The 144,179-nt window shown below is 33.3% G+C and overlaps 1 protein-coding gene across 1 annotated transcript; it reads right to left on the bottom strand.

Annotated features, from left to right (window-relative positions):
- Positions 1-46,517: 46,517 nt before the first annotated feature.
- Positions 46,518-109,126, bottom strand: LOC114330894 (probable RNA-directed DNA polymerase from transposon BS). The gene is made up of 3 exons (XM_050651971.1): positions 107,676-109,126; positions 69,792-70,179; positions 46,518-46,598 (listed from the first exon to the last, which is right to left on the bottom strand). Exons 1-3 carry the CDS (start codon positions 109,124-109,126, stop codon positions 46,518-46,520), a joined length of 1,920 nt encoding a protein of 639 aa, XP_050507928.1.
- Positions 109,127-144,179: the final 35,053 nt, after the last annotated feature.

Here is a 144,179-nt window from a genome sequence, read left to right as displayed (position 1 = left end):
ATTTCTCGGAATTTTATTCCTAGTTGTTTTCTTTTTGCAAAAATGTGCTTTGCCAAGTTAATTTCCTATCAAGATGGATTTCTAGGCACTTGACAGTATCGGTTTGTGGGAGTTGCGTTTCATTTAGTGTTACGGATGGATATGTTTGTCTTTTCATGGTGAAGGTTACCTCATTCGCCTTTATCTTCCATTTTTTAAGCCATCTTTGTATATTACTAAGGTCTTTCTGAAGGATTCTGGATGCTATATTTGGATCATGGTGAGAGGCTAGTACAGCAATGTCATCAGCAAAAGTTGCACACGTTGTTCTGTTACTTGTGGGTAGGTCAGCAGTATAGAGCAAGTACAATATCGGTCCCAAGAAACTTCCTTGTGGTACTCCGGCTTTTATTGGTCTTAGGCTTGTGTATTCATTATACTGCTTGACTAGGAAATGTCGGTTGGAAATATAGCTTTTTAGGATTTGATAAAAAGGATGGGGAAGGTTTTTCTTTAGTTTAAAGAGCATACCAGCATGCCATACCTTGTCGAAAGCCTGACCAAGGGCCGTTTATAATACAATTTATTAAATTACAGTAATTTACAATCTTCTAAGGTGCCATAGCTCTTAATGAACTCTCTCCATTTCTTCCTATTGGATGCCATCTGTGTTGCTTCCTGCCAAGTCTTACCCTTACTATGTAGTATCTGCGAGACGACACTATTCCATTATTTAATGGGTCGTCCTCTTCTCTTTTTCCCTATTGGTTTTGCTTCCGATACTCTTTTTACTTGTCTATTATTGTCTATCCGGGTTAGATGTCCGAACCATGCCAATTTTTTTTTCTCCTTGATTGAGTCGAGTATCGGTTTGATTTTAAGCCTTTTTCTTATTTCTTCATTTCTGATTCTATCAGTTCTTTTTACTCCGATCGTTCTTCTGAGGTATTTCATCCCTGCTGCCTGAATTCTGAACTCTGCTGTCTTTTGTTTAATATCCAATTTTCTGCTCCATATGTCATCGTAGGTCTATGTATTTTTTGTATATTGTCATCTTGTTCTTTGTTGATATTTATTTATTATTAAGGAATCCTCTGTTTAGTGCTTGGAATAATTTTCTTGTGTTTTCCATTCTGTTGTTAAGATCGTCCTCAATGTCTCCTTTGTTGTTAATTAGTGTTCCTAAGTATTTGTATGAATTTGTCTGTATGAATTTTTGTTGATCTATAATTACTTCTATTTGATCTTTCGTCCCTTGTTTCCTTGATATTTTCATTATCTGAGTCTTCTCTTTGTTTACGTTTAGGTTGTATTTGCTGGCTTCTAGGTTCCATTTCTCTAAGTTGTATTTCAGTGTTTCTGCTCTTTCCGCAATTAACACTATGTCGTCTGCAAATACATACACACATATCAGCGTTTATCATTTGCACTCTGTTCCAACCGATGCAGTATTTTTTGAAAGTTTTCTTACATTATTTCACTATCTCATCTATTACATTTATGAATAGCACTGGGCTAAGTTCCCACTTGTCTAACTCCTTGAGTTGTCTCGAATGGTTCTGACTGTATATTTAACATTCTTACTGTATTTGTTGTTTTCATGTATATACTTTTTGTTGCTTCTATCAGTTCTGTACTTACTTGTTTCTTCTTTAGGCTTTCCCATATAAAATTTCTTTTGATTGGGTCGAATGATTTTTCCATGTGTATAAAGCTCAGATATATTTCTCTATTTTTCTTTAAGGATTTTTCTATTACTTGTTGCATGGTGAATTTATGGTCTTGTTCTCTAATTTGTGTTCTATTTGTTTTCTGATTTTCCTTTCTATTATGCTTTCATATACTTTTGCTGCTACACATAGTAGTGATATACCTCTATAGTTCTTACAGTCTCTTTTGTTTCCTTTCTTGTATATAGGTATAATAATTACTGAATTCGTCCATTTTCTGGGTATTACTTTTCTCTTCCATATTAGGTTATATATGTATAACAATTTTTCTTTTGCTTTTACTCCTATATATTTCATCATTTCTGGTGCTACTTCATCGCTTCCTGGTGCTTTTCCAATCTTTATCTTTTTATTGCTTCTTCCAGTTCTTCTTTTTCTATAGTTTCTGGATTTCCGTGTTTCTCATGGATACTCTATTGATGTGGCTTTCCTTCTCCATTATATTAACTTGATTTCCATTCAGTATCAGCTGGAAGTGTTCCCTCCATCTTTCCATTATTTCCGTATCGTCGTTTATTATTGTTCTTTCCTTGTTCATTATTTGTTTCAGTTTCGTTTCTTTGTTGCTTCTTAAATTTTTCAGTGTTCTATAAAATAATTTTACGTTTTCTGTGCTGTTTTCTTCCATTTTTTCTCCGAATTTTTCCCAACTTTTCTTTTTCTCTTTCTTAACTATCTCTTTAACTTTTGTTCTTTGTCTCTTACAATTTTCGTATTTTTGTTCTGTTTTTTTGACTTGTATGTATTCTTTCTATAATTTTTTCTTTTCTTTTATTTCTCTTTTCACTTCATCGTTCCACCAAGATGTTCGCTTTCCTCTGTTGTTAATTCTTGTAGTTCCACATATTGATTTAGCTGTTTTTATCATCGCATTTTTAAATTTTCCCATTCTTCTCCTATTTTTTCTGTTATTTCATGTTCATTGTCCATCTCTTTCTCTAGCTCTTCTGTGTATATTATTTTCGTTGATTCTTCCCTTAGTCTATAAATTTTTATTATTTCTTTGTGTTTTCTGTTTAGGTTGTCTTTCTTTTTTATTTCTTTTGTTTTTCTTCTGAATGTGGTTTCTAGTAGAGAGTGGTCACTGCCAATTTCATAAGTTCTTTTCACTCTTACATCTCTTATCCAGTTCTTCTCTGTTTTTTGTACTATAGTATAATCTATAATTGATTGTTCTCCTCTTGATTTAACTTCTCTTGTGATTTTGTGTATCTTTTTATGTTGGAAATGTGTGTTGCACTTGCACTTGCACAAAAAGTACTTGCTGTGCTTTTATGATACTTCCTTGCCATGATCGTCGACTTGAGCCATCGTCTTATCTCGTTTTGTTGCAGTCCTCTCTTCTCTGATTTTTGTCTGACTTGATCCTCCCATTTTATTATTGGACATCCTGCCCTATTTCATTGTACTTTGACTTTGTATACTCTTTTGGTTATTCTTTTAGATATTTAGACAAACTTTCGATTTCAAAGCAAGAATTATACAAGTTTGACGAAGCACCAGGAACCAGGTGACTTAATAAAAAAATTGGATTATGAGAAAGTTTAGCGTCAAACTTTTCGAACTGTTCCCCCTACACCCTAAACCACCTAATGGAATGATCCTAAATTGGAGAAACTGTCGAACACTTTAACCTCATACGCAGCGGCTTTTCACAGGTAGGTACAAACCATTTGTGAATGTGGAAAAATAAAGAGTGCACACTAGGGTGGGTCGATTCTCTAGTTTTTATATGCCTGTAGTGAATAAAGTTGCCAAAAGTATGACGAGTACGCAGTGGCGGCTCGTGGCCTTGGAGACAGGGTCGGCAAGGTTTTTTTGTCTCCTCATGTAGGTATACCATCAAACTAAAAGGCTTAAATCATCATAGGAGATTTTGTTGTTTTTTGCTTTTTTTTATTTGATGTACATTCTCTCTTGTTTCATGGTGTTTTGACAATACGTGTTGATTCTTTTGAGACAAGGTAAATCCCGTTTATTTGAGGCAGAAATTGGTGGTAATAAGAAAATTGATGAACAGATTGTTGTAATGAATTGGAGTACTTACTACATAGAATTATACATACATATTTTGTAACTTATCCCACTTTCTGAAAATATTTGGATCGGCATAATTTTTAAGTACCTAACTTGTAATAATAAATATCTTGGAAATTATTTGGCGAAGGTAACTTTTAAATTTTGAATCGTCAAAGAGGTCAAAAATTTGCAAATCTTCAAAATTCGAAAAACGAGTATCTACTTGCATATAATAGTAGGTATCCAAAATTTCAAGATATACTTACTCGTTTTTCGAGATATGTAGGTATCATGTCGTTGTCTTTTTTGGGATGGTTCGGAAACATCAAGCGAATTCAAAACGTCACTGCATATATATTGGAAACTACTATCATTACGAAAATCTCTAAGATTTTGCACCAGCTTTCGTATTCTATTTTTGGAATAAATGATGTCAGTTGACTGATTTTGAACAACAAGGAATCTCTTGGGCAAACTCTGCCTTAAAAATATTTAAAAGAATACTAAAAGAGTAATTATTATTTAATAAATTTCTCAAACTGATTGCTTCATGGATCGAGGTATCGCCACTTTCAAAATCACCTCCTTCGATAATAAAATCAAAAACTTCCAAAAACTGTTCACGAAAATCTGCTACAGATACTAAAACTACCAGAGATAATCTGCCTAGATAAAACTAACCGAGATTTAAAATTTCATCGCGTCTGAAAAACTGTTCGCTTTTTTTCGAAACAAATTTGTTCTAAAGCAGTAATCCGTTTAGGATTGCTAAACTGGTAAGAAAAGACGATATTCTTTATTTTTTTACAAGTATCATGTAAAACTAAATTCAGTATATTCGCATAATAGTGAGTAAATAAAACTTGTGATGCAATAGTTTTAACTTTTGCCTGGAGACCATTCAATTCACCACTCATCACAGCAACGCCGTCATAAGATTGCCCCAGTTTGCCCTACCAATTTATTTTTGATATCAAAAAATTTGAATCTGTTCTTTAAAATACCAAAAATATATTCTGCCTTATTGCTTTTACTCACATCTCTAAAACCTAAAAACTTCTCATAAATATTACCACGTAACGCGTATCGAACAACAATAATTGATAATTGTTAATGACATGATAATCAGAAGTTTCATCTACTTCCAGTGAAAAGCAAATGGTTTTCTAAATCTATAGATTCATCAACGTTATTTAAAATGTAACTATTTGATTATATGTATTAGTTCATTCTGTATTACGAATACACTTCGAATCAGAAAGTAAATAGTAATTATAGAGAATTAATAAAATTGTTTTAGAAATATATTAAAACCATTTTATTAATTCTCTATAATTACTTTGATTTTTAACAAATGCTTCGATCCATCATGTCCACTAAATGATAATTCCTGACAACTTAAACAAATTACAATATCAATTAAACGACGTAAACCGGCGTGATTATTTTTGACAATTTCTGCCGATGCATGCTTCCAAATGAAACACCGACCGGCAGACCGAAATGTGCCGTACTTGCCGTTTAACCTGCCATTCCGTATCTGCTATTGCCCACGGAGAGAATGTAATGTTCACTTGCTCATCGAGTTGTTATTTCGTTGAGTTTTACGTGTAAATCCTCAAGCTACGGATGAGTTAGGAGGGACGGCTAGCCGAAAAGTCAGATGAATGGCTCGGATCATTCATTTTTTGAAAAGTCTGTTATGCGCAGGGATCACTTAACGCTCGGATTGATCAAATGCTTTTAAAAACCATGAATAAAATTTAGTCTGTATTTTCTATTAGATTTTTTTTTATTTCACAGATAAAAATATTAAAAAAATCTATATCTATAAATGTGTGGGTCGGCACTGCCGACCCTGCCGACCCTGACCGGTCGCCACTGCGAGTACGTCATAAACGACCCATGCAATGACCAATATGTCAACTATATACAAACGAATTACCACTGCGACGTTTGGTTAGATATCTGGACGGAAATACCACAGGATCTCTATCATTCTCGTGTTCTATCGGCAAACTTATTGAAACTTATGAGCGATTACCTGTGGTGTGCTACGAAAAATTCAAAGTTGAGTTGCCTTAGGTAAATTTAAAAGAACTAAGCAGCAATCAAAAATATTTATACCAGATGTGCACTGCCATATCTACCGAAAACTGTCCAAATAATTTAGAAGTAACCCTCCTGGAAAGGTGTCTCATGCAAGATGGCTAATTACGGCGAATCGTATCTCGAAGGCTTACATTGCAGTAAAGAATCCGCCTCCCAGTTTGGTTTGATTTCCAATAAAAACTGTACCGGTGTGTACATTTGGAACTCTTCACCTTTGGAAGCTAATTGAATATTCCAGATATTTAAGTGACGAACTAAAAGCTGTAGTTTACCCTGTGATTCAACGAAATGGCTTTTATGGCCGCGTCCTGAAAATATTTTACTAACGATGACCTTTGACTCACGTAGCCATATAAGGGAATTAGGATACAAAAGGATATTAAAATGTAGATCGAAAGCGAAATAAAATATTATAAACAGTAAAATTGAGAAAATTCGAAATTCCCAAGTTCAATAATTTTGAAGCGGAAACCTGAATTGATTGAATAAATTGGCAACAGTGCAGATAATCGGAGCCGCTATTGACGAAAACTCTGACTGATGAAGACATTTAAGAATTTATTAAAACTAGTAGCAATCCAGAAGGCGATTTATGGAAGTTAACCTTCCATACACAGGCTGGTGAAAGATCTGTCAAATTAGTGATGGAGGCATCTTTGGCCGTACGTGGGTTTACTAATAGGGATGGTTGGATACGTACAACTATAGAATCTAAAAGCAACATGCCTAAGTTTAATAGCAAATCAGACTATGAATTAGGAAATTAAAAATTGCTCACATGGTTGGGTAAATGGGTGGGCAGGGATGGAACTCGATGGCAGCTACCTCCCCGTGGTGAGTTCTAGGTTATTTTGTTTATTTTAATCCACAAAATAAGTAAAGACCTACTCCTAAGTGGAAAAGTTGAAAAGTACTTGTTTGTTTTTAGCCTAATGTTGTCACGCACGGGGAGCTATAGTATAATAATATATTTTTCCGCAAATCGCCAGGAAATTTTGACATTCCTGTCAAAATTTCTTGAAGAAAAAGTCAGGACTTCCTTACTGTAAGGAAATGTCATTTCCTTACTGTAAGGAAATGATATTTCCGTACAGTTGTTAGTGTTCTACATAAATGATAGAAAAGTTTGACAATTCAACCTCAATACGTTTCCATAGTAACCCAAGTAATTTTATTAGGAATTTCAAAGCACCATTTATTTGGGAATAAAATTATCGCGTTTTTTTTTAAATCAATCAATATCTGTCGAATTTTAAACGATTTGCGGAAAAATAGTATGTTTACCTCGTAGGAAAAGCCACATTCCTGGACTCTGTGTTGCTAAGTCTCGGCTTGCGCCTCGACTTAGCAATCTTCACAGTCGTCCAGGAATGTTAAGCTTTTCCTACCCGGTAAACAATGTACTAATATTATATCATATCGCTCACTATAGTAATGAGTGAGCCTTCACACACGGAAGCATTAGTTCCATGTATGCAGGCTCACTCATTACAATAGAGAGCGATATGATTTAATATAATATATATTATAGTATAGTTCTCCGTGCGTAACAAGCTTTAAGGGCTGGCGGGGGCCTAAATATATCTAAAAATTTAAAATATTTTTTTTAGGTAATTAGAGAACCATATTGCATTATTTCATAGTACAGGGAAATTAATTTGTTGATTTAATTTTTTTTTGTTTTTTGAGGGGGCTGGCGGGGGGCTCAAACAGTGACGAAAAAAATTTAAAAAATTGTTTAAGATCATTTTACTAATAGCAACTTTTTCAACTACAGGCGTCTTGAAATTAAAAAAAAAGTATAAAAACGACCCACCCTAGTGCCCACTTTGTCCATCACAGTGCAACCTCGATGATTTATGGCTCGCGAATACAAAGAGTGTAGACGTAGCCCGATACTAGGTAGAAAAACTGTAGTCGGATCCAGACTCTAAAAAAATAAAGTAAGTAAATGTAGTAAAGTAAGTGTTGTTCTTTCGTTTGTCAAATTCTCTAGAACCATTTCGGTATAATCAGACAATCGTCAGTGAGACCAAAAAGTATTTCTACGTTAAAATAAATACAAGGAAAGAAATTTTCGCTTTTTATTTTACTTTTAGCTTATCTTTTTTATTATGATCCGAAATTGTTTACCAAGAAAAATGTATAGAGAAAAATAAGGAGAAGAGAAATTTGCAAAATGATGTTATAGTTATATTATATCTAGATATACGGTTTAATTTTATTGTGTTTTTGGAGTGCTAAAAGAAAGAGACTGTTTTAATTTGAGATTTTCATGGTGAAGTGGCACTTCCAAATTATGTAAACCAGTTGATTTTAAGAATAGTTTAACTAAATAATATCTTGCATTGAAATACGATATCTACCTGCAGTTCTCAAGGATAAATTTGTATTATCATAAAACCAGTCATTAACGGTAAAGGAGAAAGTAGAAAGTCTTTGTCTTGTATGATTTTTACACAATTATGGAAATTCGAAAGTAGAAAGTAGTTAAGTTTTGAGAATTTTGAGAGTTTTCGAATTTGCTTTAATGAGAAAGAAATAATGATTTAATTGGTTAACAAAAATTATGGAAGGGATAAACAGACGGGAATGACTTTTGAAGCAAGAGAAAATGGAATCTGCTCTTTGACTTGAGGAGAGGTAACACCGAATGGAAGAGAGAGTGCAGATAGTTTGTTTTTTTAAAAAGAGTGAAAGAAAAAATTGTACTGATTTGATAAGTAGTGCAAATAAAAGTGTTGAAAGCTGTAAGTTGCAGTATGAAAAGGTTGCAGTATTTTCAAGTAGAAATAATTTACTATTCTTGGGGCGGATCGTAGCTAAGAAGAAATTTAGCCCCAATAGAAGCAATAAACATTGATTAGGATTTGTCTACAGATTTGTTTTTTAAGCAGAACCACGGAAGGAGTTTGTTTGATAGGGAACTAATTAAAGCACATCAGTTTAAAAAATACAGAGGAAAATTGTGGAAAAGAGACATTGGTTGAACTATATTTTTTGTTAATTTTATAAGCAACAGATTAATTTAGGGAAACATTTATTTATAACTTATTCATTTAGTGTATAAATATCTACAAAGATATGTGGTCATTATTTGTTGATTTTATTGCACTAATTGATGACTTTCATTTATTTCCTTCTACTCTTTTTCTGTAACACTATTAAAAGGAAAGTTATTTTTTGAACTCAATTAAAAACCCTGAGATAAGAAAAACATATATTTATTAATCTGGCGTCCGAAATAAAATTCATTAAATAATTTTTTTCGTTTTAATTTGTTAATTGGATCATAATTAATCATTGCATCAAAACTAATCTAATTATTTTTTTATCGAATTTCAAAATTAGAGTATCATATTAATATACAGGGTGTTTCGTAAAGAATGGGCCATAGCTTAACCTTATATTCGTGAGCTTAAAATAGGTCAATATAATATAACTTCCTTTAGTACGAAAGTTAATAATAACCGAAATATAGGGTGTCAAAGTTAAAGTTTTATTTTATATATTCTTGAATATTTCCTGACAGGCATGGGACACGATATTTGGTAAGCGGGGGTTTTTTGGAATGAAAAATGTAAATTCGATACCAAAAATGATGTATTACTCTACATAATTTTTTAATCAAAATTTTTATTCTCTTAATATTTTTACTTAAAAAAGGTATACGACATTCATCTCGGTAAACTCAACTGTTTTTGAGATAAACGAATTTTAAATCTGCGATACAACATAATTTTTTGCATGATATCATTGCAGTTAGACTCGAAAAATAAACTTGAAACCATAATAATTGTGCCAGTTCTCATATTTATGTCATTGCATCGCAAATTCTATTTGAAGAAATTTGCTATACATGTTTGTAAATTTTTATGGTTTTAAGTTATTTTTCGGGCGTAACTACAATGATATTATGCAAACAATTATGTTGCCTCGTAGATTTAAAACGCGTTTATCTCGAAAATGGTTGAGTTTAGCGAGATGAATGTAGTATACCTTTTTTAAATAAAAATATTAAGAGAAGTTTTGATTCAAACAGTATGTAGAGTGGGTAATAAAAAAATTTAACCTATTAAATGAGCGCTGAAAAGCGTATGTGGCGCCCTCTGGGTAATACATCATTGTTGGTGGCGAATTTAGATTTCTCGTCCAAAAAAACCCGTTTATCAAATTTCGTGTTATTATACCATGCTCTTAGGGAATATTCAAGAATAAATAAAATAAAAGTTTAACTTTGACACTCTGTATTTCGGGTATTATCAACTTTCGTAGTAAGGTAAGTTAGCTTAAGTCGACCTACTTTAACCACAGAAATCTAAGGTTAAGCTTTGGCCCATTCTTTACCAAACATCCATAAAGCTTTTTTAAAAGCTTTAAACCAGGTATGAGTTTTCCTTGAAAAGTGCTTTATTTTTTGGTTATTTCACGTTGAAATATGCAATTTGGAATTTGATAAATAATACCCAACTTTTCGTTAGCTACAACTCTGCTTGTACTGGGTCTACAGACTTCATATATATTGATTATATTTTTAGTAAAAATATTTTTTTTTTCGATAACATACTCACTTATTTGCGAAAAACCGTCTAACAAAGTTTTTTTCTTGTTGAAAAGTTAACATAAATAACTCGCAAATATAAATGGTATTGACTTAGTGAAAAACTCTATACAGGATGATTGATTAGTGGGGTAAAAAGCTCGGTAGACCCGTTACAGTAATAGATAGTGATAAAAGTTAATAACAAAAATTGTAGCCAACTTTGAGCTTCACATTACAAATTTAGTAAGCATATTACAGGGTGTTCGATAACATAGTTGCAGACCAAACTTATGTTTTTTTTAAATAGAACACCCTGTATTTTATACTCGAAATCTTCCTAACTTCTCCATTAAAAAAGAAAGGTTTGGTATGTTATACAGGGTATTTACAAAGTTATAACCAATTTTATATTAAAATCGTAACAAGTTCAACTCCCTCTATAAATAATAATAAGCACAAAGGCAATGATTAATTGATGCCATATTTTTAATTTATTGTCAAAATTTTCATAAATGATTGACATTGCAAATTTTCTTTATAGGATGATTCAAAACGCAAGTACAATATTTTCTCAGTAATTTTATATGGAACACCCTGTATTTTATATCGCTATCGAAAAGTAGCATTACCGAACTAATTTGTATACAACATTCTCTTTGTCTTAATTTATAAGTTTTCGAGATATTTTCATTTATCCATGGACCAGAGTAGCGTGGCTACCCAGATTACCAGAATTTAATAAATTGGACCGATTTTTTTGGGGTTACTTTAAGAATAAAGGTTATAAAATGCCACCAACAACAAGAGATGAGATGAAACATAGAATGCAAAGTGTATTTTGAAGTGTTATTTTACAAATGCTTCGTAGTGTAAGTAACTCATTCCATTCAATCATCGTTTTTAGGCAGGCATAAATGTGTTAGGTCATTTTGAAAAACTTATGTAATTAAAAATTTAAAATATTTTATTAAAAGTAGCTTTTAATTTTTTCAAAAATGTTGTATTTTGTGTTCATGTTTTGTTTTGTAAAATTTTGTACTAACAAATTATTTTTCATTCTATATTTGTTACATTGTTACATTTACATACAAAATAGTTTTTGTTTTCACAAAATGTTGTATTTTGTGTTTTTTTTTGTAGAATTTAAAACTAATAAATTATTTTTCTTACGTTATTTGTTACACTTACATACAAAAGTAATTTTTAATGGTTTCGAAAATGTATGTTGTGGTTTCATTTTTTTTTTTGTAAAATTTATTACCTACTAATAAATTATATTTCCTTCTATATTTGCTACGTTGCTTGTTACATTTATTACCAGATTGATAATTAGTAATCCTACATTGTCAGGTTTAGACAATTCATTGATGGCTTAATTAAAATTTGGAAAGATTAATAATAACTTAATAAATAACCGTAATTGATAACTTTTGAAAAAGGAAAATATCTTGAAATCTAATACATTTAGACACAGGGAACCTTATATAAAAATTAAAGTACGGTAATGGTACTTTTCGATAGTGATATAAAATACAGGGTTCAGTTTAAAATTACTCAAAAAATAATGTACTTGCGTTCTGACTCACTCTATTTAATATAAAGAAAATTAGCAATATCAATCATTTATGAAAATTTCGACCATAAATAAAAATACGGCATCAATAATCTATTTCTTTTGTGCTTATTTTTATTTACATATTATACAGGGTGTCCCGAAAAGATTGGTCATAAATTATACCACACATTCTGCGGTCAAAAATAGTTCGATTGAACCTAACTTACCTTAGTACAAATGTGCTCATAAAAAAAGTTACAACCCTTTGAAGTTACAAAATGAAAATCGATTTTTTTCAATATATCGAAAACTATTAGAGATTTTTTATTGAAAATTGAAATGTATCATTCTTATGGCAGTAACATCTTAAAACAAAATTATAGTGAAGTTTGTCCACTCCATAAAAATTTTATGGGGGTTTTGTTCTCTTAAACCCCCCCATACTTTTGTATACGTTCCAATTAATTCATTATTGTGGTATCATTAGTTAAACACAATGTTTTTAAAACTTTTTTGACTCTTAGTATTTTTTCAATAAGCCAGTTTTTATCGAGATGCGGCTTCTTTTTTAATATATTTACATAAAATTTTTATGGGGGTTTTGTTCCTTTAAACCCCGCAAATGTTTGTGTACGTTCCAATTACACTTTTATTGTGGTACCATTAGTTAAATACAGTGTTTTTAAAACTTTTTTGACTCTTAGTCTTTTTTTGAGAAATCACTTTGTATCGAGATATGGCTTCTTTTTCAAAATATACCTAAAAATGTAAATTATAAACACATTTTCAGATTCTTAACAGGTCTCTATATAATATATATTATATTATAATCGTATTTTTTAACCATATACAAATATGTGGTGGATTCGACAAATATTCAAAATAGGTCGATAAACACTGACTTATCAAAAAAGTACTAAGAGGCAAAAAAGTTTTAAAAACATTTTGTTTAACTAATGGTGTCACAATATTAATTTAATTGGAACGTACACAAAAGTTTGGGGGGGTTTAAAGGAACAAAACCCCCTTAAAATTTTTATGGGTTGCACAAATTTCACTTTAATTTTTTTTTAAGATATTGCTGCCATAATAATACAACATGTCCATTTTCAATGAAAAATCTCGAAGGGTTTTCGATATATGAAAAAAAATCGATTTTCATTTTGTAACTTCAAAGGGCTGTAACTTTTTTTGTGTGCACTATTGTATATAGGTAAGTGAGGTTCAATCAACATATTTTTGACCCCAGAATCTGTGGTATAATTTATGACCATTCTTTTCGGGACACCCTGTATAATGAGTTAAACTTGTTACCATTTTCATATATAAAATTGGTTATAACTTTGGAAATACCATAATATATAGCATAACAAACCTTTATATTTTTGTAATGGAGAAGTTAGGAAGAATTCGAATATAAAATAAAATACAGGGTGTTCCATTAAAAAAAAACATAAGTTTAGTCTGCTACTATGTTATCGAACACCCTGTAACATTCTAATCAATTTTGAAATATGAAGCTCAAAGTTGGGTACAATTTTTGTTATTAACTTTTATTGCTATCTATTAATATAACGGATCTACGGAGCTTTAGACCACTAATCAATCACCCTGTAGAATAAAAGTTGATAAGAATTTGTCAGTTTATTTACTTTTGGACTTTTGTATGGTATTATTATATACATACAGTGAGGAGGTTTGAGTTGGAATAAATTCATTTTCTCGAGAATGGGAGTCTGTGGAGATAAATCCCGTAAAATGTCGATTTTATTTTTAAATTCTAATTTTTTGGTATATATATCATACTAGTGACGTCATCTCTCTGGGCGTGATGAGGTAACCAGATGATTTTTTAAAATGAGAATAGGGGCCGTGTGATAGCTCATTCGAAAGGCTATTCAATTTTGTATTCACTAATATAAATATTATACATAATTATTTATACAGGGTCACCAACAATTTTTTTGGATTAAATTAATTGAGACAAAAAGAATAATGTAGGTAAATTATTTAATGCAAAATACATTTTACTGCAATCAGAAAACAGAAAAAAATGTTGATTTGAAAAAAAAAACATTGCTTTTCGCTTAAAGTAAATGTTCAACCTGCTAAGAGGCTGGTGGGTGGCAACTTTAATATTGAATTTAAGCGAAAAACAATAGGTAGTTACTTTTCAAATAAACATTTTTTCCTGTTTTAGGACAACAGTAAAATGTATTTCGAATTAAATAAATTATATACATTCTTCTTATTGTCTCAATGAATTTAATTAAAAAAAATTTTTTGGGCACCCTGCATAAAAAATTATATTAATGTTTATATCAGTGGATAGAGAATTGAATAACCTTTCAAATGAGCTATCACACGACTCATATGCATTTAAAAAAATCATCGATTACGTCATCACACCCAGATGGATAACGTCACTAGTGTGATATATATGCCAAACAATTATAATTTAAAAATAAACATCGATCTGTTTCGGGATTTATCTCCAGAGTCGCTCATTCTCGAGAAAATGAATTGATTCCCACTCAAATGTCCTCACTGTATAGTATATTTTGTACAGTATTTGGTACGCACCCTCAGGACACTAGCACAAGTCGGCACAAATGACTTTTTTTCTTTACATATTAGCTGTGTGTAAGTGTGTATGTCAAATTTCATATCAATCCAAGAGGTCCTTTAAAATTCGGAGGATTTGAAATATTTTACCGTGAGTGAATGGACTACAAAATAGTTTTTCATGCATATATTTTTAAAATTAAAACTTTATGGTTTTTAAAGGTATTCAAGCTCTATTTATATCTAATAATATAAAATTACTACACGGGACGTATAGGTCTGGATCCCGCGTATAAAAAAAAGTTGATTAATAGCAAGCTGAAAATGTATTAATAGCTTAAGGGTGTCTAGTCGGATAAACTTTGATATATGGGAATACTGTAACAGTGGTAATTTTAATTGTGGAACATTTTAATTGTGGAACAGGTTAAAAATTTGGAACGGTCAGACCACGAAAACGGCACATTTATTTTGTCCGACAGAACAGATTTAAACTCTCCGAACAGAGATTAAACTCTCATGCAAAAGTCAGACTGCTATTTATCACCTGTCATAATTCCTGTCATTTGACATATTCTACATGTTCCACTCATTAAAACGCCCATTTGGTGATAGATAGCAGTCTGATTTTTGCATGAGAGTTTAATCTCTGTTCGGAGAGTTTAAGTCTGTTCTGTCGCACAAAATACATGTGCCGTTTTCGTGGTCTGACCGTTCGAAATTTTTAACCTGTTCCACAATTAAAACGTCCCCTCTTCCAGTGTTCCCATATATCAAAGTTTGTCCGACTAGACACCTTTAAGCTTGCTTTTCAGCTTCTTATTAATCAACTTTTTTTTTCTTACGCGGGATCCAGACCTAACAGTAAAGGGAAATGCATGCACACGATTATTATTTTATATAATCCTAAACATGAATTTTATTACAAAAATTTTATTATTCAATATTTCATGTTACGTTAATATTTTTACAATTTTGAACGTTTTAAAGGTAAAATATAAATACCATATTTTCCAAATATATAAAATATAAATACCATATTATAATTGGTTTATAATCGATTGAAATATTAAAAAAATATATAGAAAAATAGTAATCCTATTTTTTGTGTTTCTGAGGGCGGGTACCTTCTGTCCTGATTAAACTTTAAGTGCTATATTTTGTTAAGCGTTTAAGTTTAATCAGGATCGTCAAATTAACGTCAAATGGCAGTTTATTTGGAAGTTCTCTTAAAAATTACGGTATTGATAGTAGTATAAGGAATTATTAGACTTGTGGTCTGTAAGAAAGTGTGAAATTTCGCTGTTAGAAGTTAAATTCTAAAAAATAAACGATATGGAAGGTATACCACCGGAACCTCCAGATATAGGGACATTTTACATAGAATTTGAAGAAGATATGATGATGGAATTTGAAAGATTAGATTAAAAATAAAAACATTAGGGTAAATAATAAGGTAACAAATGAAAAAAAACCAAACAAGTAGCACTAACAAGGTAAGTAACGAATTTACTTTCTGTAACGATGGAACTTTGAACAATTTAAATAAAATAGAGATCAGATCAAATTTAAATAAACTATATATAATCCCATAACAGTCCGTAGAGGCGTAAGATGAAGATAAACTTCCCAAAACTTTTCACATTAGCTCTGGAAGACGTCTTTAAAAACTGGAATAGGAAGACATGGGTATGAACATAAACGGAAAGTAACTCAATCATCCCAGATATTGCGATGATGTTGATCTTATTACAACCAACCAAGGTACACATATATTAGCAGGAGACTTTAATAGCAGAGTAGGAGCAAATAACCAGGAATATAAAGAGGTATTAGGAAAATATGGAGAAACAGCACGAAACAACAATGGTATAAGAATGCTAGATTTTTGTATGATGCACAATTTAGTAATAACTAATACATTTTTTGAACACAAAAACATACACAAGTACACAAGAGAAGTAAAAGTAGAGAAGAAAAATCGATAATTGATTACATGTTAGTAGAAAAAAATAACAAGAAAAACGTAATGGACACAAAAGTTAGAAGGGATCCAGAAATAGGAAGTGGCCACTATTTAGTAATAATAAAAATAAAACAAAATATGTCAGATAATAACAACAATCACAAAATGCAAGAAAGTAAGCAAGAATATGAAACTGTTAAGCCATATAAGTTGAGAAATACAGAGAATACTGAGAAGTACCAGATGATCATAAATCAAAAACTAGAAAATACTAAAGAAAATAGAGAGGGTCAAAACTTTAAACAATTATGGAAGAACTTCAAAGAGATAATACTAAATACAGCGACAAAAGTATGTGGAATAACTAAAAAGAGCAATAAACGAAAGCAAACTGCATGGTGGAATGAAGAAATAAAACAACAAGTTGAAAGAAAGAAACATGCTTGGAAGATATACTTACAAAACAAAACACCAGAAAACTATGAAGAACATAAAAACAAAGGAGACTAGCAAAAGAACTGGTTACAAAGGCAAAGAAAGACAAATGGACATAATTTGGAGAAAATATGGAAACCAACAGTATAGAGAATCAAAAACTGTTCTATAGAGTATTAAAATCAATGAGAAAACAAAGAACTCAAGAAATAGAAAACATAAAGAATAAAACTGGCGAAATTCTTACAGAAGAAAATGAAATAATGAACAGATTGAGAGAATATTTCCAAGAGATGCTACAAACTCACTGCTATCATGAAGAAAACAATGTAGCGAACCAAAGAATAGAAGTCGACAATGTAGACCCTATAACCATAAATGAACTGCAAGAAGCTATTGCAGAAATTAAAAACGAAAAAGCACCAAGCTATGACAGAATAACCAGTGAAATGATAAAAAAAAATGGGACAAAATGCAACAGAGCTATTATTAAAAATATTTAATGCAATTTGGAGAGAAGAACAGATACCGATGGACTGGCAGAAGGCACAGATAGTGCCGATTTATAAAAAGGGCAATAGAACAGATTGCAACAATTACAGAGGAATAACACTGTTAAGCACTGCCATGAAAATATACGAAAAAACACTGAACAAAAGAATAATCGGAAAAATTAACAGCACACTCGAGGAATCACAAAGCGGTTTCAGAAAGGGCAGAAGCACCCAGGATAATATATTTACAATCAAGCGAATAATAGAAAAATATCAACAACAGGAGAAAAAGTGTATATGGCTTACATAGATCTTGAAAAGGCTTTTGACACGGTTCCAAGGCAAAAATTATGGGACATATTAGAGAAGAGAGGTATAAGTAACAAAATGATAAGGGTAATTAAGAACGTTTAAAACAGTGTGAATTATATCATCAGCCAAAACAGAACATCAAAACCATTTACTACGAACGAGGGACTGAGACAAGGAGGAGGATTAAGTCCAACACTGTTTATAATTTAATAACAACTACAAAGAAATATAGAAATATGGAATGAAACACTAAAAAAATATGGAATGACAATTAATAAAAATAAAACAAAAGTTATGGTCATGGGGGAAAAGGAAGAAGAAGAAAAGATAAACATAAAAATAGAAGCAGTAAATATAGAACAAGCACGAACATTCCAATACTTAGGAGTAGAATTAGAAGACAACGGAAGACAGGAAACAGAAATTAATAATATAATTCAAAAAACAATGAACATATACCATGCAATGAGCAATAAATTCATAAATAAAAAAGAAATAACACGAAAAACAAAAATTAATGTGTTCAAGTCAATATATAGACGTATATTAATCTTTGGTTGCGAGTCATGGGTACTAACAGAACGACAAGAAAGGTAGACCACGACAAATCTGGGATAGAACACTAGGCAACATAATAGAGAATAGGTGAACAACGTGGATAGAAGCAAGGACGCCGGCTAGAAATAAGAAGGAATGGGTCAAATTTGTACATAATATAAATGTATAGCAGTTATTAGTTAAATTTAAGATTAAGTTGTTTTTGTATTGTATTATAATGTAACATATACAGAGAGAGTCTGTAATTTGGAATCAATTCAGTATCTCAAATACTAATGGTTTTTTGAAAATTTTTTGCTCAATTAGAAATCCAATGAAATCAATTAATTTGTGGTCATCTGATTGAATACAACCAATAAAACGAACAATATACTGAAAACAGATCCCATGGGCTGTTTTCACTTCATTTCGATTTTGACATTTCAAATATTCAATATTTCAAAATGTCAATATTTCAAAACAATCCCAACTCAATAAAACCGTACTTGAACATTGACGAAGAACATCATAATAAAATTATTAACAGCATGCGTAGTAGAAATACATCTTCATCAGTTATAGAAACTAACATGTCTGGATCTTCATTAAATTTTTCTAATTGTTCCTTTGTTAATTGCACATTTAAATAAATTGTTTCTGCTCTGTATTTTTTTTTTCATAACCAGCAAAAACTTTTCTATCCGAATAACCCTCGAACATTGATAAATGCTCAAAAATTTTTTAACAACTTTCTCAAGCTTGTTGCTTACAGGCAACAGACCTCGGCCTACGGCGTCGGTCTGTTTCCAAGCAACAAGCTTTCGAAATCTGTTATAAAAATTTTTCGAACAATTATCAATGTCCTTGGGTTATTACTATTGAAAACTGCTCAGACCCGTCGAATAGTATTTCAAATTGTCCTTTTTGACATATAATAATAATGTATACAGGGTGTCCCAATTTAGAGATATGACGTCATCGTTGATTTTCTTAAATGGCAACACTGTCATTTTGATAGCTATTTTGATATGGTGTGTAAAGTTATACACAACTGCCAAATATCAAATTTTTATTCTTTACCACTTACAAGATAACAGAAAATAACAAAGTTATGTCTGTAATTTGGAATAAATTCAATAATTAAAATACTAATAATTGTTTTCTTGAAAAGTGCTCAGACCCGTCGATTAGTATTTCAAATTTTCATTTTTGACAATTTAGAGATATGACGTCACTGTTGATTTTTTTTTAAATGGCAACACTGTCATTTTGATAGCTATTTGATATGGTGTGTAAAGTTATACACAACTGCAAAATTTCAAATTTTTATTCCCTACCATTTACAAGATAATAAAAAATAACAAAGTTATGAAAAACAAGTAATCAAATAATAATTGAATTTAATTATTTCAATTAAGCAAATGCTCATAACGTTGCCCATTGACAATTTGACAATAATTGAGGGCAGCATTATAAGTATTTGGTTAATTGAAATAATTAAATTCAATTATTATTTGATTACTTGTTTTTCATAACTTTGTTATTTTGTATTATCTTGTAAATGGTAGGGAATAAAAATTTGAAATTTCGCAGTTGTGTATAACTTTACACACCCTATCAAAATAGATATCAAAATGATAGTGTTGCCATTTAAGAAAATCAACGATTACGTCATATCTCTAAATTGGGACATTCTGTATACATTATTATTGTATGTCAAAAATGACAATTTGAAATACTAATCGACGGGTCTGAGCACTTTTCAAAAAAACAATTAGTATTTTAATTATTGAATTTATTCCAAATTACAGACATAACTTTGTTATTTTCTATTATCTTGTGAATGGTAGAGAATAAAAATTTGATATTTTGCAGTTGTGTATAACTTTACACACCCTATCAAAATAGCTTTCAAAATGACAGTGTTGCCATTTAAGAAAATCAACGATGACGTCATATCTCCAAATTGGGACACCCTGTATACATTAATATTGTATGTCAAAAAGGACAATTTGAAATACCAATCGACGGGTTTAAGCATGTTTCAAAAAAAGAATTAGTATTTGAGATATAGAATTTATTCCAAATTACAGACTCTCTCTGTATAATGTAATGTATTGTCGTCTTACACCACTATGTGGTAAAAAGGTTTTTTTTGAAAATATATATACAACCAACCAAGAAGAACTAGCTACAATGCTGACTCAACTATCACAACCATCAGAGAAGATAGGAGTAAAAATGAACATGAGTAAAACAAAAATTATGACAAATACAAATGACAGAATAAATGTAAATATAAATGACGTAAATATTGAGGTTGTTGACGAATATAGGTATACACCTGTCTGGGGAAGGCATATTTCCAAAGTTGAATAGAAATGGGCTAAATAAGAAGAAGAAGAGAGCTCAGGTAATCAAAATTTACATAAAGTTAGAAATTTAAGATTAAAACATAGATATCAATTTGGAGATAATGCACCTTATACAGGGTGTCCAGAAACTCTCCCGACAAACAAAGTCCAGAGATTCCTCAGATAATTTTAAGACTATTTGACCCAATTTACCTAGTACGACAGTTCTTACTAAGGCAGCTAGAGCTCTTTAAATATTTCGTGTTGTGAATAGTTTTTTTTAAATACCTCCAGAACGCTTCTATATAGAAAAAATTCCAGGAAAAGAGCTATTGCAATGCCATTTTCCTGGATGTAAGTCAAGCATTTGACAAGGTCTGCAATCCAGGATTGTTATTCAAACTGAAGAAAGATATCTCTCAGCCGCTATATACAATACTAAAATCATACCTTGAAGAAAGGCTATTTTACACAAGACACGAAGAAAGTTTGTCTAACATCCACAACATAAATGCTGGGTCTCACAAAGCAGCGTCTTGGGACTCATTCTCAACACAATCTTTACAGCTCATTTCCCAACTGGAGAAGAATCTACAATCGCAATATTCGCAGATGACACTGCAATTCTGGTAAAAATACAGATCCCATACAGGCAGCTAAAATATTGCAACAAAACATACATCTAATTGAAATATGGGCTAAGAAATAGAAGATAAAGATCAACAAAGCAAAATCAGTTAACGTAGTATTCACTAAATGTCACAAAAAAATACCGACTATCTTAATGCATAACAAGAACATTCCTAAAAATGATATTTGTCTCCTTGTCTCCATTGTCTCCTTATTAGTATTTCGAGATCTCTATAATTGGCGATCTTTTCGTTGATCTTAACACGCAGATTATGTTTGTTAGGTATCGCCACCTCTATTAATGTTGTTTGCCTAGTAAGTTTATTAACTAGTATGAGATCCGGCCTATTGTGTGCCAGTGTTTGATCTGTGAGCACTGTGCGATCCCAGTATAGCTTGTAGTTGTCGTTTTCAAGCATTCTATCAGGGACGTATTGATAATAAGGAGATGGTCAGTTTGAAGAAGTCCAAGTTTGCTAGCTAGTTCATGGTGAAAAATCTTTCCTACTGAGTCATGGCGTTCTTTATAATCAGTTCCGACAAACGTCTGGCAGCCCCCGGTAAGATTCTGGATGGATTCTTGGGCTTGACATTCATATCTGCATTTGTCCTTTTGGACCTAAAGACCTTTGAAAATATACTCCAGGTAATTTCTAGTTGGAATAACCTGATTCTGAATGGCAAGTTGGAAACCCTCGGGAAAGTCTCTCTGTCTCGGGAAACATCTTTCCCGATACCAACCAATAGTTCGACGCTCTATTGTCGACATATTCTTGGTTGACTTCATTGAGATGTTGCCCATGTAGAGGTTTGCCCATTTAAATGCGCATTTTTTCTTATTTAGATAGGTGCTTTATGCGCATTTCTTGTTCCCTCAGTTTAAGTGGCTTTGAGTCATCTACTGCGCAGATTGCACGATGTAAAGTATATGTTTCGCCCCTGCCTAAAAATAATTTCTTAAGTTAGCAACTTGTTAATCCAATTGCTCACCTATATCCATGAGTCCTCTTTCCCCTAGATCTACTAGTTCTCCCTAGCGGTAATGTTGTTCTCTCTATTATTATATTTGTAATATTATTATATTATCATTATATTTTACCTATTTTTAAACATTTTTAATGATCAAGTGACATCAATGTGTGTGTGTGTGTGAGAGATCCTGGCATCAGACAAAATCTATTTGCCAGAAAACATGTAAATTCTTAATTACATTAAATGATTACCTATTTCTTAACTATACCGCCATTTTTGAATTTCTGATAAAATTAATGAAGGAATCTAGTACCGCTTTATCTGAGGAAGAAAGGAGAGCTGTAATATTTAGTGGCAATGGACACCCGTGATGAATTAGTTCTTGATACAGAATTGAAGAAGATTGAGAGTTCAGAGAACATTCTAGAAATATATGATTTAGATCACCAATGGATATATTGTCACAACTACAGACAGGAGAGTTAAGTATTCCAATTTTATACAAGTGAGATGGAAAGCGAGCATGGTTCAATTTTAGACGAGTCAATACTGACATGTGTGCTCTATTATAATTAAAGGTGAAATGAGGAATGTTTTTTGGAAGTGTGGGGTGAATTCTGAAATAATGGTTTGTAGATTTATTTGCAATTCTTTTGTAATCAGTTTCCCATTTCCTTCTGATATTAGGTTTGAGGGCATTATTCAAATCTTTTAAATTAAATACTTTGTCAATATGGTGGTAACTGTGACTACTTTTTGCGGCTATATCCGCAATTTCATTACCTTCGACTCCACAATGTCCTTTCGTCCAAATAAACTAAACAGTTACATTATTTTGTTTAAGATCCATAATTAACTTTTTAATGCTCAAAATTAAGGCATTTCGTAATTGGTTTATTGGGTGACCGCTAATAGCTTTTAATGCTGATTTTGAGTCTGAAATTATTGCCACATTCGTGCATGTTTGAGTTGCACACCATTTTAGTGCCTTTTCAATAGCAAAGGAGTCGGCGGTAAAAATGAAACAATAATTTGAGATTCTGTACTTTTCAAAATGATTTATGGTTGAAACAAAAAATGCTGAACCTGTATTTAACTCCGTTTTTGACCCATCTGTATATATTTGTATATATTTTAGTTAAGTTCGACCCGAGACCATTCACAATGGATTTTATCATGGCTTGGTTTAAGATATTACAATCTGAATACCGAGGGAATATGGTGATAGGTTTGTCAATTATAAGTGACATCAATATTTGGCCAATTAAAAAAACTAAATCTGGAATGGTACCTAAACCAAATGATATCCAAGAAAACAAATTTAGAGAATAATAAACGAATATCATAATCTAATAAATATGACGAGATCAATAAAAAATATAATTTAAAAAATATTTATTTTTTCTGACTTGAATTCAAGGATTCAATAAAATCCTGTCTACGTCTTAATGTAGCCACCACGAAAAAAACTTAACAAAATGTTCACTCAGAAACGCCGTTAAAAGTCTCTCAAATACGTTTTAAATAAACAAAATCTAAATCCAAACAAAGACCACTCTTAAAAATCCTCTCTACGAAAAAAGACACCCTTAGATCCTCATGGCTGTTGCGGTCAGGTAAAGGGAATTAAAGGGATAAAAAACTCATTCGCGGCGAGATCCATGAAACATCGGCGGATTTACTGGGTTTGGTATGGGGTTTGGGATTTACATAACATTGATTGGGCGGGTATGGAAAATTTGTATATTGGAAGTCACAGCTTAACCCGCAATTATGTTATAAATGCAGCACAATCTCTTTTACAATCCCCTATCCCTCTAAGACTTTCGTTATACGATATTATAGATATGGGACTTTGTCAGAGTGCAAAAGTGCTTACATAAGTGCTAGATTTTACGTATGTTTAAAGAACTTATTATCATATTAATTCATAAGGTACACTTCTTATCATTAGGTGATGGTGGTAGAAGCAGGATGTTAAAAATACTTCAAAGTACAAAAATATTACTACAGAAGAGCTAATCATTCATTTAAATTTGTGTGAAAGTTAACAAAATAAAACCAAAGGCACCGAAGAAAAGAAATAATAAAATTATTTTGTATGAGTTCTAATGATAAAATTATTTTGTAGGAGTTCAAAGTTCTGTAGGACGTCAAAATTGATGAAATAAAAAAAAAATAGGGCTACAAAAGGGCTTTCAAGAAAAATAAAAATACTCAAAAACAAATATGGCTTTAAATAAATTAGAGATAATCCAATATAATATATCAACAGTGAATTAAATAATAGTGATAGGGAAATCCAGATGAAAATTAGACAAGAAACAAAGAATTTTAAATCTTCAGGAAAACGAGTAAAGATAGCATACACGAAACTGATTGTAGACGAGACAGTTGTTACGGTTTCACTAAATAAATAATAATTACTTACTACTATTTTTATAAAAATTTATTTTATTCCAGAGTAAAATATAAAAATATGACCAATCAATTAAAATTATTCATCTAAATTCTGTTCTCCCATGGTTAAGCACCTAAAACAAAATAATAGTTCGTTAGTATGGTAATATTTTATCTAATTTCATTAAGTAATAGATAATAAGGTAGGTTCGCCAAATAAATCCCGATTCCTAATAAAGCCCACTCGCCCTTATTCCTCAGGATGGACAAATAATGGCAGTATGCTGCAATGTACAGACGCAGTAGAGCCATCTAGGTGCAAATTGTGACACTAAGTTGAGCAGCGAGGCGAACTGTCGCTTTTATATGATCATTCGTTTACAGTGGTCAATGGGTAAACATCCAATCTAATATTGAGGTTAGTATGCTTTTGTAATTTAATACGATTATGAGTGCGATTTTTTTATTCTGCATGACATTTGTGTACTAATTAGTTGTACTTTCATAGTACCTGAATTACATTATGTTTATTAAAACGTAAATAATGGTAATGTCTAAAAAACATTGATCACCTACACCTACAGTATTCCTAATAAGGCCAGGGTGGGCGTTATTAAGACTACGGGTGGGCCTTGTTAAGACCACTACAATAACACGTTTTATAAGTTTTTAACTTTGTTTCAGAAAGAATACTAAAAAGCTTAAGATGCCTAGAGCAAAGAACAAATGAACAAAGAACTTAAGAACAAATGGCTTTGGCCTTGCAAGCAGTTAAAAATGGGATGTCAGTGAGAACAGCCGCCAAAGAATTTAATATTGCCTCTCGAACACTTAGGAATCATTTGCTTAGTGGAAAAGCGGAAAAGAAACTTAAGCGCCCTTCATGTTTAACCCCCCAACAAGAATCTGAGTTGTGTGGAAGAATTTTTAGGCTAGCTGACGTTGGAATGCCTCTGACATCAACAGTGATGAGACGTTCTGTCCATGAATATTGCCAAAGAAATGGCATATCTGCACCTTTTATGGATAAAAACTTAGCTGGTCGAAAATGGCTCAAATTTTTTTTAAATCGACATCCCGAAGTAGTTAAAAGAAAATCTCAATTCATGAAGCCAGCTAGAGCCGCCAAATTAAACAGATTCATAGTCAATGAATATTTTGAAAAGCTACGCGAAGTTATGTTGAAGCTTGATATCCTGCAAAGCCCTCAACGCATTTCTAATATTGATGAGAAAGGTTGCCGCCTAAACCTTCATAAATCACAACAGGTATATGCTCGTAAAGGTGTCAAACGAGTTCATTTGATTTCGCAAGAGCACGCTGAGAATGTGTCAATCGTCGGTTGTGGAAATGCTATAGGACAAATAATTCCACCTATGATCTTGTTCAAAGGAAAAAGAAAGAAGAATGAATGGTATGACAATCTTCCTGCTGGAACAGTTATTGAAATGACCGAGAAAGGAAGTATGACTACGCCAGTTTTCATTAAGTGGGTACAACATTTTGCTAAGTACAAGCCAATAGGAAGAGTACTGCTTATTTTTGATGGAGCATCGTCCCATTTGGATGCAGGTATTGTTGATGAAGCCCGCAGGAAATTACGCTTTTTTGCCTGCCAAGTAATTGCACATATGAACTGCAACCTATGAACAAGGCGGTATTTAAAGCCTGCGAATCCTATTGGGACGACGAAGTTATCACCTACTGGACAAATAAACCAGATCGAACGATCAATAAATTTTCGTTTGGCACAATTTTCTTAAAAGTGTGGCAAAAGCAACTGCAGGATCAAATGTTATTTCAGGTTTTCGTGCTACGGGAATATAGGTACCCGTATGATCCGAGTGTCATTCCTGACATAGCTTTTTGCCCATCAGAAATAACAGAAAATAAATTAGACTCAGAAGATTCGGCTATTCCATCAGCTTCGACTTCCGCAACGAATAATCCTATTGGCAGCTCCACTCCAGACAGAAAAAAGAAAATAAAAGCTCTAAAGGAGAAAAATACGCAAGATAGCTATGAGTGTTCTGACGGTTCTGACAATGAATTTTCAGTACATGACAGCTCAGAAGAAGAAAACGAAATGTCAGTAAGTTTCAACGCAGTGTTAATAACACCAGAATTGGAAACTGGAAAACGCAAAGGTGCTAGAAAGAAATCCCTGAACTATCGAGCACAGGAAGTTACAAAATCATTGTTTGATGAAGCTGGTTTAAATGACCCTAAAAATCAATCAAGAAAAGGAAAAAACTTGGCAAACGGAAAAATAGTCAAAAAACAACTAAAAAAAGGAGAAGAGAAAAATAAACACTGCTCACTTGAAACCTCAAAAAACAAAGTGAATACAATTATGTTGTTGCAAAGACTGTACTTTTTTGTTTAGTTGCTAGTTGTCATTATCAAGATATAAATAAATATTGTTATATTTCTATTTGATATGAAAATTAAAATTTGATAATTATAGACAAAATTCAATTTAATATACAATATTTTTAATTTTCTCAACCACGGGCATATAAATTTAGAACAACCTGTATACAACAAATTGTTATATTTAATTTTAAGAAGTGATTAAATAAGACTCAAGTGAAATCGATAATAGGCCATTATCGTTGTTCGCGGAAGGATCGGTCATTAGCCGATGCTAATTAAGACTAAGTGGAAATAGAGAATAGGTCATTAAAATTTGTATATAGTAGAAAGTAATTTTAGAATGGGAATTAACTATTTTCTTTGAAATCCATTAAGCATATTTAGAAAATTTAAAAATTGGTTTTGAGATATACTGCGAATGAGAGTTGGTGGTGGAAGTTTGATTTGTGAATCTGGAAGGGATATTTAGAAAGTAGGGGAATGAATGACAAATAGAGAGCAGAATGTTTTGAGCTGTCGAGAAGTGAAGTCGAGTAGTAGACGGTAGTGTACGGAGAGTGAGAAAGCCGGTAGTTCCGTGAGTGTGGAGTATCTATCGTGGAACGAGAAGTAGGCCAGGTCGAGAGTAAAAGAACCTCCTTGAGCCAAGAGTGTCCCGGTAGCTGATAGCAGTTTCGAAAAAGGTAGAACACAGCATCACGACCGAAGCAGGAACGAGAGCTATTCGAGCTAGTTTTTCAAAGGAGTACATTACTGGAAGCCAGGACGAGGTTTGATCACAGCCAAGGATAGCAGGAACGGGTTTTGTATGAGGACATTTTCAGTTCACCAGGAAAAGGTCAGTCTCATTTGTTTGGACATGAATGTATGGGTTTTTCGTATTAAATTCCACATAAAAATTGAATAACATAATCAATAATATCAGAAAAGCTTAATTAAACTTAAATAGAGTTGTTGCTAATAACTCCTAATAGTTAAATGTTAATAAAAACTTTCAATTGAAAACCAAAAGGAAATAAGATTCCCATTTGTAAATGTTATGTTTAAGAATAATAAGAAATAGCAAATATTAAGCATTGATTGCCTTTTAAATAAAATAAAAAATATTTTGATTATAATTGTAACCCATATGTGTTATTATTTTACTCTTTTCTTTCCTATCCCGATTAGGAACCATTAAGAAATACTTAGAAGCCACGTATGTAAGTAATTAATTTTATAAAAAGCCCTGAGATTGAAAACATATTGATATGTGATCTGGTAAATTAATTAGATTATTATTAATGCATTGATTAAATTAAATGACATATGAAAATATTATCTCATATCAATAATCAAGATCACATCAACTGTCGTCCAACGTGGAGGGCATTGTAAAGTATTTCTAGTGGCAAATTTGAAGGATAGAAAGAGTAAAGCCGGTATTTGAAAATTTATATGCCTGTGGTAAAAAGTGAGATACTTACATTTGATAACATAAAATTTTAGATCTCTTTAGGTACAAATTTTACATAACTGATTTAATATTTTATTTTTACGATATTTACATTTGATATATTTATTGACAATTTATAATATTTGGGTGAGAAAAAGTCGTCTTGGTAACATACTAGTAAAATTTCATATTTGGCGGGGACAGTACTTCTTGAAAACAAATATCTGTGACAAGAAGCCAAAGCAAAGACAACAAAAAACAAAATGAACATTCAGACCAAGAAGATATCTTAGACACGACAATCATGGCATCAGAACAGCAAAAGAAACTATCAGAAACCATCTAAAATATGAAGCAAGCCTATGGTTCGATTGCAAAGAAGAAGAATTTGACAGTTGGCAACAATTTGAACAAAAATTTTTGAATTATTTCTGGGGAAAAGTCCAACAATTGGAAATTAACAAGGAACTGCAAAATGGGAAATACAATGATAGGATGGGTATATCAGAAAGGACATATGCATTACAAATTTACTATAACGCAAAACATTTACAATATAATTACTCATCGGAACAATTAGTCGAACTGATTGCAAGACATTTCGAAGAAACGCTGGAAGACCATATCACATTGCAAAACTACAAAGACATAGATAGTTTATGCCAATTCCTACAAATAAGAGAATTACGTGTAAGAGAAACAAAATCAAGAAGGTCGCGAGAAGATTACAGGCCCCGAGAAACACAGGATTACAGAGATAGAAATCAAAATAGGAGGGACTATACAAGACGAGATTTTAATCCCAGAAGGGAAAACGAAAATAGAGACAACGGAAGAGGAAATTATGAACAAAGAAATAGGCAATGGAATGAGGACAGAAATCGAGAATACCAGAATAGAAACAGCACACGCTCAAATCAAGAAAACAGAAATAATGGTAGACAAAATGAACAGGGATATCGAGAAAACCGAAACAGATCCGACAGACCAAGAGAAAATAGAAGAGAAGTAAATAATACCCAGACAGATGAATATGACGGAGAGAGACAGTATGACGAAAATATAAACAACGATGAGCAACCGGCGTCTTTTCACGACGGCGCTCACTAAAAACCAAAAATCAAACAGGAATCTTTTGTCACCCCAAGGAGTTTATTAAATTGGCAGGAAACAACGAAAAGAAAAATGGAGTTAATTTAAAATTTGTGGATGGATTTATCAACGAGAAACCAATTAAAATTATGATAGACACTGGATCTGAAATAACATTGGTCAACAGAAAACTAATAGAAGAAGTTAACTTAACAAATTTAATTTACAAAATACCTAGGGTAAATTTAGTGGGCGCAAACAAACGGACATTGGCAACTATAAATGAAGGCATACGAGTAATGGTACGACTGGGTAAGAATATGTATGCACTACAATGTGTAATAATGCCAAAGATGTCACATGACATGATAGTAGGAGTTGACGAATTGGCAGAAAAACATGTAGTGATAGATTTTAAAAATAATACGATGAAACTAACAGAAGAAAAAGAAAAAGAACAGGACAAGGAACATGAGAAACAAAATACGGACGAATCAGGTAAAGAACAAACAGTGGAAATGAATTTGGCAACGAAGCAAGGACAAAGAAGAAAAGGGAGAAAAAGTCAGAAAAAGACAAAAGAAAATGAAACCTGTGGCTCCTCAAAAGAAGAGTTGAGCCCAGAAGAAGAAAATTTGAGAGTATCAGAAACAAAGGAAACCTGGGATTCCTCAAAAGAAGAGACGAGCTCAGGAGAAGAAGAAATAAAAAAAAATTAAAGCGAAAAAGATATGATCGAAACAGTGGCATTTGAAGAGGAGGCATATGAAAACGAGGATGCAGAATACACGGTAAAAGTATGTGAAAAATCTGAGGAAAAAGACAGAAGATTGATATGGGAAAAAGGGAAAGACAACATAATAGCCGACACTCTAACACAGGATGAGGACACTGAAAATAAGGAAACAATTACTCTACAGGTGGGACTAATTAGAGTAATACAAGAAGAAGGGGTATAAGACGTAGATTAAAGTAAGGAAATATACAGGGAGTTGGTTTTGCCTCGAGAAAATTTATTTAAAAATGCAGATAAATTTTATCGAATACAAGGCGGGGATTTGTTATATTTCTATTTGATATGAAAATTAAAATTTGATAATTATAGACAAAATTCAATTTAATATAAAATATTTTTAATTTTCTCAACCACGGGCATATAAATTTAGAACAACCTGTATACAACAAATTGTTATATTTAATTTTAAGAAGTGATTAAATAAGACTCAAGTGAAATCGATAATAGGCCATTATCGTTGTTCGCGGAAGGATCGGTCATTAGCCGATGCTAATTAAGACTAAGTGGAAATAGAGAATAGGTCATTAAAATTTGTATATAGTAGAAAGTAATTTTAGAATGGGAATTAACTATTTTCTTTGAAATCCATTAAGCATATTTAGAAAATTTAAAAATTGGTTTTGAGATATACTGCGAATGAGAGTTGGTGCTGGAAGTTTGATTTGTGAATCTGGAAGGGATATTTAGAAAGTAGGGGAATGAATGACAAATAGAGAGCAGAATGTTTTGAGCTGTCGAGAAGTGAAGTCGAGTAGTAGACGGTAGTGTACGGAGAGTGAGAAAGCCGGTAGTTCCGTGAGTGTGGAGTATCTATCGTGGAACGAGAAGTAGGCTAGGTCGAGAGTAAAAGAACCTCCTTGAGCCAAGAGTGTCCCGGTAGCTGATAGCAGTTTCGAAAAAGGTAGAACACAGCATCACGACCGAAGCAGGAACGAGAGCTATTCGAGCTAGTTTTTCAAAGGAGTACATTACTGGAAGCCAGGACGAGGTTTGATCACAGCCAAGGATAGCAGGAACGGGTTTTGTGTGAGGACATTTTCAGTTCACCAGGAAAAGGTCAGTCTCATTTGTTTGGACATGAATGTATGGGTTTTTCGTATTAAATTCCACATAAAAATTGAATAACATAATCAATAATATCAGAAAAGCTTCATTAAACTTAAATAGAGTTGTTGCTAATAACTCCTAATAGTTAAATGTTAATAAAAACTTTCAATTGAAAACCAAAAGGAAATAAGATTCCCATTTGTAAATGTTATGTTTAAGAATAATAAGAAATAGCAAATATTAAGCATTGATTGCCTTTTAAATAAAATAAAAAATATTTTGATTATAATTGTAACCCATATGTGTTATTATTTTACTCTTTTCTTTCCTATCCCGATTAGGAACCATTAAGAAATACTTAGAAGCCACGTATGTAAGTAATTAATTTTATAAAAAGCCCTGCGATTGAAAACATATTGATATGTGATCTGGTAAATTAATTAGATTATTATTAATGCATTGATTAAATTAAATGACATATGAAAATATTATCTCATATCAATAATAAATATCACAACAATATGTAGGTATATAAATATGGCTTTTATTCAATTGTGGATAAATATGTATGACTATAAATATGTATCAATATATTGTAGTTCGATTATCCGAACAAATCGGTTTTCCGAACACCTATGTCCCCCAATTAGTTCGGATAATCGACGCTCTACTGTAATTTGGGCCTTCTATCAGTTCTTGTTTTCTTATATTGTATATATATTTATCATATTTAATAACATTCACAATAATTAAAGTAAGTATATTCTCGCTGATATTAGGATTATCTCTCGCTGTATATGCATCGTAACATCAATACTCTTAATTTAATAAATTTTAACCTATCAAAGTTCTAAATTTTTGTTTTATTCGAGCTAGCTGGTAAATAAACCAACATCTTCTCAGAACCCATATCGCTAGCAGTTCTGCCTATCAGCAAAATCGTGTAGCACAGTATGAAAGCGGAGTCAAAAAAATATCATAAACTTGTGGAAACGGAGGAAGATACGATGGCGATGAACGTGGATCCAAAAAACTAGCAAAAAACATAAATAAAACTCGGATAACGGCAACAAATTTGGCAAAGGATAAATACAATATTGAATTTGGTGATGACTACAAAAAAATACAATAAAAGATAAATTAACGTTACCAGATAAAAAATATCATTTTTTGAAGATATGATATTTGATAAAGACAATATTCCAAAAAAAAATTTTATTCTAAAACAACAAAGTCACTTTTCTTAAAATCATAATATGATTTAAAAACAAAAAATTAACAAAAAAATGTGAAATGTATAATGTACCTGAGGGTAAAATATTATTATAAAAATTATTTTAAAGTTGTTTTTCCTATAGCGCTTCAAAACCCGTTTTTTTTACTCCGTTTGAGCACAGCTTTCATGACACAAGTCATTTACATTTGATGTTGTATAAGAACATAATACAACATAAACTGTGCTTTCAATAATTTTCAAACTGAGAGGAACTCAAAACTATAATTTCTGATTCAATATAAATATAGCGAAACAATATGTCAAGAAGCGCTCCTAGATCAAAACATTGGTATGAACATTAACGGAGAGTTAATTATTAACAATATCCGATACGCTGATGACATATGCTAATAGCAACAGATAACCTAGCAAATTTACAGTATTTTCTAGAAAACATAAACACTCATACCAACAAGTATGGTCTAAAATTGAACATCAAAAAGACTAAATTTATGATTGTAACCAAGAAGATATACTCCAATGTGAATTTAACCATAAATAATAAGCAAGTGGAAAGAGTTACGTCTTACAAATATTTAGGGGCTTGGTTCACTGATACTAATGACCAGACAAGAGAAATTAAGAGGCGAATAGAAATAGCGAGACAATCATTTATCAAAATGAAAAAGTTCCTATGCTGCCGGGACATAGATTTGAAATTAAGAACGAGAATGTTAAGGTGCTATGTTTTCTTTGTACTGTCGTACGGCATGAAAGCCTGAACACTGAAAAAGATAAACGTCAAAAACCTTGAAGCATTTGAGATTTGGTGCTACAGGCTAATGTGGTAAATACCATGGACAGATATAGTGACAAATCAAGATGTTTTGCTGAAGATGGGGAAGGAATGTGAAGTCACAAAAATAATACAAACGAGAAAACTGGAATATCTAGGTCACATAATAAAAGGCAAAAAGTAATCCATGCTAAGGCTCATAATCCAAGAAAATATCTCAGGGAAAAGAAATGTTGGACGTAGAAGGATTTCCTGGTTGCGAAATTTAAGGGAGTGGTACTAGTGCAGTTCAATACAGTTGGTCAGAGTTACAGCCAACAAAGTTAAAATTTCTGTGATGGTAGCCAACCTCCAATAGGAGACGGTACTGCAAGAAGAAGATAATTGCTGACTCATTTTGTCTCTGAAATCACCAATTAATTTAAGGCAAAAAGGTAAAGAATAGCCAATATTATTAAATTGTCCACAAAAACAAGTCATTCCTTTCACACTACTGTCTTAAACTTAAATGTTTCTACACCAAAACCTTGAACTCCATAAAGTATCATGAACACGAAATAAAAAGGATCTAAAAATATACTAAACCTTCCCTTTTATACCCTCGGACGCGTCAACTTGTATAATGCAGCGGTCATTTCATAAATACAATTGGGAAATTTTTGAAAATATTTAAAATTTCCTTATAAATATCTTTTCTATAGCTTTGTTCATGGAGAGTCCATGACTGGCTCTTGACTGATTTCTGACAATTTCGCATACGAAATTCCGTTTTCAAGCGCTTGAAAACGGAACTGCGCATGTAAATCAGTCAGAAACCAGTCATGGACTGTCTCCACGAACAAAGCTTATATATCAACGCACCATACCAAGCAGAAACAACATCTGTCTTGACTTACTGGAATTAAGAGCAGCTTATAAAAATATCCCTTCCACTTTAAAACCACATCAGTCATCGACTGTTTCTGTGCGGATGCCAGTGTATGTGGCCAGACTACATGCAAAATCTTCAATTTCAACTTATTCCTGTGCAGAAGACTTACCTGTGAACTAACCTGCAACGTCATTGGAATGCACAATATGCAAAAACATCAAGGGATGTCTTACACCTACCTTGAGAGTAAAGCCCGAAAAACTCTCAATAAAGTTGCTACATTTCTTATGCATTATGCATTATATCATATTATATCATATATTCTTATGCATTATATCAAGTCTGAAGTGCCAACTGGTATAAAACATCTTCACGTGTTTTCTGACACCTGTGCCGGTCATAACCGGATACATACCGTGGGATATTTACTTCCGTTAGTAAAAACTGAAAGTTTTAATAGGTACCATAAATAAGTACTTTCCACAACGTGATCACTACCTTAGAAAAATGATAGAGTAGTACCATTGTTTTTCTCTGGTCTAGTTATACAATGGTAGTACAGCATACTGTACTTTCAGACAGATTAAAGAAAAGTAGTAATAAACAGTTCTCGAAATATAATAAAATGTAAGTACATACTAAATTTTAAATTCAAAATCTTTTTCATAATAGCCAATCCCACATTTTTGTGACATATCTATATTTCACTGAAAAATAAAAAATAACCAATATTATTAAATTGTCCGTAAATAAGCCATTCCTTCCACACCATTGTCTTAAACTTATATTTTTCTACACCAAAAACTTGGACTCCATAAAGTATCATGAACAAGAAATAAAAAGAATCTAAAAATATACTAAACCTTCCCTTTTATACCCTCGGACGTGTCAACTTGTATAATGTACAATGGAAGATCCCACCATTGGGGTCGATGACATGATTTAAACGAATGGAAGCTGGAAAAGTAGGTTATAAATACTATTGTAAAGAATATAAGAGAATAATATGTTTTGTTTTAAAAGTTAGAAGAGTAATATAATTTAAAAAATAACTATTCCGTTTTTAACATTTTGCATTTTCGGTAATATCTTTTATAGTCCATTCACTGACGGTAAAATATTCATCATCATCATCAACGGCGCTACAACTCTTCGTGAGTCTTTGCCGCGTTTACTATTACCTTTCATGTTTGTCGGTCCTGTGTCACTAATTCCCATTGTCGCACTCCCATTTTCTCTAGATATTCTTTGACTGCATCTTTCCACCTTTTTCTAGGCCGCCCTACAGACCTCCTTTCATCTGGCCTTTCCCAGAACACATTGTTTATAAGGCGATTGTCGTTACTGCATATCACATGCCCTGCTTTATATATCTGACTAGATTTTCTTTTCCGAATAGAGACTCTAGCTCGTTATTTTATCTGCGCATCCATTCGTTTGTCACGCTGTCTCTGCAAGGACCATATATCATTTGAAGGATTTTAAGTTCCCACACCAGCAATTTATTTACTTCTCTTTTTGTTAGCGTCCATGTTTTGCTTCCATACGCGACTGCTGATCGTATTATGGTCTTATATATCTGGATTTTTGCCCCTCGTGAGATAAGTTTTGACTTCATTAGATGTTTCATTGCAAAGAAAGATCTATTTCCTGCCATTATTCGCGTTTCTACTTCTCGCTATAATTTGTTGTCATTTGCTATTGTTGCTCCTAGATATTTAAATTCTTTAATAAGTTATGATCGTTCATATAGTTCAGATAAATAAGGGAAAAGATATCCTGTTGGTGACACAACCCCCTCCAGACCGAAACCATATTTTTTGAGAAGTATGGACATCTATAATAATAACCTATATGTTTTCTGCAGCCGATTTTGATGATATACATACTTATAAACAAATGAAGATCAAAAAACGGTAAATTTTCGCTTTTTTAGTCTATAACCAAAAAGGTAAGTATTTTAAACAAATTTGAGAGTAAGAAACTCACAAATCGTCTAAAAAACTTCAATATGGCGTTCGCTGAATATGTGTATCCTTATTGGTTGCTTAGAAAATTTCAAAATAAATCATATATTTTGAGTTTGTATAAATATTCATAACTTATGTAAAAATTAACTTAGAACGTTCTTATTACACGGAATGCTGAGACTTCTGGTGCTTAAATCATACCCTAAATTTCAAAACAATTGGTCAAATAGTTTAAAAGGTATTTAATTTGTTTATCCCAAATTAATTTCTTTGCAACACTATAAGTCAGAAAATGATGAAGGTACACTAATACTTTGGATAGTTTATGAAAGAAGAAGATTCATACCATTAATTTAATTAAAAAAAATGACAAAAAATAATTTTAAATACTGCAAAATTATTTTACAAAAACATGAGAATTAAAAAAAGGGGGGGGGCTAACCTCGTCCCTAATTGTCCTAGGACAATTGCTTTTCTTTCTAAATGTGTACAAAAATTCAGTCTTTCCAAATATGAAAAAATAATTTTTCTACGGGTAACAGTTAAAAAGTTATTCTAATTGTTTATAAGTAAGCAAAAAATCGACGTGTTTGTGCAAAATAGTTTAACACTGTTTAAAATTACATTTTGTCATTCTCTTTTAATTAAGTCAATAGTATAAATGTTCTTCTTCCATAAACTGTCAGAAGTCTTACTGTAACCTCATAATTTTCTGACTTACAGTGTTGCAAAAAAAATGAATTTGGGAAAATCAAATTAAATAACTTTTAAACTAATTGACCAATTGCTTTGAAATTTAAAATATAATTTAAGCACCAGAAGTCTCAGCAATTCGTGTAATAAGAAGGTTCTAAGTTAATTTTTACATAAGTTATGAATATTTATAAAAACTCAAAATTTATGATTTATTTTGCAATTTTCTAAGCAACCAATAAGGATAGACATATTCAGCGAACGCCATATTGAAATTTTTTAGACGATTTATGAGTTTCTTATTCTCAAATTTGTTTAAAATGATTAACTTTCTGGTTATAGACGAAAAAAGCGAAAATTTACCGTTTTTTATCTTCATTTGTTTATAACTATGTATATCATCAAAATCGGCTGCAGGAAACATAAAGGTTATTAATATAGATATCCATACTACTCAAAAAATTTGGTTTCCGCCTGGAGGGGGATGAGTCGCGAGAAAAATCTTATTTCTCTGAACTAATAGTAATATTTTGCCTTATTCGCCGTCGTTCTTGTTTTGACACGACCATGTATTTTGTTTTATCTTCATTTATTTTTAGACCGATGTTTATTGCAGCTTCTTCAAAGCTCGAGAAAATATCCTTAATTTCTAATGTTGATTGTGCTACTGCGTCTACGTCATCGGCAAAGGCGAGTATGATTTTTGCTCCCCGAGCAGTTATGTCTGGTTTGATTTTTGAATAAATTTTTCGCATGACATATTCTAAGGCCAGGTTAAACAACAATGGGGACAACGGATATCAGGCCCTTTAGAAACTGAACAAACTAAATGAATTAAGCTATGTTAAAATACAGTTGCCCTAGGTTAAGTTTTAGGTTTAAGTTTAATAATAGGTAATAAGTTACAGAAGGTGTCACAATGGTGTTCCAATAGACCAGAACTAATCTGTCTATTGGAACACCATTGTGACACCTTCTGTAACTTATTACCTATTGTTAAATTTAAACCTTAAACTTAACCTAGGGCAACTGTATTTTAACAAAGCTTAATTTATTTTTTAACGTATTCAGTTTCTGAAGGGCCTGATGATAGCGTATAAATGGTAAACGCCGAAACCGGTCGCCCGTAAACTGTTTAAATAAAAACCTTCAATAAGATTATGAGCATTAGACTCTTTATATCGTAACATTTACACAATATGCTCATATCAGTAGCATGTTCATTACTATTTTACTATTTTCTTGCTAAAACTACTTGTTTTTTATTGTAATTCAATAATTATAAAGATTTTTTTGTTAATATTATGTATGCGTTTATAATTTTCTTGAAAAATAAAGTTTAGTTTATTAGGAGTAGTATTTTATTCTACTGCAGTTTGAAGAATCATTTCGTAGTTGATGTAAAAAACAAATACTGTGATATAAGACAATAGGCTATTGATTATGTAATTTAGAAAGGAACTACAACGTTAACATCGTTTTATTGTTTCATATGGTCAATGGAACTCTAAATATGAAAAAAACCGCGGAGTCCTACCATTTAAAGGGGTGCGTTTTTGAGAAAGGGGTGAATTAGTCCCTAGGCACAGGGTGAATTAGGGTGAGTTCTATGTACTTTTGGTACAAACACGTGTACAGAAAAAGTGAACCAGGTTAAATTTACCATCGAAATATCACCTTTTTAAAGTCAAAAATATATTTAAAAAAAGCAAAAAAAAGCACGAAAGAAAGCAATTTTTTGTCCCGTAGCTTTTTTCCACGGGGATATAGGTATATTCCCGTGGGCCACTCACAGCGATTTTGGGCCATTTTTCTTGTTATTTCGCAAACATTGTTCTGTAACTTTTTATACGCAGCTTTACATATATGCATATGCAATAGTACATTAATAGGAAGAAAAGTCAATTACCTTTAAAACGGTATACTGTAAGAGACGTAGACTATTTTTAAGCAAGATATAGTTTTTCAAAGCTTTTAAATTTTAAAATTTTTGATATATTTCAGTTTTATTTTTAAATTTCTAATTATAACTTTTTTCTTGATATACATGGTACAATAAAAAAAAGCTCATTTTCTTTACTGTATTGCAAACAATTGTAGGACAATTTTTAAACAAGATATGCTTTTTCTAAATGTGTAGGTATACCTACCAAGTTAGAACCATAATGGAAAACTTTTTTATTATTAACTGTATAAAAAAATACTCGTTAGAGAATGCTCTGCATAGTCTAAAAACTAAGATACAATCATCAGATAAAAAATTTTATCAATAGTTTACGAGGAATGTTAAAAAATATGAATTTCGGTCAAGAGTAAAGTACCTTTATATTTCACAATATCGAAAAGTATTATTAGGAAAAGTTATTTGGAATTAAAAATTATGGTACAATATGCAATTATATTCTTCTAATTAATAAAAATAAAAATAATTCAAAATTTTTCTCAAGTTACTGATACCCTTGGATATCCTACGGATATCTTGTTTAAAACTAGATCTAGATTTTTTTACAATACACCATTTTAAAGCAAAGAAAATAAGCTTTCATTTTATTATACCATGGATAAATCTAAATGTAAAAGAAAAAAGTTATAATTTAAGTTAAGAGAAATTTAAGAAATAATCGTAAAAAGTATCAAAAATCATTAAAAACTATAATTTGTTATAACCATAATTTATTGAATGTACCATTGCATAGCAATGTCTTCTTGTTGCAGAGATGCGTAGAAAAAAGTTAGAGAACAATGTTTGCGAAAAAATGGGGAAAATGTCCCAAAAATGCTGTGAGCGACGAAATTTGAAAAATCATATTTCAAAAACAATAAGTCCGAGAGAATTCTACTGAACGTCATTTTAAAGGGAAAGAATGGAAGTTTTCTTTATGTGAAGCAATAGCTATACCTATATCCTCGTGGAAAAAAGTTATGGGGCAAAAAACAAAATTGGTTTCTTTCGTGCTTTTTGTTTGCTTTTTTCTTAATAAATGTTTGAAAAAAAATATTTTTGACTTTATAAAGGTAATATTTTGATAGTAAATTTAACCTGGAACAATTTTTCTGTATACGCGTTTGTACCATAAGTGTCGAGAACTCACCCTAATTCCCCTTTGCCTAGGGACTAGTTCACCCCTTTCTCAAAACGCACCCCTTTAAATGGTAACATTCTGCGGTTTTTTCATATTTAGAGGTCTATTGACCATATGAAACAATAAAACCCCGTTTAACGATGTAGTTCCTTTTAGGTCTTTTATTTTGAACATAATCAAATTCATATTGAAAAAATAGGATACGTCCTGAAACATCCACGTAAGTAGTTAACTCTAAAAATGTGAATCATTTTTGATTAATAGCATATTCGGAAAGGGTTTGCAGATGTCACATATCTACGTAGGCGAAGCTGAAGTCAAGTAGAAAAAAATATAACAAGTGTTCGAAAAATAGTGTTAAACACGAAACAAACAAAAAACTATTGCATTGTTCGTAGATATTGCAAAAGCATGTGATATTCTAAATGGAGATGGTGGTCCAACTCTGAATCAAATAAAAACAAAAACTGCCTTTATTATTTTTCATTTTTACTCAGATTTGAGTATTTAGAAACTGTCCTTCGGTCCTTTTCCTAGACGGAGAGAAGGTAAAAGCGTGGCCAAAGTGTCCTCTATTTACTTTCTCCTATTTTCGTCGTCTCTTGTGCTTATATATTGTAGAAGCCAGAGATACAGGATGCATCCAGAAAGCAGTTAATTAACGAAAAGTCTTGGATTTAAAATATTGTTTATTATATTTTTATTTCAATTATTCTAATTGTTTAAACAGTAGTAAACTTTGTATCTAGGGTTTTTCGTTGTTTTCCTCGTACTGCGAGATATGTCGCTAGATTGCGTCTCAAAAGCTGGAATCATTGTATCGCGATGGTTTTCCTTAAATAGGGCAGGGTTGTTGATACTCGCTTCAGAGTTGTGACTGCATAGCTTCATTGAAGATGCCTGGGATGCTGAAATAGCTATATGGAGATGGTGGTCCAACTCTGAATCAAGTAAAAACAAAAACTGCCTTTATTATTTTTCATCTTTACTCAGATTTGAGTATTTAGAAACTGTCTTCGGTCCTTTTCCTAGACGGAGGGAAGGTAAATGCGTGGCCTAAGTGTCCTCTATTTACTTTCTCCTATTTTCGTCTTCTCTTGTGCTTATATATTGTAGAAGCCAGAGATACAGGATGCATCCAGAAAGCAGTTTATTAACGAAAAGTCTTGGATTTAAAATATTGTTTATTATATTTTTATTTCAATTATTCTAATTGTTTAAACAGTAGTAAAGTTTGCATCTAGGGTTTTTCGTTGTTTTCCTCGTACTGCGAGATATCTCGCTAGATTGCGTCTCAAAAGGTGGAATCATTGTATCGCGATGGTTTCCCTTAAATAGGCAGGGTTGTTGATATTCGCTTCAGAGTTGTGACTGCATAGCTTCATTGAAGATACCTGGGATGCTGAAATAGCTATATGGAGATGGTGGTCTAACTCTGAATCGAATAAAAATAAAAACTGCCTTTATTATTTTTCATCTTAACTCAGATTTGAGTATTTAGAATCTGTCTTTCGGTCCTTTTCCTAGACGGAGAGAAGGTAAATGCGAGGCCAAAGTATCCTCTATTTGCTTTCTCCTATTTTCGTCGTCTCTTGTGCTTATATATTGTAAAAGCCAGAGATACAGGACGCAGCCAGAAAGCAGTTTATTAACGAAAAGTCTTGGATTTAAAGTATTGTTTATTATTTTTTTATTTCAATTATTCTAATTGTTTAAAAAGTAGTAAACTTTGTACCTAGGGCTTTTCGTTGTTTTCCTCGTATTGCGAGAGCTGTCGCTAGATTGCGTCTCAAAAAGTGGAATCATTGTATCGCGATGGTTTCCCTTAAATAGGCAAGGTTGTTGATATTCGTTTTAGAGTTGTGACTGCATAGCTTCACTGAAGATGCATGGGATGCTGAAATATCTATATCGCTCATCCGGAAGAAAAGTGGCATAACTCAAAAAATGCATAAATGGAGTTATCTTGTTTAAATGACTCCAAATACCCTATACTTTATCAGGAAAAATGTCACATAGATATTTACTTCCAACTTCGAAAGATGGCGGTAGTGTCATTATTCATTTGATGGTGAAATAAATATTTTATTCCGGAACAACGACACTTTTCAGTTATGCTCAGACATTCGACGTGAACTTATCGTTATTTAACACAAAAACCGTTGTATTTCGAGAAGTGTCCTAGGTATTTTTCGTTAATTTTAAAAAAAGTGGCCAATATTTTAAAATAAAAGTGACATAACTCAAAATTCTGATCTTTTTTCTTTGTTAAACCAGATATCATAGTTTTTTTGGTTTTGCCTCTTACACAATTAGAAACATTCACTTATCCACATTCTTCGTTTTTAGTTTATGAATTTTTTATATGAGTATTTTTTATTTATGAATTTATGAGTTTTAATTTATGAATTTTGGCAGTTACCGTCTAAAATTTACAGTTAAATTAAGATCTAAAAAAATCTATTTTTGTCAAAAACGTGTTTTTTGAGTTGGGACACTGTTCTTCCGGATGAGCGATATGGAGATGGTGGTCCAACTCTGAATCGAATAATAACAAAAACTGCTTTATTATTATTAAATGCTTTTGAGGCTAATCCATAATAAATCTACGATATTATTTATTATTATTTATCATGTTTTGCTTTAAATATAGGTATATAAATTAATATTCCGTACAAAAAAGTTGTGAATATCTTTCGAAAACAAAATTTATCTGTAACTGTGTAACGTTTCAATCAACCGATTGAACGTTACACAAAGTACCAAGCTTCGCTTACCGATACGTTTTTCATTACAGTTTAACTGTTTATTAACAGTAACTGTTTTGTTTGTATCTATTTTATTAGTCCAATCAACAGCCATTTTCACGTGGAATTTTGAGAACCAAGATCGATTTCTTTGAAAATTTGGATTTGTGTAGTAATTATAACCTTTGTCAAAATCCCTATGCCGAACTGCGCTTTTGCCCTGGGGGTGAAAACAACCCCATCTAGGGGATGAAAATTTTTTAATCAAAATAACTATGGAAATCGATATACCTAGTGACCAATTCTGAGTAAATTTTGTTCTATAATTTTTTTTTGCAAAATTGACGCTTTCCAAATTATTTGCGATTGAAACTATGCATTTTTCATTGAAAAAACTCACGTTTTATAACTGTTTTTTATGGATAACTTAAAAAAATTTAATTTTATAAAAAAACTATTCAGAACAAAATTGTAGCTAATAAAAAAACAAAGAGATTCGAGTCTGAAAGACCTATGTAAACCCAATAACGACTGAGTTATTGCTCTTTAAAGGATGGTTATTTTCGAAGAACATCGAAATGGAGAACCTTTAATCTCAAATAACCCGAATGTGGTGCAATTTTTTGGGACAACTTAAAAGACATCTTCAAAAGTTAACCGGTAATTGGTAGCTAGTTGAAACGTTTCGGGACCTGAAATTTCTATAAAGTTAATTTCAAGTGGGAAGCTATTCACTTATATTAGGATTGTAACGACGAGGGTTTAATTTTTACAAAAAAAAAAAGCAGAGAGCGACTTTATTTTTGTCATAAGTCAGTCAGTTCTTATGCAAAAAACTTTTGTCAGAGCTTATTTGAAAGGTTTTTTATTAAACTTTAAAAGATGTCTGATAAGTTTTCATAAAATATTGCACCACATTCGAGTTATTTGACTTTAAAAGTTCCTCAGTTCGAGGTTCTTCGAAAATGACCATCCTTTACAGAGCAATAACTCATTCGCGTTTGGGTTTACATAGGTCTTTCAGACTTCAATCTCTTTATTTTTTTATTAGCTACAATTTTGTTTTAATGATTTTTTCTATAAAATTAAGTTTTTTCAAGTTATCAATGGCAAATAACTTGGAAAATGTCAATTTTGCAAAAAAAAATTATAGAACAAAATTTACTCTGAATTGGTCACTCTATCGATTTCCATTGTTATTTTGAATAAAAACCTTTCATCCCCTAGATGGGGTTGTTTTCACCCCCAGGGCAAAAGCGCAGTTCGGCACAGGGTAGATTTTGAAGAAGAGTGTCAACTGAGCTTAAACCCAAATTTTCATTAAAATCGGTGTTGATTCTCAAAATTCCACGGTTTTACAGGTTTACGGTTATTTACCGCTGATAAGTGGACTATATAGCTATTTTTATGTCTCATATTTCGTTTTTCGTATGATTTCTTCTTTCAGCACATCTTCATTATCGTATCGAATCTTGAATTATTGCATTATGTGTTTTGTGAATTTTAGATTATATTCGTGCTTTAGTTGTTTGCATTTAACTTGCAAATCAAAAAGTAGTCTTAGTTATAATCCACTCCTCTTGCTTCTAATTCTATCAATTTAGTTTCATTTTATTCGAACTGAGTTAAATTGTATTTAAAATTTTTAGTTCAAAATCCATATCATTTATACGTTGCTGGGCGATTCCTATAACTACTATTCCGTTATATACAGTACTTAGAGTACTTAGAAAATGATACTCAAGATTTTTGATAAGAATTTATTAATGAAAAAAGTTAAATATTATAAATGGTATAAATAAAAGTGATTAAATGTAATTTATTTTTAGAAACCTATCTATGTATGTGACGGAATACCTAATTTCTAATTATTTCTGATATTTTTATACGATTTTGTTAAACTTTGTACCTACTTACGACTTATACATATAATATATGTACAGCGTGTCTACTTGAGTTGGAAACATATGGGAAACTTTTTTATTATTAATTTTACGAAAAAAAGTTATTCTCTATAAAAAGTTCTGCATGCCCCAAAACCTAAGATTCAATTATCAGATACTCAATATTATACGAGGTATGTCAAAAAATATGAATTTCGGCTAAGGGTAAAGTACCTTTATTTCTCTCAATATCGAAAATTCTTATTATGAAAAGTTGTTTGGAAATAAAAACCAAGCTCAAATACGTAATTACATGTTCTAATTGGAAAAAAATATTTTCCAAATTTTTCTCAAATTTATTGATACTAACTTCGTTTTTATTCATTACACATACGATAACTCTTTTATTATTACTTTTACGAAAAAAAGGTATTCTTTATAAAAATCTCTGTATGTCCTAAGACCGAAGATTCAACCAACAGATATGACATTTTATTAATTTTATACGAGTTATGTCAAAAAATACGAATTTCACTCAAGAGTAAAGTACCTTTATTTTTCACAATATTGAAAACGGTTATTAAAAAAGTTGTTTAGAATTAAAAACTATGTGTCAATATGCAATTACATCCTTCTAATTGAAATACTGTGAGATATAAAGGTGCTATAATATTGAGCGAATTTCATATTTTTTGATACACCTCGTATAAAATTAATAAAAGTTGATATATCATGGTTGGGTCTTAGATTTTAGACCATGCAAAGTTTTTTGTGAAGAATAACTTTTTTTCGTAAAATGAATAATAAACGAGTTATGATATTTGTAATAATTAAAAACGATGTTGGGTATCCATAAATTTGAGAAAAATATTTTTTTTTTCAATAAGAAGCATGTAATTGCATATTTCATCTTAGTTTTTAATTCCGAACAACTTTTTATCATAAGAATTTTCGATATTGAGAGAAATAAAGGTACTTTACCCTTAGCCGAAATTCATATTTTTTGACATACCTCGTATAATATTACGAAAATTTGATATCTGATAATTGAATCTTAGGTTTTGGGGCATGCAGAACTTTTTCTAAAGAATAACTTTTTTTCGTAAAATTAATAATAAAAAAGTTTCCCATATGTTTCCAACTCAAGTAGACACGCTGTATATCATTAAACTTAAAACATAATTTTCGCTTGAATTTTTTTAGTCAATCGGACAAAATTGGTTGAACCATTATATTTGCTTTAAAATAAACCAATTCTTTGGACAAATATATAAAACAAAATACAGCTAGAGTTTATTACTGCTAGAGATAACTGATCACAAAGCTAGTTTTGTCAATGTCAAAACAGAGTAATACAACCACATGTACAGGTTGCTAGAATGTTACTAGTTAGTTAATTACTTTAATTTCTATTGCTTTCCAGATGTTGACTTGGAGTTGATTAATTAAAATTAATAATTACAATATCTGTTGGTATTAAATTCAAAAATGTATAGACGTTTTCATTAGTTCCTCATTAAGACATATATTATTATTTTTAATATATACCAAATGTTTATTTTCCAAATTCAATAAGCAGACAATAGTTTATTGTATGATTCTATATAATTTAGGTTCCGTCCTATAAAAAAACTTTATAATTACACACTTAATATAAAAACACCTTATCCAAATTATAATACTAAAAAAAACAATAAAAAACTTAAAAAATGAAAAATTTATGTCGTTTAGTTAACTTAACAAAAAAAGTGTATTTTGGAATGTTCAATTATTGTTGGTTCACTTTAGTTTTTGGTTCTTATTTAATTTTCCTGTTCTTTACAATTTCAGGTATATCTCTAAAAAAAAGTAATTTAGTTGAAGATACATTAAATTCTAATTACTACATTATATCTCTATCTCACTAAATCTATCTCCTGTATGAATCGGATGCTTCTTCTTCTTTTTTCAATGCCTGGATGAGTACCGTAGATAAAACAATACTAAGGACCTGAAACAAAGAGAAAAAATACATAAATATATTAATTTGCCTAAAATACGCAAAACTTAAACTTATTTCTATATCGAAAATATCAAGAATGTTGGTTCGACCTAAAATTTGAACAGATAATTTAACGGTAACAATGTTTTAATTAGTATTTGTATTCTTCTTTTCAATTGAATTATTGCAAGTGTTTCCGAAAAAAGCCCAATTAAATAAACGAATAGAAAAGATGGTTCAGATTTGACTACAGTACAGAGCCTACTCTACTATGTGCTTATACGTGCTTATATTTATATGCTTAATACGTGCTATAATTATATGCTCAATTTCAAATTATATTTCCTGACTTATTAGACTTTTGATCCAATTAAATAGTTTTAGCCCTAACTTTATATTTAGAGATGGTTGGTGTCCTTCTAGTCAGGGTTGAGAATACTACTCCGTAGGCCAGCTTCTTCCGCACTCATGTTTGTCCCTAGTCTTACTGACCTATTCATACAAGAAACCTGAAAATTTGATAGAACCATCTTGCTGATATAAGAGCATGCACGTCATGATTAGACCACCACATATCATATAACCATGACCAGATTAGTTCATTTAACACTAATTCAATTTCTTTGTATTCAGTACCATACTGAGTAATCAGAGCGCAAATATCTGAGCAGTAGAATTAAAGAAAGAAAATTTAAACATCTAGGCTTCATATTGAGATACTATAAGTACCGGCTACTTTAATTGATAATTTCGGAAAAAATACACAGTAAGCGTAGAACAAGACAGTCGTTACTCCAAAAACTGATGAAGTGGTTCTGGCTCATAATGGTCTAAATATTCATAAGTGCCCTAAGCAAGATCAGAATTGCCATATAAATAGATAATGTTTGCAGCGGACAGGTCATTCGAAGAAAACGAAGTATTTCGAGAATCAATGCTCATGACTAGGGAGCGGATTTATATGCGATCAATTTTGATGAAATATGCGCATATATATGCAGTAAAAAATTACGAAATATGCGCAAGATATGCACAAACATTCAAAAAATGCGCATTTCGAATTTTTGAAATGGCGCAAATTTTCTGTTCTATTCTATTCTAGGGGGTTCTTTTATAGGGGGGGCGGCAATCTCATTTATTATCTTTCAAATAAAATCATTATTTTTTTACATGCAATTTATTCATATTTTTTCAAAAACTGATACCAATAGTTACCTATTTAAAATAAAACAACAATATCAAATATCACTATATATATATATATATATATATATATATATATATATATATATATATATATATATATATATATATATATATATATATATATATATTTACTCCCAGCGTATGAAGTGAGCCACATATCAAAAGAAACTGCGGTTGAAGTGAGGTCCTGTACAAAGTGAGGTCCAGTATACGGACCTCACTTAGTCAATCAATGTAAGACTTTTTCGTAGACATGTACTGATAGCAAACACTGTTTTTTTACAAAAAAAAGTGGGACCTCACTTTGTATGGTCCACATCAATTTTTAGTTCAGAGATTTTCCGCATAGAGGCGCTGACTTTGGCGTATATTTTCTAACCATGTATATTCTATGCCCTGTTGAATAACTTACGATACACATAGTGAGGACCATACAACTGGCAACATCTGTTCAACCAATCTTTAAAACAGTGGATCGTCAATCGTCGCATAAATTCAAACAGTACAAAAATGTTTAATACTTTAATCCTTTTTGAGAGCGTAGGCGCAAAATTTCGGTTGAGTTCTTTTTAAACGCATTTATTTTTTTCGAATCCTGAGATAACTAATAGGTATTTTTAAAAAATTTAAACGCAAAATAGAAGACTACATTATTCCCGAGGGCAGAAAGTCCCTTATAATGAACACAAAGTTTCTTTTGTAATATATATTTAAAATTAAAAATCAGACTATTTTTTTTCACTCCAGTGACTTATTAAAATAAATATTATAGAAGTTCTCAAGGACTTTCGACCATGGATAATACAGTAATATTTCTTTCTGCGTTTAAATGTTTTAAAAATACTTATGTAGTATATGTATGATATAAGTGTTAAAAGTACACGTTTAAGGCACGCATGTGAAAGTTTGCAGAATGAGCGACAGCGAGTTCTGCAATTCACATGAGTGCCTTAAAAATTCACTTTTTAACACGCATATCATGCAATATTTTTTCTACAAACGTAATTACAGGACAATATCTACAAAAACTTTTACTTGAACTTGACTGACATTCCATTTTTATATTTTTTTGATATTACATCAAAATTGCCTATACGATCAATACGAATTGCAGTGCCATAAAAATTTTAAAGCACTAGTGCCTTAAAGCAGCGCCGGATAAAGGGTCGGGCGAGCCGGGCGACCGCCCGGGGCGCCAGAATTTGGGGGCGCCAGAATTTGGGGGCGCCAAATTTTGAGAGACGCTGATATATAAATATAATATTTGCCCCTATCCGTGGCTCAGTGGTAAGAGCGCCTGCCTTTGGATCGAAAAAATCCGAAAGGTTGTGGGTTCGAATCTCACCAGGGTCGGAAATTTTTCATTTATTATAAATTAATAAATGAATAGTTTCTGTCCTCGTGGGATCGGTTCTCACCGGAGGGACCGCAGACGTTCGGATTCAATTAGCGTCTCTTTGCAAAGACAATGACGTCGACATTGCAAAGTAACAAGCCACTTACTCAACACACACACTACTTACACATGAAACTAGGTACCTAACTGTTCAAAATTACCGTACCTACCATGCCAATGGCCATTAGTTGCCGAGGCATTAGCTAAACAAAAAAAAATATAATATTTTTTACATTCACTATTTTTTTGGACTTTATAGATTATCTTTGGGCTAATATTACTCCTAAGACAATTAATATTAAATAATTGTAACAATAAGAAAACTATTTCTAGCTCACAAAAATTCTCTAATAAAAATAATGCAACCTAAAAATTGTTATGGCTTTTAAAGGTCATTTGTCAGGTAATACCTATCACTTTTATGGTATTACAATGTTATACATACACACTTAAAATACACGAAGATCAGATTTACGAAGTATCAACAAATTTATGAATAGTCAGTGATATTATTATACTGCTGCTTGTCATTATAGCCTCAATGGTTAAATAGTTTTGTCTTCCTGTTCTGTAAACTTTGCTTTATCAACATTGTCGTGTGTCCGTGGGTGTGTAATTTGAAATAAAAAAAAAACAAACCAGGTATATCTATGTGAATTAGAATTGACAAGTTCTTTTTCATAATATGAATATATAGAAATTTATTTCGAATACTTTGTACGCGTTAAGATGTTTCACTTTTTGCATAAAAACGGCACGAACGACGTATGAAAAAAAGGAATAATAGATTTTTGTATATATCATAAATTGAACGAGTAATTCCAAAATGATTTGTTATTTGAAATATCTCAGTGGCATACTATGTTTTTGTTTAAAAAAAATTCACACCATTTCAACAGTAGATATAAAATTATTAATTTTATGTCAAAAAATGCGCAATAATTACCTCTTAAAACACATCAAATTTCATTTGCATATCTGAACCGGCTTTAGAACAATAAAGAAATCGTCAGTTTGTAAGAAAAATGTCAACACCCCATATCTCGGAAACGAAGTATTTGCTGACATACGCTTATAGAGCAAACTGTCATTATTTTTTCATATAGAATTAACTGTTAAAGTTTGTCGCATTTATTTAGAAACATCCTGTTTTTTCTTGACCACCCTGGATTTCCATAGTTTTTCCTGTATTATTTCACTTGACCGTTATTTTCAGTTCTTTCTGTTTTTCCAGTCCTGCAGGTTTCTTTTCTAATATTGCTTCGTCCATTTTATCTCTAAAAGATTTTCGGGGTCTGTCTCTCTTCCTTCTTCCTATCGGGCTCCAATCTGTTATTCTGTTTATCAACGATTTTGGTCTGCTCTTCTGCCATATCCGTACCAGGTTAATCTCTTTTGTCCTATGTTGTCTATTATCCCTTGAATTCATTACCATTATTTTCTTAATCTCTATGTTATTTATTCTATCCCTTCTACAGCTTCTACTTAGGTATTCGATCTCTGTTGCTCTTATTTTGCATTTGGTTTTCGTATTTTTTATTCAATTTTCACACCCATTATTCAGAATACTTTTTGTCATGGTGTTATATTATATTTTTCTTTTTGTTTTTATACTGATGTTCTTATCCCACAGTACCGGGTTTAATTTTAGTATGCAGCATATTGTTTGTCCTAGTAACTCGATACCTAAAACCATAGCTTGGTTCTATAGGTATCGAGTCATAGAGATAACAAAAAGCTCATGAGATAATAAAAAAAATAATGAATGATTTTATTTGAATTTGCATAGATGATTGTAAGGCCAAGGGTATCACAACGGCTCTAAAAGGAAGAGAAAAAATAAAGATGTACAAGCTCGCGTTTGCAAAGAATATCCGCATGCTATTTTATGCTAAGTGGATGCCACTCCCTCAATTTAGTTATTGGGGATGCAGCTATATCTTGCGCACAATCAACATGTTTTTTGGTCTTGTAGAAGATTTATACACATTAAATGATATAAATGAGTCAGATTAAATAAATTATTAGACGAATTTTTTGCTAAGCAACAACATTTTTGTTTAATTTAGTAGTATTTTGTATTTTGACAACGACACCCGATTTGGGCGTCGAAACGATAATAAAATTAAAAATGAATAACCATTTTCAATTTCGTTGCAAAACGAAAATACAGCCGAACGATATTCCAGTCCAATCAGAGAGTGCTGCAAGCACCTCTACCGGTTTCGAAACTTATTAGTCTCTCATCAGGAGGCACATATGCTGCTCTCCCTGATCCAACCAAAACAAACCCCAGCGTGCAGTCCCGAATTGCAACGAACGAAATGGCATAGATGCCCTAGCGGCAACTGCTAGCAAAAGACTAAGTTTTCACTCTAATGGCATATAACATATCCCACCAGAATGAAAACAATGGGAACCTTCTCTGGTTACACCTCCGAGGCTTCTACAATTTGCAAGCCATTCGGATGCTGAGACTAAGGAAGATGAGGGAATTCTACAATTTACAATTCACGTCACATCTGCTCAGCGCGGTAAAGTTCCAACGAGACTGGTTCCCTTCATACTCCACACAGAGTAAATGTAAATCAAAAATGAATAACCATTTTCAATTTCGTTGCAAAACGAAAATACAGCCGAACGATATTCCAGTCCAATCAGAGAGTGCTGCAAGCACCTCTACCGGTTTCGAAACTTATTAGTCTCTCATCAGGAGGCACATATGCTGCTCTCCCTGATCCAACCAAAACAAACCCCAGCGTGCAGTCCCGAATTGCAACGAACGAAATGGCATAGATGCCCTAGCGGCAACTGCTAGCAAAAGACTAAGTTTTCACTCTAATGGCATATAACATATCCCACCAGAATGAAAACAATGGGAACCTTCTCTGGTTACACCTCCGAGGCTTCTACAATTTGCAAGCCATTCGGATGCTGAGACTAAGGAAGATGAGGGAATTCTACAATTTACAATTCACGTCACATCTGCTCAGCGCGGTAAAGTTCCAACGAGACTGGTTCCCTTCATACTCCACACAGAGTAAATGTAAATCAAAAATGAATAACCATTTTCAATTTCGTTGCAAAACGAAAATACAGCCGAACGATATTCCAGTCCAATCAGAGAGTGCTGCAAGCACCTCTACCGGTTTCGAAACTTATTAGTCTCTCATCAGGAGGCACATATGCTGCTCTCCCTGATCCAACCAAAACAAACCCCAGCGTGCAGTCCCGAATTGCAACGAACGAAATGGCATAGATGCCCTAGCGGCAACTGCTAGCAAAAGACTAAGTTTTCACTCTAATGGCATATAACATATCCCACCAGAATGAAAACAATGGGAACCTTCTCTGGTTACACCTCCGAGGCTTCTACAATTTGCAAGCCATTCGGATGCTGAGACTAAGGAAGATGAGGGAATTCTACAATTTACAATTCACGTCACATCTGCTCAGCGCGGTAAAGTTCCAACGAGACTGGTTCCCTTCATACTCCACACAGAGTAAATGTAAATCAAAAATGAATAACCATTTTCAATTTCGTTGCAAAACGAAAATACAGCCGAACGATATTCCAGTCCAATCAGAGAGTGCTGCAAGCACCTCTACCGGTTTCGAAACTTATTAGTCTCTCATCAGGAGGCACATATGCTGCTCTCCCTGATCCAACCAAAACAAACCCCAGCGTGCAGTCCCGAATTGCAACGAACGAAATGGCATAGATGCCCTAGCGGCAACTGCTAGCAAAAGACTAAGTTTTCACTCTAATGGCATATAACATATCCCACCAGAATGAAAACAATGGGAACCTTCTCTGGTTACACCTCCGAGGCTTCTACAATTTGCAAGCCATTCGGATGCTGAGACTAAGGAAGATGAGGGAATTCTACAATTTACAATTCACGTCACATCTGCTCAGCGCGGTAAAGTTCCAACGAGACTGGTTCCCTTCATACTCCACACAGAGTAAATGTAAATCAAAAATGAATAACCATTTTCAATTTCGTTGCAAAACGAAAATACAGCCGAACGATATTCCAGTCCAATCAGAGAGTGCTGCAAGCACCTCTACCGGTTTCGAAACTTATTAGTCTCTCATCAGGAGGCACATATGCTGCTCTCCCTGATCCAACCAAAACAAACCCCAGCGTGCAGTCCCGAATTGCAACGAACGAAATGGCATAGATGCCCTAGCGGCAACTGCTAGCAAAAGACTAAGTTTTCACTCTAATGGCATATAACATATCCCACCAGAATGAAAACAATGGGAACCTTCTCTGGTTACACCTCCGAGGCTTCTACAATTTGCAAGCCATTCGGATGCTGAGACTAAGGAAGATGAGGGAATTCTACAATTTACAATTCACGTCACATCTGCTCAGCGCGGTAAAGTTCCAACGAGACTGGTTCCCTTCATACTCCACACAGAGTAAATGTAAATCAAAAATGAATAACCATTTTCAATTTCGTTGCAAAACGAAAATACAGCCGAACGATATTCCAGTCCAATCAGAGAGTGCTGCAAGCACCTCTACCGGTTTCGAAACTTATTAGTCTCTCATCAGGAGGCACATATGCTGCTCTCCCTGATCCAACCAAAACAAACCCCAGCGTGCAGTCCCGAATTGCAACGAACGAAATGGCATAGATGCCCTAGCGGCAACTGCTAGCAAAAGACTAAGTTTTCACTCTAATGGCATATAACATATCCCACCAGAATGAAAACAATGGGAACCTTCTCTGGTTACACCTCCGAGGCTTCTACAATTTGCAAGCCATTCGGATGCTGAGACTAAGGAAGATGAGGGAATTCTACAATTTACAATTCACGTCACATCTGCTCAGCGCGGTAAAGTTCCAACGAGACTGGTTCCCTTCATACTCCACACAGAGTAAATGTAAATCAAAAATGAATAACCATTTTCAATTTCGTTGCAAAACGAAAATTTTGTTTTGGTTGGATCAGGGAGAGCAGCATATGTGCCTCCTGATGAGAGACTAATAAGTTTCGAAACCGGTAGAGGTGCTTGCAGCACTCTCTGATTGGACTGGAATATCGTTCGGCTGTATTTTCGTTTTGCAACGAAATTGAAAATGGTTATTCATTTTTGATTTACATTTACTCTGTGTGGAGTATGAAGGGAACCAGTCTCGTTGGAACTTTACCGCGCTGAGCAGATGTGACGTGAATTGTAAATTGTAGAATTCCCTCATCTTCCTTAGTCTCAGCATCCGAATGGCTTGCAAATTGTAGAAGCCTCGGAGGTGTAACCAGAGAAGGTTCCCATTGTTTTCATTCTGGTGGGATATGTTATATGCCATTAGAGTGAAAACTTAGTCTTTTGCTAGCAGTTGCCGCTAGGGCATCTATGCCATTTCGTTCGTTGCAATTCGGGACTGCACGCTGGGGTTTGTTTTGGTTGGATCAGGGAGAGCAGCATATGTGCCTCCTGATGAGAGACTAATAAGTTTCGAAACCGGTAGAGGTGCTTGCAGCACTCTCTGATTGGACTGGAATATCGTTCGGCTGTATTTTCGTTTTGCAACGAAATTGAAAATGGTTATTCATTTTTGATTTACATTTACTCTGTGTGGAGTATGAAGGGAACCAGTCTCGTTGGAACTTTACCGCGCTGAGCAGATGTGACGTGAATTGTAAATTGTAGAATTCCCTCATCTTCCTTAGTCTCAGCATCCGAATGGCTTGCAAATTGTAGAAGCCTCGGAGGTGTAACCAGAGAAGGTTCCCATTGTTTTCATTCTGGTGGGATATGTTATATGCCATTAGAGTGAAAACTTAGTCTTTTGCTAGCAGTTGCCGCTAGGGCATCTATGCCATTTCGTTCGTTGCAATTCGGGACTGCACGCTGGGGTTTGTTTTGGTTGGATCAGGGAGAGCAGCATATGTGCCTCCTGATGAGAGACTAATAAGTTTCGAAACCGGTAGAGGTGCTTGCAGCACTCTCTGATTGGACTGGAATATCGTTCGGCTGTATTTTCGTTTTGCAACGAAATTGAAAATGGTTATTCATTTTTGATTTACATTTACTCTGTGTGGAGTATGAAGGGAACCAGTCTCGTTGGAACTTTACCGCGCTGAGCAGATGTGACGTGAATTGTAAATTGTAGAATTCCCTCATCTTCCTTAGTCTCAGCATCCGAATGGCTTGCAAATTGTAGAAGCCTCGGAGGTGTAACCAGAGAAGGTTCCCATTGTTTTCATTCTGGTGGGATATGTTATATGCCATTAGAGTGAAAACTTAGTCTTTTGCTAGCAGTTGCCGCTAGGGCATCTATGCCATTTCGTTCGTTGCAATTCGGGACTGCACGCTGGGGTTTGTTTTGGTTGGATCAGGGAGAGCAGCATATGTGCCTCCTGATGAGAGACTAATAAGTTTCGAAACCGGTAGAGGTGCTTGCAGCACTCTCTGATTGGACTGGAATATCGTTCGGCTGTATTTTCGTTTTGCAACGAAATTGAAAATGGTTATTCATTTTTGATTTACATTTACTCTGTGTGGAGTATGAAGGGAACCAGTCTCGTTGGAACTTTACCGCGCTGAGCAGATGTGACGTGAATTGTAAATTGTAGAATTCCCTCATCTTCCTTAGTCTCAGCATCCGAATGGCTTGCAAAGAATGGCTTGCAAATTGTAGAAGCCTCGGAGGTGTAACCAGAGAAGGTTCCCATTGTTTTCATTCTGGTGGGATATGTTATATGCCATTAGAGTGAAAACTTAGTCTTCTGATAATAAAATTATTTTTTTCAATTTAATTGTGGCTTATTTTCCATCTAAATAGTTATTTATACACATTTTTTACTGGTTGTTGATAATGTGCATTTATCTTTTACCTCGCTTCTTCGTCGCTTGAACTTAAAATGTGCTCGCTATGCTATGCCCTATGTTGGATAAGTTATAAGTAATAACTCTCCTACTATTTTTTAAATAAATATATTTTTACATAGTTCTTTATGGTAAAATTTTGATTTTTTTCCTATTTTTTTATATTTGCAGTAAATTTGTATATTCTTATATGAAGGGGCGCCAAATTTTATTTTGCCAGGGGCGCTCAGAACCCTAAAACCACTATTTTTTAAATAAATATATTTTTACATAGTTCTTTATGGTAAAATTTTGATTTTTTCCTATTTTTTTATATTTGCAGTAAATTTGTATATTCTTATATGAAGGGGCGCCAAATTTTATTTTGCCAGGGGCGCTCAGAACCCTAAAACCGGCCCTGCCTTAAAGTAGCATTTTTAACGCACGTATGGAGTTCTAAAAATTGCATTTTTAACACGGTTGTAGAAAAAAGCCTTTAAATGAGGTGTCACATGATGTACTTACTTTCCTATTTAAAAAAATCAAAGTTGTGCCTGTCACCTGAAGAAGAGGGATCGCGTAAAGTTCGAAACATTGACGCTATAATATACTATGATTATTTTAAAAATCGACCTATCCGAGCGTTTTTCTTATGTGCTAAAAATAAATAAGGTAATAAGGGGGGTAAAACTTATTCCAGCGAACTGTATTTGTAACAACCAAGGTAGGGATGGCGGTTGTTGAACAAAAAACCGGTTTTCGGTTATACCGGTTTTTTACTTACGGTTTAACCTGACGGTTATAACTGGTCAAAAAAAGCGGTTGTTCCAAAAACCATTTTTCGGTTTTTTTAATCAGAAGCAAATACTCGATAGGTTATAATGTTAATATAATGTTATATGTTACATACATTTATATTGCAATTCAGTTTGCTCAATTTTCCTCCCGAAAAATTCCCCAACCAATTCAACCTATAAAAATTTTCCCATGTGCTTTCAAATTACCCTAAAAATGGGCGAAAGTACCCCAATCTGGCATCTCTGATTCGTCGCTCGTTGTAGACGGCGTCGGTGTATATTGCGTTGTCAATTGGGATATTCCCAAAACTCCCAAAAGTGATGATCCTACCGATCTACCGACATGTCCCTAGGATCTATCGAGTTTAAAAAAATATCCAAATGACATATTTTACTTAAGAGGAAACAGTAGCGATCAACAGGTAGCGAAAACGCGTTCCAAGATTGCGGCTGTAATTTTGAATATTTTTTCGAGATATGTGGCACACGTATTCGTAATATAATAAAGAATGGCGGTACAGAGCCCAATTTAAAAAATATATTAATATGTGGAAATTACTCTGTAATTAAATACAATATTAAAAAAACGAGCCTGTACCGCCACTAAGAAGAACAAAAAAATACATTTTCTTCAAATAAACTTTTTTATCCGATGATAAAATTTTTTATTTCATTAGTAGTTCCAAAATGACACAAAATCTAGGCATCTGATAAAAAAGTTTATTTGAAGAAAGTGTATTTTTTTGTTCTTCTTAATGGCGGTACAGACTCGTTTTTTTAATATTGTATTTATTTACAGAGTAATTTCCACATATTAATATATTTTTCAAATTGGGCTCTGTACCGCCATTCTTTATTATATTACAAATACGTGTGCCAAATATCTCGAAAAAATATTCAAAATTACAGCTTCAATCTTGGAACGCGTTTTGGCTACCTGTTTATCGCTACTGTATCACCTTAAAAATAAATTTGATAAACCAATTCATCATTTATTGCCATCAAAAAATTTCAGTAGGTAGTATTTTTTAACACGTTTGTATAATACCTTTCATTTCCTAAGAATTATGTATTATTTAAAAATTACATAATGGAGATTCCTAATCGTATTTCGGTATTCACATTTCATACAAGTCTCAAAGTACTCAAGTATAAACAATTTTTAGATGATTTTGGGAATATCGATTTCAAGCAGATCACTTACCTTTTTATGGAAATATTCATGTGTCTCATAAAAGCTGATGTGACACTTTCGTCCAGTTCTTTATTAGTAAATAAAAGTTGAATTATGGTTGTTTGGGTTAATAATTACTTCGCATCAGGGCCGGCCCTAGGGTTTGCGGCGCCCTAGGCGAAAACAAATTTTGCGCCCTCATTACAGTTGAAAAAGTTCAACTAGCACTTTACCGGGACACGGTATTTCAACTCTGTGTTATGTTAATAATTTAATTTAATTTAATAAACCTTTGATTAATGACTGGGATATATAAATAAAATAACTGCTATTTTACATAACACAAACTTTAATTTCATAAAAAGCAAATGTAATTACATAAGACGTACTTTAACCAAAGGCATATGGGTTTAATGGGTCAAAGTTGAATTCTGTACATATAATTTTCATCATAAAAAACGGAGACTCAAAGTTAGTCTACAAATCTTTTATAACACTGTCTTAAACAATACACTGACTAACATATTGCAATATTGTTTGCTATTGGATTACTGTTCTATTAACTTCGGACTGAAAGTCACTTTTAAATACAGATTAGAAATTAACAGTATTTCTTGGCTAAAAACTAAAGTCCTAAGGGCACTTTTCTTGCTTTCTGCTTAGCAAATTCTTGAATGAGAACTTTTAAGTCTACTTGTCTTGCTCTCTCACTTTCAATAGATATTGTCGCCAGACCTACAAGTCTCTCCTGGCACATTGTACTGCGGAGATAGGTTTTAATTAATTTAAGTTTGGAAAAACTCCGTTCTGCACTAGCTACAGAAAGTGGCATCGTAAGCAAAATACGAAGTGCTACACATATGTTAGGAAATCCATTCTCAAGGTTGTGTTGGTAAATGTAGTTTAGGACTTCTTCAGGGCTTGATATAGAGTCGATGAGATGATGAGAAATTGCTTTCAATTCAGAACACAGTCCTACAGCATCAATATCAGATTCAATTAAACGTCCATCTTTTTGAATTCCTAATGATTTTTCTAAGTTGTTGCACATCGACTTAACCTCAGATGTAGTCTTGTTTTTAAGATCAGTAATGTTGTATAAAAATCCAAAGACACCAGATACTGTATTTAACTGGGAAAATCTTTCTTTTACCGCATTAGCAGCCGTGTCTAAAAGAGCAAAATAAAATTGAATCTTGAAACTTTCTGACGGGTCACTGGCAACATTTGCTGATTCATCTGTTGATTCATAATCAAACATTTTCTTCTTTTTTCTTATTCGGACCTTCTCCCTCTCAAAAATTGGTTCTATTCCAACTTCTTCTGCTACTTCCTTAGCATCAACCAGAACTCTCTGAAACTGTACATCACTTCTGGCTGTAACCAAAAACTCTTCGGTTTTTTTCAGGTGACTAACTGCTTTCTGGAGACTCAAATCCTTTTCTTGTAGTATCTTACTGGTTAGGTTTACCTGAAATAAAATATTGTGCCATGTAACAAGGGCAACAATAAACTTGAAGTCTGAGAGGTGTTTAAGTAATCCAAGTGCTTCTACCTTCGCAATACTGCCACTTGATCCTTTTAGAGAAGTGTCCTCAGAAATCTCCTCCAAAGCATCACACACATGAGACAAGTGGTACCGCAGAGGCGTTAGTGCATCAATTCGACTGGACCATCTTGTATCACTTAAGGGTTTTAATGTCAAAGCTGGAACATGACGGCGCAAAACATCCCATCGTCGAGTTGATGCCGAAAAAAACACATATGTTCGTTGAACCACATCGAAAAAAGTAGTAACCTCTACACAGCACGAAGCTGCATCGTTCACAACAAGGTTCAAAGTGTGTGAGCAGCATGGAACATAAAATGCACGTGGGTTGACATCTAAAATTCTCTTTTGAACTCCACTTTCTTTTCCTCTCATGTTGCTTCCGTTGTCATAACCTTGCCCACGAATATTCTCTACAGGCAAAGAAATCTCTTTTAACTTTTCTAAAACTACTGTTTAGGCAATACGTAAAGTATCCTTAACAATAGTAACCTATACTTATTGTACGGTTATAGAGTATATTCCCATAGGTAAGCTGGTTAAGAGTAGATAACGATTTTTCATATGTAATTTAAAGTATTATCTGCATAAATGGCACAAAGAATATTTGCTACGAGAGGTATATGGTTCAAAATGCATACAGTATCACGACTAATAAGTTATGTTCACATACATGTAGAGTACTTACAGTTTTATTCCTTGATGACGTGTCACATCAGAGCTCTGATTGAATTCCATAATCCATTTGGTTCATTTGTAAGGCACTCACTAATACGCTAAATAAATCATCGTCGATAATACTGAGCAGATTGAATTATCTGAGCGGTATAAAACGATAGCAAAAAAAGCCGGTAAAATGCGGCCTTTTTACGAATAGCGGGAGCGTCGATAGATTAGAGATGATTCTCGTTAGGAAGCTTTTGACGATCTGCCCCGGCGAGGGGTTCAAATGCGAGTCTCAACAATAACCTGGAGTTTCCAGAAAGGTCTACATAAATACTACTTGAATTTTAAGTGATCAGTAGTACAGGGGCGTAACTAATTATTTTAGTGAGCCGTGTATAATATATTTATTGTACATATTGCCGGGGGCGACAGGCGAGAGAGATGGCCTATATCACCTCGAAGAGAGGGGATTGGCAAAGATGTGCACAACGATAAGAAATGTTTGAAGAAATTAGAGTTTATATACACAAGGGGTAACAACGATAAAATGGAGGAAAACGATAAGTTTTCCCCCTAGGGATAGATTTTAATCTTCCAGGGGAATCACAGCGATTTTCGTAATACCACGAAGAAAATCACCGTGAGTAGTGTGAATCTTGACAGTACGAACTAGACCATCCTTACCAGGCAATACATCTATTACCCTGGCAGTTGGCCATAAGAGTGGAGGAGTACCATCCTCCTTCAACAGAACCAAATCCCCGATCTTGACAGGGTCAGTAGGGTCGGTCCATTTATTTCTTTGCTGCAGGAGGCAAAGATAGTCTTTTTTCCACAATTTCCAAAATTGCTGTTGAATTTTACTAATACGCTGAAAAAGATTCAACCTATTTTCAGGTATCTCTGAAACACTTGGTTCAGGGGGCGCGGTTAAACTTCTTTGAACTAAGAAGTGAGCTGGAGATAGGAAAGCGAAGTCATTGGCGTCAGACGACATCCTAGTGATGGGTCTCGAATTTAGAATAGCCTCGATTTGGCATAATACTGTGTTAAACACTTCAAAGGTGAAGTGGGAATTTCCTATAATTCGATAGAGGTGATACTTCACACTCTTTATTCCTACCTCATGGAGGCCGAATTGATGGGGGTTGCGGGGAACACCCATCTTGAAAGTTATGGAGTTTTGAGTACAGAATTCCTTAATCTGTTCCGAATTATTTTGATTTAAGAAAAAATCATAGAATTCGCGCATTTCATTTTTTGCCCCATGGAAATTTGTGGCATTGTCGCTCCAAATAATACTGGGCGTGGATCTTCTGGCAATAAACCTTTTCAGAGTAAGAATATAGGCTTCTGCGCTTAATCCTGTGACGAGTTCGATATGAACACATTTAGTGCTCATGCAAATGAAATAGGCTACGTATGCTTTGTAAAGCGGTGCCTTCCTCAAATGTGAGGACTTAATTAAGAAGAACCCCCCATAGTCCACTGAGACGACTTGGAAGGGTCTAGTGGGGAGTACACGATCGGGATGCATATCTGCCATCTGTTGAACAGAATTGGGTGTCATGAATCGGAAACAGTTTACACACTTACGAATTAAGCGTTTAATCTGTCTTAATCCGTCAATTGGCCAGTACTTCATTTTGACATACGAAAGTACTGTTTGCGCGCCTGAATGTAATAACTTATGATGAGCTTGAGTCAAGATTAGTTCTACAACTCGACATTTAGAAGGAAGTAGAATGGGGTGTTTTTGATTATACGATATGGGGGCGTGTCGGAGACGTCCTCCCACACGAATCAGCCCATCATTATGTTGTAGGAAGGGGTTGAGTTTACGAATGGCTTTATTGGTCACGAGTTTAGCATTTTTCAATTCAAGAATCTCTTTTTTAAAGTAGATACTTTGGATATACCTGATGATCGCGTGATCAGCGATCTCCATTTCGGGTGGCGTCAATATATCCGTATCTCGTGGAGAGTTATTTATTTTCTTTTTAATATTACTGATGAATCTAAAAAGATAAGCGACAATTCTTTGAATTTTACGAAAAGAAGAAGATTTAGCGAATAGATTTTCAAAGGTGTCGTTGAGTTCGTGATTTGTTGCTATGTTTGAGACAACTAACTTCCTTAATTCAGGAAGATCATCCTGAAAATGAGGAATTTGATGAAGAGAAAAATCGATGGGATTGTCTCTAATAAAGCTAGGTCCGCATAACCAGTCTTCGGTGGTCTGGGGATTATCAAAGACATTTATCCCTCTGGAAGCGGGGTCAGCGATGTTTTCGTGACTTCTGACGAAATGGAAATCACAAGGAAAAGTTTCCAACAAGGAATTGACCTTTTGAATTCTGTTTTGTACAAAAATGTTCCAAATGTGTTTTTTAGAAAGTATCCAAGACAAGGCAATTGTAGAGTCAGCAAAGAGATGAGATGAAGATATACTCAAATTTTTCTTGAAGATGTGAAAAAGTCTATGAGCCAGAGTGACTCCCAACACTATTCCACAAAGTTCCAATTTGGGGATGGTGAGTTTATTTTTTAGCGGAGAAATTTTGTTTTTAGAAGCGATAAGCCGCGACGATACAGAAAAGTCTGAGTATGTCGCTTTGAGATACACACAAGTGCTGTATATTTTTTCCGATGCGTCGGTGAAAATAATTAATTGAACATCAACAACTTTCTTTTGTAAAAGTAAGCATCGAGGTACCTTGACCTCTTCTATAGTTTTGAATGTCGATAAGAGGTTTTGCCAATTTTTCATAATGATGGGTGAGTCAATGGGTTGATCCCAGTCCAATTTCTGGGACCATATTTCCTGTATCAAGAGCTTAGCGTTCACAAGGACAGGGGATAACCATCCTAGCGGGTCATACAAAGTAGCAATGTAGGAGAGAATAGTACGTTTAGTAACAACATTAGCCAATTTGAAGATAGGAGTTTTAAACGAAAAGTGGTCGCGTTCTGAATCCCAGAATATGCCTAAGACTTTATCAGATCCCGTGAAGTTAAGACTGACTTCAGAGACGGGATTTAAATTGTGTTGAGACAGAAATTCTGAAGAACTGCAGTTCCACTTGTGGAGGAGGAAACCATGGGTTTCTAGCAAAGAAGTTAATTGTTCGAAAAGACAACTTAATTCATGAAGACTGTCAGCACCGCTGATCAGGTCATCCATATAGATAGATTCTTGCAGAACACTAGTAGCAAGTTCGTGGGTATGTTTGTTGTTGTCAGCGATGTGCTTGATAACTCTTTGAGCGATAAATGGGCTACTTGGGAGCCCGAAGGGTAATCTTTGAAATTGATAGCACCGTAAAGGCTGCTGAATATTGTCCCTAAAGAGAAAATTTAACAGAAATGTTTCAGTGGGACAAATGGCGATTTGTAGGAACATAGCCTTGATGTCGCCTACTAGTGCGAATTTAAACTGACGAAACTTAGCGAGAATGTCAAAAAGTTCATGTTGGACGACATAACCTTTGTCTATGACGTCACTGAGGGAGATTCCCGTAGACGATTTATTGTTTGGATCGAAAACTATACGAGTGGAAGTAGTAGAGTTGGATTTGAAAACGGGAAAGTGAGGGAGAAAGTAATTAGGTTTACCTGAGTCATTTAGCATTTTTAACGGCACTTGAATTATTTGTCCGTTATTGAGATATTCCGATATAATGTCCTGATATTTTTCCAATAAATCAGGGTTGAGTTGAAAACGTTTCTCGAGACTGAGAAAACGTCTTTTTGCCGAGAGAAACGAATTTCCCATGTCTATATCTTCGATAGGGAGTTTGAGATTGAGTGTGGACTCATATCGTCCATTGGGGAGAACATTAACATGTTTTACAAAATTAATTTCAGCGGGGTGATCATTAATGAGATCGGTGTTCTGAGGAGCGGCTTCTTCCAGCTCCCAGAATTTTTGTAAATGATCGGATAGTTCCTCGTTGGACACTACCGGCTCATTTACGGCGGAAGGAGTGTTATGAGAACAACAAGTAACGAGAGAGTTTGAATAAAATTCCAAAGCCTTTTTAGTATTTTTCGACTTAAGAGCAAAGTCTGGAACTGACCCTGATATCGTGTACCCGAGTAGAGTGCGTTGAAGAACGGGAAGACCTTTTCCCAAACGAATTATTTCAGGTTGAATGATATCGTTATACAGGTCTGCACCGAGCAGGATACCAATTGGGGATGTTACATGGAACATCGGATCACCTAATGGTATCTCTGAGGGTATGTTTAGTTTGCTCGCCGAAATAGAAATTTGAGGAAGCGGATTTGTTATCTTTGGGAGTACAGAGCACGAGATGTCAAAAGGAACGTCGTTAGCGACAGCGAAAATTGTTGTATCTACAATAGATTGAGACGAGGATGAGGTGGAGTTAATTCCATTGATCCGTAATTTTCCATCTCTAGTGGTGAGTGACAGTTCCTTTACGAGGTCAGCACTAATAAATGAAACCTGTGAGGCCGAGTCTAAAAGTGCCTTTGCGAAGACCCTCTTGCCGCTAGGAGCGACAAGATAGACCTGGAGTGTGCTTAATAACACCAAATGATTATCAAGCGAGGCTGCAGATAGAGCCATTGAATGTGGAGTCGAATTTTGAAGATTAACTTCCGTTTCAGGAGCTCTAACATGTGAGGGCCCCTGTTGTGAATTACCCTGTGTATGGGAGTTATTTGAGATAGCGGTTTTATTATGATTATTTGAGTTGTGTTGGCCAACAGCCGCGGAAGGGTTACTATGACCCGTTTTGTCGAAATGGAGCAACGTGTGATGACGAGATTTACAAACTATGCAAGAGAATTTGGATTTACACTGATCGAGCATGTGAGACCCAAGACAATTAATACAAAATTTATTTTGTTTGACAAAACTAAAACGTTCTTTAGAATTCAACTGCTTGAACTGAGGACAAGAGTAGATCGAGTGAGAGTCGTTGCAATAGGAACATTTCTTAGGACCTAAGCGAGGCGAAAGGTTACTGGTAGAAGTGTCTGAGGCTAGGTGTAAAGAGTGTCTGGAAGTAGTAGTCGATTTTGGTTTTGATTGAGATTGAATATTCTCAAGATGAACAACGCGTGTCTCGATTTCCCCTAGAAAATGGACAAAATCAGGGGTAGCTTGGCTACCACCGGATTGGAACTCAAGAGCCCTAATGGTAGGTGCGTCGAGTTTCTGAGTAGCGATATGTATGAGAAGTAAATGCAAGAGATCTGAAGGGGGCCTATTCAAGTTCAATAGGGCCTTGAAATTATTTGACATGACCGTATGAAAATTTCTTAATTGTGAGTGATTTGCGTTTCCAGAAATAGGAGGCGCATCAAGAATTTGAGAGATGAGAGTTTTGATAAGCGATTTAGAGTTGGCGTACCTTTGTGTCAGGTTATCCCGGGCTATTTTGTAATTGTCACCTGTGAGTGGGATATGCTCGAGAAGCGTCAAAGGCTCGGAAGTTAGAAAACTTTTGAGGTAAATGAGTTTTTCCAGATCACTTAATGTAGTATCAGATCCTATTATTGTATCAAAGGTCTCAATGAATGAATTGTATTCAGTAACTAAGCCACTAAATGGTTTTAACTGAATACGAGGGAGGTTTACTGTTCGTTGCCTAGCCATAGACTGTGAGGTTAGAGAAGAATTAGGGTCAAATTGGAGGGAGGGGGTAGCAGTCACATTAGAACTTTCAATGACCTCTAACCTTTCTTCCAATAGAGAAATTGTATCCAAATATTTATCAAAAACCACAGAGGAATCAGTAGAGGGGGTAGGTTCCTCGGGGATCGTCTCCAGCACATTTTGAGCATCGCGGAAAAGTCCGTAAGAATGTTTGAGTTGTGAAATTATTTCACGAATTTTATATTTGTTTAGAGAATTAAGAGTTGTGGGAACCGAATCAGCCAACTTGGTTATATCAAGTTTTGCGGTGAGCCTCTGTCGGTTATATTTTGATCGGTCAGCCATGTTGCGAGAATGTGAGATTAGATAGATTATTTGCAAATGTCTAAACCTATAAATCGATGCGAAAATGAGAGAATATGTACAATATATTATATATTACACGTTTAATAGTGTGAGATTGGCTTAATAGTATCACCCTGTATGAGCGCAGATTAGTATATGAAATGCAAAACTATAAAATTTCAAAATATATGCAATTTTCCAAAATGGGTATTTTTCAGCAAGTGTGAGACACCCTTAACAAGTATTTAAATTAATTAAATTGAAGGAAAAAACAATTATTTATTTTCTATAGTTTTCTAGAAGTGTAAAATGAGCTTAAGCGAAGCTAAATGTAGCAAAAACTTACAATTTATGCAAGAAAACAAAATTATTTTTAATAATTTTTGTAACCTGTGAACCAGGCTTAATCGGATTCAAAATTATAAATTTAATTTAAATCAAAAGGTTGAACAAACAATGTTAAAATTATAACACCCGTACTATCAGCCAAGAAATGAGTACACTTTTTGTATACTATAAACAGAAAAATATATTTACGAAAATAAAATAATGTAATATATGCAAATATTTTTTCATACAAACAAAACGACTCCTTTATTTGAACAAAGCAAGTAGTTTCTGAAATTGCACGTGTAGACCGGGCTTAACAACCTACCAGCTATTGTAGAGACGTGCTGGGTTAAATACTGAGAATTTGAGTGCAGAAAGAGAGGAATATTTTATTTTTGTGCCGGGGCGGCGTGGCTTGGAAATTTCCAAATGCAACAGAAAGACACTATAAATGAAAAACCGTTATTCTCAGAATAGAGATTATCAAAATATGCAAATACGAAGGACCTTGAGGATTTAATTAATAAATAATTAATATGATACGGCTCGATGGAACAGAAATGTTTAGGCAATACGTAAAGTATCCTTAACAATAGTAACCTATACTTATTGTACGGTTATAGAGTATATTCCCATAGGTAAGCTGGTTAAGAGTAGATAACGATTTTTCATATGTAATTTAAAGTATTATCTGCATAAATGGCACAAAGAATATTTGCTACGAGAGGTATATGGTTCAAAATGCATACAGTATCACGACTAATAAGTTATGTTCACATACATGTAGAGTACTTACAGTTTTATTCCTTGATGACGTGTCACATCAGAGCTCTGATTGAATTCCATAATCCATTTGGTTCATTTGTAAGGCACTCACTAATACGCTAAATAAATCATCGTCGATAATACTGAGCAGATTGAATTATCTGAGCGGTATAAAACGATAGCAAAAAAAGCCGGTAAAATGCGGCCTTTTTACGAATAGCGGGAGCGTCGATAGATTAGAGATGATTCTCGTTAGGAAGCTTTTGACGATCTGCCCCGGCGAGGGGTTCAAATGCGAGTCTCAACAATAACCTGGAGTTTCCAGAAAGGTCTACATAAATACTACTTGAATTTTAAGTGATCAGTAGTACAGGGGCGTAACTAATTATTTTAGTGAGCCGTGTATAATATATTTATTGTACAACTACTTCCGTCATATACTCACCACTGGTACTTTCAGTGAGAGGCACAAATCCCAAAAAGTGTTCTTTTACAAGTACTTGATGATAACTAGATACTTCTGTTGAGGATGCCAGAGATGACTTTGGTAGTTCAACAAATCGAATAATAATTGTCATTTGCTCTACGTGACTAACATCTGGTGTGCAGTCTAAAATAATAGAAAAATATTTAGCCGTATGTACTGAGGACAATATATCTGCATTTATTGCATTAGCTAAAGTTTGAATCATCTCATTTTGTATATTTTTCCCTAAGTAATGAGTGTGCCTGTTGACATCACTTTTGATTTTTCTTAGATGCTCATTCATTATTGGGTCAAACATGGCCAAATATTCAATAAATTTTAAAAAATTTCCGTTGTCATTAACATCTAATTTTTCTGTCGTGCCGCGAAATGACAAGTTTTGGGACCCAAGAGTTTTGACGAGAGCAAACAGCCGTTCTAGAATTTTCTGCCAGTAAATTTCCTCTTGCTTTATTTTTTGTTCATAAACATTGTCAACAGTTAAATTTTTTTTAAGTGCTTTTTTCAGTGTTTTCCATTTTTCAAAGTTTTGAAGGTGATCATTTGATGTTTCGTGCGTTTCAAGGAGGGCCGACATATTGTGCCAGTCATTACAACCACTTTTGCCTAATGAAGAAGAGACATTTATGCCGCCAAACACCTTACAACAAAAACAGAAAACTTTGTCGGTAGATTTTGAGTATTGAAGATAGTCTCGGTACACATATTCACCATTTGGAAGCCTCCTTCTATAATGAAAGTCAGAAAATTTTCTGTTATTCACACTTTTAGAGAAGTGTCCTCAGAAATCTCCTCCAAAGCATCACACACATGAGACAAGTGGTACCGCAGAGGCGTTAGTGCATCAATTCGACTGGACCATCTTGTATCACTTAAGGGTTTTAATGTCAAAGCTGGAACATGACGGCGCAAAACATCCCATCGTCGAGTTGATGCCGAAAAAAACACATATGTTCGTTGAACCACATCGAAAAAAGTAGTAACCTCTACACAGCACGAAGCTGCATCGTTCACAACAAGGTTCAAAGTGTGTGAGCAGCATGGAACATAAAATGCACGTGGGTTGACATCTAAAATTCTCTTTTGAACTCCACTTTCTTTTCCTCTCATGTTGCTTCCGTTGTCATAACCTTGCCCACGAATATTCTCTACAGGCAAAGAAATCTCTTTTAACTTTTCTAAAACTACTTCCGTCATATACTCACCACTGGTACTTTCAGTGAGAGGCACAAATCCCAAAAAGTGTTCTTTTACAAGTACTTGATGATAACTAGATACTTCTGTTGAGGATGCCAGAGATGACTTTGGTAGTTCAACAAATCGAATAATAATTGTCATTTGCTCTACGTGACTAACATCTGGTGTGCAGTCTAAAATAATAGAAAAATATTTAGCCGTATGTACTGAGGACAATATATCTGCATTTATTGCATTAGCTAAAGTTTGAATCATCTCATTTTGTATATTTTTCCCTAAGTAATGAGTGTGCCTGTTGACATCACTTTTGATTTTTCTTAGATGCTCATTCATTATTGGGTCAAACATGGCCAAATATTCAATAAATTTTAAAAAATTTCCGTTGTCATTAACATCTAATTTTTCTGTCGTGCCGCGAAATGACAAGTTTTGGGACCCAAGAGTTTTGACGAGAGCAAACAGCCGTTCTAGAATTTTCTGCCAGTAAATTTCCTCTTGCTTTATTTTTTGTTCATAAACATTGTCAACAGTTAAATTTTTTTTAAGTGCTTTTTTCAGTGTTTTCCATTTTTCAAAGTTTTGAAGGTGATCATTTGATGTTTCGTGCGTTTCAAGGAGGGCCGACATATTGTGCCAGTCATTACAACCACTTTTGCCTAATGAAGAAGAGACATTTATGCCGCCAAACACCTTACAACAAAAACAGAAAACTTTGTCGGTAGATTTTGAGTATTGAAGATAGTCTCGGTACACATATTCACCATTTGGAAGCCTCCTTCTATAATGAAAGTCAGAAAATTTTCTGTTATTCACACCCTTCGGAAATTTTCCTTTTACTTGGTCAGGTCCATGCTCTACTAAAATGGTTCGTAAAGTTTGGCGATTAATATTTAGAGTGTCCCAAGACGCTGGATCAGCATAATCAAGCGTAACTTTGGGTGAGATTGAATTTTCCGGCAGTAATTCCACTGCATTATCTGTAACGTCAACGTCCATTTCAACGAAATTATTTTGAAATTCTTGCAGTTGACGTTCGTTGTTTTCTGCAGAAGTAGATGGCGGTTCAATAGCTGTTATCCTCCTAGGACATTCTTGAGGTTGGATCTGGATGATTCCCCCAGAAGTAGAAGGTGATTCAGTATCTGTTTTCTCTGTAGCATATTCTTGAGGTAGGAGCTGGTTGGTTTTTCCAGAGGTGGAAGGTGATTCATTATAACTTTCCTCCCTAAGAGTTGTGTCATTTGGTTTAATTAAATATTTTTCAAAAGACCCTTTAGCTTTTTTTGCTGACTCCTCTCTTTCCTGTCTTCTTTTCTTAAACCAAGAGCCCGAGTGTTTTCCTGACATCATATCTGGAAAGAAAACAATGATTGGATTAAGCTAACTTCATTTTGAAAAAATGAAAAAATTTTGAATGTCTTTACTCAAGATATGAAATTAGGATTACACCCCCAAGAAGCAAGGACTTCTCTTAAATAAAATTACATTAATAGCCTATTATTTTAATATTATTTATAAATACATTTAAAGTAGGCCTAATTTTGAAATCAATTTGATAGAAATTAGAAGTTAAAAAATTTTACAAAAAAATCCAATGGTCATTCTTGCTTAAAAAGTCAAGTTATACTGTTTTCAACAAAAAATAATTTGTTTTGATAAATATTTGGAAGCAAAATTAGAAATGTCCAGGTGGATTTCAAAACTAATAATTCATTCAACATTCATATTGTGTAATATTAAATAAATTAAACAACCACTCAGTTCGCCCAAATCCCAGAACAGCAGCCAGCATGACCAGCACTCAGCAGCCAGTTCCTAATCAATCACATCGGCATCGTAGGCGAAACAGAGGCAAGTGTTCACAAGGGGTTTTCTTTAAGTTATGATAATTAAACAATCTCAATTTTGATTTGATTTAGGCCTATATACAACAACAATATGACAATGGCCTATATGATATGATGACTGAAAAAAATTATAAATATGAAGAGTATAAGCTACTTACTTGTTAATTCAAACTTCCTTTTGCAGTTTTGTTATCGTAAATTAACAACTACTACTACTGTCAATCAATGCACAAACAAAGTCAACAACACTGCACTACTACACTAAACTGAAAAGTGAAAATGCATAACACGCAGCGCCCTAATGACAGACTAGTACTCTTATTCTGTTCACGCTATGACTGCTGGCTTGACTGAAGTGAAGAGTGTGGGGTTGCCGCGACCACTGCGCCACTAAGTAGGCTTACGCTCAGCGAGGTTGCCAAAACGAGTAATTAATGTTAACGTTAAGTTATAGTTTTGCGTTTTCTTATTTTATAAGACAACTAAAATAAAATATCCTTCACCTTTCATTACCCAGTGATTTTTCTGTCTCTGCGAGTTACACAACTACTACATGAGAAAGTACTACGTCCCTAATTTTGCGCCCTAGGCGGATTTTGCGCCCTAGGCGGCCGCCTAGTTCGCCTATATGGACGGGCCGGCCCTGCTTCGCATATTATTTATAATACATATATAGTAGGGGAGCAAAGTATGCTAAATGTGCAGTCACTCGAGCGCTTTGAGGACCTATTGGGTTGTGATTATTAGGTTCTAAAACCAAAAAAGTTAAGTAAAATTTTCCATTTTAGTGGGGACTTTCCATATTTTAATTTAATTTTCCATTTCCAACACCCGTTTTCTCCGATTATAGCGCCACCTATCCGTAATTAGAAAAAACGTTTCGAATAAAAGTTGCTTATTTTTACGCAAAGAATCCAAATCTGAAATAAAAAAAGGAGTTCCTATTTAAGATTTTAAAGTAACCCCCCCCCCCCACCGTGGGGGTCGTGTTTGGTACCATTCGATAGATTTCAGAAAAAATATTCAGAAATTGTAGTGTATTACCTATAAGAAGTTACCGTTAAGCCGGGTCCAGACTATGTAACAAAACATGTTAAATAACAAAGTTTTGTAACTTGTTACAAAATTTTAAATAAACAAGTTTTAAAACACAGTGTTGTATAACATTTTTCTGGTTATATAGCATGTTTTATGTTATCCAACAGATGTCGGTAAACATCAAAGAAAGTTATAAAACCGCACCGCGACTGATCTACACCTAAAAACATGTTATTGAAACATTTCTCTGGCATAGTACCTACGCGAGCAGCAACCGTTGGAGTCATATCGCCTTGTTCATTCTGGAGTGATTGTGCTAGATTTTTCTTTGCTCTGTTCACGTAGGGTTATTTACGCGATGAAATTGTCGAAAGAACTGACTACTCATTTAATTGAGCTATTTCGTAAGTAACGAGTATTATGGGACTGCTATGGGATGAGCTACATTTATTGATTTAAAAAACAAATAAAAAACACGATGAATAGACTGAAATAGAAGTGAAAATAGATACAGAAACTGTAGTTAAAACTAATGCACGTACGCCTATAACTCAAGCCAACAAAAGAAAAGCAGTACGCGGAACCTTAACAGCAAATCGGTGCAAATCAACTCTAAATTTGACATAAATACTATTCTCTACAGAGCAGAGTGTTCAGACATAAAACCTGTAACATTCACTTCATTCGCTACACAGATGCAGACTGCTTCATCAGCTACTCAAACAGGCACTCAATCATACAATATATCTGAGCCTTTCTATTCCGTCTACTACACCTACATCCGCTACTCCTCCAGCTACACCAATTCAAACAGACAGTGACACTCAATCATGAACAGGTGAGGACGATAATACTGAGGAATTAAATTTTACAGAAATGTTATACTTCCTCTCTGAAACAATGAGTAAAAAGGTTAAAAAATATACTTTGCTAATAATATAACTGTTAATCTTTCTCTTACTGGAATTGCATCTCGAAATGTCTTTCCTGCCTATTTTATGGCCGATTTCATTTATAAGAAATTCAAAATCAGAACTTTCTATTCTTAAGAAGTTTTTAAAACTGCCATCACATTTAATGTCTCCTGTCGATGGGTCTATGTTATCTCTTTCCAGATCAGCTAAAAGAGCTGTACCACTACCTATATTTTGCTCGAGCTGCTAATGAAGGACACATCCAAAATATTAATTTAACACGCCGGTGTCGCCTCCACAATATTACACAAGCTGCTGTTGCTATGAAGAGATCCTCCATACTTATATGACGCAATTTTATATACTACCTAACCTACCAGCTATCCATCTAAAATGCTGCAAAATTTATGCGCATGTTGTTGTTTTGTTTTTTGTTATATAGTCTGGATACTCATGCTATATTATAACAAGTTACATAACAAAGTTGTACAACAAATTTGTTGTACAACTTTGTTATTAGCATGTTTTGTTACATAGTCTAGACCCGGCTTTAAACGTTCCCCGTTTCAGGAAAAAATATTGTCTAAGAGCGATAGCCTAGTGACCTAGTGGGTAGACCCCGGATCTCGGATTCGTAAAGCAGAGGTTTCGATTTCAAATCCGGGGTGTGGATCTCCGATTTTTTTATTTATTGTTACTGCATTCATGTCTGTAGACAATGTTGCAATCTATTATGAGCACAATAAAAAAATATAGTAATAAAATAATAAATAAATATTTAAAACAAAAACAAGAAAAAAAATACAATCACTGGAAGCGAAACTAAACAATACGGAAGAAATATAACCACTGGATTCGGAACTGGATATGGAACTGGATAATATTAGAAAACTGATATTATAATATGTAAGCACTACGAGCCTAGTAGGCCCATGGCTTGATGTACTATTCTTTTCCACTCCCTTTTGTCAGTCGCTTTTGTTTCCCAGTTCCTTAAGTTAATTCTTTTCATATCTTCTCTAACTCCATTACTCCATCGTGACCTCGGTCTTCCTCTTCGTCTTTTCCCTGCCAATGCACTAGATAGTACCATTCTGGGAATTCTAGATGGAATCATCCTCTGCACATGGCCCAACCATCTAAGTCTTTGCGCCTTAATTACTGCTAGTATGTTAGGATCTTGATAGAGCTCAGTTAGTTCCTTATTTGTTCTTCTTACCCATTGTCCATTTAAGTTTTTCCCACCGAAGATTTTGCGCAGTATTTTCCTCTCCCAAATAATAACAACTCTTGATGTTTTTTTGTTGTGACCCATGTTTCAGAAGCATACGTTACTATCGGCCTTATTACGGTCTTGTAAGTTCTTAGTTTTGCTCTTCGTGATATATGTTTACTTCTTAACAACCCATTAAAAGCAAATATAGCGCGGTTGCCCGACATAATTCTCTTTTGTATTTTTTCTTCACAGTTAGGATCTCTTGTGAAGACAGTTCCTAAGTACTCAAATCTCTCAACTTCTTCGAATTTATACTGTGTTCCCTTCGCTGTTGTCATTGTTATGTATTACCCCCGAACGAATTGCTTATTTGTCCATTCCATATACTTTGTTTTTGCTTCATTTATATACAATCCTTTGGTTGCTGTCCTCTCCTCGAGTTTCATGAGTGTTTCTATAAGTTCTATTTTGCTCCTAGCCAAGATTACCAAATCGTCTGCGAATGCCAAGCACTGATGTTTTTTGTGGTAGATCAGACCTGTTCTATTAATGTTTGCTTCCTGTATAACCTTTTCTAGTAATATGCTAAACATTATAGACGATAATGGATCACCCTGTCGCAGTCCTTGTTTGACCTCAAAGCTTTCTGTTATAGTATTGTTTATCTTGACTTTATCATACTGATAGATCATACTGATATTGTTTAAAAACACTAATAATATTGATATAAAATGTTAATCAATTTTATTTATTGTTATAAGAATCAAAGGTAAATATGATTAGGCGAATGAAGCCTTAGGTTTCGCAGTCAATATCCCAACCACACACACATGTTGCAATCTATTTCAATACGGTTTATAGTACAAACTATACATTTAATATCAAAATAGTGGGATATATTTTTTTAGTTGAGGACACTTGGTCACATTGCATTGTTTCAGGATAAGGTGAAATATCTTCAATAAATGGAAAAAAGCATGTATGTCATATATTATAATACTTTCTATACTCTTAATATGCAGTCTCGTATAAATTTGTAGTGACATGATTTTAAGTATAAGAACAAGAAGCTTGCAACAATTTTCAGAGAAAATAGAAAACTAAAACTATTTTAAAATGATTATTCGAAATAAAACATATGCACATATTCACTGTATTTGCCATCTAGTGGAATAACTGTAAAATTAAGTCAGTAAAAAAGGTACATTAAGTTTAATTAAATTAAGTAAATCATCTTGTATACTAAAATTAAGGTTGGAAAATTGTCATTTCAAAATGAAAATCGACAGGGGCAACAGTACCTATACTAAAATACACTCTGTATAGATAATTATGTCAATGTTAATAATACTGGATAGAGAATTGAATATCCTTTCAAATGAGCTAGCACACGCCCCTCTTCCCTATTTAAAAATAAGGGGTGGGGGAAATGGAAGGGAGGGGGTTGACAAATGACAGATATGTATGTACCGTAAAAACTGTGTTCCCCTTAGATCAAAAGTCGGGCTTTTATATTTATATATTAAGTTCAATATAAATTTCACATAACTGAACTATCACTGTATCCTCCATTTTGATTATTATTGTTCTCAACTAACGCTATTTTCAAAATTCTTGCTTTCCTATCCATCTTTAACGTAAATTATTAAAAAATATAAAACTATTTCTTTATTAACGCTAGTCTCCGATAAGGCTACCGTGATTTATTGCTGAGGTACTAAAATGTTATAAAATTAACAAACAGTACGAGCAAGAACAAAGAGTCCACATCCTTCTTATAACTACAAGTGACTGAAACATCGAAACAATAATAATTCTTACTGTGTTATACAGAAAAAGGCAGTAGAAACGATTAATCTCATATTTATCGACAACACTGTATGGTCCTCACTTGATGAGCTGTAAGGAAATATACACGTAAAGTTGTCCTCATTTTGTGCGCATAACGAAAAAGTATATACAGTCTCACTTTAATAGCTGCGTATAATGGCCTCACTTGGGTGGCAATATACTTGAACCATACGGGGCACACATACGTAATTTTTTTTGTGTATACTAATCATTTTTTAATTGCTATTTACTTGTCAAGGTCACTATGAAGAGTTGAAACGGTTATGTCAACGTTTTCTACCGGTCCTCACTAAGTGCGCGTAATGTCAGGACCTCACTTTGATATCTGTGCATAAATATATATATATATATATATATATATATATATATATATATATATATATATATATATATATATATATATATATATATATCTTCGATTATAATTCACCACAATTAAATGTGTTTTTCCAAATTGTTTACGAGGAAACATTTACTTTGATCAGATAAAATATTTTTATAACTTGAAAAACTCCTTTCAACATCAACAGAAGTAATTGGGGAGTATTTAAAATAACTTGTTAAAGCCGAAAATTCTGCACCAAAATCAATTTCAAAATTTCCATTAAAAATTTCGCATATGTCCTCCAAAGTTTTAAAGCCGTTTAAAGACGGGATCTAATATAAAGCATAAATATTTCAATTTCCGTTAGAAAATCGTCAAACTATGGTTAAAGGTGTAAATTCTCTTAACAATAGGGTATTTAAAAGAATCACCAGAATTATAGGTACCTACTAAATTGGGATACAAATTGTACCAGGTCGCGGGCTTAGATGACTGGCGCCCTGGGTAAATGCTCTACTGGCGCCCCCTTTATTACTATAATGTAAAAGCAAATAATCTATATTACTTATATTTTATGAAGTAAAGTAAATAACAAGAAAACACGTCTTTCATTCACAAAACTGTAGACATTTATTTCTACATAATTCACACTTCCAGTGTGACAGCATTGTACAAAGCATTTTAAGTGACAGATTTTTTCTAGCCATCAATTTGGCAAACTTGTTTACTACATCAGAAAAATCTGTGCTTAGGCAAGTTTTTTTCACAACACAGTTACATGACACAATTTAACTTGCTGTCTGAAAGATCAGATCTCTTAACATTCTTCAGACGATTCAAAACGGAAAATCCTCTCTCTGTAGAGCAGTTGGTGACAGGTATAAGGTCAGAAAAATTTTAAGAGCTACTTCAAGATTTGGGAAAGTACTCTTCAATTCATTTTTTATTGTGTATTCATACACGTCATGGATTCTACTAAGTTCTTCCTATTCCACATATATTTTGAAGTGCAGGCATTCATATTTAAATTCACTTCCAATGTCATTAGGGTAGGAGGCATAAAGTTTGTTTGCAGCTTGTGACATGGCCACTTTCTGTGATCCTTTTTGAACAAGAGTAGATAGAGAGTAGAGAGTTATTTTGCGCCCCCAAAAATTTGGCGCCCTGGGAAAATGTCCAGTCTGCCCATTTACAGTCCGGGGCCTGAATTGTACTAAATATAATAAAAGTAAATAAAATTCGGATTTCCCGGTAAACCATCCTTCATCATTTTAACATCCTACAATTATTTTATAACGGCGTACTATAAGCACTATAAGTACTTTGTGTAAAGATCGGGTATTTTCAAAGAAAAAATGAAAAGGCAGTGAATGAGCCGTCTCTCTTCAGGTAGCTCTCGAATTAATAGAACAGCCTGTGCGGGGAAATATTTTGTGTCGAATTAAAAAATTAAAAATTTTTTTTGGACTTGAAAAAAGACTAAATGTTTTTAAATAGGCACAAAATATGCATGTTTCTTTAAAAATATGCAAAATTTAGTAAAGTTCTCAAATATGCAAAATATGCATGCAATATGCATTTAGCATAAAATCCGCTCCCTACTCATGACGAATATATTAGGCGGTAGCTCGAATAGATAAACAGAAAGAGATATAAAACTTTTTGTTTTTGTTCATGTACATTTCGAGAAGTAGTCTTTTTTATAGTTGTTTTCCCTACTAAAAATGTTGACATTTCAACACGAATATTCAGTATAGAAAATAACAAAGTTATCATAGCCAGAATGATCGCCAACGTTCGCAACGGATACACACTCTAAGAAAAAGATAAAGTTATAAAACATATTAGTTATAAAGTGTCCCACTTCAAAACTTCAAAATAAGTCATAATTAAAGTTGCAAATCCTAAACATTTCATGTCCTGTGTTGGATCGTTCAAAACGATTAAATTATATTTAAAATGACAGGATATAATAGGAAAACGAGAAAATAGCGTACAAAACAAATACAAAAATTTAAATAATACCACAATTACTAAGAACATTATCCACTCTTCCTAGATTTTCAAAACAACATTCTTTTCTGAAACGTATCACTGTACGATTAAAAAGGAATTAACTCCCAACCCATTCTCAGCGGGCACGAATCTGAAAAATCCGAAGCAATAGTTAGCTGAAGTTGCTGACTACCGAAAACTTCTCTTTTTAGAATTGGAAATTAAGGCCTGGAACTTTTATCATTAACTCTTTTGATGTAGATTATTTCTCACTTTTGTGTCGGCGAAACAGTGTTTTCGAATAATTTGAAGGCGCCGAAAGCTTGTGTTCATTGGCTTTCGGGATTTTCAACTTAGTTTTCAACGATTTATTAATCGGAAGCTTACAGAATGAACCGCGTTTGGAGGAACTTTGGTTTTTCTAATAAATCATTCGATGAAAAGAATCCGGAACCGATCCGGAACTATTATGTCGAGTTATGTGAAAGACTAATTTAAATCGATTCGTTTTTACGCAAATTGTGCTATTATATATTTTAGAAAATACCTTTTATTTTTTTAATTTTGTTTAAATTGATAGCAAAGGATGTTTTGAAAATCCCTAGTAAATCACCAGAATAAAAACGGAAACAACAAAATTCGTATTCTTAATAATATATTCAGGTTTAGTAAAAGAGGGAGTATTCAAAAGGAAGTACAAAATACAAAATAGCACAATTAAATGAAATATTAAAAGAAATAAAAAGCATGTGAGATTTAAGAAAAAAAAACTAGCGAAAATAGAAATCTCATTACAAAACTAAATAATGATTAAAACGAAGAAGTTACAAAACTTTAAAAAATAATTTTCATGATAGAAAACTACTACCAACTATTATAAAAAGTCAAAAGCAAAACCACCACCAGGTAAAAAAGAAAATCACTGAAAAATAGGAAAAATATTGGATCTGAAGATACACCAGATATAGCAGAGAACCAAAGAAGAAACGCAATGACTACTATCCGAAACAAAAAGCTACAGGTGAAGACGGAATAATATTAGAAATAATAAAGGATAAAAGGCAACACATCATAAAAATGCTATAAATTATTTTATAGCATTTTATTAATTTTATTATTATTATTATTATACTAAATGTACGGGGTGTCCCAATAAGAATGGCTCTCGGCCATATCTCAGGAATCGTGTATAGTACAGCTTTCAGAAAAAAATATTTATAACAGAAGTTACCTCTGGAAAGCTTTGAAATTATTTTCATAATTGTAGATCCACCGCTATATAATTGAATATCAAAAATTAAAAAATCAAAATTTTACAAAATTTACCTTATGAGAGGGCACTGGAAATCCAATCATCGCATTCTTCATAAAATTCTGCGCATATTTGATTTTACAAATTTAAGTCTTCCTTTTTATGAAAAAATGGCTGTAAGTCTGGTTCTGCTAAATCGAATTTTGCATACCTACTTAATTTTGTTGAAAACAGCCCTTTTTCGTCAATGTAAAAGTCTTATTTGCGAAATAGCCTAATAAGTAATAAGCCAGCTACTAGGCGTTATTTAATTATTTTTGGAAATCTAGTTTTCTTTGGAGAATATTAAATACAAGTATGCATTTTTAATCCGGTATTACAAAATTAGAAAAATTAGCAACATAATACCGAAAACCACATGTCGATACCTTTTTTCTATCTCGAGATATCTTAATAAACGTGTAAATTTTAAACAAGAACTGTTTGTCACCGGTAAACGAAATTAAGGAAAAGTAGTGTGCTATGGAAAAAACAAAGAAACATTTTCCAGATGTAAACGTATATAATTAATTAAAACAACAATAAGACAAACAACACTGTAAGATATAACAAAAAAATAAAAGCAACTACTTACTTAGTGCCGACCTAAATGTTCAATTTGTTGCCTATAATTTTCGATGCAAGCCTTTACTCTTTCAAGAGTAGATTGAACAGCAGTCTCAATTTCTGCTTTCGCAATGCTTTAAATGGCGTTTCGTATTCTCTAGATTATAGATCATGTTTTCTCGAGTATTGGGCCTAGCGACAAAAACAAGGTCTTTAATCCGTCCCCATCAATAAAAGTCTAAAACAGTTAAACCTGTTGCTATTCAATCTACTCTTGAAAGGCATCGAAAATGATGGGCAACAATTTGAACATTTATGCAGTCACTAAGACTAAGTAAGTATTTGCTATTATTTCTTTTTTATATTTTATAGTGTTGTTTGTCTTATTGTTGTTTTAATTAATTATATACATTTATATCTGGAAAATGTTTCTTTGTTTTTTCCATAGCACATTACTTTTCTTTAACTTCGTTTAACGGTGACAAACAGTTCTTGTTTTAAATTTACACATTTATTAAAATATCTCGAGATAGAAAAAGGTATCGACATGAGGTTTTCGGAATTATGTGGCTAATTTCGTCTTATTTTGTAATACAGGATTAAAAATTCATACTTGTATTTACTATTTTTCAAAGAAAACTAGATTTCTGAAAATAATTAAATAACGCCTTCTAGCTTGCATATTACGTATTAGGTTATTTCGAAAATAAGAAACTTCATTGACGAAAAAGTTCTGTTTTCAACAAGACCAAGTACAGTCGGAAAAATGAAAGAATACCCATGAACGAACATATAAAACACGTTGTATTTTCCTGTCACCGTGTCACAAAGAAAATTGCCCAGTGCAAGTACATGTAACAATAATTATTACATGTACTTGCGCTGGCCAATTTTTTGTGTGACACGGTGACAGGAAAATACAGCGTGTTTTATATGTTCGTTCATGGGTATTCTTTCATTTTTCCTACTGTATGCAAAATTTGATTAAGCAGAACCGGACTTACAGGTATTTTTTTATAAGAAGGTTAACACTCACCCCCAACTCTTATTTGCAAAGATAGATAGTCCAGAAAGCCACTGCGCATCCGCTAGGAAAAATATTCTAATTCGGATTTTTTGCACAATCTTACTCAAAAAGGACTCCTTTTAACAAATTTGCATGTTGCCAGGACCAAAAGGTGGTCAAAAATTTTTTAAACGTTTTTTTTGTTTTTTTTTCTAAAATTATTTTTTTTGCATGGAAAAAAGTTTTTTTAGGTTTTTTGGATCATTCCAACAGAAAAGGTCTTTAGTGACTTTTCTCTAAAAATGATAGTTTTTGACATATAAGCGATTAAAAATTGAAAAATTGCGAAATCGGCCATTTTTAACCCTCAAAAACTATGTGAAAAACTGAAAATTTGAATGTTGCCAAGGTAGGTAGATATTTTTTAAACATCGATTTATAAAATCCCGAAGAGTTTTTTGCAATACAATATTCAAAACTCCTTTGTTTTTTAATTTCTAATCAAGCGAGCGCGACACTATTTTCCACCGACAGTATGGAGCAAATGAAAGGAATAAATTCGTTATTTCGTAAACCGGCGAGATTAAGGAAAAATCCCGAAACAAGTCGATTTTTATTTTTAAGGTATGATATTGTGGCATATATGGTATACTAGTGACGTCATCCGTCTGGGCGTGATGACGTAATCGATGATTTTTTTAAATGAGAATAGGGGTCGTGTGGTAGCTCATTTGAAAGGCTCTTCAATTCTCTATTCAGTAATGTAAACATTTACATAATTATTTATACAGTGTGTCCTTCTACTTATGTTTTTGTCAAATAATTTAATTTAATAAAAATTTTTTGGACACCCTGTATAAATAATTATGTAAATGTTTTAATTACTGAATAGAGAATTGAAGAACCTTTCAAATGAGCTAGCACACGACCCCTATTCTCATTTAAAAAAATCATCGATTACGTCATCACGTCCAGATGGATGACGTCACTAGTATACCATATATGCCACAATATCATAACTTAAAAATAAAAATCGACTTATTTCGGGATTTTTCCATAAAGTCGCCAGTTTAAGAAATAACGAATTTATTCCTTTCATTTGCACCATACTGTCGGTGGAAAATAGTGCCGCGCTCGCTTGATTAGCAATTAAAAAACAAAGGAGTTTTGAATATTGTATTGCAAAAAACTCTTCGGGATTTCATCAATCGATGTTTAAAGAATCTGTACCTACCTTGGCAACATTAAAATTTTCAGTTTTTCACATAGTTTTTGAGGGTTAAAAATGGCCGATTTCGCAATTTTTCAATTTTTAATCGCTTATATGTCAAAAACTATCATTTTTAGAGAAAAGTCACTAAAGACCTTTTCTGTTTGGAATGATCCAAAAAACCTAAAAAAACTTTTTTCCATGCAAAAAAAATAATTTTAGAAAAAAAACAAAAAAAAAAACGTTTAAAAAATTTTTGACCACCTTTTGGTCCTGGCAACATGCAAATTTGTTAAAAGGAGTCCTTTTTGAGTAAGATTGTGCAAAAAATCCGAATTAGAATATTTTTCCTAGCGGATGCGCAGTGGCTTTCTGGACTAAGACTTAAACTTGTGAAATCAAATATGCGCAGAATTTTATGAAGAATACGATGATTAAATTTCCAGTGCCCTTTCATTAGGTAAATTCTGTAAAATTTTGATTTTTTTAACTTTTGATATTCAATTAAGCCCTCTAGCAGTGGACCTACAATTATGAAAATAATTTCCAGGCTTTTCCCGAGGCAACTTTTGTTATAAAATTTTTTCTCTAAGCTCTACTATAAAAGGTTCCTGAGATATGGCCGAGAGCCTTTCTTATTGGGATACCCGGTACATAGTGCTAGCCAAAAGTCCCTCTCCTCTTATCTTTTGAAAAGTTATACTTATAAAGAAGTGAAATTTGGAGGAAAGAAATAATCAGACGTAAGCTTCTTAAATACTCATAACAGGTAACGTAATAGTGACAGATGACGTGAAAAAGTCACTTTGACGGATACTTTTAAATGGGACCTTATGGCAAATTATATTTCGTTTGAAAGGAATTAAAAATAACATATTCAATCATACTAAGTTTCTTTGGGTTTTAGTTGATTTTGTTGAATAAATTAAATAGACACTAAAATTGTAGTTTGGCATTTGGTTATTAATAATGATTCAAAACGTTCTCCTATGGTTATTTGTTAAAAAAAGTTAACGTTTTTCAGTTCACTAGTTGTTTTTATGTAAACGTCAACGTTTTTAAAAGGAAAAATTTCCGATCAGTACGTATTACGGTTCTGGCATATGGAACAAAAAGAGGGACTTTTAGAAGCAACATGGTCTACAAACTCAAACTGACTCATAGAGCAATGTAATGGTGAATGCTAAACATTAAAGTTAGCGACTTCAAAAATACTATAAAGAAATAAGAAAACGATCAAAAGTAACAGATATAATCTAAAACTTGGCGATGGACAACGAAGAGAAAGATTGTCCAATAGATTGGACACACCTAAGGCTTACATCCGATGGATGGAATAGCCCTTGATGATGATAATTTATTACTTTAGAATGTTATACCTGAATACCAAGAGTATACAAACAGTGTTTGTCACAAAGCTTGTGTTGATTATATTTCGGGATTTTCAACTTAGTTTTCAACGATTTATTAATTGGAAGCTTACAGAATGAACCGCGTTTGGAGGAACTTTGGTTTTCCTAATAAATCATTCGATGAAAAGAATCCAAAACCGATCCGGAACTATTATGTCGAGTTATGTGAAAGACTAATTTAAATCGATTCGTTTTTACGCAAACTGTGCTATTATATATTTTAGAAAATACCTTTTTTTTTAATTTTGTTTAAAGTTATAGCAAATAATGTTTATAGAAAACCGTTGTAAGTCTTAAGAATAAATACTAAAACTAGAAGATTCGAATTCTTAGTATTCAGTAGCAAATGCAAATGTAAAAGTACCACCCGGTTAAGAAGAAATCAACGAAAAATATTAAAAATTGTTGAATCTTAAACTATACTGTATATAACGAAAAAAGGAAATAAAAAACACAATGAGCACCATGGTGAAATATGGAGGTAAACTAAAAATTATCTTTAATAAATGGATACATAATGTAGCTGCATGGGCACAATGGGCAGTATTTGGAAGATAACAAACAGTATTCAAATCAGACTTACTAAATACTTTAACCGTTTGAATGCTGATGGCGCCTAAAGACGTCATACCGTTACTACTGTCAGGTGTGCATGATGGCTTTAGGCGTCATATGCAGACATGCACCATAGTTTAGATGTTAGTATTGGTTTCACTTTGACTAAAATCAGTTGTCTTTCTGTTGAGTATGTAGATAAAATTATTGTTATAAAGTCAGTTTAGAGTCTTATTATGGATGAAGCAATTCCAGGGCCATCTTGACCAAGACACTACAATGAAAATGGAGCGAAAACTAAGTTAGCACCCAAGCAGCGTTAGGCATAATTAATCAGCTAGTAAAGGATTAAAGCTAATATGGGTTGGGTTCATCCATTAGAGCATAACTTTTCCCCGATATCTTTCGTTTGCCCGATTCTCAGTCGCTCGCCATGACACATAAGCTTCCGTCCCTCGCTCTCATCATACCACCAACGTCCGCCTCTGTCTAACTAGATTTTTTCTTGGCTATCCTTGGAAGCCAGAGCAGCTATAAGCTCCCCGTTTACTCTTTGTTATTGTCCGTTTGGACCTTGGTCGACACTCACCTTATTTCACTCACCCTCTCACTCTCTCGTACCTGCCAACATTTCTACCTCTCTCACCCTCTTATTCGTTTGCCTTTACGCCTATGCTAGCAACCTCTCCTTCTACATACATCTGCGGATCCAGTTCTGCCTTCTCGTTTCCTGCTAGAACTGCATCTAGCTCAGTTTTTTGTCTTTTATCGACAGCACCTTACTCACATCGTTGTGGATTTTGTTTCACCATCGTTCATCTATTACCATACCCTCTACCATTTTCATTGTAGACTCAAACACTCTCTCTAGCTCATTCCTTTCTTTTGCCCACCTAACACACTCAAACTCCAAAAGGGCATGTGATACAGTGTCTGAAGCCCCACAATACAGACAATTTTCCGATTCAACCTTTTTGAATCTCGGAAGCTCTCGTGTTCTGTAAGCACATGCATCAGATAGTAGTCTAAACGCATGTATCTGCAGTCCAGCCAGCTCCATAGTCTCGGTATGGTATCAGTGACTTCTTCTACTGTACCACATCCTCCGTTGCATCCCGATAGTCCTGTCACGTCACAATGGATGTGAGCCTGTCCTCTCTTTTAACGTTCTTCCCTTATATCTCAGTATTTCACCACTGAAATATTCTCTCTCTCTCTCTCTCTCTCTCTCTCTCTCTCTCTTTCTCTTCCTCTTTCTCTCTTTCTATCGCTCTATATCTCTCTCGTCAAAACATGTAAAAGGACATCGCCGGTGATCACCCACCACCCGGTTATAACAGCCCGGTTAAACCGTAAGTAAAAAATCGGAAATTATACCCAAAAAAAAACGGTATTTTGTCAATAACCGCCATCCCTACCTGTAGGTTAAACAGCATTTAATTATCATTCTCCAGTATGTACGCATTTAATATTTATACATATTACTGAATAAAGAAACAACCTAACAATTAATTTAGTAGAAGATGCCGCAGATATATTTCTTCAATTTCCCATATTAATTACACTAGTGGTCTGTAGTAAACGGGAACGAAAAGCAATAAATTAAAATAGCGTTTCAGATGCGTCTCTCGTAGTTGATATAAATTCTACATTCATGTTATACCATGATATTATTTACATAACTATGAAGACGATTGTCCTATTTAGAGCGTCTCTAAAGATTCAGTCACAGCCAACCATCTTTAAATCCGAGATGTATATTCTATACGTGTTTTAATCAACGACAAAACATCTACACACAGAAAAAAAGTTTGTTTGTATGTGTTTGTTATTATTTATTTGCGCCTGCTTAAATAGATTTCTCTAGAATATTATTTTATTTATAGTATGTAGAATAGTGTTGCCCAAAATCGGTCTTGGTCTTGCAGTCTTGGTCTTGTTCTTGCGATTTTGCAAGACCAAGATCAAGACCAAGACCAAGACCGCTGTACTTTAACAAGAGCAAGAACAAGACTGACCGTGCAAGACTTGAGCAAGAACAAGACTAAGCCTGCGAGACTCTTGCGTCTTGCAGTAGGTTTGAGTGTCGTTTTAGGAAATATAGTAGATCGGGTATATGCTTAGAGACTATGAGACGCAAAAAAATATGTAACAAAAATTTGGAAAATTGGAGATAATACAATAAACATACATAGCGAATCACAATATCCAAAAGAAAACTTGACATAATTTGACACGTACTCAGAAGTCATAATAAATTATTACAATGTAAAAATAAAATATTTTGTAATATGTACATGCTTTCCTAGCAGACGACGCCTTCGCTCTGAAATTTATTGTAATTGTCTAGCTTTTGAGAATAGCTGTCCTTTCATAAAATAACCTTGTGTTATGACGCCGACACTAATATCCTATTGAAACTTTTTAAAGATATCTAAAATGATAAAAAATATAATACGACACCCACTCAATTGTTTTTCCTTATCAGTTAATAGGATTCTATATACCACATCGGAAGACTATACATCGTATTTATAAACTTTATGCAGAGTGTGCAATTTTATTATATCAATGGGTCAAACAAAATTCCTTTTTAGACAGAGAATATTCTTTAATACGGTCAGTGTTTATATCATTTATTTGGTGTTTTGTGTTTTAACCATGTTTTAGCATATGTAAGTTTATTAAATGCAAATGTATATTAAGAAACAGACTGACTCTCGTGGGACATTGGACATGGTAGATAGCTCAGTTAGGAAGAGTATAGGCAGGGATAGTTTAGATCGTGTGTTCAAACCCCACCCGATGTGAGTTGTTTAGACATTTAATAATTTGGTTGGTTTTTACTATGTCTACAGGGTGAGATAGATAAATGGCCTATTAGAAATATCTCGAGAACTAAAAGCAACAGAATCATGATATTTGGAACGAAGGGGTTTTAAAGAGTGATCTATTTAATGAAAATATTTTCATCTATTTCCTACTTCCGGTTATACCGAAAGTTGCTTACAACTTCGTTTTTTTGAATGGGACACCCTGTATATTTTTACACTTTTAAATTCTCATCGATGTCTTTGTTGTTAAAATATAAGGTTTTGTAATGTTATATAGGGTAGTTTAAAAAATTTACATTTTTTTCTTAATTTCGTTGCAATATTCACACCTTTTAAAATTGTAGTAGTTTGACATCAAAAACTCTATTTATGTTCAAATGATTTTTAATATAGTCTACTATTGTTAAGAATTATTGTTAGTACATATAGCTAAATTTTTAAATTTAGAATACAGGGTATGTCGAAACTCGGAATGAGTATTTTCTGAGTTTTCTTAATGGAAGACCCTGAATTTTAATATTGTAATGAAATGATATGTTATGGTAGGAATGGTTCTAGAGGGTGTGAGAGTTGCTACGAAATTAATAAGAAAACGTATCTCTTCAACTATCCTATACAACATTAAAAACAAGACATGGAAGAGAATTAATAATAAATGTAAAAATATAGATGGTGTCCATTTAAAAAACGAAGTTATAAGCAACTTCCATTATACCTGGAAGTAGGAAATAGATAAAACGATTTTAATTAAATAGATCACTCTTAAAAACCCCCTCATTTCAATTTTCATGAATCTGTTGTCTTTAGTTTTCGAGATATTTCTAATAGGAAGTTTATCTGCCTCACCCTGTATGTAAGTCAATCTGAAAATGAACATATACTGTTACCTTGTTCTAAGATCTAAAGTAACGTTTAATAAATAGCAATATGCTGGTGGGTAACTGCGAGACTTGCAAGACTATTGCTGTAAGACCAAGACCAAGACCAAGACCAGGTGTATTGGTGCAAGACTAAGACCAAGACTTTCTAAGTCTCGTCTTGATCTTGAATTTGGGCAACACTAATGTAGAATATTATTTCATATACAATATGATGAAAAGGTATGTAATAAATTCATTATTTCAGAAAAAGTCGACTTAAAAAATGTAATGACGTAATCGATGATCTTTTTTAAATAAAAACTGAGGTCATGGGACACCAAATTTGACAGGTCTCCTAATCGGTTTTTGCAACGAGCAGTTATTTAAACTTTTATTTCTACATTAACCAAAACTGTTTCTTTAATAATACAAGTATTATCTTCCGTTCTGATGTACTTTTTTAACTTTTCTACATTTTATTTCTCATACACATTTTTCTCTTCAAATATCGTTGAGTATTTATGCCGGTTCGTCTAAAACAAGTGCCTTTTCTGTGAAGCTCTGTTCTCTGTTATATCGTCCCGTAACAGTTTCGCAGAATTGGATTCTTCTACCAGTCATCTTTTAGCAGCTCCTGGCCCTGATGTATTTTGTACGGATGCCACTTTCTTTTCACTATTGATTAATTTCACTATTAACAACTGTTGATTGATGGACATTACTATCTAGTGCGATATTCTTCAAACTTATATGGGGCTCAACAAGGAGTCTCAATTATGGTACACCTTCGCTTCAGAAAATACATAACTTCATGGGAAGGCATCAATGAAAGAATGATAAAAATGAATATGTGTATAAAAGGATACAGCATGACGATTCTGGGAGTATATGCAATCAACGACAATGCTATTGTAAATGTGAAAGATAACTTTTTCGAACACCTGAGTGAAGAAATCACAAAGATGGGAAACACCAGAGAAATAATAATCCTAGGAGACCTCAACAGCAGAGTCGGGAAAAAGAACAACGACAAAGCAGTTGGGAGATATGGCGAAGATAACACAAACAATAACGGAGAAAGGTTAATAGATATCTGCGACCAGAATGGACTTAGAATAATGAATGGATATTTCCAGCATAGAAATATTCATAAATATACGTGGACTCAGGAAACACGCAACTTAAAATCAATTATAGACTATGTCATTCTTAAACAAAAAAGTCGACTGAAAACAACAGATGTGAGAGCATGTAGAGGACCAATTTGCGGCAGTGACCACTATCTCCTACGTTCAGATATTTCATTTCCACCGAAAATAGAAAAAGAAACGCAGCAAGGTAATAATTCAAATGAACAGCTCCAAGAAGTACGATAAAATTTGAATAGTTTACACCAAGAAAGTGTTAAAAACCTATATAAACGTAGACTGGAAGAAAAACTAATTGAAACGGAAGATAATACCAGAAATGTGAATCAGTCATACGAAAACATCAAAGAATGTATACACGCCGCTGCCTTAGAAGCACTAGGGCGATATGAAAAAACCGTACATCGAAAACCGTATTGGTGGGATCAAGATATTTCGCAGGAAATAACAAAGAAAAGAGAATTGTATCAAAAATATCTGAACACAAAAAACGTGGAAGACAGAATACATTATAAAAGAATGCAAGCGAGGGTCAGGAGAAAAATATGTCAAAAGAAAAACGAACTCTGGACAAAAAAGTCTACCATGCTAAATACATACATAGGTGGAAGCCAAAGTTCAGAAAGTTGGAAACTAATAAAAAATTTAAGAAACGACAGAAAGAAAGACATTATTCAGTCCATATCACCACAAACTTGGGAAAGATACTTTGAAGATTTACTAACAGAGTCAAGAGAGCCCTTCAAACAGATACAATCCAACGGTATACAAAGCGTCAGGTTGATAGGATCACCAATCAGAGTAAATGAGAGAGAAGTCGAAACCATATGTAAACAGTTGAAGAATGTCAAATCACCGGGCCCAGGAAATATAGCTCCGGAACTCATCAAATATGGACTTAAAGTTTTAATTAAGCGGCTAAGACAAATTTTCCAGCAATGCTTGAATAACCATGAAATACCTAAAGAATGGAAAGAGTCACATCTGAGCACTATCCACAAAAAGGGAGATAAATCAAAACCTGAAAACTATATAGGAATTGCAGTCACTAGTAGTATCAGCAGAATATATGGAAAAGTTTTTAAAAATCGAATAGAAGAAAAATACCAAAATATGGAAGCCGAAGAACAGGCTGGTTTTCGCGCAGGTCGATCTACAATAGATCATGTTTTCTCAATTACTCAGATAATTGAAAAGAAAGTTGCTCGTGACCAAGAAGTCCATCTGATGTTTGTAGACCTTAGAAAAGCGTATGATAGTGTCCCGCTGGTTAAATTATGGGAGGCACTGGAGAAAACAAATGTAAATATAGAATTGGTTGAAGCCGTAAAAACGTTGTACTACCAACAAACAACAAGAATTAAAACGGGAAATCTCATAACACCTGGATTCACAGTAACTAAAGGACTAAGGCAAGGATGCTGTACCTCACCAACACTATTCAAAATATACCTCGAAGCAGCACTCAACAAATGGAAGAAAAAATGTACGAATATGGGCATACCACTAACGGACTCAACTTTGTACACGCTGTGCTTTGCGGATGACCAGGTGATCATCGCACAGGACTCTGAAGATCTTAGTTACATGATGCGAAAACTATTAGAAGAGTTTACAGAGTGGGGCCTAGAAGTGAATATGGAAAAAACTGAATACATGAGTATCGGAGGAGACCAACATAGCCTCCGAGTAGAGGAAAATCAAGAAATAAAATTATGTAAAGACTACAAATACCTGGGAGTAAAGATCACTCAAGACGGAAAATTAGATGCAGCTATTAAGGAACGAAATATACAGGGGAGGAAAGGCCTATCCTTACTAAACAGCGTACTGTGGGATAAAAATATTTCTAAGGAGAATAAAAAAAGAATATATAACACTATAATAAAAAGCATCACAACATATGGATGCGAAGTTTGGCCCCTAAAAGACAGAACAGAGAAAATGCTTAGAGCAACAGAAATGGACTTCTGGCGCCGTTTAGTGGGAATATCTAGACGCGACAGAATAACAAACGAGAGAGTCCGAGAAATCATGGGGGTTACACATACTATTGTTGACGCCATCAGGACGAAACAACTCAGCTGGTACGGACACGTAAGGAGAATGCCGGAGAATAGAATACCAAGACAAATCCTCGAATGGCAACCAAGAGGAAGGCGCAGACCAGGAAGACCTAGAAGAAGTTGGAGAGAAGGAGTTGATAGAGAAATCAGGGACAGAGAACTCGAGGACGATCTATGGAATGACAGAACGAGATGGAGATTGGAAATCGGAAGACGTCGAAGAACGTTGTAAACCGATATTATATATACTTATATAGGAAACTGATATTTTGCTTGAAACGCCAATTGGGGTATCTATTAGCACGAAATTACGAATTTCTCTCTTATTCCATCTCCACAACCAATCATTATTAAAATCTCGGTTTGTTCTGTCTCTGTAAGTTTCTATGGTGTTAAAAGAAAAGTCAAACAATAAAGGCTGCCCGTAATTTTCCCCTTGTTGCCATTATACTCAATTTGACAAAACATGCAGGGAATAATAAGATTTTTTGAACATGTCATTCTTATTACAGCGAGCAGTTTATTACCTAGAATTAGTTATGTGTTTGTATGACATTGCTACATTATTACGTTGACAATACATGAGTCATTATTACATATTTTGAGATTGGAAATTGTGACTGACGTTTGTCATAATATTGGAGGTTGTCATAAGGAGTCATAAATTGAAATCAAGATCAATTCGAGAAACAAAAGTAACAAAATACAGTGTGTAGACAGTTTTATACGACAGTTTATATTTGTTTTCGATATTACAATTCACTCAATTTTTGCCGTAGCAAATTAAATAACCTACAGTTTTATAACCACCGTAAATTTTAACCGTAACTTTTTATTTTTTATCTTTTAGAAAATTTTGTAAACAGATAATTATGTAAGTGTTTACAAGATCTATAAGCCTATTAATAATAAGTATTTTTTAAATTCTCAGTGGCAAAAAGAAGTGGCTTTGAAAGGGTTGGTAAAGGTGATTTTTAATGTTATTAAAAGTTTTAATTGCCAATAGCACACTCAATTTTTGCCGTAGAAAAAATTTTTGCAAACCAGATTCTTGTGAATTAAATAAGCTACAATTTCACCTTTAAACATTTTTTCGTATCTCTGATGCTTATTTTGCTACTCTGAAGAAGAGGCCATTTTTTTCCAAAATACAAAAATTTGTCATCCGTTTTTAACTCCATTTTTTTAAATACTACTTATTCTCAGTTGGTCAAACTTCTAGAACCTATTAATAATACATAAGTAAAAAATACCAAATAAGGTTAATGACTAATTTAGTTAGGGTGGTAATTAGGGAGTTGTATGCGATCAGTTTTTCGCTGAGAAAATATGGGGAATGGCATTCTTTTCATTATAAGCCACTTAATTTTTGAGATAAAGACTTTTTTTATTTCTGGTGATAGATATGTTTAAGTACTTTAAATTAGTTTGAATAAGTTGTCCTCGAAAAATACATAGTTTTCCCGTCATCTGACTTTGAAACTACAATATTTAGCATTTTACGAAGAAGAGCCAACATATAATAATGTATAGCTCGATTACTATTGGTCCAAAAGAAAACTTTAAAAAACGGTTTGGTTTATTTTTTCAAGAGTTACGTTTTTGTTAAAATAAGCGGTTTTGATAAAACGAAAACTTTTGGAGTTATTAGCAGAAAACTTATTAAAGACATTGATTTTTTCGATATAAAACTAACACTTTCAATAGCGAATAAACCGAAATCTATCAATTTTATCAAAAAAATGCATGGAACGTTTTTTGCTTAGACTGGACGTGTTTAGCAACTTTTGCGATTTAAGTATAATAAAAAATTTCCACCCCGGAAATGGTATGGCAACCACCCCCATGGTAAAAGCGCCTTTCGGCATCATATAGATTTTAATTCTTGGCCTATCCACTACTTATTCTCAAATTTTCAAGCAAATCGATCCATTCTGTAAAAATTGCGAGGTTTTGCCCTATTTTAAGCTTCATTACTTGGACTACTAACCTAATTTTTCAGTAGAGTATGTTGAAAGTTTAAAAGGCTCTCTAAATTCTAGAAATTTTTAAAGCAAGTTGCCAATGTGATTTTTAACTTGTCACATTATCGGTGTAAAGAAATTTATGAACCGGTATTAGATAATGGTTTAATGAATTTCTTTTTTTTTTTGGTAATCTTCTTCAGAATACACACAAATACAGGACACATAATATATCATGTTTTGCCAACTCAAAAACCAAAAGTAGGGGAGAGGCTTGTACCTTGAACCGGATTTTTTCAAAGCTTAATTATTTTGAAGTTTTTAAATTTCAAGTAAAAATTTGGGACTAGCTTGTATTTTACACACCATAGTGTACTTTATTAAAACGTCATTTTAATAAAACAAAACCAAACATATTTTTTTGAATTTTGTTTATTTATTTGGTCCAAGGTACAAACGAGTCCTGTACCTTAAATAAGTAGTTTTGTACGTTGAACCACCCGTAAACCTTTAAAAATATATACAAAAAATTGTATTACTATTCAACATTAAACCTCTCAAAATCTAAGTCAAACACATGTACTCCTTTTTGCCTTTTAGACAACCCAGCCTGACTTAATGGATCAAGATTGAGCAAGACATCTTCAATGTCAATGTCAAATTGTTGATCACTTAGGCCAGAAAATTTGTTTCTGTTCAGAATTCTCTTCAGATACTGGACCGCTAAATAGGGACTTACAGCAGTTATTTACGCAACATAAAAATGTGTCTTCTTTTTTCCCATTATTTTGTACGGCCCAACGTACAAGACGTGATAGCGGTCCAAGGTACAAGACTCGGCCGAAAAGAAAACAAATGTGAATTTAACCTAATAAAACGCTTTTGTTATATTTCTCACTATGTGGTTTATCTACCTGTTAGTATAGGAATACACACCCTGTGATATAATTTACGATATCTGTTAACACAAAAATTAAAAAATCAAATTATCTATCCTATAAATAGTTACTTTCCACGAAATAAAACACTATATTTTTACGATAGCCGCAAATGATTTCTAATCACATTCAACAAATAACCACGGACGAATGACGATTGTAGAAGAACTTGATATAAGACACATAGACAGTCCGAGCACAAAATAAAAGAAAAATGGGGTGGCCCATGGTTCAAGCTGGCCCAAGGTACAAGATTCTCCCCTATATGGACATATTTCAGATTTCCACATAATAAATCAAGTTACATGTCAAGTGCTGCCCTACCTAATAAATACCACATCTTACATATCATAATATTATCATTGTTTAAGGGTTGTCCATTTTTAAGGATTTCGCCTTCATCATAGACATACCAAACTCTACCAATTTGAAGAAATTTGACCAACTAACATATTATGTACATATCAAGCAAATAAACTCATTTTGGCAAAATTCGGACATATCAAGTTTTGTCATACCACTACAGCTTGTATAGATCTGTAGAGACAAAGAATTAGATAGGTATGAGCTTTTTTCTTAACAAAATAATGTTAAAATAAGATTCTCATAAAAAAATTATAAATTCATAAGATTATCAATTATTGTTTTAAAATTTTACAAGTGGGTTTTACCATCTTCCACTATGAACCTATAAAAACGCCTTTTATCAGTGTACTTTATTTTTATTACCCATTCTAACTCGCTAGATATAGCTGGCTTTATGAAAAGATTTGATATCGCTATTAGTTTTATGCAAGGCTTTATACTCTCTAAATCAATAGAATTTTTATGAGAAGATTTTTGTTCATACAGTCCATTCAAGTCCATTCATCGTTAAATGGAAGTTCAGATTAAATGTTGATTAAATAATAAAACGTGATAAAAGAGAAAAATCAGAAAATTTTGCTGGAAAAGGAGTAATATTTAGTCTATGCACATTTTACGCTTCTCGTTCTACGTTCAAATTACGAGCTATTGCAGGTAAATAGTTTATGTGTCATTCTAGTTTGAAAGCACCTAACAAGCGTCGGTGATTTTTATTTGTTTTCTCTATCTGAACAGCACCTCTCTTGTAATAGAGAAGCTGAGTGCTTAATTTGAAAATTAATCAAACTAATAAAAATTTGTCTAGCCAGCTAGATAGGCATATATGAAAATGAATTATTTTTCAAAATTCAATTTACTCATTGAACTAATTAGTTGCTTGCAGAGGAAAAGTGTAATGGTAAGAAGAAACTCAAATATATTATTTGTAACCGGCAATTGTTTACAGTTAAACAAGGAGCCGGTTAATGAATATAATTTCATACCACACACTTGGCGTAACTCAATGCTTTATAGATTACACAGCACCATAATTATATATTATTACACAACTTAATATGTAAATTCTTCCTCCAGGAAAACCGACCTATAAAATAAAAAGCTAACAATTATATCAGAATTATACTAGAGTCAGAATGAATGTATATTCAAATAAAGAGACTAGTCCTGTCGCCAGGCAGGGTACAACGGCCTGCTTAATTCAGATGACCTTTTTTTTATGTATTTTGATCCGTAGAACACGAATTTTTTGGGTAACAGTTGATCCGGATGTCGATAAGACTGTTATAAACAAAGAACTTGAGGAATTACATAACAGCGATTTTTCGCAAAGCAAAACATTTTTTTGTATTTTTTGGGTGATTCTCAGCAAAAATTGGTCCTACAAGTTTTTTCGTAGGATCCAAAAAAGTGCAATTTTTGAACCCGAATAACTTTTGATTTTAAAAAATAAAATAGCAATTCTGCTTACTGCATTTGAAAGTTCAAATGAAATTAGATCGGTTTTGATTATTTGCATTGCTAAAAATTAAGTTTTTATTTGTTAAACAAAGCCATAATCACATAGTGTTTCCCGTGCATGATGCATGCGTTTTAATGTACGTAATCTACGTAGAAATTGCTGTATGCGCGCCTACTCGTTGGATTTCAAATGAGAAATGCATTGAAAACATCATTCAATCACTATGTGTTTATAGCTTTGCTTAATAATAAAAAAATTAATTTTTAGCAGTGAAAGTAATCAAAACCGATAGAATTTGACTTGATCTTTCAAATGCGGTAAGCAGAATTGCTATTTTATTTTTAAATCAAAAGATGTTCGGTTTCAAAAATTGCAATTTTTCGATTTTTTGAAAGTTCAACCGCGTTTATGTCGAAAAGTATGCATCCTACGAAAAAACTTGTAAAAACATTTTTTGCTTAGAATGACAATAAATACAAAAAAATGTTTTGTTTTGCAAAAAATCGCTGTTATGTAATTCCTCAAGTCCTTTGTTTATAACAATCTTATCGACATCCGGATCGACTGTTACCCAAAAAATTCGTGTTCTACGGGTCAAAATACATAAAAAAAAACTTGAGTAAGTCCATCTGATTTAAGGAGGCCGTTGTACCCCTACTGGCGACAGGACTAGACGACACGGATGAGATGAAACGTTGATTGAATATACGGAAAGTGGAAAGCACTATTTTACTATTTTTAAGTTACCACTTCTCAAGTGTATTTGTAATTCAGTTAATAAAGAATTTTTTAAGAACCTCCACTATTTTTTTTAACTATTATGCATGCGTTCTAATTTTATTGAAAAAATAAATTTTATTTATTTGGAATAGTATTTTATTCTAGAGCAGTCTAAAAAATTATCCCGTAGTTGATGCAAAAACAAATACAATGATATAAGACAAGGTAATATTGAAAACAAAGAAGAATAGGCAACGGTATGACATACCGCATGTCACAGTCTACGTTCTGAAATATCCATGACAGTAGCTAAAGTTTTACGTCTGCCTCTATTTCTCGTATATGCTCTTTGTCGCTAGTCAACAATTCGCTTGGTGCAATGATTGGCGTTCATTTTTTCTATGAATCTTAACCAATTCTTGCCTTCAAAGTACATTATGCTGTATTAATTTTTGTTCAGCGTTAACTTTTACAAGATTGGCGTTGTGCGAAAGTTGACTGCTAATCTGGCAGTATTTTTACACTATTGTATATTGTATATGTTATTAAATTATTGTATATATTGTTCTTCTTCTTAGGGTGCCTGTCCGTTCCGAACGTTGGCGATCATTCTGGCTATGATGACTTTGTTAGTTGCTGTACGAAATAGTTGTATTGAGGTATGTCTATACCATGCTCTCAGATTAGCAAGCCAGGATATTCTTCTTCGTGCTGGGGCCCTTTTTCCTTCAGTTTTACTTTGTAAAATGCACTGGAGTAGCTCGTATCTTCCTTGATTTCTCATTATATGTCCCAAGTACTGCAGCTTACCGCCCTTCACGATATTGATGTTGACCAAACCTGCGGTTGTGTTCTTCTCCCATAATACTTCGTCATTGGTGACTTTATCTGTCCATGGTATGTTCAGAATCCTTCTGTACAACCATAGCTCAAAAGCTTGAAGTTTCGATAGAGTTTCCGCCTTCAATGTCCACGTTTCTACGTATATATTGTATATGTTATTACAGAGTTTGTGCAGGTACTTGATATTGAAGAGTTTAATTATTTCCACATTTACGTTGTTGAATTCTAGTGTTTTATTATTTTTTAAACCTACGATCAGTTTTAGTGCCTATATTGGTGGACCATTTAACCAGGACAATACACTTAAAGCAAAAGGCTACATTCAGACATATGTATAGGGTGAGGCAGATAACTGGCCTATTAGAAATATCTAGAGAACTAAAGGCAACAGAATCATGAAAATTGGAATAAAGGGGTTTTGAAGGATGATCTATTAAATGAAAATATTTTTATCTCTTATAACTTCGTTTTCTTTATGGAACACCCTGTATATTTTTACATTTTTGGATTCTCCTTAATATCTTCTTTTTTAAAATATGAGGTTTTGTAATATTATGTAGGGTATTTTAAGAGATATTTAGTTTTTTTATTAATTTCGTAGCAATATTGATACCTACTCTAGGGCGCATTTGTTTTGAGATGGACGTTGAGAGGTGACTCAAATTTTTTTGCAGAAATTGTTTGAAAATAACTCAAATAATAATATTTGAGTTATCCTCCCACTCAAAATGGTCCGGAACATTGTTTAAATAATCAAAATGTCAAAATATGAAGGAAAAATTCGATTTTTTAATTGGTTTTTTGATTATAACTTTAAATCTATTCATTTCTGAGAAAAGTTGTACTGATATAAAAGTTGCGTAGTTAAATTTACTACAATATAGAATTGGTTAAAAATTTAGAAAATAGTCACCCTTGTTGCAAAATAGCAATAATTGCGAAAAAAAAACATACAAAAACAAGTATTCGCATTTTACGTTTTTCAACCATTTCCGCTACACCTAGGACCTTCATATTTTACCCAGAAAAACTTTACAACATAGTTAAATAACACTGTAAATTTCATTAAGATCGGTTTTATAGATTTTGCAAAATGAATTTTGCAATACAGCTTTCGCAAAAAACATTCATTTTTTTTAAATATTGCAGGACTGAAAATAAAGCAGATAGCAAGTTGAATTTTTTTTGCTTATAGAAGTTTACTGTACCTTTGATTTGCAATTTGCAAAATTAAAATCGATTAATTACCACGGCATCAGGAAATGTTTTAAATAAACATTAATTTTTGGTGCTACGCGCAGGACAGCGGTGTTCGATTCACACAAGTTGATTTCCACCAAAATTTCTTCCAATCTTTATCTAATATATTATTTTCTTACTTTATATTTTGTTGTATTATAAAATTTTAATTCCACAAAAATCAAACAAATTTTATTATTGTTTGTGAAACGTTGTTTAAACAATTGCATATGTTTAAAAATAATAAACTTTTATTCTCTAAGTTAAAATATATGAACAAAGAAAGTTTTTGCTAAAAAAAGTGTTATTTCAAAGTATAAAGTATGTGTTTTTATTTTGCAAAAAACAAATTTATTTATTTATATCGAAATGTAATAAAAATTAAAATGTATCAATCATTATCAAAAGTCATTGGAATGCCCAATCAGAGCAAACTATCCGCTGCCCTGCGCGTAGTACCAATAATTAATGTTTATTTAAAAAAAATCCTGACCCCGTGGTAGTTAATCGATTTTAGTTTTGCAAATTGTAAATAAAAGGTACAGTACACTTCTATAAGCAAAAATAATTTCAACTTGCTATCTGCTTTATTTTCAGTCCTGTAACATTTTGAAAAAATGAATTTTTTTGCGAAAGCTGAAATGCAAAATTTATTTTGCAAAATCTATTCTACCGATCTTAATTAAATTTACATCATTATTTTACTATATCATAAAGTTTTTCTGAGTGAAATATGAAGGTCCTAAGTGTAGCATAAATGGTTGAAAAATGTAAAATGCCAATACTTGTTTTTGTATGGTTTTTTCGCAATTATTGCTATTTTGCAACAAGGGTGACTATTTTTTAAATTTTCAATCAATTCTATATTATAGAATATTTAATTACGCAACTTTTATGTCAGTACAACTTTTCTCGGAAATGAATACTTTTAAAGTTATAATCAAAAAACGAAGAAAAATATCGAATTTTTCCTTCATTTTTTGATATTTTGATTATTTAAACAATGTTCCGGACCTTTTTGAGAGGGAGGATAACTCAGATATTATTATTTGAGTTATTTTCAAGCAATTTCTGCTAAAATTTTTGAGTCACCTCTCAACATCCAAATGTACTAATATTTTTACAGATGCGCCCTGGTCTAACCATGTAGAATTGTAATAGTTTGACATTAAAAACTCTGCTTACGTTCAACTGATTTTCAGTATAGTCTACTATTGTTAAGAATCATTAGTATAGCTAATTTTGAAATTTTAGTATACAGGGTTGGTCGAAACTCGAAATGAATATTTTCTGAGTTTTTCTAAATAGAACACCCTGTATTTTAGTATTGTAATAAAATGATATTTCATGGTACTTTTTTATTTCATAAGTATTCCCTGTACCTAACTGCTTTATTTTGTGAGTTATTGGTGATTCAAGCTAAATATTAATTGCAAAAAAAATACGTAAAATTTTATTAGGTGGGTCGTGAAAATATTCAGTCACAAATAATTTTTCAAAAATAAATACACATATTCCAGACTGATCCTTAAAATTACCAATAATGGTTTAGCTATCAAAATACCTACGTAGTTAAAATTGTTAGGGCGATTAACAATTAAGCACCAATGAAAGCAGTTAGGTATAGGGAATGCTTAAGAAATAAAAAAGTACCATAAAATATCATTCCATTACAATACTAAAATACAGGGTGTTCCATTTAAGAAAACTCAGAAAATACTCATTCCTAATTTCGACCAACCTGGTATACTAAAATTTTAAAATTAGCTATACTTATGATTCTTAACAATAGTAGACTATATTAAAAATAATTTGAACGTAAGTAGAGTTTTAGATGTCAAACTATTACAATTCTACAGGGTGTGAATATTGCTACGAAATTAATAAAAAAACGTAATGATCTTTTAACATACCCTCTATAACATTACAAAACCTCATATTTTAAGAAAAAAGACATCGAACAGAATCCAAAAATGTAAAACTATACAGGGCATCCCTTTAAAAAAAAACGAAGTTATAAGCAACTTCCGGTATAACCGGAAGTAGCAAATAGATGAAAATATTTTCTTTAAACAGATGACTCCTCAAAACCCCTTGATTACAATTTTCATAATTCTGTTGCTTTAGTTCTCGAGATATTTCTAATAGGCCCTTTATTTGCCTTACCCTGTGTAAGTGGTACAAACAGTTAAAAAGTGCTCGAATATCTAGGCTACGTAATGCAAAAATGAAACAGATATCAAGTCTAAAACTTTATAGTTTAAGGAAAAATAAATAAGAAAAGATTCTGAAAGAAAAAGCTCCAAGTTAATGAAACCGAGGACAAGTTTTCAAACAAATACTACACAATTTTAAAATAATTTTGGCGAGGTTAAGTTCAGTATGAGTGGGTACGACACAGTTTCAAAGTAGAACGGAAATTTTAATCAGATTGTTCGCGACTGAACCTTCTTCTTCTTCTTGATGTGCCTATCCCTAACGAATGTTGGCGATCATTATGGCAATCTTTAACTTATCTTCATCAACGCGGAAAAGCTACACAGATGTTTTGTTGAACCATGTTCTGATGTTCTTTACCTAGGATGTTTTTCTTATTCCTGACCTCGCTTTCCAAATATTTTTCCTTGCAGGATGGCCTGTAGGAGGGCATATCTAGATCCATTTCGTATAACATTTCAAAAGTATTTTAACTATCGACATTTGATGGTGGTCAGTACCTCTCGGTTCTTCTTAATTTTTCTGAGGACTACCCTACTGAGGACCCGGTCAGTCCAAGATATTTTAAAAATTATACGATATAGCCCCATCTCAAATGCTTCCAATTTTCTACACATATCTTCGTTCAAGGTAAACGATCTAGCAACATAAAAAAGGACAGAGAAGACGTAGCTTCGCCGCATTCTTACTTTTATCCCAAGAGAGAGGTTGTGGCTTTTGAAGAAGGCCTACATACGGTTGAAGGTGGATTTAGCTTTTCCAATGCGCGCTTTTATTTCTTGGTTGTTAGTCCATTCTTCATTTATTATGGTGGCGAAGCAATTGTAGTGCGTCAATATTTATAATAGTCTGGGCAGATTATCGGAGAATAGGGCATTTTTGGGAAAAGTTATTTACCAGCAATTTTATTGATGGAATCGAATCTTATGACTGTATAATAATATATTAATAATATAGGTATGCAAAGTCCGCAGATAGTGTGCTACTTTTTTTAAAATAAAATGGCGCCTGAAAATCGTGCTTTTTTAATTGTTGCTTTATAACTCCAAAGATTTTAACTTTACACCAAAAACACCAATACCATAATTAAATTCTGCTTAGAGACGTGTTTTTCCCGATTTACTTCGACGAAAATTTTCCCCGGAAATTGCGTTTTTTTTCCAACAAAATCTTTAATTTTCAACTAAAATTTTAGATAAGTAATTGTTTATCAATAATTAATTAACTTTAAATAACAGTTTAGCAACAATTGAATTGTTAATTAAAAATTTACGGTCGCTATAATAACTACAATAACTATGATACATAACTATGATAAACCCCCTCTGTGGCGCAGTCGTTAGAGCGCCTACCTTTGAAACGAAAGGTCGGGAGTTCGAATCCTACCAGGGGCAGAAATTTTTCATTTATTATAAATTAATAAATGAAAAATAGTTTCTGTCCTTGTGGGATCGGTACTCACCGGAGGGACCGCAGACGTTCGGAAACAATTAGCGTCTCTTTGCAAAGACAATGACGTCGACTTTGCAAAGTAACAAGACAATTACTCAACACACACACTACACATTACTCCCCTGACTTAGTGATAAGTTATACAATTACGTGGCTAAAGGTTCTAGTTCTAAACCAAAGCCAGAATCAGAGAAAAAAAAACTATGATACATAAGAATAATTATCATTTTTGTATAAAAAGATACTGTACCTATGTAATATACTTTACAGAACCGAAATTGGATTATTTAAGCGGCCTCAGGAATGTTTTAAGATTATAAACAATTTTTTGGCTTATAGACAACTAGAATATCTGGGAAAATATTAAATTAATTTAAATCATGAAAACGGTATTGGAATAAAAGCGGCAGGACGCTTCTTTTAAAAGACAAAAAATGTATTTGCGATGAGTGGTTCCTGAGATACAACCGGTAAAAATTGACCGGCATTTACGGCAAAAATAAACAATAGGATCATAATTTACAAACCATCACCTTTTCATTTCGGTAATCTTTCTGCACACCAATTTTCATATCTTTAAAGTACTCATAATATAAAATATATTATTATAATAAAAACTATCGACATTACGAGTGAAAATTGACAAAAAGAGCAAAATTCCAATCAAAAATTAGGTTGGAGAAAATGTAATCTCCAAGTTCAAAATCGGTATACGTTAAAGAAATGCATTTTTTCGGTTTCTTCATTATTTTTTTGTTCCCAAGTAAATCCTGTAGAGCCATCTAACTAACGCATTATTAAATGTCAAAGTTGCTTTTGTTTTGTTATAAAAAATTAAATTATTTATTATAACAAAAATTTTTAATTTGTTTAAATAAATATTGTTTAAATAACTATACAGCTTTCAAATGAAAATATTTGTATTTTTAACGTTAAAAGGTACACTTGTAGTAAGCTTATCTAAAAATAGCCTACAACTGGAAAAAATTTGTAGTTTTCTTTTTTATAAATAAATTAATATATTATAACAAAACAAAAGCAAGTTTGACATTTAATTATGCGTTAGTTAGATGGCTCTATTCGAGTTACTTGGGAACAAAAAAAGAATAAAGAAAATTGCTCCATGGGAAGCCGAGAAAATGCATTTTTTTAACGTATACCGATTTTAAACTTTGAGATTACATTTTCTCTAACCTAATTTTTGATTGGAATTTTGCTATTTTTGGCAATTTTCACTCGTAATATCGATAGTTTTTATTATAATAATATATATTTTCTACCACCGTGTTAAAAATGAAATTTTTATCACTCCATACGAGCGCTAAAAATGCTAATTTAAGGAACTAGTGCTTTAAAATATTTTTAAGGCACTGCAGTTCGTATTGACCGTATAGACAATTTTTATGTAATGTCAAAAAAATATAAAAATGGAATGTCAGTCACGTTCAAGTAAAAGTTTTGTAGATATTGTCCTGTAATTACGTTTGCAGAAAAAATATTGTATGATATGCGTGTTAAAAAGTACATTTTTAAGGCACTCATGTGTAAACTTTCACATGCGTGCCTTAAATTTGTACTTTTAACACTTATATCATAAATAACTATTATGTTACGAGTATTTTAAAGATGTGAAAATTGGTGGGCAGAAAGAGGACCGAAATGAAAAGGTGATGGTTTGAAAATTATGATCCTATTGTGTATCTTTGCTGTAAATGCCAGTCAAATTTGACTGGTTGTATCTCAGGAACCACTCATCACAATTAAAAGTTTTTTCTTTTAAAAGAAGCGTCTTGCCGCTTTTTTCCAATGCCGTTTTCATGATGTAATTTAATTTAATATTTCCCGAGATATTGTATTTGTTTATAAGCTAAAAAATTGTTTATAATTTTAAAATATTCCTGAGGCCGCATAAATAGTCCAATTTCAATTCTGTAAAGTACATGTCATAGGTACAGTATCTTTTTATACAAAAATCATAATTATTCTTATGTATCATAATGATTGTGGTTATTATGGCGACCGTAAATTTTTAATTAACAATTCAATTGTTGCTAAACTGTTTATTCAACTTTCATTGGCTTATGGAATTGTAATCTATATGAAAAGAGCTTTCATATTACCAAGTTATTTAATTATTGATAAACAATCACTTATCTAAAATTTTAGTTGAAAATTAAAGAATTTGTTGGAAGAACCCGCATTTTCCGGCGAAAATTTTCGTCGAAGTAAATCGGGAAAAACACATCTCTGTGCAGAATTTAATTTCGGATAATTTTTATATAAGTGTTTTTGGTGTAAAGTTAAAATCGTTGGAGTTACAGAGCAAAAATTTAAAAAAAAACACTATTTTCAGGCGCCATTTTGTTTTTAAAAAAAGTAGCACACTATCTGCGGACTTTGCATACCTATATTATTAATATATACAGTCATAAAGTTCTTTTCCTTGTATTTTGCTAATTAGCCCAGAGTAAAAGGGGTTTGGTTGATATAGAGTTGCCCTTGTGTTATATTTTTCTTGTTAATGATCTTAAGCTTTTCTTCTTTACGTTTATGTATATTGAGTCCATATTGTTGACAGTAATATGAGATTTTGTTCATAAGGACTTATATGTCTTCTAGGTTGTGCGCAAATACTATGGTGTCATCTGCAATCTGCATTCCTGATATTATTTTGCTGGTACCTATTTAGTAGAATTCCTTTTTCAGTTTCGTGCAAAGCTTCGGCGAATGTTCTTTCAAAGTAGAGACTGAAAATTAGAGGGAACAACATACAGCTTTGCCTCCTCCACGGATGACTTTCACGTATTCGGTGTGTTCACCTTTAACTCTGAGGTTTGCAGTATGATTTAAGATTGTACTTTATGGATCTATTATTGCTGAGGACCATATTTTATTTTGCCAAAAGGTATTTAATTGGTAATCATGGCTACAGTATGATAAAAAATTTTGTCGGCTGCTGCAACGTATTATAGTTATATTAAAACTTTTGTCCTATACCCTAACTATATGCAATCGTCATTCTTTAGTTGTTGACAGAACATTAATTCTCATTAAAATTAATCTTTCAGCTATTTTTGCCAATTACCTTAATTATGACTTACTTTATCCCGAATGTAAATAAGTCTTGTCTACACTTTTTGACGATTCTTTCTGCCAGATGGGTAAAAACATTAATTTTACGAAAAGAACGAAATCTAGAAACACAAAGTCTGTCGGGCGATTCATTGTTTACCTAAGTAAGTAATTATTTCTCAGCTGCCTTCGGTGGAAATGTAAATCCAGCCAGTACTTTTATTAGTTTATTTTAGTTTTTAATCCCGTTCTTAAGGTTTTCCTCTTGGTATAAAATATAATAATAAAAACTATAGAGGTATAAAGAAAGGTTTAAGTCAAAAAAATACCAACAAATAAGAAGTTTGCTTTGGGTCTATACGTTTTCTGTATTGGGTATATTCTAGTTAATTACTTATTTATTACCAACTTTATATCAAGTATAGTGAAAAGTCTCATAGGGAGGCAATAATTTAAGAAGTGACAAATAAAATATTTTTCCACCTACTTCTACCGAAACTATACTTTTCCGGACCTGATTGTAGGGAGCAAAGTTGTACTTTTCCTCCCTAGGGATGAAAATATTTTTCCTCCATAGGGAGGAAAAGTAAAAGTGACGTCATGGTATTTCATTCATGAAATATAACTGATTGACGCCCTGTACAATATCTATTTTCTATTACGTAAGTATCTATACATTTTAACGTATATTTATAAAAACCCCGTATCTGCAGAATGGTAAAAAACAGTAAATTGTTATTTTGATTTAACAATGTTTTCATTAATAATTTGACTTAAATTTTTAGACAGTTGACAGTTATATTGTACCTACTTGTTAGTTTTAGTTCTAATAAATTTTGTTGGTTAGTTACATAATTAAATTAAGTAAAAATGAAAAAAATACTTGGTATTGGAGGAAGGTGGAAAAATCATATGTATAACATGGGAGTAAAGTGCCCTTTCCTCCCTTGAATGATTACTACCCTCCGCTACCCGTCGGCCAGTGAACTTCCTTCTCGGGAGGAAAAGTAGCACTTTCCTCCCTTGTTATACAAATAGCTATTGCAGTATACCATCTTAATCTCCAACATTCAAAGGGACCAGATCGCAGAAAATATTCATGGGTTAGAAACAAAAGAAACTGGAGCGGAACGGTAACCGGTGAATTGCTAGAATGCAATTGCTCGAAATCAGTTGCTCGAAAACGAATTGCTCGACACGAAAATTGCTTAAAATACAAATTGCTCAAATAGGGGAGTGCAATTAGAACGAAAACTGAAATTTTACATTGTTTCGGAAAATTCAAACAAGCTTATATTTTTCTAAAACTTTTTTTGTTAGTTTATATACATGTTAAAGTAAAAAGGTCTACTCGCAGATTTGGCCGCTAATTGTTTATTAATTGTTTAAACAATAACAATTGTTTTGTATAAATTATTTTAAAAATATAGTTGAATTCATCATTTTACTTTAATCAAATATGTTTCTACTTTGTTTTTGATTATGCTGAATCCAAATATGGCATTACAATTTAAAAATTCTTATAGATAGATAGATAGATAGATAGATACATTTATTTCCTTTTAAAATTTTACAATTTTATGGAAAGGGTGAGAACAAATATTTCGTTCCTTTTTTCTTTCTTTCCCTTCTTCATCCCAAGAAACACACAATATGTTTATTTTAGGGATAAACAAAAGAAAGAAACAAAAAAAAAAAAAAAAAAAAAACAACGAGTTATATAAGAATTAATTAAAGATACAAAGTATAATTTACGTATTTAACTATTCATTTATGATGAAAGACCTAAGTTTTAGAACATTCCAGATATAGCCAGCTATTATTTTAGCTGAATACACTGTAATGTTATTTAAGGTATGAGTTACAGTATCAATATCGGCTATATAATTAATGGATGATTGTTTCATACAAGAATATATTGGACAATCAAAAAGTATATGTTCAATTGTTTCTAACTCCTTATTGTTACAAATAGTACAGATTTCATTAGGATTAATTTTATATGTAGAATCCTTATAAGTGAACGTTAAGCAGAATGAATTACATAATCGAAGCTGTGCAATAGTTCTTGTAATCTGGATGGGCATTTTTAGGCATAAGTATTTTTGACTTAATTCGGAAAGAGCTAGGTGTTTATATAAGGGGAGAAAATTGGATTGCTGACAAAGAGAAATATCTAATTCTGAGAGCTTATTTTTAAATTTGATTAACAAGGCTTTTCTATTCAGTTGTAGGGAATGAAGGGAGAGATTATTCCAAATAGGTTCAGCATCAATAAAAGTAAAAAGTGATTTTACCTGCGCTGCCCAGTTATACCTGCTATCGGTCTCCATCAGTTGTAGTTGACGAAAAAAGCACATTTTGGGGTAACGGGAATCGTCCATCATATAAATTTTCTTCAACCAGTTTAGTGTCCACTTGAATATATTATACAAGAGTTTGACTCTGCCGCATTCCACTCTGACTATGTAACCGGGTGTGGATATGGGAAGCATAAGAATTCGTTTTAGGAATTGTACTTGAACTTGTTCGAGAACATCTACATAACGGAGTGCCCATACAGAAATACAATTGGAGATTGTACTTGTTACTAATGCATCAAAAAGTTGTAGCCTCGTTTGCATGCAGTCAATTTTAAGTTTAGCTAGAACAGGTATAAGTGCTCCAGTTGCTTGTTTAGCTTTCGCATTACTCACATCTGCCATTTCACGGAATAGAGACGAAGAGGCAAAAGTCACTCCAAGGTAATTATAGGTGTTAGTTAATAGAATGGGATATTGATTGAAAGTGAATTTAATATTATTTTTTAAGTTATAAGGACCCCTAGAGAAACACATAATTTTAGTTTTAGCAGTATTGACAGTAAGTTTGTTTTGTTTGCAGTAATCCTCCAACATTTTTAATTTTTTTGATATATCGATCTCCGAGTGACCCAATATTACCAAATCGTCAGCGTATAAAAGCATAAGAGTTTCATTTACGTTATTAACATTGATGCCTTCTGCTCCGCGGCTTTTAAAAAAATCTTCGATGTCTGCAAGAAATAACGCAAATAACAAGGGACTGAGGACTTCTCCCTGTAACACGCCCTCACAAATGTTAAACGATTTAGTATATTGCTCGTCAGCATTAACCCTAAAGGTAGCATTAGAATAGAAAGATTTAAGTAGAAGTACAATTTTAGAGCTAATACCCAAAGCAAAAAGTTTAGACCAGAGCAACGCGTGGTTAATGCAATCAAAAGCCCGCTTAAAGTCAACAAACAATACAAATAGCTTGCGCTTTTTAAATCGGAGACGAAATTGAATGATGGATGTAAGAGTATAGACATTATCGTAACAACCACGTTCTTTACGAAAACCAGATTGGGATTCGGGAAGTATATTAAACGATTCTACCCAATTGACTAAACGGTTCAAAATAATTTGCATGAATACTTTAGTAATGCAGTTTACTAAAGCAATTCCCCTGTAATTGGAAGGATCGTTAGAGGGACCTTTTTTGTGGAGCATTTTTAGAGTAATTTTCGACCAACTATTAGGAAAAGTGGAAGTGTTGAAGATAGTATTGAAAAATGAGTTAAGGTATAAGATCCAGTTATTTGGTAAGTATTTGTAAAACTCATAGGGAATATTATCAGATCCTGGAGCTTTGTTGTTTTGACAGGAATTTAAAGCTAAGTAAATTTCATTGGTGGTAATAGGATTATCAAAATACGGATTCCTCGCATCGAAATAGAGGGTTGTGTCCACTATCCCGGCTCCCATAATTTCAGAGTAGAATGTTTCCCATGTTGCAGCAGGTAAAGATATGTAACTATTTGAAATATTTCGAGCTCTTTTAATATGAAACCAAAAAGTTTTTGAATCAGTAGAGTTGGAAATATTACCAATAATATTTTGTTGAAATTCAGTTTTTTTTACTTTTAATAATTTTTTATACTCTGCTTTAATAATTAAGTATTCGTTTTTAGTTTGATTTGAGAAATTGTTTTGTTGACAAATTTTGAGTTTACTTTTAACTGATTTCTTTAGATCTCTACATTGACAATCATACCACGGTTTGTGTTTATTAGGTCTGTTAGGAGCGATTATACTTTTTGACAGCCCAAGATTATCAGCTGTTTTATAAATATTATCCAACAGGTTTTTGTTTGCCATTTCGACATCATGAATTATGTGCACCCCCGCCGAATTTTGCATGTTTAGTTTATAAGACAAAACTAAAGATTCATTTAACTTAAAAATAGTTTTATTTTTTATTATAGTTTCTTTCATAGGTGAGAGATACGTTTGAGTTATAAAGCATGAAACAGGAAAGTGGTCTGATAAAGTACACGTTGTATTTACGTAAACATCATTAACAAAGTGCAAATGTGAGTTATTTACCCAAACTAAATCTATTGTACTCTTGCCCATAGGGCCGACGAAAGTAAATTTTGCAGGCCGGTCAGAAATACACCTACCATTTAACAGACAGAACCCGTTAAAATTCATGAAATCAAGAAGGCATCTACCTTTTGCATTAATTACAGTATCTAAACTTTGTCTCTCGTCAAAAAAATTTGTGTTTTCAAATATTTCAGGAGGGGATACGTCATTGTCTGAAACACGGGAGTTAAAGTCTCCTCCAATAATTATAGGTGTATCATTAAATTTCTCTAAAATATTAGATAACACCTCCTGAAATAGTGACAATAAATATTCAATACTTAGACTAGGTTTAAAATAAACGTTACAGACTACAAATTTATAATTATTGCTAGATATTAAACAAAAGATCCACCAAGGTGATTTATCAATACAAACAGAAGAAAGGTTGGGATTACAAAAAATTGATAGACCACCGCTAGCCCTACCCAAGGATTTTTCTTTTATGGCAACTGAACTGGCACATGAGTAAGTAGATAAATAATTTGAAAATTTTATATTTTCGGTAATAACCCATGTTTCCGATAAACAAAGAATGGGTATATCATTGAAATCACTTAAAAAGTCATTAACACTATTAATTCCTTGTGAGTTCCAAAAAACAATGTGTACTGATTGCTATTCAGATTTCGAGGAGGCAGGTTTTACAACTTTTAGGCCAGACTCTCGGTTAGGTGAAGACTCTTCCTCGCGAACTCTTTTGTTGGATAGTATTTGAACGATTTGCGGAACTCCATAAACATATTTAATAGTGAGATTTGTTTCAGTTTTTAATCGTAACTCTAGTTCTGCACGTAAATCATTTAGATGTTGACGCTGTTTAGGTGTCATATCAGAGATTATCTTAACTGAAGGATATAAATTACGAGAAATATTCTTCTTGTTTCTCAAAACGTCCAATGCAGCCTTAGGAGTCCCAAAAATAACACGATAAAGACGAGGTTTGTTATTATTAGTATTTTTTCCAAGACGATAGCCGGACTGGATACAATTCGCAGAATTCGGAGATAAGTGCGTAATTACTTCTTTAATTATGCGAGCGTCATCTTCGGGTGATCTTTCAGGAACTCCTAGGAGTAGGACGTTCTTTTCCCGCTTCAAACGCTGAGTAGTTTCGTAATATATATCATCTTGTGACGGAGTTGGAGAGTTCACTAGTTTTTCCAAGGAACTAACTTTTTCACGAAGAAGATTATTTTCATCACGAAGAGCGGATACATCCTTCATGCAGTTTTCAAGCATTTGTGATTGTGTAGAAAACTTGTTATTTAATTCTGTCACAGAATTTGTGAGAATGGATAATTTGTCCATAAGTAAATCAAACTGATGGTTGCTGAGTAGCGAGGCTGAAGACATAGATGGTTCATTCTGAAGAGTAATGTTATTCGGAGAGGGTCTACAGGTATTACAATGCCAGTTCTCAAATGATACGGATGTTTCATTGCAACCATTTAATTCTGATCGAGCACATCTTTTATGGCATAATTTGTTGCAACTTAGACAAGAGACCTGGCTATCGATCTCCATTAACAAATTATTGCAATATAAGCACAGAGATTTTGAAGACATTCTTCTAATGAGGTGCAGGTTTATGTTTTTTTGAAGTTGTTAATTAAACTAATGTATGTAGTAGATCCAAAAAAGACTTACTGTTTGATTAATTAAAAACAATCAATGGCACGAAACTATATATTTTAGAGAGCAATTGTAAACACGTCTGTACACCACGGACTTTCAGTTCTCACTCACTCAAATTTTGTCGGCTGCTGCAACGTATTATAGTTATATTAAAACTTTTGTCCTATACCCTAACTATATGCAATCGTCATTCTTTAGTTGTTGACAGAACATTAATTCTCATTAAAATTAATCTTTCAGCTATTTTTGCCAATTACCTTAATTATGACTTACTTTATCCCGAATGTAAATAAGTCTTGTCTACACTTTTTGACGATTCTTTCTGCCAGATGGGTAAAAACATTAATTTTACGAAAAGAACGAAATCTAGAAACACAAAGTCTGTCGGGCGATTCATTGTTTACCTAAGTAAGTAATTATTTCTCAGCTGCCTTCGGTGGAAATGTAAATCCAGCCAGTACTTTTATTAGTTTATTTTAGTTTTTAATCCCGTTCTTAAGGTTTTCCTCTTGGTATAAAATATAATAATAAAAACTATAGAGGTATAAAGAAAGGTTTAAGTCAAAAAAATACCAACAAATAAGAAGTTTGCTTTGGGTCTATACGTTTTCTGTATTGGGTATATTCTAGTTAATTACTTATTTATTACCAACTTTATATCAAGTATAGTGAAAAGTCTCATAGGGAGGCAATAATTTAAGAAGTGACAAATAAAATATTTTTCCACCTACTTCTACCGAAACTATACTTTTCCGGACCTGATTGTAGGGAGCAAAGTTGTACTTTTCCTCCCTAGGGATGAAAATATTTTTCCTCCATAGGGAGGAAAAGTAAAAGTGACGTCATGGTATTTCATTCATGAAATATAACTGATTGACGCCCTGTACAATATCTATTTTCTATTACGTAAGTATCTATACATTTTAACGTATATTTATAAAAACCCCGTATCTGCAGAATGGTAAAAAACAGTAAATTGTTATTTTGATTTAACAATGTTTTCATTAATAATTTGACTTAAATTTTTAGACAGTTGACAGTTATATTGTACCTACTTGTTAGTTTTAGTTCTAATAAATTTTGTTGGTTAGTTACATAATTAAATTAAGTAAAAATGAAAAAAATACTTGGTATTGGAGGAAGGTGGAAAAATCATATGTATAACATGGGAGTAAAGTGCCCTTTCCTCCCTTGAATGATTACTACCCTCCGCTACCCGTCGGCCAGTGAACTTCCTTCTCGGGAGGAAAAGTAGCACTTTCCTCCCTTGTTATACAAATAGCTATTGCAGTATACCATCTTAATCTCCAACATTCAAAGGGACCAGATCGCAGAAAATATTCATGGGTTAGAAACAAAAGAAACTGGAGCGGAACGGTAACCGGTGAATTGCTAGAATGCAATTGCTCGAAATCAGTTGCTCGAAAACGAATTGCTCGACACGAAAATTGCTTAAAATACAAATTGCTCAAATAGGGGAGTGCAATTAGAACGAAAACTGAAATTTTACATTGTTTCGGAAAATTCAAACAAGCTTATATTTTTCTAAAACTTTTTTTGTTAGTTTATATACATGTTAAAGTAAAAAGGTCTACTCGCAGATTTGGCCGCTAATTGTTTATTAATTGTTTAAACAATAACAATTGTTTTGTATAAATTATTTTAAAAATATAGTTGAATTCATCATTTTACTTTAATCAAATATGTTTCTACTTTGTTTTTGATTATGCTGAATCCAAATATGGCATTACAATTTAAAAATTCTTATACAGAAGCTCTTATACAGTTTGTCTGCTTAGCTAGGAACCACATGCAAAACTTTTTTACTATCAATTTTACGAAAAAAAGTTTTCTTCATAAAATGCTCTGGATAGTCAAAAATTTAAAAACTCAACGGTCATATATCAAATTTTATCAATTTTATACGAGTTATGTCAAAAATATAAATTTCGTTAAGAGTAAAGTACCTTCATATTCCAGAATATCAAAAAAATGCAATTATGAAAAGTTGTTTGAAATCAAAAATTATGTTTTAATACACAATTATATCATTCTAATCGAAAAAAAATTTAAATTTTTTCTCAAATTACAGATACCCATCATCATTTTATTACAGTTATGATAACTAGTTTATTATCAATTTTACGAAAAAAAGTTATTCTTCATAAAATACCACTAACACTAAGATACCACTAACAGATATCAAACTTTTGCAATTTTATACGAGGTATGTAAAAATATGAATTTTACTTAAGAGTTGTCACTTTATTTTAAGAGTGTCTTTATTAGTCACAATATTTTAATTAGAAGGATGCAATTGAACACTGAAACATATTTTTTAATTCCAAACAACTTTTCTTAATAACAATTTTCGATATTGTGAAATATAAAGGTACCTATTTTACTCTTGAGTGAAATTCATATTCTTTGACATACCTCGTACAAAATTAACAAAATTTGACATTTGATGGTTGCGACTTAGATTACATACGATGCAGAGTATTTTACAAAGAATAACTTTTTTTTGTAAAACTGATAATAAAAAAGTTATCAATAGGTTTCAAGATACGCAGACATACTGTATAAGAGCTAAAAAATTTTTTGTTGAACATTTATTATTGTTGAAGCTTATTATTAAATGTATTTTCGGTAAGTTTTATAGAAAAAAGTTTTGACCACTTTGTATAAACATTTTTTTATCTGGTAATTTTTGGTTTTTGTATTACATTTTTGTTATCTTTCTTAATTTTCTCAAAAAGTAATAGTTTATTTCATTTCTAAAGTAAAATAATTTAGTGCAATTTAAAGCTTGCATTCTAAGCTTTAGAAAAGCCCTATAAAATTGTAATAAATCTGTTCAAACTTGAGTAATACCGTCTTAAAGTGGTGGTAATTCTGTAAAACTACGGAGTTTTCAAAAATTACATTTTTTGAGACATCGTATCATTTGAATTAAATTTTTGAGATTTTTTTTGAAAGAAACATCGTTTAGTCAGATGCCTACAAGGTAAGCTGTGCAAAATTGAGAGTTTTATAAGAAAAATTGTATTAATTACACATTTTTAAATAATTTTGAAACCAGGTCTCACTTTCCGCCCATACCATACTTATGCCCATACATTTTATTTCTTTTTATTGCAACCATAAGATAGATAAATTATTCTTCTTTCATGATCAATTTATAAAGTCTCATTTGATCCATTAGTTAAAGAATTACATTAAAATAACTCAACCGTGCACTTCACCGTACGCTAGTTTACAGTGCGCCAATATTTGTGAGAAGGGTGACTTTAGAGTTATAAATAAAAAATTATAGAAGCTACAGATTTAATTTTAAAAAAATCTTTATAGAAGGTTTTTGTGGATAAATATATCATTTTCTACTTTATTCGGGCAATTTGTATTTCGAGCAATTTTCATGTCAAGCAATTCGTTTTCGATCAATTGATTTCGAGCAATTGCATTCGAGAAATTGAGCTAGAACCGAGCGGAATATTGAATAAGAACTAACAAGAACATTACGATATGGTAAGAACTAACAAGAAGGGAAGGAGATATTATGTGTAACTCGTAACACAATTTGTCTCGTATAATATACTGGCAAGAATAAAAAACCGCTAAACTACGCGCGCCGTAGAAATGAGTGGCGCACACAATATTCCAGCTATAAAAGAGCAGACATGAATATTACGTAGCGCGAAAATATATTTTCATTTTGATGGAAAATATAATTATAGTATTTTTTTTAAGAATTTTTCATAATATTTGATAAATTTGAAGTAAAACGCGCTACAAGACAGTAACTTTGATACAGTTTGCATTTTGAAGCTCTTTTGTGGCGCGTTTTACTTCAAATTTAGCAACTATTATGAAAAAATCTTTCAAAATAATACTAGAATTTTAATTTTCATCAAAATGAAAATACATTTTCGAGCCACGTAATATGTATTCATGTCCGTTCTTTTATTGCTGGAATATTTAGCGTTTTTTATTCTGGCATCAGGAGTTTTTCACAAAGTGTTTTTATAAATTAAATCTATAAACTTAAATGTAATATTTCTCGATTACACGCTAAGCGTTATAAATGGTGACATTTGTCGCATTATCTCCAAAATGATCTAGTGGTTAGGACACTAAACGTGTGATAGGACAATGCGAGTTCATATCCCAGCCATCCTAATATTTTTTTCAATATAATTCTTTACGTCCGTCGAATTTGAACTAGTTTTTTTTTTCATTCGAAATAGATTGAAAAAAATATTGGGATGACTGGCAAATGAACTCGAATTGCCCGATCAAATTTAGCGTTGTAACCACTACAGCTACATAAACCATTTCGGCAATACATGGATTATACTTTTGGAGCTCGGTAACTTCTAAACGGCTTGACCAATTTTGATCACGTATGTCAAGTCAATGGTTAGTAGGTCAAGTATGATAACTGAAGGTAGTACAGAAATGATTGAGCGAGGTATACACCGTTTAAGGTTATACGCGTCTAGAGTCCTCCTACAAACGCTCAGTTATTTGCGTAGGCTTTTCGTAGGTTTAAATTTTGAGTATATCTCAAAAATGCAAAATCTTCAAAGTTTAGATTTTTAGTTTTTCGGCTATACCGAGCCGTGTGTATGTCTGACCTTGACCGCTTAGGCACCATTTGAAATATTAACCCAACGCTATTGATTTGGTGTACTTGCAGTTTTACTATCTCTCCTTGAACCTAAGATATACATATATCCCCAAAAAATATGCCGTTTTGTACTTTCCCAGTCGTATATCTGGCTAATGGTGGTCGAAAGTCACAAACTACACCAGTTCTAAATCGGCACTGGCCCCTTCTTGAAACACAGAAAAAAATTCAGATCGGTGTAACTTTTTCACATACATAAATACATACATACATACAAACATTTTCCCATTTTTAAATAGAAATTGAGTCATATTTTTGAATGCGGTAGCTTTTGAATGGTATAACCGATTTTCAAAATTGAACATGCGTTGGAAAGATAATGATCAGTACTATCAGCAGCAGTAAAGATCCGATTTAAATTTTTGAAATTTTTGGGAGTTCTGGGGACGAGAACGAAAAACAGACCCTAAATGTTAAGGGCCGTAAAATCTGCACCCTTAGACCAAAATGGATGGTTGATATATGGATGATTTAGTAATTTCGGCAAATGATTTAGATTTATAAAATCAAAATTTTCGTGTATATATTATAGTGTCGCATGTAGGGGGGTTAGGAATATTGGAAGAAATTACGATCCTCAGTAATGGGGCAACGACAGGAGAGAGAGAGAGAGAGAGAGAGAGAGAGAGAGAGAGAGAGAGAGAGAGAGAGAGAGAGAGAGATGTAACTTGCCACTGGCGAAAACTGGAGATGCCACTGGCGAAAACTGCCGTTCTCTGGGATAGAGCAAAACTTTAACCAGAGCAAAACTAACACGATTTATTAACTACTAAACATGCAATTCCTTGAACTTATATTGATATTTATATTTGATTATTAAAACCATAGCATGTATATATTTTTGCCTAAGCTATGTTTACAATATTTTTATGAGGATTCCATCCAAATACATTGAATATTTAAGGATATTATTAAAGTATTTTCATGAATGAACCCTCATTCTTCTCAAAATATTTTATTGTTCCTGGAAGCCCCGTCTCCGTGAGGGAAAATTTATTAAACCGACGCAGTCCCTCCCTTAACCAAGACAATAATATTGAACCTCCATACTACCTAAGTTATGGCCAATAATCCGGCGTTTTAACGCCGTAAATTTTGGGATATTCAAAGAAAACAAATTTGAAGTTCGACGTTAAATGAATAACGGATCCTTTCGGGATTACTTATAAGAAGTGCTTGCTTGGCAATATCGGCTTCTATGTTTTCAGATGGGAATTTGGAGCAAAATGATAAATTTCCCGGAGCACGTTGCAATTGGGTAAAAACTTTTGCTTTATGGTAAGAGAAAAGCTGTTGCTGCGAAAGTTTCCTTGTGATATTAAGTCTCGAGTTACAAGCGATAAAGTACATGGTATAAAATGGTTGCTTATGCACAAGATATCAGTTTGCTCTCAAGTTTAGAAGAGACTTGAGCCTTCTCTTTACTATATAAACAGTGTAAGTTTAAGGTAACACTAAATGACACAAACAATAATTCTGGATAGTAATGAAGAACACGTAAAATTATAAATAAATAAGAAACAACCACAAAGCAAATCATTAATTTCTTTGCGCCTTTGCATCATTGGTGAATATTTTAATTTGGATATTTTTTTTACTAATAGTCCGTTTTCATAGAATAAAAAAACACCTAATAAATAGTACGTTCTTTTTATTTTTTACCGCTTGGATTGACATGAAATTTGGTATACACATAGCTAACACGTCAGAGAAAAAACGTGATATTGTGCCGATGTGTGCTTTCACTCTGGGGGTGAGTTTCACCCCCTCTCGTAGGTGAAAAAATACGTGTCCAAAATGAGTCCGGAAATGGATAAAATGACTAATTTTAAGCAACTTTTGTTCCATAGAGTTTCTTCGCCAAGTCAATACTTTTCGAGTTATTTGCGAGTGAATATGTTCATTTTTCAACAAAATAATCACGTTTTTAAACGGTTTATCGCAAAAAACTCAAAAGTAATTATTTTTTAGAAAAAAACATTCTTAGCAAAAATATAGCCTGTAAAAAACTGAAAAAAGTGTATATGTTAGGCCTCTATACCTAGCAGAAGCAGAGTTTTAGCTAATCAAAAATAGGTTCATTATCCTCAAATTTGAAATCGAATATTTCAACGAGAAATAATCAAAAAATTAAGCACTTTTTGGGGAAAACTCATTTTAACTTTTTTAAAGTGTTTAAAAAATGTTTATTTTTGCTTTATAAAAAAATTTCTAGCATCAAAAGTAAACAAGATACGCTCAAAATAAAGTTGGTGCCTTTTGTTTTGATAAAAAAATCGGGAAAATCACCCCCTAATTAGCATATCTATTGAACTTAATCGTTACCACTTCACAAGTTTTTTACTCGTATATGTATTGTTTATATGATCTGTAGGTCTCATCGGTTCAAAGTTTTTATTTTTGAAAGGGCTGCAGTTAAAAAGATTTGAACTAGTCACTAATCACGAGTTTATGCAAATTTAGAAACACCAAATCTTAACCAGTTTGTGTCTTACAGAAAAACAAAAAATTTTTTTAAATTATACTTTAAAACCAATTTTTTTCCAAAATAAGCACTTTGAATTAATGCAACTTACGGATCATATAAATACAACATAAGTAAAGTAAGTTGTGAAGCGGTAAAGATTAATTTCATTTAAGTTGCTAATTAGGGGGTGATCTTCCCGGTTTTTTTTTGCCAAAACAAAAGGGACCAACTTTATTTTTATTATTTTTTTTTGCCAAAACAAAAGGGACTAACTTTTTATGCTAGAAATTTTTTTATAAAATAAAAATAAAGAATGTTTAACACTTTAAAAAGTTGTAATGAGTTTTTCCCAAAAGTGCTTAATTTTTTGGATATTTCCCGATAAAATATTCGATTTGGAACTTGACGAATATGAACCTATTTTTCATTAGCTATAACTGTGCTCTTGCTAGGTATATAGCCCCAACATATACACCATTTTTTTAAGTTTTTTATAAGCTATATTTTTGCTAAGAATGTTTTTTCCTGGAAAATACTTACTTTTTGTTATTTGCGAAAAACCATCTAAAAACGTGGTTATTTTGTTGAATAATGAACACATTCACTCGCAACTAACTCGAAAAGTATTGACTTGGTGAAAAAACACTATAAAGTAAAGGTTGCTTAGAATTAGTCACTTTATCCATTTTCGGACTTATTTTGGACATATATTTTTTCATCACCTATAGGGGGTGTAATTCACCCCATGAAAAAAGCACACATGGGCAAAATATCACTTTTTTTATTTGACATGTTAGCTATCCGTGTGCCAAATTTCATGTCAATCCAAGCGGTTCTTTAAAATTTACAGCAAAATCCATGAAAGAATGTACTATAAAAAATTGCCTTGGTTATTTACACCTAGTCACAAAAAATTAGACATTAACCGAAAGAGCATATTTTCTCTAATAAAATTTTTTAAATTAATGTTATTCTACATAGTTCTCTCCAGGGGTATTCGTCAACTCTTTTTAACAGACTTAAACATAGCACTTAACACGCAATCTTTTTAGATATAAACTATTTGCAGTAACAAAAAAACTTTTACCTTAACTCGAAAGGACAGCATTACTTTTTTGAGTCTTTTCACTATTCCATGATAATCCAGGAGATGAATAGCTTCTACGTTTGCATGGCTATGAAGTCTGTTTTCGTGCTCCTTTGCCAATAATTTAATCAGATTTTCGAACAAATGACCTAGGTCTCTGGGTAGATCGCTACGTCATATCTGTACGTTAGAATTGAAAAGGCGGTAGTCCATTTTTACAGTAAATGGAGATATGCAGCCAATAATACACTTAAAGTTGTTATCTTTCGAATGGTGGTTAATAGGTGGTTGTACAGGCAATATTACTAAAATTGCAAGTCGGATGTCCACTGTGAAATTTGTTGCAAAAAGCCCTATGTGGTACACCGGTCTTTTTTGCATGGCACACTGATTGACAAAAAGACGGCAGTCCAATCTCTATGGACAACCGCCTGTCAGCTGTGTAACAATTGAGGTTATAAGCTAATGTTTTTGCATGGTTTATAGATAAAAGTAACTTTGTCTTTATCGAGATTAATGTGATAATAAACAACAACCAAAAATGTCTGAATCAAGAGCAAAGAAGATGGTTCTTTCAATCCTTCAATCTCTGAGCAAAGAAACTTCATTTCAAGCCCCCTAACATTGATACATGTGACACCTGTGACAGTTTTGAAAATAAGCGAAAAGAGGCAGATCCTAATGTTGAAGATATTTTAAAGGAAAAAGCAGATCATTTGAATGACGCAGATAACAGATAAAAGTTAAAAAGGCAGGATAAGATAAGATGCAAGCAGAATTTAAAAGAAGTCGTAGTAATGATGGATTTGCAAAAATGCCTCCCTACACCTATGTTAACTTATGGAAAGTCGTTTTATTTAAAGCAGTTATGGACATTTAATTTTACCGTCTATAATGATAGTACTGCCGAAGGTTCATGTTTCATGTGGGACGAGTCTAGTTCAAAAAGAGGTGGCAACGAGATAGCTTCCGCTGTAATATTGTGGTTAAAACATTTACCTTCTACAACAGAAGAGGTCACATTTTGGTCAGACAACTGCTCTAGCCAAAACCGATTTTTTTTTATTTTGTATGTATATGTCCATAACACCTCAGTAGTTAGAATTCATCATAAATATTTACTCAAGGGACATACACACAACGAAGCAGACACAATACATGCACTAATTGAGAGGAAGAAGAAAAGACTGCCTACTATGAATATTTCTGTACCTCATGAATGGGCCCAGTTTATAAGGACCTGCATTTCGTTAAAACCACTTATTGTTTATGAGATGAAAACAAGTGACTTTTTTAACTTTTAAAAAATGGGCAAAGAATCGACAAGCCCGTTTGTGAATCGGAAACGTAACACAGACAATGAACCCTTTCTATCCTCTAAAATTGTGCACTTGAAAGTCGAAAGAGACCACCCTGGCATTATGTTTTATAAAACAACATTTTCCCAGGAAAATTTTAAATCTGTCAATTTTAAAAGGAAAATCAGAAGTTCTCTCGATGGTCTCCTACCAAAGACATTGGACCAAATAAATAATGAAAATTCCATCCCAATTGATAGTTCAAAATATAACCACCTAATGGAATTGCTAGAATGGGCACCTTCAATTTACCATTCCTACTATAAATCTTTAAAAACTACAGAAAATAAAGTTGTCGTTAACGAAAATTATTCTTCATATTCCGAAGATGATTAAATGCTTTTTAATTTAAGTTTTATATTATTTTTGTAATGTTAAGTTCTGATCATAACGTTCTTTTTCAATACAAAACAACTTAACGCCGACTATGTTACTGTAAAATAAAACACAAAGCATGCTTTACCACTTTCCTTTAAATCAAAGATGCAACATCATTTGATAATTTTAAAGGCATTTAAAATTATGGTGTACAAATTAAGAGCACTAATTTTGATCTACTGCAAAACGAACTGAAAGTGACTTCCGCCCTTTCAATTCTAACGTACAGATATGTACTAGGGAGAATTTACAAGGTCCCTCATTTTAGTACTTTATTTTGAAAATTTTGAATCATTTTGATGTTACTCGCACTGGCACATCCTCAGAGCTGTATGCTATAGTTCAAATCTCCTGGCTTCAGTATTTGTTTATTATCATGATCTTATTACGTATTGACAGCTTCGGTTTTCTTTCGGGGTGCCAGTACAGTTTTCTATAATAATTTGATGTCTAATTATTTTTTCTTTTTCTATTTTCTGTGTTCTTACTATTTTAGTCTGACATTTATATTCATGCCCAGATATTTTGCTGAAATTGGCATAATATATTATATTCGTGCCATTCTATATTATTGGTGTTTTATTTATTTTTTTGTTTGTAAAATCTACGTGTAATGATTTATTCTCATTGAGTTTGGTACGCCATTTGATGGTCCATGCATGCATTAACCTTATTGAGTACACCTTAGAATTATACTTGGGTTTCGATTTCATCATCATCAACTGCTAACATATTTGAATCATCAGCTAACGTAGCAGTTGTGGTTGTGTTGAATACTGGTATATCGAAGGTGTACAGTAGATAAAATAATGGACCTAAAACACTGCTTTGGGATACTCCCGCACTTCTTATTGTTCTGATGTTAGAGTAACAGCCTTCATATATTTTATTCTAAACAATCTTTAAATAATACTTATACGATTTTAGTAATTGATTACGTTCTTTGGATAAAAGTAAATCCAGCTTGTATTCTAGGCCATTATGCCATCCCTTATTAAAAGTCTGTGGAACATGCAGAAACACTGCTGAACATGAACATACTTTTTTTTTCTTCTGCATGTTTTTCTATTTGATCGCTGATTCTGTTGACTTGCTGTAGTGTTGCGTGATTATTCCTAACCCAAACTAATGTAGAATGATGATATATTTTTGTTCTATTATAGCTTCTAATCTTTTTAATAAGAATTTCTTTTTCGAAAGAATTTTGAAATCACTGGCGGCAACGATATTGGCCAATATAATGTAATCTCATTTGATCGTTTCCAAGTTTTGCTATCATAGTTACATCCGCTACCTTCCAGTTTCTTAGGAAGTACTAAGTCTAATCGTTGCACTAAATTGATTTGACAGCTTAACTACTGCTTTTCCGGACAGCTTTTTCAAGGTTCCTCCTGTTTTAAGGTTATACCCTGGTGCCTTTTTTGAACTAATGTCTGTTAATATTTCAAGGAATTTGGACTAAAATGATAAATTTCTAGGAGTACGTTGCAATTGGGTAAACACTTTTGTTTGGGATAACAGAAAAGCTGTTGCTGCAAAAGTTTACTTGTGATAATATTAAGTCTCAAGTTATAGGCGATATAGTACATGGTATAAAATAGTTGCTTATGCACAAGATATCAGTTTACTCTCAAGTTTAGAAGTAACTTAAGCCTTCTCTTTACTATATCTTCTTCATCTTCCTATTTATAAGCAATTTAGCTTGTTTATTGGCGGATTGATACTTCTATGGAAAGTTGTCACTCCATCGTTTGCGCGGTCGGCCGATTTAATCTTGAATTTTTTTAATCAAATCCCTTTTTCTGATGAGACTATTTAAAAACTAGGTTATTTATCAGTGCCTAATTAAGAATCCTGAGGCCCCTAGGCAACCCAAGCTATGAGGCCCCTTAAAAAACCTAAGTTTCTCCGTTTTTAATAATGTTACAAGTTCTTTACAATACTTTATTTAAACTCCAATACAATATTACAATACGTTAACAACTTGAACAAACTGACAATTTTAAATACTCAAAATCTCAAAATACAACTGAATTATAAAATGTCAAACACATATGTTTATATAGATTCTTGACGTTCTAGATGTCACCAGACATTTCTGGGTTATTCCATGATATCCAGAACATTCTCGTACGTGACTACTTCTTCTTTTACGTCAAGGGACTTTACAATACTTTACAAGTTCTTTACAATACTTTATTTAAACTCCAATACAATATTACAATACGTTAACAACTTGAACAAACTGACAACTTTAAATACTCAAAATCTCAAAATACAACTGAACTATAAAATGTCAAACACATATGTTTATATAGATTCTTGACGTTCTAGACGTCACCAGACATTTCTGGGTTATTCCATGACATCCAGAACATTCTCGTACGTGACTACTTCTTCTTTTACGTCAAGGGACTTTTTCTAGGTAGGAACAATCTACGGAACTGTCATAACACTGCTCCTTCTTTTATAGTTATTCGCCTCGAATAACTGGTCTATCAGGGTCTGGTTCAAGCCAACAGGGTGGATCAGTTCCATGATATGGGGCTAGTCTTTCGATATGAACTACCTTGGGTTTACTTCTCGCTGAAAACTGGATGCGGTAGACTAGATCATTTATTTTCTTTAAGACGGTGTACGGGCCTTCCCAGTTTCGTTGAAGTTTCGGACAAAGTCCTTTCTTGCGTGTGGGATTGTATAGCCATACAGGGTCACCCCTTTCGAAAATTGTCCCAGTGGCTTGCACATCGAACCTGGACTTGGCTTTATCACTTTGAAGCTTCAAACTTTTACGAGCAAATTCGTGGACTTTTTCCAGTTTTTCTCTTAAGCTTTCTAGGTACGTCAGGGATGAAGGTTCTTCTTCACAGGTAGGCAATTTTCCGAAAATAAGATCTTGAGGAAGCTTCATTTCTCTTCCGGTGATCAGCATTAATGGAGAATAACCGGTTGCTTCATGTTCAGAACTTCTGTAGGCTAACAGGAATAGAGGTATTAGGGTATCCCAATCTTTTTGATTATCAGCAACAAACATTGAGAGGTATTGACAAATAGTTCTATTATGTCTTTCGATCATTCCGTCTGATTGTGGGTGGAGAGGCGTAGTTCGAGTTTTCTTAATACCCAAGATTTTCATTAATTCTTGCCATAATTCTGATTCAAAATTTCGACCTTGATCAGAATGCAACTCTAAAGGGACTCCATGTCTTGATACGACGTGTGTTATAAATGCTTCTGCTACTGTAGTCGCTTCTTGATTAGGAAGGGGTGCAATTTCAGGCCATTTCGAAAAATAATCCATTGCAACCATTAAGTACTTGTTTCCTGTCAGCGGGAGTGGACCGAGAATATCTACTGCAAGTCGTTCAAAAGGCTCTCCGGAAAGATATTGTGCCATTTTACCACGACTTCTTGTTCTAGGGCCTTTTCTTCCGTTACATAAATCGCATTTCTTACACCATTCTTCTACATCTCGGCGACAATTTATCCAATAAAATCTGTCTCGAACTCTGGTCAGTGTTCTTTTTACTCCAAAATGTCCTCCAGACAGGCTGCTATGAAGATCTTCCAACACACTTTTAATGTGTGATTTTGGCAGTACCACCTGTTGAACTATACGTACTCCATCGGAACTTTCCCACTTCCGATATAACAAACCATTCGAAAGATGCAAGGATTCCCATTGAGCCCAGCACGCCTTTATAGTTCGACTGTATTTAGATATTTCCTGCCAAAGAGGTCTTACTCCATTTTTAAGCCAATCTCGTATAACTCTTAATTCGTTATCTTTCTTTTGACTCTTCTTAATGTTTTCCAGAGAAATCTGGTCATTATCTTCTTGCTGTTCAACTGTGGTCATCCGCAGACTAACTTCTTCGGTTACATTCTCTTTTTGTGCTAGCTGACGTTGGCTTTGAACTTGTAATTCATTTAATGCATTTTGGTATTCTTGCAATTGTTTATTTAACACATTCTTCTCTTTCATCAGTTTTTGACATTCGTTTTCTAGATTGGACTGTGTAGTTTTTGCATTATTTTGAATTACCTTACACTCTTCTTGCAATATTGTCACCTGTTCTCTTAATCTATCTATTTTATTTTTACTAATCGCTAGTTGTTCCTTCAAATGGCTAACTTCAAATTCCAGTGTATTTTCTTCCTTTCTATGGTCAGTTGTAGGAAATCTGTTTCTTAGTGACCATCTACCATCATTTCTAGTGAGACTTTGTGACAGGCTTCTGGATGTCGAACTAGGCGACCTTCTGATCTCATTCTTGTATTCTTCTTTTCGTGCTTGGGATCGGCTTCTGCAATTAGATTTTAGATGTCCCATTCTTCCGCAGTTAAAACATCTTCTGTTTTCATTTCGAGGTTTTTGTTGGATATTTTGTAATAAGCTTAATATCTGGGATAAAACTAGTTGTTCATTATCTGTGGTAGTGACTTGCTTATTTTCTGTAAATCTTATTTCTTTTAATTGTGGAAGAGATCTAGAAATATTTTTCGCCGCTTCGTACTCCTGAGCTGAGATTAGTGCTTTATCTAGCATTTTGTGGTGTTGTAATCGCAGAGCCTGTTGCATTTCGATATCATGCAGTCCATCTATGAAAGCCTGTATACCGATTTGTTCCAGAAAATCTCTTGGTGCCTGAGGATATGCCAAATGTAATAATCTTTTAATATCGGCTTCAAATTCTTGCAGGCTCTCATTATGTTTTTGATATCGAACTTTCAGCTGACTTTGAAAAACCTGCTTCAGATGTTGTTGGCCATATCTTGTTTCTAAGGCTTGAACAAGTGAGTCATAACTAGGTGAATCCTGAGGAAGAAATTGAAGGACGGTTGCTGCTTGGCCTCGAAGCGACACCACCAAGGAAGCTGCCATTTCTCTCTCAGTCCAGCCATTTGCTCTTGCTGCAGCTTCAAATTGGAAACGATACGTTTCCCATGCTGTTTGGCCATCGAAGGTGGGTGGTTTCAAAATTTTGCTATTTCTGATTGTGCCTGATTCAAGAAGATTTAGAGGATGTGAAGATGAAGGGGCTGTTTCAGATTCGACATTCGTTACTGAAACAATACGAGATAAAGAAGCTTGGGTATCAATTTTTCGTTCTAACATAACTATTTGTCTTTCTAAACTAGATTTTAAATTATATTGTTGTTGCTTTAAATCATTTTGTTGCTGTTCTAGTTTATTATCTAAATAGTTTTGTTTTTCTTTTAATGTGTCAATTCTACTATTAATTTGACTTACCTCTAATGTAAAATTTTCTTGAATTTGTGACAAACTATTTATTATTTCTACCTCTACTTGTCTACGCCTCTCCTCCTCTTCTTGCCTACGTTTCTCTTCATTTTCTTTCTCTTCTTGTCTACGTTTCTCTTCATTTTCTTTCTCTGCTTGTCTACGTTTCTCTTCATTTTCTTTCTCTTCTTGCCTACGTTTCTCTTCATTTTCTTTCTCTGCTTGCCTACGTTTCTCTTTCAACTCTTCCATTTTTAAAAACCATTCTGGTGGTCCGGATGTATCCATTTCTTTCTCGAATTTAGTAGATCATGTATTGACCATATACAAATTACTTAATGTCTTCTTATCCCACCGCTGTCACCAATGTTACAAGTTCTTTACAATACTTTATTTAAACTCCAATACAATATTACAATACGTTAACAACTTGAACAAACTGACAACTTTAAATACTCAAAATCTCAAAATACAACTGAACTATAAAATGTCAACCACATATGTTTATATAGATTCTTGACGTTCTAGACGTCACCAGACATTTCTGGGTTATTCCATGACATCCAGAACATTCTCGTACGTGACTACTTCTTCTTTTACGTCAAGGGACTTTTTCTAAGTAGGAACAATCTACGGAACTGTCATAACAATAATTTTGTTTTTGAAAATGTGCGTTCGCCTGTTGCGAAATAACCCAAAATGACGCAGGATTGATTCCTGTGAAGCAGGAATAAATTGTTTTCCCTGCAAGTTTGAAGCTGGGATATAAAATACGTGAACTGTTTTAGTTCATTATCAAGTTCAGATTTAATATTATCAGAATAGTTTCCATGTAGTTTTGAAGCACACTCGTTTCTTTGAGTATCACTCAATTTTGGGAAAACACAAAAGACCAAATACTCAAAATCAATCTTTTCTCTCTGCAATGATTTACTAACAGCGTTGATGCGTTCTAAAATTGTTACCCAAAACCCATTCATTATGAATGTTTCTTTTTTTGACATTTCTTTCAACAAATACTTAGCCTCATGAACTGTTTCAGCTTGCTGATTAGTGTCTTCAGCAAGAGTATGAAGAGCAGATTTAAAAGCGTTTTAACCTTTAGACAAAGGTTTTATGGCATATGCTGCTTGTTCTTTTAAGGACTAGATCGTAGCGAATGAGATCTCTTAGTGGAGTTTCATTTAAGCATTTGGTCATAACTTCCCAACGGTGGGTAGAGGATGAAAAAAAGTTGTACAGAGACTGAACAAACCCAAAATATGATATTGTATTTGAGGGAAAATACTTCAGCCAATCTCTTTTAATTTTTGTTCCACTGATTTTTTTCGAAAAACCATAGATTGTAAAAAAATCTTGTAATGCCTTCAAAATTTCTTTTTGACGCTGAACCACTTCCATCAAGGTTTTACATTCTGAAGACCTTTCCTAATGCAAAATGTCCTTACTTCTTTAGTTACTGTATTTCGTAATCCTATGCCGTTTTCCGAATTTAGGACCCAATTTATCTTTAACTTCAATTTTTAACTTAGTTTCGGTTTCTGGTTCTTTAACTTGTTGAACTGGAATAGAACTGTCGCTACATGTTTTTTCATCTTCTTCAGTGAGGGAAGCTATGTTTCCCTCAGTTATTTCTATCCCATCACGTGCATTTTCATTGGTTGCTGCTTCACTAGCTATGGATTTCCGGGTGAAACTGAGTTTAAATAAGTTTTGCTTCTGTTTTGGATTTTGATTAAGGATTTTTTATTTCTCCTGATTTTTCTTGTGTTTTTTTGCTCACTTTCGATTCTTGTTTCCATCTGTAGTACTGCTCCTTAAACCAAAGGGCATTCATTACCGATGTATTCCCACAGCATATACTTTCTATGAGAACAAAAGTATGCATTGTAATGTAACTATATACGTCCACCATAAACTTTATGGTATTGCGCGATATTTGAATGTTTCAACATTTTTTCGTTTTGCTCCCCGCGAGGCCCCCTTTGGGGCCGAGGCTCCTAGGCAACTACCTACTTTGCCTAGTGGTTAATCCGGCACTGCGCATTATCCTCGACGTAATCGTGAGTTTCTCGAGAATATATTTCCAAATAGTTAGATGGAAACCATGGAATCGAATAGCCAGCAAGATCCCTGGATTTGACACCTCTATATTATTTCTGGTGGACATATAAGGATGGTCTGGATGTAAGGTGGTCAAGCCATGGAGCGGGGTGCTACATTCTAAAGAATGACGTGTACCCTATTATTCAAGCTATGGCATGCTAGACGAGCCATACAGTCTGTAGTCAACACCCCGACGTATGAGCGGAAACATAAGGTGTATTAATATTCATACGCCTATGAACTGCACCTAGCGGGTCATAAGGGCCCTCGCATTTTACTCTTTTTCAACTGATATTGAGTAAAATGTCTTAAATCTTTCCTATCAACCTCTCTTGGCTAACTCTTGTTTCTTCCGACCCCGAAAGGCTATTAGGTTTACGAGGGCAGATGGGTCACTATATTTCCTTTTTACTACTTACTCTAAAACTAATCAACCCGCATGGTAGGCGTGGTGTTTTATTTTTGCCATATACCCTCAAATAATGTCAACTAATATCAAGATTTACAAAATTACCCCAGGTGAGTAGGATGAATCCAGAATCTCACACTGATTTATCAGTCTGTCCCACGAACTCGGTTTGTAATGTGGACAAAACCTTGACTCAGAGACTACTTAAGAGTTATCTCGCATCGTAAAACGCTCGAACACTACTATCGGATGCCAAGATCAATGAAATGGAGATGGAGATAGAAAAGATCAGGTGGGACGTAATTGGACTCTGCGAGGTACGAAGACATGGAGAACACCTACAGATACTAAAATCTGGCCATGTAATCTATCACGTTGGTGAAGAGAACAAATCAGTGGGAGGTGTACGTTTCCTCATAAATAAACGGCTTTACAGTAGAATCGTTACAGTACATAGTATATCCACTAGAGTAATATACACCATTCTAAAGCTAAACGACAGATACAACATCAAAATCATACAGGCTTATGCACCAACCACAGACCACAGCGAAGAGGAAATATATATTTTCTATGACGAAGTAACGCAGGCCCTGAAAGAAAATCACACCCATTCTATAATGCTATGTCGTGATATGAATGCAAAAATTGGCATGAAATTCGATCCATCAGAATTTGCACTTGGAGACTTCGGTAGCGATGGAAGAAATGAACGCGGACAAACTATATTAAACTATCTCCTTCAGAACAAATTATAAGAGATGAATATCTTCTTTTACAAAAAACATCTTAAAAAGTGGACATGGAGAAGCCCGGATGGGAAAACGCAAAATGAAATTGACTATATAATTACGGGAAAAAAATTTATAGTTAAATATGTCACTGCCCTAAACAGCTTCACGGCAGGAAATAATCACAAAAATGCTTCGCGCTAGAATAGAAATTAACATCGACAAAGAGAGAAATAAACTAATAAGAAGGAAACAAATAAAAGCATGGTTACAACCAAAAAATCAAACAGAGTTTGAAGATCAAATAACTATACATATACAAAACAGACCACCTACAAATGATATAAATCAGCTAAATAAAATAACTACTAATACCATAGCGGAAGCTCAAAGGAAATGTTGACAAGAGAGAGGAGAGAATCACTGCTAACACCAAACTTAAAATGGAAGAAAGAAGAGAAATGCTAAAAGATAAGAACATAGAACAACAAAGCTTAAATACAATAAACAAATAGGTCTCTAAAGCAATTAGAAAGGACATAAGGGCATATAAAAATGAGAAAATCTGGCAGAGAAAATCAAGCATAAGAAGAGCATGAAGATATTGAGAAAGAAATTAACGAACAACAGAAAAGAAATTATCAGACTGAAGGGAAAAAATGGCAAACTAACATCCAGTAGAGAAGAAATGCTAGAGATAGTGGAAGACTTCTATAAAACACTATATACAAATAAATTTGACTTAAAACCGACAGAACATACAGAAAAAAAAATTATGTGAATCAAGGTTCAGAGGATATTCCCGATATAACAACGGCTAAAATCTATCATGCTTTAAAGAAAATGAAAAATAACAAAGCACCAGGAGAAGACGGAGTAGTGGCAAACGCGCTAAAAATCGGAGGCTCGCTCTCATCATTGCAATCAAACACCACCAATATATGCTTAGAAAAACAAGCCATACCAGCTGAATGGACTAATTCTATGACGCTGATCATACTTAAGAAAGGAGATCAAACAGACTTCGAAAACTATATAGGCCAATTAGTCTTCTAAAACACCTGTATAAATTGTTTGCTAGAATAATCACTGCCAGAATTGAGAACAAACTACATAGAAACATGCCAACTGAGAGAACAGGCAGGTTTCCGCCCTGGGTATGGTACAAATGACCATCTAACTTGTCTAAAGGTCCTAATCGAAAAAACTGTGGAGCATAACCGGCCGCTAGTTCTAGTATTTGTTGACTACAAAAAAGCATTTGACACTATCGAAATGGTAGCCATCTTGAGAGCTTTGCGAGATTGTAGAATCTTCTTCTTCTTCTTCTTCTTCTAGTAGCACTACAATCCGGGGTGGGTCTTGGCTGACGGCACAGCTCGCTTCCATCTCGAACGGTCGTCAGCTGCCCAGGACAGAGAAGGGTGGAAACATCTTTAGGAGGCCTATGTCCGACAGTGGATAACTTTGGCTGTGTGATGATGATGGTGATATTATTTCTACTACTACTACTATTGGTTTACAGCGTTCTCCGACGCCTGAAGACTCCTAACCGCCATTATTCTCTGTTTGGCCATAGACCGGGAGGGATTTCTCTTTCCTCTAGTCCTTTTTCAATTCCCTCCCTCCAGCTTCTTCTCGGCCTCCCTCCTTTCCTTCTTCCTTGTGGTGTCCACGTCAAAATCTGTTTAGGGATCCGTCATCTGGCATTCTCTGTACATGACCGTATCATATGAGTTGTTTTATTTTTAAGTTATCAGTTGTTATATGCATCCGCAAAAAAGACTGTAACAATAGTAACTATTTAAATTCTATGTAGGGGGTTGTGCGCCACTGCTGAGAACTGCTGTTCTCTGGGATGAATATGCGGGAAACACGGTAACGCACGACATTAATGGTTAGAGCTAGTAGACTTAAGACAAAATCTTCTTTTTTTCAATTTTACTCAACTTTACTGATGAAGTAAACTGTCGTTTCATCGTTTTGTTCTTCTTTAAAAAATCGTCTTCTTATTGGGGAACCTGTTTGTGTTATTATATTTGTTATCGTCAGGCTTATAATATGTTCGTTCCATTCTACCTTTCTATTTTTTGGTCAAGTCGTTGGTGTTCTGAACTTTTCTTCTGTGTCGTATATTGGTTGTTCTAGCTCTGTCCCAGAGTGTCTTAGGGTCTTACCATCTATTTTTCTAAGGGTTTTCATCTCTACTGTTTTTAGCCTTGTTTTGTTCGCTCTCATCAGGTCGTTTCTCTGCTGCGTACGTGATTATTGGTCTGATGATTGTCCTTTCATTCTGTCATTTCAAATTTTGCCTTTCATTTCTTTGAAAGAAAGGAGAAATTACAAAACGTTCCTTCGTGTTACTAAACAAGATAAAATTTTTCAGCACACAGAAATTATGTCTTTAATATCTCTGACCTAAACATAAAAGACAAAGCAAACCATATTATTGTTTTTTGTGTGAATTTGATGGCCTTGGATGAGCCAACTAGCCGGACAATTTATTTTAAAAACAAACAATTTTTTTTTCAACCAGAGGAATTGTTTTTGTATTTCTAACTCTAAATATATGTACATAACAAACTAATATACTACTATCTAAAAAAATACACCGTTTTGGATGTAAATGTTTTTTTTGTATACCTATATTTATTTTTTTTGTATTTTTTAATTTTTTTTTAATTGTTTTTTTTTTGACTACGCTAAGACATAAACCTGATTCAACCCCGGAGGTTTACATCTTCTTAGTTTTTTTTTCTTTTTTTCCTTTTTTTTTCTCTTTTTTGTTGTTTTTTTTTTCTCTTTTTTTTGGCTTTTTGTCTTTTTTTCCTTTTTTTTCTTGATCTTTTTGTTTTCAATTATAATATACAATAATTACTTAAATCTACACAGTTAAAAAATTAACAACCAAATAAACATGGTTGTTTTTTTAACAAACATGCCTGTTTTGTTTTAACAAAATTACTTAAATACAGGGTTAATTATATTGCTACAATTTATATTTACAGTTTTTGATATGTTCGTAAATTGTTTTTAATGTATTAATATCTTCAGAAAAAATCAAATTGTTCAGGTAGAGGGGAAGTGGGATTTTTAAAATATTAAGATTTTCATAAAATTTGTTTATATTTACTGATTAATGGGAACATTCGAGGAGAATATTCAGTAGATCACCCTCTTTTCCACACTCACAGTTAGGTGACTCTGTGATACCCAAACTGAACATATGGAAGGGGGAAAGAGCGTGATTACATCTCAATCTATTTATAACTCTTATGAAATGGCGATTTGATACAGAATGAAACCACCTTTTTATGGGAATTTCAGGCTGTATTTGTTTTTAATTACTTCCAGTTCTCTTGTTTCGATAATACGTTTGCCAGTTTTCTTTTTGATGTCGTTTACTAATAATATCAATCTCTGAAATGGGTAATAAGTTCAAGGGAGACTCTTCGCCTATTTCTAGGGCGGATTTGGCTAGCCTGTCTACTATTTCGTTACCCCTAATGTCCGCGTGCCCCTTTATTCATGATATAATGATGTTTTTTCCTAAATTTGCAATTTTATTATAAATAGTCATAATTTCCAGTTCGATATTATCTACTTGTTGGGACTTATGTACGTAAGTTAGTCTGTCAACGACACTCTTACTCTCTGTAAATATTATGCAGCTATAGGGTTCGTTACTATATATATATATATATATATATATATATATATATATATATATATATATATATATATATATATATATATATATATATATACATCCTACTATCAATTTGGCATCGATACATTATGCATTTACCATCGATTTGGCATCGTCTTGCAAAGTGGCATCTGTATATCGATGCCACTTTACACTACCTTAATAACTTTATTCCTGTACTTGCTACCAGAAGTCTAATCAGCTCGGTAGTTAGAGATTTGATTCCTTGATGTTACTTTAATATATCAGCTTTCCTTGTTTACCTCTTACTAAGATATATAAGTTTATTCCATAAAATGTTTGAGTCCAAAATGATCGTACAGTGAAAATATTATATACATTTAGTTCAGTGTTTTACCGTTTTGTCGCTGCCGTTATATACATGAAAACGTATATCCCACTTTCATTATCAATCATTTTGGCATCAGAAATTTGGCATCACTGTTGAATACAATATTGTTCACAACGAAAAATAGACAATTTGAGAATGTATATATTATTTTCATAAAGAAATCAGTCTGGCATCATGTTTTATTGTTTTCACCCAATTTTGAAAAAATGTGAAAACTTTGTATTATCCACGTCCGTCTGTCCGTCTGTCTGTAACCACAACTCCTCCGTCAATATACCAGCTAGAATGACAAATGAGGTATCAAATGAAAGCTGATAATCCAAGGATGGTACTAAAGGTGAGATATTTGACCTTGGCGGTCTGTCCGTCGGTCTTTACGACCGCGAATATAACTCCTCCATCATTATACCAGGTAGAATGAAAAATGAGGTGTCAAATGAAAGCATATAATCCAAGGATGGTACTAACGGTGAGATATTTGACCTAGGCTGTCTTTCCGTCGGTCCCTCCGACCGCAAATATAACTCCTCCGTCATTATACCAGGTAGAATGACAAATGAGGTGTCAAAAGAAAGCTTATAATACAAGGATGGTACTAAAGGTGAGATATTTGACTTAGGCGGTATGTGACTCGGTCCCTCCGACCGCGAATATAACTTATCCGTCATTATACCAGGTAGAATGACAAATGAGGTGTCAAATGAAAGCTGATAATCCTAGGATGGTACTAAAGGTGAGATATTTGACCTAGGCTGTCTTTCCGTCGGTCCCTCCGACCGCGAATATAACTCCTCCGTCATTATACCAGGTAGAATGACAAATGAGGTGTCAAAAGAAAGCTTATAATACAAGGATGGTACTAAAGGTGAGATATTTAACTTAGGCGATCTGTGCGCCGGTCCCTCCGACCGCCAATATAACTCCTCCATCATTATACCAGGTAGAATGACAAATGAGGTGTCAAATGAAAGCTTATATTCCAAGGATGGTAATAAAGGTGAGATATTTGACCTAGGCTGTCTTTCCGACGGTCCGTACGACCGGGAATATAACTCCTCCCTCATTATACCATGTAGAATGAGAAATGAGGTGTCAAATGAAGGCTGATATTCCAAGGATGGTACTAAAGGTGAGATATTTGACCTACATGGTCTGTCCGTCGGTCCGTCCGACCGCGAGTATAACTCCTCAATCATTATACCAGGTAGAATGATAAATGAGGTGTCAAATGAAAGCTTATAATCCAAGGATGGTACTAAAGGTGAGATATTTGGCCTAGGCAATCTTTCTGTCGGTCCGTACGACCGCGAATATAACTTCTCCGTCATTATACCAGGTAGAATGACAAATGAGGTGTCAAATGAAAGCTTATATTCCAAGGATGGTACTAAAGGTGAGATATTTGACCCAGGCTGTCTTTCCGTCGGTCCGTACGACCGCGCATATAACCCCTCCGTCGTTATACCAGGTAGAATGACAAATGAGGTGTCAAATGAAAGCTGATAATCCAATGATAGTACTACAGGTGAGCGATTTGACCTAGGCTGTCTTTCCGCCGGTCCGTACGACCGCGACTATAACTTCTGCGTCTTTATACCAAGTAGAATGACAAATGAGGTGTCAAATGAAAGCTGATAATCCAATGATGGTACTACAGGTAAGCGATTTGACCTAAGCTGTCTTTCCGCCGGTCCGTACGACCGCGACTTTAACTTCTGCGTCTTTATACCAAGTAGAATGATAAATAAGGTGTCAAATGAAAGCTTATAATCCAAGGATGGTACTAAAAGTGAGATATTTGGCCTAGACAATCTTTCTGTCGGTCCGTACGACCGCGAATATAACTTCTCCGTCATTATACCAGGTAGAATGACAAATAAGGTGTCAAATGTAAGCTGGTAATACAAGGATGGTACTAAAGGTGAGATATTTGACCTAGGCGGTCTGTCGGTGGGTCCGTCCGACCGCGAATGTAACTCCTCTATCATTATACCAGCTATAATAATAAATGAGGTGTCAAATGAAAGCTTATAATCCAAGGATGGTACTAAAGGTGAGATATTTGAGCTGGGTACTCTTTCTGTCGGTCCGTACGACCGCCAATATAACTCCTCCGCCATTATACCGGGTAGAATGACAAATGAGGTGTCAAATAAAAGCTTGTGGGTGAAAACCTAGGACTTACGAAGTCCAATTTAAAAATAGGGCATATCAGAGATATGCCTTAGACATCATAGAAGACAATGACACAGAAAAATCAAACAAGCAATATGTCAAAAGGGCCTTAGTTATGTATCTTCGGTCCTGTTGGTCCAATCGTGATGTATAGCACCTCAAATGATAGGATTTGACAAACAGAATACAATGAGAGAAAAATCAAATACAACCTCATGTCAAAAGGGCCTTAGTCGCGTATCTTCGGTCCTATAAGACCAATCGTGACGTACGGCATCTCAAATAATAGGACTTGACAAATAAAATACAATGACACAGAAAAATCAAATACAGCAACAAGTCAAAAGGGCCCTAGTTATGTATATCTAGTCCTATTGGTCCAATTGTGACGTACATCAGCTCAAATGGTAGGGTTTAATGAACAGAATACAATGACACAGAAAAATCAAATACAGCAATATGTCAAAAGGGCCTTATTTACGTATCTTCGCTCCTATTGGTCCAATCGTGGCGTACAGCACCTAAAATAACTGGATTTGACTAATATAATACAATGACGTATGAAAATCAATTACAGCATCATGTCAAAAGGGCCTTAGTCTTGTATCTGCGGTTCTATTGGTTCAATCGTGACGTACAGCGTCTGAAATGATGGGATTTAACTAGCAGAATAAGATGGTGTAGACAAATGAAAATGACGGCATGTAATAACACTTTAAAATTGTAGAAATAAAATGGATTAACACACATGGTATGACATATTAGGTGAGAGTATTTAACAAATAGAATACTATTACATACGTCCAGGTTTTGACAAGCGACTTCTCTACATATGATAAACGCGAAAGGGCCCCAACGTTCACTGCTCGACATAGGCCTCCCGTTCACTGCATATACCCACTGCTTTCTGACGCTGTGACTTGAGAGGATAGGATTTAACGAATAGAACGACAAAGAAGACTAAACAAGGCAGCTCACGGGAAAAACACAACTGTCCGTTTTATACTCTACAGGGAAGCATCAAATATTCAACGTAAGAATATATTAGAGTATAACGGTATGATAAATCTTTTTCTTCTTTTTTTCATTTAGTGCATTCCGTACGTTTTTTAAACATAATCAGGAGAAGTTGTTGAATTTCTGAAGTCTATAAAAGAATTTCTTAACAAACCTTTTTTTAATTGTGTTATGGATTATTTTTAAGAATGTGTTTAAAAGGCAGTTCGCAGGCTTATTGTTCAATGGTCTTATCACTTTCAAGCGCCTGTCTTTTTTGTAGGACTATTAATTGTTACTTGTGATTTCAACCATTCTAGCGGGGCAATGCCTTTTCTATAACTGAAATGAATATTGTTATCCATTTAATTTTTTTCCTCAATTAATTGAATGCCTCCTACTGGTGTTTGGTCTAAGCTTACCGCTTTTCCCCATTTAAGCTAAACTGCTCGTCAAAAGTTAGGGATATAGAAAATTATGCTCATTTTCATAGCTAATTTTTTCGAGAACAGATTAACGGATTCCACTATTTTTTTTTAATATTTTAGATTTTTCTTTAGTATTTACACAGTTGTGCAAAGGTTTACACAAACTTCTTTTTTGTACTTATACCGAGTGGTAGGTATAAGTACAGAAAAGAAGTTTGAGTAAACCTCTTGATAGGTATTAGTTACGTATCTTCACTCCCATTGGTCCCAACGTGTCGTACGGCGGCTCAAATCATTGGAATCAGCCAACAGAATACAATGACTAGGGAGCGGATTTATATGCGATCAATTTTGATGAAATATTCGCATATATATGCGGTAAAAAATTACGAAATATGCGCAAGATATGCACAAAAATTCAAAAAATGCGCATTTCGGGAAACCACAAATTTTCTGTCTTATTTAGTAATCTTATTTATTATTTTTCAAATAAAATCATTTTTTATATATGCAATTTATTCACAGTTTTTACAAAAACTGCTACCAATAGTTACCTATTTAAAATAAAACAACAATATCACTATAAATATATCTTCGATTATAATTCACTACAATGTGTTTTTCCAAATTCTTTACGAGGAAACATATTCTTTGATCAGACAAAATATTTTTATAACTTGAAAAACTCCTTTCAACATCGATAATTGGTGCGTATTTAAAATAACTTTTTAATTTCCGTTAGAAAATCGTAAAACTTTGGCTAAAGGTGTAAATTCTCTTAACAATAGAGGATTTAAAAAATCACCAGAATTATAGGTAGGTACCTACCCTAATAGCACAAGGACGTCCAATGGACGTCCTTCACGGACTTTAGGGACGTCCATTGGACGTCCGTTTTCGTCCGAGGAACGTCCTTTATACGTCCTATTTTGGTCCAAATGTCGCGCTACCGAACGTCCATTGGACGTCCATCTAATGTCCGAGGGGACATATATTGGATCTTAATCGGACGTAAATTGGACCTTAATCGAACGTCCTAGGGGACGTAAATTGGACCCTAATCGGACGTAACTTGGACCTTAATCGGACGTAAATTGAACCTTAATCGGACGTAAATTGGACCTTAATCGGACGTAAATTGAACCTTAATCGGACGTAAATTGGACTTTAATCGGACGTAAATTGGACCTTAATCGGACGTAAATGGGACCTTAATTGGACGTAAATTGGACCTTAATCGGAGTAAATTGGATCTTAATCGGACGTCTTAGGGGACGTGAATTGGACCTTAACAGGACGTCAAATTTTGGTCCAAATTCCACGTTGCCAAACGCCCAATGGAGGTCCACCTAACGTCCGAAGGGACGTTCGGTGGACGTCAATTGGGCCTTCATAGGACGTCCCAGTTTGGTCCAATGTATTGCTGCCGATCATCCATCTAACGTCCTGGGAGGACGTTCGGTGGACGTCTAGAGACGATATTTATACCTGTGGAGAATGTATTGTGGGAAATAAAAAATATATTTTTTAAGGAACTTATATTACATCTTATATTAATTTACAATTATTGGATATTAGATTATTTACATTAAATTATAATTACATTTCTCCAAGAAATTAACGCACCACCTTAAAAATGGGCCATTTTTGATGTCTCGAATTTCCTAAAGCCATTGTCCCATCTAAGTGATTTTTTTAATAATATTATAGCCTAGGCTATATGGGCTACCTCCATAAGCTTGTCATGCACGGGGAGCTATACTGTAATAATATTATATCACATCGCTGAGGGAACTCTACATTACATATACTTTTCGAATCAAAACTTTTATTCTCTTAATATTATTACTTAAAAAATATATACTACATTCGTCTCGCTAAACTCGAAAAATAACTTATAAACCATAAAAATCTCCAAAAATATAAATGACATAAATGAGAATTGGCACAATTATTATTATGGTTTTAAGTTGATTTTTCGGATTTAACTACAATATTATGCAAAAAATTATGTTATATCGCAGATTTAAAATGGGTTTATCTCGAAAACAGTTATATTAAGTTTAGCGAGATGATTGTAGTACACTTTTTTTAAGTAAAAATATTAAGAGAATAAAAGTAGACTGGTACGCAGTCTGATTTTTGCATAAGAGTTTAATGAAATGGTAACAAATCAATTGGAAGTTCTGTCCGACAAAATACATGGAATGTTTTCGGTAGTCTGATGTTCCAAGTTTTTAACCTGTTCCACAATTAAAACTTCCCCGGTTCCAGTATTCCCGTACATCAAAGTTTGTCCGACTAGGCACCGTGAAGCTATTAACAAATTTTCAGCTTGCTGTTAATCAACTTTTTTTATTACGCGGGATCCAGGTCTATAAATGAATACAATAAATAAGTAGGTAGGTACATATTATACACTTATTTATACGAGTACAATTAATAGTAGAGCTGGTTTTTGGGATGTTACAAGCAGCATTTGCATTTCCACAGAGATACTTATGACAGAAATAATAAAATACCGAGACGGACTATTATTATAATAATTTACAATAGGACCCGACGGCCGACGCTATAGGGACAGGTAAAATTTATGACTGAACAATGCACCGAGCATCGATACAAGCAATATGTACCGGTCGAAGGTTATTTTTTATTGTGCCAAATGGACGTATATAGTACCTACCTTTAAAAATCGAATACACAAATTAAAAGATATTTAACAACCATAAAGATTTGTCAAACTCTATCACCGACTTCATGAAAACAAGTATTACTACATTCTTTGATGGTTTTTGCTGTAAATTTTAAAGGATTGACATGAAATTTGGCATACGCATAGCTAACATGCCAAAGAAAAAAAGTGATATTGTGCCAATGTGTGCTATTGCCCTGGGGTGAGTTTCACTCTTTCTCTGGGGTGAAAAACGTTCAAAATAAGTCCGGACTTCGATAAACTGATTAATATTAAGCAACCTTTATTCCATACTTACAAAGTATGTGTACTTACAAATTAGTATGTGAATTTGGGGGTGAGTTTCACCCCGAGGAGGGGTGATATACAAAATATAGATAGATACACAAAAGATATACAAAAATGTTTCAAAACATCGAAAAAATGTGGTAAAATGCAAATATACATATCATATTATGATAAAATTGCGATTTTGGCGATTTGCCTTTTTGGATAGAATGATGATGATGTTGATTAGGATAAAACTGCGAAGAATTTTTTTATCGAAATATAGTAAAAAATATGAAAAATATACCAAAAAGCTTGAAAAAATATGTAAGTATGTAAGGAAAAACATAAATAATTAAATAAACTTTTGACAACACAACACAAAAGTTTGAAACACTCACTATTTGGATTGGTTGTCCTGGCTTGTGATTTTCTTCTTTGCAGATGACGCTCACGGATCGATGTCAATGTCCAACGGACGTCCGAGCACGGACGTCCAATGGACGTCCAAAGGACGTTCATATTTATTCAACACGTAAGTACGTCCAACGTCGGACGTCCGAAGGACGTTCATTTATAGTCCATCCGCATTAGGACTAAAACTGGACCTATTTTGGGCACACGTACGCTCAACTTCAAAAAGATGCTCTCAATATTCATCTGTAGTAAGGATACATTGATAAAAATTATATTTTTGCTTATTAGAATTAACCACCAAACTTCTATCATCTTGGTAACGGGAATAATAAAACATTATAAAGTCCACTTTACATCAACAATAATTGAACAAGAAATTGACGACAAGTTATTCAAGGTCAAATTTGGCTTATACAAAACACAATTCTACTTCCAATTTTGCCGTGAATAAACAGAAAATAAAGAAATTTGACAAAATAAAACATATCCAATTGTTCTATTTCATCAAATTCCTTCATTTTCTTTTACAAATCATACATTTTGTACTCGTCAAATTTGGCCTTGAATAACTTAGTCAATTTCTTGTTCAATTTATTGTTGATGTAGAGTGGACATAACGAATAATTTACCGATCAGATTTTCACACTTTACATAAAAACAAAAACATGTATTAGATATTAAACTACATATACAGTTTTGAATTAAATATGATTTATAATCTTTTCCATTTAAACTATTTTATTAACATAATTAAGTTAATATTTTATTAAATAATTTTGCTGTTTAATCCCCTTATTGGTAGAATATGTCCAATATGGACGATTGGAAAAGGTCCGTATTTCGTCCGAGTACGGACGTCCAAAGGACGTTCATATTTATTCCACCCGAAGGACGTCCAACACCGGACGTCCGAAGGACGTACATATTTAGTCCACCCGAAGGACGTCCAACGCCGGACGTCCAAAGGACGTACATATTTAGTCCACCTGAAGGACGTCCAACGCCGGACGTCCAACGCCGGACGTCCAAAGGACGTACATATTTAGTACACCCGAAGTACGTCCAGCGTCGGACGTCCAAAGGACGTCCGTTTATGGTCCATGGACGTTAGGACCAAAAATTGACCTATTTTGGACGTCCAAAGGACGTCGTGTGCTATTAGGGTATTAAATATAACAAAAGTATATAAAATTCGGATTTCCGGGTAAAACATCCTTCGTCATTTTAACATCCTACAATCATTTCATAACGGCGGCGTATTATCCTATAAGTACTTTGTGTAGAGATCGTTTATTTTCTAAGAAAAAATGAAAGGCGGTTAATGAGCTGTCTCTCTTGGTTCTCGAATTAATACAGACCACAGCCTGTGCGTGGAAATATTTTGTCGAATTAAAAAATTTAAATTTTGTTTTGGACTAATGAAATAAAACATTTTAGTAGTTCCAAAATGACACAAAATCTAGGCATCGGATAAAAAAGTTTATTTGAAGAAAGTGTATTTTTTTGTTCTTCTTAATGGCGGTACAGGCTCGTTTTTTTAATATTGTATTTAATTACAGAATAATTTTCAAATATTACCTAATATATTTTTCAAATTGGGCTCTGTACCGCCATTCTTTATTATATTACGGATACGTGTGCCAAATATCTTGAAAAAATATTCAAAATTACAGCCGCAATCTTGGAACGCGTTTTGGCTACCTGTTGATCGCTACTGTATCACCTTAAACAATTTTTTAAACAAATTCACAAAAATAATTTTTTCATTACGAACGATTTTTTAGATAAGTTGGGTTATTCTGAGCAAAAAAGGTATCTTGAGATTTTTCTCTAAAATTGATTTTTGTCGAGTTATATGGCCATTTTCGCATTTTTCAGGTTTTAAATCGCGTATAACTCGACAACAATCAATTTTAGAGAAAATTGACAAGATACCTTTTTTGTTCAGAATGTCCAAAATTATCTAAAAAAAAATTGTTCAAAGTGAAAAAATTATTTTTGTGGATTTGTTTAAAAAATTGTTTAAACAATTTTTCGACCACGGCACCTTGTGAATATGTTATAAGGACCTCTTTTTGAGTAAGTTTGTGCAAAAAAATCGAATCGGAATAATTTCACTAACAGGGGCGACGATAAATCCGGGACTATAGCGCTAATTATTAATAATTAAAAATAACACCTTTGTAATAAAATAATGACAAAAATCTCTTAAGGACCTTGAAGCAAGGGTTTGAAACTTGATCTGCTCACTTTTTAATTTCATAATAATAACTTTTAATCGAGTTATTAAGACTTAAAAATGGCCATTTTCGCATTTTTCAAATTTTTAATCGCATATAACTCGACAACAATCAATTTTAAACAAAAATGGCAAGACACCTTTTTTGCCCAGAATGACACAAGTTATCTAAAAAAAATTGTTCGAAATGAAAAAATTGTTTTTGTGAATTTGTTTCAAAAAAATTTTTTAAACAATTTTTCGACCAATGCACCGCCCGGCACCCTTTGGATATGTTATAAGGACCTCTTTTTGAGTAAGTTTGTGCAAAAAAATCGAATCGGAATAATTTCGCTAGCGGGGGCGACGATACTGCCCGGTCTACTTTTGATGCTGATGGTGATAGAATAGATACTTTTTATATAACAAAAATAAAACTTTTTTTAAACTCTTTAAAAAATTTGTGGCGGGTTTTCCCCGAAAAGTGCGTTATTTTTTGGACATTTTACGTTGAACTAGTCGATTTGGAATTTGACGAATAAGAACCAACTTTTGATTAGCTCCAACTCTGTTTTTATTGTGTGTCCAGACTTCATACATACATCATTTTTTTTACTGTTTTATAAGATTTATATTTGCTAGGAATAGTTTTTCGATCAAATACTTACTTTTTGATTTATTTGCGAAAAACCATCTAAAAACAAAAGTTACAAGGAATTTAATTAGTTTATCCACTTACGGACTTATTTGGACCTATAGTTTTTCACACTCGAGAAGGGGGTGGTACTCATCCCCAGAAAAAAAGCACACACTGGCACTCTGATGTTCATTTCGCGAAATATCGCAGGGTTCGTATTTAAAATTTTTAATTTACTCCTCACCCCTTTCCGTGGGGGTTCGTTTTTGGTATCATTCGATAGACTTTTGAAAAATATTGAACACGCATTTTTTAGTTTTTCGATCTGACGTTCATTTCGCGAAATATTCGCTTTTTTGTGAAACTTTGTGACTCGCCCATCATTTC

This window comes from Diabrotica virgifera, chromosome 5 (assembly GCF_917563875.1).
Source record: "Diabrotica virgifera virgifera chromosome 5, PGI_DIABVI_V3a".
In the NCBI taxonomy this organism is placed as follows: Eukaryota; Metazoa; Arthropoda; class Insecta; order Coleoptera; family Chrysomelidae; genus Diabrotica; species Diabrotica virgifera.
This window is presented reverse-complemented; position numbering and strand designations above follow the sequence as displayed.

Bases quoted from the DNA above. Each gene is read 5' to 3' on its own strand.
- LOC114330894 (XM_050651971.1), bottom strand. From the start codon at position 109,126: ATGGGAGCCGGGATAGTGGACACAACCCTCTATTTCGATGCGAGGAAT. The intron at 70,180-107,675 runs GTATAACTGGGC...CACAACTCTTAG, and splicing joins CTGATGGAGACCGATAGCAG to GGAGGAAAGTTATAATGAAT. The intron at 46,599-69,791 runs GTAAAAGGAAAA...TCTTTGTTTCAG, and splicing joins TAGAGCATGGACCTGACCAA to GTCCTTAGTATTGTTTTATC.